Source organism: Pelodiscus sinensis, chromosome 2, assembly GCF_052426305.1.
Source record: "Pelodiscus sinensis isolate ZL-2025 chromosome 2, ASM5242630v1, whole genome shotgun sequence".
Lineage (NCBI taxonomy): Eukaryota > Metazoa > Chordata > Testudines > Trionychidae > Pelodiscus > Pelodiscus sinensis.
The window spans coordinates 257,379,451-257,504,744 of record NC_143053.1 but is presented as its reverse complement, the minus strand read 5'-3'; the positions used below and the strand labels follow the sequence as shown (position 1 = coordinate 257,504,744).

Here is a 125,294-nt window from a genome sequence, read left to right as displayed (position 1 = left end):
CATGCTGCTTTTTCATTTTCCAGAATCGAAAATGTTTCTTTGTAAACCACAAGTCCGTTTCTCATTGTTACACTCGGCGTGTGTTTTGGAAGCTACTACAGTAGGGACATGTGCCTGCTTTCGCAAAATCTGAATCAATACCTCTGCTCCGTCTAGCTCACTAGGCGTTTGTCTACACGGCATGCTTATTTCGGAATAAGTTACACTGCAGGGAAGCCTCAAAATGAGTCCGAGGCAGGCTTCCCTAATGTGCACACGCTACCTCGAATTAGAGCCCCAGGAACCACTGGGGAGTAATAACTTTGAATGGCTCTGGGGAGGAGCTATTTTGAAATAGCAGCAGTGGAGCATCCACACTAGGGATGTGAACCTTTAGTCGACTAGTCGACTATCTGATAAACAAATGTTTCTTGGATAGTCGACGCATTAGTTGACTAGTCGCTTCCCCCGCCCCCGCCCTTGCTGCCTCTATCAGAAAGAGGCAGCAAGGATGGAGGATGAGATGGGGTACTTCAAAGCAGCAGTGCCACAGACCCTGGGCTCCACCTGCACTGCCGCTTTGAAACACCATGTGGAGCTTGATGCCGAGCTCCATGTGGCATTTCAAAGCAGCGGTGCTGCATGGAGCCTGGGGTCAACTGGGGACTCAGTTGACCCCAGGCTCCATGAGGCTCAGCCACTTCGAAACGCTGCGGGGAGCACGGGTCCCCCGCTGGCCTCGTGCTCCATGCTGTGCTTTCGCCTTTGAAGTGTAGCAACTATTGCTACACTTCAAAGGTAGAGGTGTCCTTATCGACTAATCGAATAGTCAATGCAAATTGCATCATCTATTCGATTAGCCAATTCATCAAAATTTTACATCCCTAGTCCACACGACTGCTATTTCAAAATAGCCATTTTGGAATAGGTGTTATTCCTCATGAGATGAGGTTTACGGAAGTTGGAATAAGCTATCCATTATTTCGAATTTATTTCAAAATAACGGAATGGCTGTGTAGACGCTTGCATTGTTATTTCAGAATAGCCGCCGTTATTCCGAAATAACGCTGCTGTGTAGACGCACCCTCACTTACCCTCCCCAAACTGTGTTTTACAAGTAGTGACTATCCCGTAGCTCATAGCATGAGAGAGAATGGGGGTGTGTGTGTGTGTGACAGATTACAGGGGATGACAGTTTGTTTTGGCACCGCTAGTGAGTGACAGCTACTTTTGCCCACCCCGCAACCAAGGCCCCAAATGCAAGGGGCCTAGCAGAACCCAGTGGAGATCACAAGTATGTAAAGGAGAGTAAAATGTGGCTCTTAAAATCTGAGTGCAACCACAAAAGAGGAGAAAAATGGCATCGCCTCAGTTTCCTTATTGAATGTAGGATTCCCAGGGTCCCTAGGGGTGGCCGCTGTCGGCAGACAGGCTACTGGGCTAGATGGACCTTTGGTCTGACCCAGTACGGCCATTGTAAGCTCAGGGCTCAGGGTCGGGGGTCTCAGTAGACCACCTTGATTTTCATACACACCTGGTCCTGGGTGGCCAGGCTGGCAGCCCTCCTGCCCTAGACGGCCACTTTCCTGTGCCTAGAGCGGAGGTCGTGGATGAGGTCCACGATGTTCACACTAGACCAGGCGGGTGCCCGCCTCTTGCGGTCCCGGGCAAGCTCCCGGGAGCTGCCAGCCTGGTTCCGGGAAGAGGGGGAGGGCTGGGGGGCATCAGATGGCTAGCTTGAGCTGTGCCAGGTGCAGGGTCTGCTAGCTGGGTGCTGACAGGCTTGCACCTGGCACGGGCACCGTAGCCAGCCCGTGCCCCTTTAAGGGGTCCGGGGCCGGGAGGGGGGCAGACGAGTTTCCCTGGTGTTGGCCAGAGTAGCCACCAAGGAAAGCTGGGGAAGGCTAGCCTCCCACTAGTTCGAATGAAGGGGCTACACACCCCTTAATTCGAACTAGTAAGTTCGAACTAGGCTTAGTCCTCGTAGAATGAGGTTTACCTAGTTCGAACTAAGCGCTCCGCTAGTTCGAATTAAGTTCGAACTAGCGGAGCGCTAGTGTAGCGCCTAGCAAAGTTAATTCGAACTAACGTCTGTTAGTTCGAATTAACTTTGTAGTGTAGACATACCCTTAGACTGAAAATAAGTGGTCGGATGACTCATGAGGAATTAGAGCAAGTCAGAGTTTCTCCAGTTTTCTCTTGGATTATGTAAAAGCACTGAGGCCAGGGAGGTTTGCTGGACATGGTGGCTGTGTCTACATTGGCCCCTATTCCGTAATAGGGATGCTAATGTAGCACTTGGGAATAGGCAAATCCGCGGGGGATTTAAATATCCCCCGCGGCATTTTCATTTTCATGGCTGCCGCTTTTTTCCGGCTTGTATAAGCCGGAAAAAAGCGGCAGCCATGAAAATGCAAATCCCGCGGGGGATATTTAAATCGCCCGTGGACTTGCCTATTCCCAAGTGCTACATTAGCATCCCTATTACGGAATAGGGGCCAATGTAGACGTAGCCGGTGGGTTTTAAGGAAGATGTGATGAAAGCCAGGCAAAAATCCTGCCTGTGTTCATTCCAGCCCACCTGGTAAACAATTTCAAAGTGAAATGTCAAACAAGCCACTCGGGTTTTGCTTTTTTCCGGAATGAATTTTTTTTGATGCCGTTGGACGGAAAAATTCTTAATTGTGTCTGTTTGTTCCAAATCGGAATCAAGCCACATTCCGAAATTCCAGTGTCCTCCACAACACAGAATCACAGTCCTCGGCACGGCTCTACCCTTAATCACAGTCAGTCCCACCGATGGGGGCGAGGCGGGGTAAAGGGGGCAATCTACAAGGGCCCAGGTCTCCAAGTCACTGCCACTGCTACTGCAAGAACAGTGCCGTGGACCCTTTAAATCACTTCCCAGAGTGCTTTGAGGTGTGCTTGGATGGCTCTGAGAACTGCAGGAAGGGGGAGGGGGACATTGTGCTCTGCCCCTTCCTTCTGAGGCCCCGCCCCTTCCGGGAGTGAGATGCCCCCCTCCCTCCCACTTTGCCCAGTGGCCCGGCCAGTCTGTTGGCGCCCCCTGGTCACATTAGAGGTGGTGAAAGAACAAACGTTTGTTTCGCCTGCTGTCCAGTAAACCCCAATTTTGCACAACCGGGTACCTGGGCATTATATACTCCGGCCAGTGGAGATTTGGACGACGAGGCGAGAGGCGATCTCAAATACATGCTGAGCTAGAGAAGGCGCTCGGTCTCGCTGCAGGTTGGATATGTATCGTGGCAGAGGGACCAGACAGAGGGTCTAGCCTGCACAGGTGGAGCTATCCGAAAAAACGGCAGACAGCAAGATGCTCTCCCGGTGTCTGATTGGAGCTTGCTGGGTCCTGGCCTACAAGCAAACAAAGGGTCTAAATCATGGGTTCCCATGGGTACCCAGCCCCCCCCGTCATTCTCCCCCCCCAATTTTTGCTGTTTTGCCCCAGTAAGTTCCTGTTTTGTTTTGGTTTTTGCTCGATAAGTTTTGCTGGGGGTTAGGGGGCGTGAGGGTTTCTCAAAAAAAGGGGGCGTGATGCCGAAAAGATTGGGAACCACTGGTCTAAATGACGAACCCATCGTCCTCCACCATGTCTGTGGGGGTGGGGGGAGAAGCAGCAGCAGTGAGGCTCATAGTCCGGGTCAGCTGAGTCGGGAGTTGTGCTATGGGCCTAAAGCTAGCAACCCAGGATGGGGCTGGATCTCCAAACCCAGCTGCGCATGTCAACACTGCTGTCATTAGCCCCGTCGTGGGAGCCTGGGTCAGCTGAGCCAGGCTTTAGGACTTGCTACTGTGGGTCTGTTTTTCAGCATGGACCTGGCATGGGGAGTGACCGACTTTCCGGGTCCCTAGACAAGGTGAGGGGGTGCCGGCTCTGTGCTCTTGGAAGGGGTGGCACCTCAGGCAGAAGGATGGAGGTGTGGAGCAGCCAGCCTCAACGCTGCCTGGGGTGCATCATGCTGGCCACCCCGCCCCTCAGCCAGCCGTGAGAGCTACTTGGAGCACTCCATGCGGTGCTCCAGAGGCGATTTCAAGGGCCTAGAGCTCAAGCCAGCACCACGCCTGCAGTAGCGGCAATTGGGGTCGCCAGGTATCCGATATTCACCCAGACAGTTCGGTATTTTCACCTCCTGTCCGGTAAAAAAAATCCGAGACTACCAGACACCAGGAGGTGAAAATGGCGAGCACCTCGCAACCCTACAAACACTCAGCGCCTGGCCTCCTTCCCTGCCCTCCGAACCTCCCCCTGGCTCCCAGCACCCCCAGCCTCCCGACCCCAGCCCCCATGCTTACCTGGTTCCACAAGGCTGCCAGCACAAAAGGGCTGCCGACCAAAGGTTCCCCTGGGTCTTAGTGCTCAACCACTCCCCTCTTCCTATCCCAGCACTCACTCTTAAAGGGGACACGCTGTTTTATTTTAATTTTTTTTTTTTTTTTTTTGCTTAACAAGTCTTGGAGTCCCCTTTTTTTTTGTTCAACAGAATTTTTTTCCCGGTGTTTTTTTTGGGGGGGGGGTCGTGTTCGGTATTTTTGTTTCAACCATCTGGCAACCCCTAGCGGCAATGGAGGATAGGAACCTCTGGCCCTTTTAATCCACCAGGCCTGGGGTAACTTCCCCCTATGTTCCTCCCCCCATAAGGCCTGCTGTGGACATTACTAGGAGGAGGGGGAAAAATGGTTCTCCTTGGCTTCTTAGGACAGGACAAGAAGCAATGGGCTTAAACTTTAGCAAGGGAGGTTTCGGTTGGACATTAGGAAAAACTTCCTACCTATCCGGGTGGTTAAACACTGGAATAAATTGCCTGGAGGGGTTGTGGAATCGCCATCACTGGAGATATTTAAGAGCAGGTTAGACAGACACCTGTCAGGGATGATCTACCATGGGTTCCCAAACTGGGGGTTGTGCCCCCCTGGGGGCGTGTAAAGAAATTCTGGGGGGGCATGAGGCGACGCAGCCCCCCCCCCCCCCCCCGTCCTTATCAACCCCTCCCTCCCCAAGTTTTGCTGCTATTTTTGTTTTTCAGCCGTGGTCAATTCCTTTTTTTTTTTTGCTCAACTAGTTTTGCTGCTGGGGGGGGGGGGGGAGAGGCATGAGGGTTTCTCAAAAATCAAAAAGGGGGTGTGATGCCGAAAAGTTTGGGAATCGCTAGACGGTGCTTGGTCCTGCTGTGAGGGCAGGGGACTGGACTCGATGACCTCTCGAGGTCCCTTCCCGTTCTAGTGTTCTGTGATTCTACCCTGAGAGGGTGATGCAACAGCTCTTGTGTCAATGAAGGTCAACATGGCACAATTCCCACATCTCACCTGGGCAATACATACAGTTCCATGTAAAGGCAGACTCACACAGAAATAAATGTGGAGCAGGATGGTGCAATGGGCAGAGCATTGCATTTGGAGTCCGAGGTTCTATTCCTGGGTCTGCCACTCGCTGCCTGGGGAAATCATTCACCTTAGTTTTTCCTTCCCCCATCCACCTATTAGTCTATAAAGTGCTGAGCGCTCCTTGCAGGGTGGGAGGCGGCTTCGCACGCTCACCCAAGCCAATCAGGGTCTGGGGGCAGGGGAGCTACGCAAAATGTCCTTCACCTTGCCCCCGCCCCGTGCAAGGGTACAGCACTTTGAAGCGCCATGAGTTCCTGGAGGAGGGGGAGGGCAGAGGAAACTTCGTGTGCTCCATTGCCGCTAAGGGTTGCCAGATGGTTGAAACAAAAATACCGAACACGACCCCCCCCAAAAAACACCGGGAAAAAAATTCTGTTGAACAAAAAAAAAAGGGGGAGAGACCAAAGTTGTTGAGCAAAAAAAAAAAAAAGACTCCAAGACTTGTCCTGCCCCCGGGCCAATCGGAGCTTGGGGGCGGGGGAAGCGCGTGATGCCTCCTCCCGCCCGGAGAGGAGCGTGAAGCACTTTGAAATGCCACGTGCTCCTTGCAGGGCGGAAGGGGGTTTTGTGCACTCCCCCGCCTCCAGGTCCCGGTTGGCTTGGGGGAGGGGGAGCAGCGGGGCCTCCACGGGCCGGATCAACCTGCTTGGTGGGCCAAATCCAGCCTGCAGAGGTCCTTTTCCCCACCTCTGGTCTAGATGGTACTGGGTCCTGCCATGAGAGCAGGAGACTCAATGACTTCTCGAGGTCCCTTCCGGTTCTATGATTCTGTGATTACTACTAGGAATGGCCATTCTTAGGGGTGCAGGATTCTCTCTTTGACTGTGTGCAAGGTGCTGTACCAACAGAACAAGGGTCTCTCTTGAGGGGATCGCTCAGCCGAGCGGGTTAGCTTGCGCCAGGAGAGTCAGCCTGGAACGAGAGAAGAGGTGGATTTAAAGCACAACAGCCATGTGGTAAGAATTCCACAAGCCGACAAGCCGTTGTGCTATTAATACACGCACTTAGCCGCACACGGGCAAAGTGCAAATCCTTTGCCCTTCACAATCAGATTCACGGAGTATCGTAATCACACCCACTGACAAGGCTCAGACCCCGTTTAGAAACAGAAGACGGTTACCTTTGAAGTGAGTTAAATGTAGCATTTCAGAAAAACAACCCTTCAGAGCTATCAAGAGGGGTGGGTACAGCTGCTGATTGGCCATGTGATTTTATTACTGGAACCCTTGTCCCTCCACACCCTATTTCTCTATTGCTTATAAGTCTCGCTGAGTTCACAGAGGGGCATAAGACAAGGGTTACAGCCGGATGATCAAGGCCAGCCATTGCCAGATGATAAAAGGAATAATTTCCCACACAACATACATTTGGCCTGTGGAACTCATTGCCACAAGAATTCACCGAGGCAGGATAAAAAAAAGGACTGTCGATGTCGAATGACAATGTTCACAGTTGTCGGTGATAGGATTAAATCCAGTTCAGATTTTGGGAAGGAGATCAAGTCTCATACTTCAGGGCTTAAGATGCCCTTTCACCATTGAGGGTTAGGAAGGAACTGCCAGTTATCTGGGCATGACCTTGAAGGACGTTTATTACACCCCCTTTGAAGTAATTGGTGCTGATGACTGTCAGAGACAGAACACTGGCTAGAGAACAGGGTCGGATACAGTCAGGCAATTCCCGTGTTGAAGTTTAGATTGTAAGTTCTTTGGGGATAGGTCTCCGTGTTCGAGCCTGACGCAATTTGGGGCGTTTCCATGATACCCCCCACTCGAAGGTGGGTGTCTGCCACAGGCTCTCCGGAGGAGCCCTCCTGGCTGCACCCCTGTGGAGCCGAGACAGTCACTCAGACATTTTGGGGCAGTGTTTACCTCATGCTTTGATTTATAGGCTGCGCTGCCCCCATCTTTCACCCCCACATTTACCCCCGTTTACACACCACTGGCAGGCGAGAGTTTCCCCCCTCTGCTTCTAGTCACTGCCTTTCCCGCGCCCCCTTCGCTCTCACTGCCGCCAGACTTTTAATCCCGGCTCATTAGCCTCATGGGTGTGGGCAGCTTCCGGGCCCGTCTCCATTAATTGCCCTTTGTGGCCGGAGAGGCAGGAGCGCATTAGGGTTTCCCCTCCAACACCCTGCCCCAGTGTCGTTCCCTTTCCCAACCGCCCTGACGTGGCTCGCTTCTTCCAGCTCTGTGGTGTGGACCTGTCGCAAAGAAGGCCTCCAGGGTGTTAGGTGAGCCTGGCCCTGCTCACACTCCACCCCCAGAACAGGCTGGAGGCCGACTCGGTGTAGAGGGTTGCTGTCCCGAATGTCCACTCTTCTTCATATTCCAGGGCTGGGGAGACCGCGCACCCTCATTCCTCTCTGTGTTCGGAGGTGTGGGCCGTGTGTGTGTACCCACTCCCCTTGTGGTGCAGAGGGGGAGGTGGCTTGGTTCCCGTGTGGGCGGGGCCTCTGCAGAAGGGGCGGGGCTGATAGCTTGCCTCCCCCAGCCCTACCTTCACCCACCACCCATGAATCATAGAATCCCAGAGCTGGAAGGGACCTCGAGAGGTCATCGAGTCCAGTCCCCTGCCCCCATGGCAGGACCAAGTACTGTCTAGACCATCCCTGATAGACATTTATCTAACCTGCTCTTAAATATCTCCAGAGATGGGGATTCCACAACCTCCCCGGGCAATTTATTCCAGTGTTTGACCACCCTGACCAGGGCTGGCCTGAGCCATTTTGACGCCCCAGGCCCGGGGGTGCGGCTCCGCCCCTGGGCGCACAGCGCATGCGCAGGCCTGCTCCAGGGGCGCGGGTCCGCCCCTCCTAGGGTGCATGGGCCCGCGCCCGGGGCACACGGCGCATGCGTGCGCCCGCCCCTGGGGCGCATGGTGCATGCGCTGCCCAGCCCGGCCCTGCCACCGCTGCTGGCATGCAGCCCGGGGCAGGCCACGCCTGGCCGTGCAGGGCCCCGCGGCCATGGGGGGCCGGTGCTGCGGGGATGGGGGGCGGCGCTGCGGGAGCTGGGCGCACGGCACCTGATGGCAGCTATAAGGGATGCTGCACACCCCTTACAGCTGCCATCAGGCGCCCCCCATCGGTTGGCACCCTGGGCAGCTGCCTGGCTCGCCTACCCCTTAGTCCGGCCCTGACCCTGACAGGAAGTTTTTCCTAATGTCCAACCTAAGCCTCCCTTGCAGCAGTTTAATCCCATTGCTTCTTGTCCTGTCCTCAGAGGCCACGATGAACAAGTTTTCTCCCTCCTCCTCATGACCCTTTTAGATACCTGAAAACGGCTATCATGTCCCCCCTCAGTCTTCTCTTTTCTAAACTAAGCAAGCCCAATTCTTTCAGCCTTCCCTCACAGATGAAGGCTTCATCCACACACACGGGCTGTGTCTACACTGGCATGAATTTCCGGAAATGCTTAAAAGGGAATACTATTCCGTTTTCAGTTTGTCCGGAAAAGGAGCGTCTACATTGGCAGGCTTCTTTTCCGGAAAAGCCCTTTTTCTGGAAAAGCGTCTGTGGCCAATGTAGACGCGCTTTTCCGGAAAAGAGCCCCGATCGCCATTTTCGCGATGGGGGCTTTTTTCCAGAAAAGACTACTGGGCTGTCTACACTGGCCCTTTTCCGAAACAGTGTTCCGGAATAAGGACTTATGCCCGAGCGGGAGCAGAATAGTTTTTCTGGAATAGCGGCTGATTTTGTACAGTAGAGCGTCGTTGCTTTTCCAGAAATTCAAGGGCCGGTGTAGACAGCTCGCAGCTTATTCCGGAAAAGCGGCTGATTTTCTGGAATAAGAGGCCAGTGTAGACACAGCCACGTTGTCCCTCTTCAGTCTCTCTTCTCCAGGGGTAGTCGCAGTATAAATCCGTGGACCCGCAGAAAGCGCATTCCCACCCCAGGCAAGGAATCTGCGACTGCACAGCCGGCCTTGCGGCATGAGAGAGAAGTCCTGGCCCCACAAGGTGGGGGTGGGGGTCGCAGAGCTACTGGTGTATGGGGGAAGATGGATTAGGGGCGGCAGAGTTTCTTCTACTGGGGAGGATGGGGATGGGCTACAAGATGTGCGGAGGGGACTGAAGGCTCACACTGGCATGGAGAAGGGATGGGGGAGGAAGACTGGAACATGGGGGGTTGCAGGGAGTTTATAGGGGTGGGAGGAAGCTGGGGGGCGGGGCACGGAGGGATGCAGGGTGCCCATGGTTTGTACAACAAGCATTGCTGAGAGATGTTACAAAGCGTGCGCCCCCTAGTGGCGTAACCACAGCGCACCACTGACACACCTCCCTGGCCTGCCACCGTCCTGGCACCCAAGGGACTGCCAACATTGGGGAGGTAGGGGGCTTGAGTGTTAGGCACAGATAGGATCTGCCCTTTATCCTCCCTGCTCCCAGGAGCGTTCAAGCGAGACACAGCTGGCTAGCCCAGCAAGTCCCACGTCCACAGGTTCAAGACCAGCCAGGACCACAGCGATCATCCAGTCTGACGTCTGGCAGAAGACTTGCCCCTGCGGAATTCCTACATCTCTTCCACGGTTGTGAACGCCAGCCACTCATCCCACCCCGGTTCCCCAGAGGTCTCATGACTGCTGTGAGTTTTATGGGTTGCTGGTACCCACTCAGCTGCTAATCAGTGAGGCAGGGAAGAAGGGGGGGAGAAAGCCCAGCCTTATCAGAAATGAATGAATGGCCTGTTGTTAGTTAACTGCCCCCAAGCCCCACTCGCAGTTAATGTTCAGCAGACCCAGTCAACAGGCAGGGTAATGACTAATGCCCCGGAGCTGTTTATTTTCTATTTTGTACAATAATTAATCGTGCCAAACCGAAATGCTTCCCCCCTGACTCTCACCCCAGCCCAGGCAGGAACAAGAAAAAACCAAAGTTGTTTTCTAGCTGTGGGGCCTGGGGAACATTCCTCGTCCTCTCGCGGGCTCGTCGGAAATCCGTCTTTTCAAAGGGCTTCAAAATGGATCCGCGATAGCTGGTGGAAAGAGGGACCACTGCTGCCTCGGCTCATGCCTTTTGCATTGCTGCTGTGCATGGGTGGCTGGTAATGGAGGCAAGGGAAGGCATCTTCCCAAAACTGCTTATGTGCCTGGCCACCAGGAAGGGCTGGAGCCACAGTGTGGCTAGGGTAGCCAGGTTTCCGGTAATGACTTGACCAGTCCGATATTTTCGCCTCCTGTCTGGTAAAAAATTCAGAAAATGTCTGGTATTTTCTGATATTTTCCCCTTCCCCCCGCCCATGCACGGCCACTGCCGACACTCTGCTGATCTGAACCATAGGCTTAAGGTGGCACGATGCCCCTCCCCACCCCACTCTGCATGCTCTGGGGCTCCCCCCCAGCTGCTGCCACATTGCTACAGCAGCGCAATGGGAAAGGACTGGGGGGGGGGGGCCTGTGAAGGACCCCAGAGGAAGGGAAGAACACAGGGGAAAATGTGCCAGTTGAAAGGGCCCCAGGAGAGACGTCAGTATGGAGGCTAGAGCTTGGGAGGGCAACAGCCTATCAGAGGGCCGGCTCCGGCCCGCCTTGGGCTTTGATCTGACCCACGAGGCAATTACAGGCCCCTCCCCCTAACTACAGGACCCGCCGGGGGGAAGGAGCTCAGCCCCGCCCCTCCATGCCCCACGCTGCCACTAGAGAGGAAGCGGTGCTGAGGCTGAGGCTCCTGCTGCTGCCACGGTGCCTCTGGGGGGCGGCCCCAGGATGCCTGTGGAGTGGCCTGGGGCCACGTGGCTGCCGTGCCTCTGGGGTGGCCCCAGGCCGCCACACCTGCAGGGGCTGCCCCAAACCACGTAGCTGTGGCAGTGGCGCCTCTGGGGAGGCCCGTGGCCGTGTAGCCTGCGGGGCCTGCCCCAAGCCACGTAGCTGTGGCAGTGGCATCTCTGGGGCGGCCCGTGGCCGTATAGCCTGCGGGGCCTGCCCTAAGCCACGTAGCTGCGGCAGTGGCATCTCTGGGGTGGCCCGTGGCCGTATAGCCTGCGGGGCCTGTCCCAAGCCACGTAGCTGCGGCAGTGGCGCCTCTGGGGTGGCCCGTGGCCGCGGTGCCTCAGGACCAGCCCCAGATCGTGTGGCCGCAGTAGCAGTGTTTTCTGCCTCCAGGACCGTGTGGCAACAGAAGCGGGGCCTCCCTCCGAGGCGGCCGGGACAGCGTGTCTGCAGCCGTTGCTGCAAGAGAACCCGAGCCAGGTAAGGTTCCCCCTGATGGCCCGACCCCCCTCAGCCCAATCCCGTCACTTCCCTCCGCCCCGAGACCCAGCACCCCCAGCTTGCTCTGACACCCTCCCTTGTTCTTGTACCCTCTCTCCTGGCCACACACTGCACCCTCCCTAGTTCCTGCTCCCTCCACCTCGCCTGACACCCTACTCCCAACCTGCTTCTGCACCCCAGATCCTGTTCCCCATCCCTAGCCTACTTGCTGGCATCCCTGTCTCATGCACTGTGCCCCTCATTTTGTTCCTACCCCACAGCCTAAGGAGATCCATAAAATCCACTAACTCCAGAACCCCAGAAAAGTAAATCTGGTCTATGGGAAGCCCCGAACCTCAGTTTTCCCCTTCCCGTCCCCTCACTCCATGAGGCTGGGGCACCAGAAGAGGAAGGTGTCTCAGTTGGGGCCTCACCAATGAATGCTGAGGGTTTTTGGAGGAGTTGTTTTGCTTCTCACTTGTGTGGTCCCCAACTGATTTTTTGTGGGTCAGTGACCCCCGACCCAAAAATGGTTCCCCATCCCTCCCATTAATAAAGAAAACATTGAAACCTTTTGTGTTGGACATAATATTTTACTTTATTTAAAATGAAGGTTGATAAACTAACACGAGAAAGTTAAAACACTTTCTCTGTTTCATCATTTAAATTAAAATGTTCTTCTTAAGTGCAGCTAGTTCCGAAAATAAGGTCACCGTACCCAGCAGGGTCGTTCTCAACCCCGCCCCTTCTGCCGAGGCCCCGCCCCTTCTGGGTTGTCCCATGGCCTCTTCCAAAATTTGTGAAGTGGCACCCCTTCCAAAATTATTGCCCATCTCTGGGCTAGATGGTAAAGAAGTTTAAGGCTTGGAAGGATTCGATTTTTATCAGCAAATGTTAATTTTGCCAAAGTCATGCACACGCAAACTGCTGAAAGAATATATCCATGGATATCAAAATGCTGACGTGGGCAAAGTAACAAAAATGTCTCTTGAAAACATAGAGTTTGAGTTACAGCTATTTATTAGGTCACATCAACACTTACAAGAAGATCGGCGGTCTGGAGATTGATCTTCCGGTGTTTGATTTAGTGGGTCTAGTAAGGACCCTCTAAATCGAATGCTGAGCATACCCCCAGCGACCTCGGAATTCCTCACAGTTGTGAGGAGTATGGGAAGTTGACAGGAACATTTCTCCAATTGCCCTCCTGTTCAGGGGCCGCCCCAGAAAACTGATGCAGGGTACGTTGACATAATTCACGTTACTGGAGTTGCGTATCTTGCATTGATTTTCTCTGCCTGTGTAGACCTGGCCTTGGTACACCAGGTGTATACTTTTAAGGGTGAGAATAATTAGCCATTGGAACAATGCAGCAAGAATATTGGTGAATTCTCCATCACCGATGATTTTTTAATCAAGACTGGAGGTTTTTTCCTAAATGATCTGCTCTAGGAATCATTGTGGGACCGTTCTTCGGCCTGTGTCATACTGGATAATTCCCATGGTCCCTACTGGTTTTGGTGTAGGATGTTGGAGCCCGATAGTTTGGTGTAGGATGTTGGAGCCCGATTTGTTCAACATTTTCATTAATGATCTGGATGAGGGGATGGGTTGCACCCTGAGCAAGTTTGCGGATGACACTAAGCTAGGGGGAGCGGTAGATACACTGGAGGGCAGGGATAGGATCCTAGGTACACCGGAGGATTGGGCCAAAAGAAATCTGATGCGGTTAATAAGGACAAGTACAGAGTTCTACACTTAAGATGGAAGAATTCTATGCCCTGATACAGGCTGGGCACTGGCTGGGTAGGTGCCAGTTGTACAGGAAAGGTCCTGGGGATTACTGTGGATGAGCAGCTGGATATGAATCAACCGTGCACCCTTCTTGACAAGGAGGCTGACGACATATCGGGGTGCATCAGTAGGAGGATTGCCAACATTTCAAGGGAAGTGATCGGTCTCCTCTATTCATCACTGGGGAGGCCACATCTGGAGTACTGTGTCCAGTTTTGGATCCCCCACTACAGAAAGGCTGTGTACAAATTGGAGTGAGTCCAGTAGCGGGCAATGAAAAGGATTAACGGACTGAGATACATGACTTATGAGGAGAAGCAGAGGGAACTGGTCTTGTTTAGTCTGCAGAAGAGTGAGGGGGGATTTGAGAGCAGCCTTCAACTCCCTGAAGGGGGGTTCCAAAGAGGATGGAGAGAGGCTGTTCTCAGGGGTGGCAAATGGCAGAACGAAGAGCAATGGTCTCATGTTGCAGAGGGGGAGGTCTAGGTTGGATATTGGGAAAAACTATTTCACTAGGCGGGTGGAGAAGCACTGGGATGGGTTCCCTAGGGAGGGGGTGGAATCTCCATCCCTGGAGGTTTTGAAGTCCCGGCTTGACAAAGCCCTGGCTGGGATGATTGAGTTGGGGTTGGTCCTGCTTTGGATTGCCAGATGGTTTAAAAAAAAATACTGGACACACTTGACATGACATCACAATCGACATTCCATCTTATTTAGAAAATACCCGACATTTCTATTTTCTCAATTTATTTCCCAAACAGAAAGCTCAAATACTGGACTGTCCAGTTCAAAACTGGACACCTGGCAACCCTAGTCCTGTTTTGGGCACAAGGTTGGACTCCATCACCTCCCGAGGGCTCTTCCAACCCTAATCTTCTATGCTTCTGTGACAGACCGGGCCGTGTCTGGGCACAGCTGAGTGCGTCCGCTCAGGGTGAATTGCTCAAATCCGGGGCTCCTTACAGCCCCCCCAGACTGGCGACCTCTCCAAACAGGCCACAAACCAGTCTCACAGAGCGCTTCAGCAACCTGCCTGAAGCCTCCTGAGCAAAACCCCTCCGACACCCCAGCAATATCCGTGCCCCAGATGGCCCCAGGCCTCATACACAGGTGGGGGGTCCTAGCACCCAATCCCACCTACCCCGAACAAGTTCTGTCCGGTTCCAAGAAACCAGCCACAGATCCCTGGTCAATTTACCCTCTGGATCTTACCCACAAATCACGCTGGGCCAATCCTTTAGAATCTAAAACTAAAGGTTTATTAACACAAGAAAGAAAAGCATGAGAGTAAGGTTATTAAAGTACAGTACGTTACATGCACCGAATCTCCCAGTCCTCGATGCAGGCTCTAGCAGAGATGTTGCAGCTGCTGGTTTAAAAGTTCTTATTGCACATCCTACGATCAGGATGGGTTCACAGGTCTTCCGGGCTCTTCAATCCCTGCAATGCTGCCTCTGGGATGAAGTGCTGAGCTGAGAACCAAATGGCATCGACCACATGGCCTCTTTATACTCCTTCCTGGCCTCTTCTTGTATGCAGCAAGTCACCTGGTCAGAGGCCAATCTCTATGTTTCCTGCTGGCTGCCCTCAGATGACAAACCCCATTCTTTGGGTGTGTCCATAGCCTATTGAGAGTCATTGTTCCATAGGGCTTCACTACTCAGCCTGTCCATAGCCATGCTTAACCACATTCACAGAAATATTCAGCTTCCACACAGATTACAGATTCCTACCCACACACATAGACATTATACATTCACACAAATAGCGTACATAAGATCAACAAACAATAATCTCCCATTCAATACCCCACATAGCTCCCTTTCATACAGATTTCTGGGGCCAACACCCCCACCTAGGGGTGCAGCAGTGATCTGGCTGCTTCCCTCCAACTCGGTAATGTGACAGCTTCTGTGTATTTGTAGTTTACTGGTTATACATTTTTAACCTTGACATTCAGGGTGTGTCTAGACTACATGCCTCCATCGACGGAGGCATGTAGATTAGACAGATCGGCAGAGGGAAATGAAGCCGTGATTAAAATAATCGCGGCTTCATTTAAATTTAAATGGCTGCCCCGCTCTGCCGATCAGCTGTTTGTCGGCAGATCGGGGCGGTCTGGACACGCCGCGTCGACAAAGAAGCCTTTCTTGATCGGCACAGGTAAACCTGGTTTCACGAGGCATACCTGTGCCAATCAAGAAAGGCTTCTTTGTCGGCGCGGCACGTCCAGACTGCCCCGATCTGCCAACAAACAGCTGATCGGCAGAGCGGGGCAGCCATTTAAATTTAAATGAAGCCGCGATTATTTTAATCGCGGCGTCATTTCCCTCTGCCGATCTGTCTAATCTACATGCCTCCGTCGATGGAGGCATGTAGTTTAGACGTACCCTCACTGTCTGGGACCACGAAATAAATAGGCTCCTAATTATTTCCTACAATGGTAGAAATTTTAAAATCAGTGACACTTACAGAAGTCATACAATCAATACTACCCATTAGTAATATATATATAAAAAAGGAAACCTGAATTCTGCCTCACCCATATGTAGTCAAACATCCATTCGTTCTTTATAAGGAGCAGAACGGTAAGACGAGGCATGACCGACTATTCCAGCTTAATGAACTAGGTACTCCGGATCACTCCATCACTCTGTGGACCAATGAAATGTTCCGACTCATGGCCGTTCCAACTAGGATGGCCGTGGATGTCAGCATAGCCTGTACTTCGTCTGGGAACCGGCAGGCTACTGGCTCCGGCCCTCTCCATAAAGAATCCAACATGCATTGCAACCGCATTTTATTACGGGTTTTTGCTCTTCCCAAGTGAACTGTTGCTCAGCTGTTTTCCAGCTCCAGTGGCAGCAAAGGGACCCAGTGCACACCTTGCTCAGGAAAAAACAGCCTCGTTGAAACAAAAGAGCCATCTTTCCTTTGTTGTAATTGAACTATAAATGCTGTTCGCACAGGAGCCATTTCAGATGCCGGATGCCTACTCAGCTCATACCCAACCATGCCGGGAACCAGCCTCAGAATTGCAAAATGGTCCTTTTGGAGAGGGAGTATGAATGACTCTGATTGCCTGTGGGTGAAGCTTCCTAATGCATAAAGTGACCAGCGATCTTAGCCACGTCTTAAAGGTCTAACTAGTGCACGCGATTGGTAGTGGGAAAAGACTTGATGTGGGAAACGTTCCTCATTAACGCGGCTGCTCCTTGGGTTTGTGTAACCCAGGGCTGCCTGGTGCCCCTTTCTTGTGGCAGCTAGATAAGCAAGTGATTGATGAGTTGGTACAGGGAACTGTATCCTTCACCCATGTTGGAGAAGCCCATGCGTTAAACTCCAGCCAGCCCAGGTTTGAGCCCAGCCACCAACCAGGCCCTATTGATGTCGCATGTTCTCAGTACCATCTCATACTGCCCTCATCACCATAATTGCTGAGCCCTACCCAAAATAACCCTGACACGTCAGGCAGTGCTTGGATCCCTCATTAACAAATGGGAAACGGAGGCACGGAGCGACTAAATGACTTGCCCAAGGTCACACAGGAATTCTGTGGCAGAGTAAGGCATTGCATCCAAGTCTCCGGCTAGCATCTGAACCACTGTACCATCCATCTCTAAGGGCGAGCAGTGTTTGTTGCTAAAGGAAGTACATACTCGATTGCTACACTTCGTTCCTGATATTTCCCCAGAACCCGGGGTCAGCTGGGGAAGTAATCCCCTGGAGTAAGGGAATGGGATGCAGGAGAGGGTGTGGAGTCTGGGAAGGAGTTTGGGTGAAGGAGGAAGTTATGACCTGGGGCATGGGATTGTAGTGTAGGAGTTTGGGCTGTGACCTAGGGCAGAGACTGGGGTGCAGGAGGGGTGCAGGAGTTTGGATTGAGACCTGGAGCAGGGGATTACAATGCAGGGATTTGGGTTGTGACCTAGAGCTGGAGGGAATTGTGATCTGGGGCAGAGGATTGGGGTGCAGGATCTGGGAAGGGGGTACGGCAGGGGTGGGCAATAATTTTTGGCTGGGGGGGGCACTCCAAGATTTTGGAGAGTGGTCAAGGGTCACACTCTTCCATGATATTAATGGAGATGTGGGATCTGGGATGCAGGTTGGGTGCAGAAGGGAGCTTGGGTAAAGGGACTGGGGTGCAGGAGGGAGAATGGAGTCTGGGAGGGAGTTGGGATGAGGCAGGTGGTGGTGCCCTAAGGCAGGGGACCGGAGTGCAGGAGTTTGGGATGTGACCTAGGGTAGGAGGGGATTGTGATCTGGGGCAGGAGATTGGGGTGCCAGATCTGGGAGAGGGTGGGTGCAAGAGGGAGACAGAGGTTTTGGGTGTGTTGAGTGACGCGCTATTCTGAGATAGCAAAAAGCTATTTCGAAATGCATTTTGTGTGTGTAGACCCGTTACTTCGAAATAAGATATTTTGAAATAACTATTTCAAAATAACGCTGTAGTGTAGACATACCTTTAGTCTGTAACTTGAAAATCAACAAGTAGACTGGTGGCACCTATTTTTGTTAGTCTCTAAGGGTACGTCTACACTACATGGCTACGTCTACACTGGCATGATTTTCCGAAAATGCTTTTAACGGAAAAGTTTTCAGTTAAAAGCATTTTTGGAAAAGCACGTCTAGATTGGCAGGATGCTTTTCCGCAAAAGCACTTTTTGCGGAAAAGCATCCATGGCGAATCTAGACGTGGTTTTCCGCAAAAAAGCCCCGAGCGCCATTTTCACCATCGGGACTTTTTTGCGGAAAACAGTACTGGGCTGTTTACACTGGCCCTCTTGTGCAAATGATTTGCGCAAGAGGGCTTTTGCCCGAACGGGAGAAGCACAGTATTTCCGCAAGAACACAGACGATCTTACATGAGATCGTCAGTGTTCTTGCAGAAATTCAAACGGCCAGTGTAGACAGCTGGCAAGTTTTTCCGCAAAATCGGATGATTTTGCGGAAAAACTTGCCAGTCTAGACACAGCCCATGATTATTTCAAAATAAGTTGTTTCAGAATAACTCCCAAAATAACTATTTTGAAATAGGTGTTATTCCTTGTGAAATGAAAGTTTATTATTCTGGAATAAGAAGCTGGCTGTTTCAAAATTTTGTTGTTCTCCAATTTGAGATCAGGACCATGACAGGACTGTGAGGGGTGATTTTCAGTTTGCTCATACTGTACTTGTTTGGGAGAAAACAACATCCAGTTCCGACTTCCAGTGCCAAATTCCATTCAATAACAATTGTACTGCAAAAGGTATCATATTAATAACAGCCAGTCCACAGCAGGTACCAGAAGCTGGTATTTATTAGAGCTCACAAAACAGAGGAAAGAACAGATAAACATGTCATGGTGGGGGGGAGGGGTGGCTGGAGAGGAAATGTTTTTCCCATCCCATAAGAATTTTCAACAGGACAACAATGTCGAATTGGGACAAAACCGTCAAAAATCTCAAAACATTTCACAAGCCAAAGGCTTTTCCGATTAGGTCATTTCAAACATTCCATGTCAGTGTTTTTGCTTTTGGTTTTGACTGAGAAATGCATTTTCCCCTATGAATTAACTTATTTGTAAAGCATCCCATATAGGAACAACTGCAGTTTTTCATTGAAAAAAATGGCCACAATGGGAGGTTTTGGCCATTTTGAAACTTTTTTTTTTTCCATTTTTTTGAAATGGGAAATGGATATAAACCAGTTGTCTTCCCCCACAAACCATTTAATTTTTGAGAACTTTGCTTTTTTTTTTTTATGAGAAAGCATTTCTTCAAAAAAATCCCTTCCAGGCACACATCCTCAAAGATATTTAGGTACCAAATTCCAACTAAAATTAATGTGAATTAGGCATCGAATACCTTTGAGGATCTAAGCCTCGATCTTTTTCTCTACTGTCCTACATCCAGAGCTGTGTCCATGAAATGGTTGATATGCTGTGTTTGTGTGTATACGCTACGTCTTCACGGCCAGTTCTTCTGGCAGAAAATATGCAAATGATGACCTCATTTGCATGAGTCGCAATCTCATTTGCATATTTTCTGCGGCTCCGTTTTTGTGCTGGGGATTTTGCGAAAAAGCAACCAGTGTGGACGTTTTCTTTTTGCACACAACTCCCTTTTTCCGCAAGATCGGTCTACCTCCTTTTTTGGGGCATAAAGATCTTGCAGAAAAAGGGGTTTTTTGCACAAAAAGAAAATGTCCATACTGCTTGCTTTTGCGCAAAATGGATTGGCAGCAAATATGCAAATGAGATTGCGACTCATGCAAATGAGTCCCTCATTTGCATATTTTTTGCCGAGAAAACTCGTAGTGTAGACATAGCCTATTTGATCACAAGGATCTCTGAGCTGTGTACCATGCAATGGGAAAAGAGAACAAAAAACTCATACTTGACCCCTTCTTAATGCGAGGAGAGGACACACAGCGAAAGAATACAAAACCAATCCCCTCCAGAACACCGATTCCACCTCTCGTGTCATTGATTCTGAAGACAAGCTGCTACTGTAGGGAGCTGAAGGAAAAAACTGTCTAAAATGCTAATGCAGCAATAAATAACTCTGAAAAGTCAGTCCTTGCAGCTGTAAAGGTTATAAAGACATGCTTAGTTGACAGATGCACATGCACAGTGGCTTGATTATGCGCCTGCTTGAAAGGAGGACTCAGATGCTGAGGCACATGTGTGGGGGAAGATTTTCAAAGGCACAAAAGGAAGGAGCCCAGTTTCCACTGCCTTTAAAATCCTCCCCTTTAATTCAATGGACTTGTGTGTAACTGTAATTAGTGCATGAGCGCCCATTCTGAGAGGATAGTGGATTTCCAAGGAGAAGGCTGGGAAGGCATTTGATAGCATGGTAGAGGTTTGCACACCTAGGGGCATGGCTACACTTGGACATCATTTTGAAATGACTTAAATCGACTTCATAACTCCCGATTTAACGACATTGAACTAGCGTGTCCAGTCTACGGGGAAGCCTCAAAATGAGTCCGAGGCAGGCTCCATTAATGTGAACACACTACCTCAGGAAGCACCGGGGAGTAATTCGTTTGAATGACTTTGAGAAGTCGTTATTTCGAAATAGCAGCACCGGCGCATCCACATGACCACTCTTTTGAAATCACGATTTTGCAATTTGCATTCCTCCTCGAGGAAAGCAGGAGTATAGGTTTCGAAATAATCAGCCTGGGATTTCAAAATAACAGGCTTGGTCGTGTAGACGCTCCACTTATTAATTCAACCTAAGGGGGGGTTATTTTGAAATAAAGCCCTAGCGGAGCCCAGGGGCCTGGTATAGAAGAACCAGGTTTCTAGTTCTGGCTCTTTCAGTATGGCCTTGATGAAGGTAGCTACCGGTTAGGGCCGGCTTGTGGCTATAGGCGGACTCATAGGAGTCCTAAGGCACTGCCGCCCGGGGCGCCTGATGATGATGTCATGGGGCGCCCGCCAATGATGGCAGCCATTGACGGCCCTGCAGGCGGGGGCACCGATCGCGCACTCCACCTGGAGCTCCAGCTGCCACAGCCGGCCTCAGGCCGCTCCCGCTACCATTTGTGTGTAGACTTGTGTTGATTCTTCAAGGAGTCTACAGAAACATGTGAAGGAGGGATGGGTAGATGCAGCTTTTATCTTTGTGGGTCGCTTAAGGCAAAATCCAGGACAGTTTTACGACCTTGGGATATTTCCTATGAGGCCTTAAACCAGGGGTGGGGAATAATGTTCAATAAGGGGCCACTCTAAGATTTTGGCAAGTGGTCAAGGGCTGCATTCGAGGGAGTTTGGGATCTGGGATGGAGGCTGGGTGCAGAAGGGAGCATGAGGTAGGAGACTGGGTGCAGGAGGGGGTGTGGAGTCTGAGAGGGAGTTTGGGTGAAGGAGGGGGTTGTGAGCTGGGTGAAGGGGGTGCAGAGGGTTTGGGTGATGGCTTGGGGCAGGGGAATGGGGTGCAGGGTCAGGGATGGGGTGTGGGTGCAGGAGAAGATTTCTGGCCTGGGGGAAGGGTGTAGGAGAGTGTTCAGGGTCTGGGAGGGAGTTGTGACCTGGGTGAAAAGGGTACAGAGGGTTTGGGCGGTGGCCTGGGGCAGATAGCTGAGGGGGAGAGAAGAAAGCAGGGGTGCCAGAGGCAGGCTCTGGCTGGGAGGCGCTCACCTAGGTGGCTCCCAGCCAGCAGCCCTGCAGGAACTGGAAGGCTGCAGTTGCAAGCTGCTCCACATGGCCCTACTCTGGGCAGGGTGAAGGAGGGGGGAGAAGGCTTCATTGGCTGCCCCTGCTGCCAGCAAAATATCTCAGCTGCTATTGGTCAGAAACTAGCCAATTGGAGCTGAGATATTTTGCTGAGGTGCGGGGCAGACCACAAAGCCTCCCTTCTTGTTCCCAGAATAGAGTAGCCACATCTAAAGCAGCCACCGCTGCACTGTGCTTGAAGGTCCCCAGCGAGGCAGCCGGATCCGGTGGCTTGGCGGGTCGGATTCGGCCCGCTGACAGCCTCTTGTCCACCCCCCCTTAAACTGTGAGGTCCTATTTGCTCTATACAGACATCAGAGACCTGAGAGAACTGCCCCAAGAAGTGAGGGAATTTCACCTTGGCCATTTTTTTGTGCCTCTGTCTGAGAAGTTTTGATACACAATACACTGGTGTCGTTCAGAAAGTATTAATAAACGAGACACCCCAAGCCAACACACATACAGGTAGGACCTCTCTGATCCGTGACTGTGGTCCAGCAACATCCGAGGTCTGGCAGGACCTCAGATGTTGCCAGAACAGAGAGCCCCAGCAACTGAGAGTGGGGTAGCCGGCTGGGAGTCTGCCGGCACAGTCGCTGGTGGCCGGGAAGAGAGCCAGCCCAGGGCTGGGAGCCAGGATGGGCAGGTAGCCCAGTAGCTGGAAGGGTGAAAGCCCCTGGGGAGAACCTGGAGACCAGCAGTCGGGGCCAGAATTGACCTCTGCTCCAGCAAACGCCCAGGTCCTGAGGATGCTAAGCCAGATCCAGCCTGGATTTGAGCAGTGCCAATTCTGAGTGGTGCAAGCAAGTCAGCATTTGGGGTTGCCGAGTTTGCCCGCAAAAATGCAGGTTGCTGCTTGTGTGGCGTAATCAGATCTCTCCACATCTTTGGCCGCTGTGGGAAAATCTTGTCGGCTTTCACTTGTCTGCTCCCGCTGACTTCACCTTCCATCCGGAGAGGGAGTGACGCACAATCTAGTCCCCCTCCAAAAATGAATGCACCATTTTCCAGGTGGGGTGCGATCGGTTGCAATTGGTAGCCCAGTCCCATGGCTTCTTTCAGATAGACAGTGCATCCTTTCACTCCAAAGATCATTACCACTGGGTCATTACCACTCAGTAAAATCTCTAGCGAAGCAACGTCAGATACACTAATATTATGAGACCTCTGTTTTATACGAGGGGCCTTTCCCTGTAGCATTCAGTGTGATCAAACTTCCCGTCGCCTTTCCCTTTGCATAAAAGAGCATAGGGGAAAGGCAGAGGCTAATAAGCTCATCTGATTCTCTTAATTACGGCCACTTCAAAAGAGCCTATTATGGTGGGAGAGACTGTTGAACGTCAACCCAAGGTCACGCTGTATCTTGCTGGAGTTGGAATTGTAAACATGTCTGGCATACACCAAGAGACACTGTCCAGCTCCCTCTGGGCTTCCTGTGGGGCGCGGGGGCAGAGTTTATGAGAAAGAAGCAAGCAGTTTAGAAAGTCAACATTTGTGAGTTCCTGTTTGTTTTGTGTGGGTCAGGGGGGCAGAGATATATGGCTGTCATGGCGCGGTGGACCCCTTCAAGGAATAATTGCATTGTCGCTAGCTCTGGTAGGAAATGGCATTCTGCTGCTGCCCACCATCAAACTTTTGTAATACTCCTTAAAGACCTACATGCTAAGCTCTGATCAGGAGAAAAAAAACACCTTTAGGCCCCATTTAAGCCAAGCGCTTAAGTACATGTTTAACTGTGAGCCTGTGTTTAAACCCCATTTACTTCAATTTAAGCATGATTTGAAATGTTTGCTGAGAAGTCTATACTAGACCCGGCAGCTTGGCATACGGTATGCAGCTCCAGCTACGAATAGCCAGCTGGAGTCGGCATCCCTTAAACTGAGCGTGGGGGCGTCCTCACAGCGGTACTCCTCCTTTTATGAGGAGCAAGGGAAGCTGACGGGAGCGTTTGTAAAAGGAGGAGTACCGGATGCTGGCGGGGCACCCTCTGAGTTTGATTTAGCAAGTCTTAACTAGACTCACTAAATCAAACTCCGGAATATTGATTGCGGCAGCCGTGATCTTCCTTTTAGTGTAGCCGTGGGAGATGCTTTAGCTGAAGGAAGAGGGGCGTCTTCTGTCAGGGCCAAAGCGCCCAGGTGCAGTCTCAGCAGGTGGCTGGTTACATGTATGTGGCCCCAGCTTGCTACATAAATATTTCATAGTCCCTGAGAAAAGGCAAAGGTTTTTTGAGGCCAGAGTGGTCTAAATGGACACATGCGGTGGAGGAATTCTATTGTCCAGAATGCTGGCTTCATCCCGGTCATTGAATAAAACAATGTCAAAGCCTCTAAAGATTGTCTCAGAGTGGTTCCTTCCCCCCTCTGCAAACCATCTAAACAGTGTTTCTCAACTTTTTGTTATAAAGTACTCCCTTTTTAAAAAAACTATAAGTACCCCCAGTATCTACAGTTTTCAGACACACACAATTTTTTTTTATTATTGCGACACATTTGTTTAAACAACTTAATCGTAGCCGGGTGGGCGATGACATTTTTGGGCGTAAAAGGTACAAAAATCAAGTGCTGTAAAACTTAAAACAACAATTCCGTTTTCTCCAAATTTCAGTTGTGTGGACGTACCCCCCAGACGTCTCTCGAGTACCCCTAAGGGTACTCGTGCCACTGGTTGATAAACACTGCTCTAGAAGGTGGGTACTGCCTGTGGTAATACAACTACAGTTTGTTTTCCTAACTCCAGCTCCCTCACTGCCTGGGATGAGCCATGTGATTCCAATTTGATGGGCAACATGCCGTTCTTTGTCATGCTCCAACTGGCAGCCAGGCCTGAGGGCTGTTTTCCAACCCTGGACCAAAGTTTCACTCCATTAAGAAGCCCCGCTGGGAAAGGCAAGTCGTCCAAAGTGGCCACGGTGGCTGAGGGACTCAAGATTTGAGGCCCAGCTCTTCATCCAAATGTACGGAAATGAGGAGCCAAAATACCCTTGTGCCGTAGAACGTGTCTACAGGGCAGCAAAATGCCCACAGCTAGTCTGTGTCTAGGGCCACCGACATGGCGGAGGTGTGGGGGGTGGGCAAAGGCAACAGTTGCCCCTGATCCTGGTGGTTCGAGGGGGTCTTACCACCACCGCTGGTACTGACATTTCAGCCAGAAACCTGTCTGTTAAGTGATTGCAGGCCACCCCGGAAGGGGCGTGGCCTCAGGTAGAAGGGGTGGAGCCTTTTTTCCAGCTCTGAAATAATTTTTTGCACCATCTCGGATTATTCAAGATGCTTTTAAAAGCAAAGGCCTCAGAACTGGATGCAATAGTGCTATATGCAGGGGTGAAATTATCTCCATTCATCCCTGTTTTTGCCAAGCTGAGCATTGGGAGCTCATGTTGAGTAGATTAAATAAATATTGATTTAAATTAATGGAGATTGCCTGTCTCCTAGAAATGGAGGAGACCTTGAAAAGTCATCAAGTCCAGTTCCCTGCCTTCACAGCAGGACCAAGTACCATCCCTGAGAAATTTTTGCCCAAAACTGCCACTGCAAGGATTGAACTCACAGCCTTGGGTTTAGCAGGCCAATCCTCAAACCACTGAGCTATCCCTCCCTTGTCCATGTTGAGCTAGAGAGCCTTTCCTAGGCTACTCTTATCTACACTAAAAAGAAGATTGCTGCTACCGTGATCAGTTTTCCAGAATTTGATTTAGGGAGTCTAGTTAAGACTCACTAAATCAAATCCAGAGGGTTCCCCCACCAGCATCTGGTTCTCCTCCTTTTGCAAGGAGTAAGGGAAACTGACAGGCACAACATTAGCCCTCATCTGTTCTTCTGGAATGTCTCCAGTAGTCCAAGCTTTATGAACGTCAACTGGCCAGGAATCCACAGAGACCCCTTTCATAATTCCTAGGTGCATAGTCTCTGGGTCTGTTGATCTGGAAATGTTTGCCCCTAGAAAAAGTTGTCTCACATCCTTCTCAGCTGCTGATAGACTGGAAAGTATCTCATCATCCTCGTGTGATAAAAAATGTCCTACATCCTTTCCAATACAGACCAGAAATAGTCACTGAACACTTCTGCTTTTTCGGTACCATTATTAACGGTTTTACCATCTGCATCTGTTTCACTGCTCAGATTTGTTTTGTTCCTAGTATATTTTATAAGGAGATTGGCTTTTTTTCCCCTTTAGCGCTGCCAGGCATGGATTTTTCTCTGATGGCCTTAACTTCCCTTATCATAAGAACATAAGAACGGCCATACTGGGTCAGACCAAAGGTCCTTCTAGCCCAGTATCCTGTCTATCAACAGTGGCCAGCACCAGGTGCCCCAGAGAGGGTGGACTGAAGACAATGATCAAGCGATTTGTCTCCTGCCATCCCTCTCCAGCCTCTGACAAACAGAGGCCAAGGACACCATTTTATCCCCTGGCTAATAGCCTTTTATGGACCTAACCTCCATGAAATTATCTAGCTTCTCTTTATACTCTATTATAGTTCTAGCCTTCACAGCCTCCTCTGGCAAGGAGTTCCACAGGTTGACTACACACTGTGTGAAGAACTTTCTTTTATTAGTTTTAAACCTGCTACCCATTAATTTCATTTGGTGACCTCTAGTTCTTCTATTTAGGGAACTAATAAATAACTTTTCTTTATCGGCCCTCTCCACACCACTCATGATTTTATAGACCTCTATCATATCCCCCCTCAGTCTCCTCTTTTCTAAACTGAAAAGTCCCAGTCGCTTTAACCTCACCTCATATGGGACCCGTTCCAAACCCCTAATCATTTTAGTTGCCTTTTTCTGAACCCTTTCCAAGGCCAAAATATCTTTTTGGAGGTGAGGAGACCACATCTGTACACAGTATTCAAGATGTGGGCGTACCATAGTTTTATACAGGGGCAGTAAGATATTCTGGGACTTATTTTCTATCCCTTTCCTAATAATTCCTAGCATCCTATTTGCCTTTTTGACCGCCGCTGCACACTGTGTGGAAGTTTTCAGAGAACTGTCCACAATAACTCCAAGAACCCTTTCCTGATTTGTCGTAGCCAAATTAGCCCCCATCATACTGTACGTATAGTTGGGGTTATTTTTCCCAATGTGCATTACTTTACACTTATCCACATTAAATTTCATTTGCCATTTTGCTGCCCAATCACTGAGTTTGGTGAGATCTTCTTGGAGTCCCTCACAGTCTGCTTCTGTCTTGACTATCCTAAACTTACCATTTATTCCTACCCTTTGTTTCCTGTCTTTTAACCACTTTGCAATCCAAGAAAGGACCTTCCCTCTTATCCCATGGCCATGTAATTTACACAAGAGCCTTTGGTGAGGGACCTTGTCAAAGGCTTTCTGAAAATCCAAGTATACTATATCTACTGGATCCCCCTTATCCGCATGCTTGTTAACCCCTTCAAAGAACTCTAATAGATTAGTAAGACAGGATTTCTCTTAACAGAAACCATGTTGACTTTTGTCCAACAAATTATGTTCTTCTACATGCTTCACAATTTTATTCTTTACTATTGTTTCGACTAATTTGCCCGGTACTGAAGTTAGACTTACTGGTCTGTAATTGCCAGGATCGCCTCTAGAGCCCTTTTAAAATATTGGTGTCACGTTGGCAACCTTCCAGTCATTAGGTACGGAAGCTGATTTAAAGGATAGGTTACAAACCACAGATAATAGCTCAGCAATTTCCCATTTGAGTTCTTTTAGAACCCTTGGATGAATGCCATCCGGTCCCGGAGATTTGTTAACATTAAGTTTTTCTATTTGTTCCAAAACCTCCTCTAATGACACTTCAATCTGGGACAGTTCCTCAGATTCATCACCCACAAAGGACGGTGCAGATTCGGGAATCTCCCCAACGTCCTCAGCCGTGAAGACTGAAGCAAAGAAATCATTTAGTTTCTCCGCAATGGCTTTATCGTCCTTGATTGCTCCTTTTATAGCTCGATCATCTAGGGGACCCACAGGTTTTTTAGCAGGCTTCCTGCTTCTAATGTACTTAAAAAACATTTTGTTATTTCTTTTTGAGTTTTTGGCTAGCTGTTCCTCAAAATCTTTTTTTTGCTTTTCTTATTACATTTTTACACTTGATTTGACAGTGTTTATGTTCCTTTCTATTTATCTCACTAGGATTGGACTTCTAATTCTTAAAAGATACCTTTTTGTCCCTCACTGCTTCTTTTACATTGCAGTTAAGCCACGGTGACACTGTTTTAGGTCTCTTGCTATGTTTTTTAATTTGGGGTATACATTTAAGTTGGGCCTCTATTATGGTGTCGTTAAAAAGTTTCCATGCAGCTTTCAGGGATTTGGCTCTAGTCACTGTGCCTTTTAATTTCTGTTTAACTAACCTCCTCATTTTTGTGTAATTCCCCTTTTTGAAATTAAATGCCAGGGTGCTGGACTGCTGAGGTGTTCTTCCCACCACAGGAATGTTGAATGTTATTATGTCAATTTTCTGTGCCTCAAATCTTCTCATTCATACTGATTACTGTTCTCTCCTTTTTTCCATTTGTTATATGTTGCTTTTCTATTTCTAATTGCTGCCTTCATTTTGCCACGACACCATAGTGAATGTTTAGCTCACGCTGTCCTCTTTCTTGATTGTAGAACTGGAATAAACCTTTTTTGCTCTCTCCAGGGTGATGTCTATACTAGCAGGTTCTTGTGCAAGAACTCTTGCACAAGAACACGTCCACACTGCCATGTGCTTTTGCACAAGAGCATCCATGGCAGAGTGGATGCTCTCTTGCACAAGAAAGCTCTGATGGCCATTTTAGCCATAGGGCTTTCTTGCACAAGAAGCCCCTGCCGTGCGTCCACACTGCCCTCTTGCACAAGAGAGCTTACACTTGTTAGAAAAGAGCATAGCTCTTGCGCAAGAAGCCCTCTCTTCCCACTCTTTACTGTAAATCTTCTTCCACAAGCATGTGGATGCTCTGCGGAAGAATAGATGTTCTTGCACAAAAACCCACCAGTGTAGACATAGCCCAGGTGTTTTGCACTCAGAGTTCCTATTTCCCCGCTGGGAGTGCAGGTTTTGCAGAGAAATTCTGCATAGGAATATAGGAATTAAACTATGGGATCAAAACATTGGTCCATCTAGTTTGGGATACCGACTCCAGTAGTGAGCAATGCTCACTGATTTGTGTATAAGAACATAAGAATGGCCATCCTGGGTCAGGTCAAAGGTCCATCCAGGCCAGTATCCTGTCTGCTAACAGTGGCCAATGCTGGGTACCCCAGGGGGAGTGAACCGAACAGGTAATGATCAAGCGATCTCTCTCCTGCCATCCACCTCCACCCTCTGACAAACAGAGGCTGGGGACACCATTCCTTACCCATCCTTGCTAACGGCCATTAGTTGGCTTAGCCCAGCTGAGGGATTTGAGCATTGGCTTGCTAAGGCCAGCATTGTGAGTTCAATCCTTGAGGGGGGGCTGTTTAGGTATCTGGGGCAAATCTGTCAGGGGTGGTACTTGATCCTGCTGTGAAAGCAGGCAACTGGACTTGATAACCTTTCTTGATAACCATCTCCATTCATTTATTTAACCGCCATGAATTTATTTACTTCTCTTTTAAACCCTGTTATAGTCCTAGCCTTCACAACCTCCTCAGGCAAGGAGTTCCACAGATTGACTATGCGCTGTGTGAAGAAGAACATCCTTTTCTTTGTTTTAAACCTGCTGGGTATGATTTATTTGTGTATACATTTCTCTTTCTCTCCCTGTCCCTGTTCTGTGGCTCTGCTTCCTCTGGAGAGAAGCCTGTTAACTTAACAGTGACAAAGCCTGTCAGATCTATTTGCCAAACACTGAACCTGTGGAAGAGCCATTCAAGTGGTAACAAGGTCATTTCACAGGTGTTTGCTGAGCCTAGAGAAATACTGTCAGTTTCTGACTTGACTGTGCTAGTCGACTGGGCCTTAAGTTCACATTTTGTTTAGGAGTGTTTCATTAGTGTGTTGCTGAAGATGATAAAATCACATCTCTAAAAACTCATCATCCCCGTCTAGATCTGCTGTAAGGCACAGGGGCATCAGCTGAACAGTACTTTGTAGGGCCCCATAAATCCAAAGGACAGTCCTCGCTGTCTCTGACAATACGTACATATAGCCCCTTCTATAATCAACACTTTGCTCTCAGTTGGGGAGTCTCCAGGCATGACTGGAATATTGCTAGCTATGTTCCCAGGAGGCAAAGTTAATGGTAAAAGATCACTGGGAATCCAAAATGCTAGCACTTATAAAAAAAGAGAGTTAAACATAGTTGGGTACGTCTAGACTACATGGCTCTGTCGACAGAGCCATGTAAAATAGTTTACTCGGCATAGTCAATGAAGCGGGGATTTAAATAATCCGTGCTTCATTAAAATAAAAATGGCCGCCACGTTTTGCCGACTCAACACTTTCTCGGCAAAAAGAAGCAGTCTCGCGGGGGGTCTGTCGTGAGAAAGGAAGCCTTTTTTGACAGATCCTGTAAACCTCCTTGCAGGAGGCATAAGGGACCTGTCGAAAAAGGCTTTCTTTCTCGACAGATCCCCCTCTAAACTGCTGCTTTTTTCAGACAAAGGGCTGAGTCAGCAAAATGCAGCAGCCATTTTTATGCAAATTAGGCACGGGATATTTACATCCCTGCCTCATTTGCAATGTCGACCTGCCTAATCTGCATTCCGTATCGACAGAGGGATGCAGTCTAGACATACCCGTTCTGGGCACTTTCACCAGTCTGAGGCCCAGGAATGTCAGCTCTCTGAGGCAGGGCCAATGTTTTCGATAATACACATAATCAATTATCATAGTCAGTCTTCAGCGTCACTAGTCAGACTCCTGAATTAAAGGTGCAGCTCTTGGGATTCTCGGGATTCTCTCCGAGTTCTCCACTAGCATTCTCAGCTGCTGGGAGCAGCAGCATGAACAGGTCTGTGAACTCTCCAGACTGAGGAATGTCCAAGCAGCACGGCCTTCTTTCCAGCCCTCCCCCTGCAGCACCAGTCTGGCTGCCGCTGTGTTCCTAGCAGGGCAGAACAGGCATATTCCAATGATTTGTTCTTTGTTTGTTCCCCAAATGGAACAGCTCACTCAGCTGTCAGATACTTCCCAAAGCTTTGAAAGGGGAAGGGCGCATGCCTGCAGGGCAGCAGAGATCACAAAAGGCTGAGCAGAGCCATCAGGGCAGGCATTGTGAGATACTGGTGGAAGCCAGTTCTCTAGACAAAAGACACAACGGCGTCCACACTGGCTCTTTGTCAACAATAAAGGGAGGGGGGAAAACAAAAGTTTCTTGCAAGGATGGAAGCTTTTTTGTCACTAAAACTGGCTGACTGCCCCGTTCCCGGGGACTAGAGAATAGTCAACTAACCCATACGAATTCATGAGGTTACTCGACTATTTAGTTCACCAATAGTTAACATCCCTACTTCAGAGCTCAAGGCTCAGCATGGCCACTGGAATGGTGAGGTTGCTTGTCCTCACAACACCCCTTGGAGACAGGGACGGTCAGGCCTGCTGATGGGGGAAGAAGGCAACTGTGCTAGGATCCTGGGGGTACCCTACTTTGACAGCGGCCAGAGACCCTGGCCCTTTAAATCACAGCTGGAGTGCAGTGTGGCATGCTCCAGGCAGCACTGTCTTGTGCTAGATCTGCCCCTTCCACCAAAGGCTCTGCTCCTTTGGGGGGTGTGGAGCAGGGCCTGCCAGCATTACCCAGGGACCCAGCGAGGCTGTTGGCCCCCTTTATCCACATTTTACAAAGCGGGGAGCAAGGCGCAGGTCAGATCCTGGACAGTAGAAGCCAAAATGCCATTGAGGATCTGGGCTTTAGTGGACATTGGGAAAACTTCCTATCTGTGGTGGTGAAGCACTGGAATAAATTGCCTAGGGAGGTTGTGGACTCTCCATCACTGGAGATATTTTAGAGCAGGTTGGATGGGCATCTATCAGGGATGGTCTAGATGCTGCCTGGTCCTGCCATGAGGGCAGGGACCTGGACTTGATGATCTAAGAACATAAGAATGGCCATACTGGGTCAGACCAAAGGTCCATCTAGCCCAGTATCCTGTCAGCCAACAGGGGTAATACGAGATGCCCAGAGGGAGGGATCGCAACAGGAAATCCTCATGTGATCCCTCCCCTGTCTCCCACTTCCAGAGGCTAGGGAAACCATTCCTACCCATCCTGGCTAATAGCCATTGATGGACCTAACCTCTATGAATCTATCTAGCTCTTTTTTTGAACCCTGTTAAAGTTCTAGCATTCACCGCATCCTCTGGCAAGGAGTTCCACAGGTTGCCTGTGCGCTGAGTGAAGAAAAACTTCCTTTTGTTCATTTAAAACCTGTTTCCTATTAATTTCCTATGACTTGGAAGCCTGCAAAGTGGCAGGGAATTGAACCCAGCTCTCTGATTGCAGGTATTAAGCTGTGCTTGTGAATTTCATTAACTTGATTATTCCACCACCTTCCCAGCTGGACATGCTGCCACTTATCTGTTACTTGACATCCATCTGCGTTGAGCAAGAGGCCAAAGGAAGAGCAAGGGATCAGAGCTGGGAGAGAGGCCAATTGGTGGTATTCTGGGTGACAGGAGACAGGCTACGGCGGGCCAGGGAGGCCTCGGAGGGCTCTCAGTTTCAAGAAGGACCGGAGGAGTCACTCCTCGAAGCTGGCTGCACCAAACAGTCTTTGCTAAATGTAGTCAACAGGAAGGGTATGTCTACACTGCATCCCTCTGTCAGCAGAGGGATGCAGATTAGGCAGGTTGACGTTGCAAACGAGGCAGGGATTTAAATATCCCATGCCTAATTTGCATAAAAATGGACGCCACGTTTTGCCGACTCAGCACTTTGTCAGCAAAAAGCGGCCATCTAGAGGGGGATCTGTCGAGAAAGAAAGTCTTTTTTTGACAGATCCTGTAAACCTCCTTGCAGGAGGCATAAGGGCCAACCCACTTCCTCAAAGAAAAGAAAAGAAAAGAAAAGAAAAGAAAAGAAAAGAAAAGAAAAGAAAAGAAAAGAATGGAAAGCATTTCCGGAAAATCATGCCAGTGTAGACGTAGCCTGTCTGTACTCACAGAAGCAAATGACAGGCTGGCTAGAAAGAGAGGCTTCTTACAATCCATCCATCCCAGCAGCAACTGGTGATTGTAGGGCCTAGACAGGAAAAGGCAGCACAAACTCATTTTCTGAACGTTGCCCTGATTTGGCTAGTAGATCCATTAAAATGCAAATAAGGGGTGAGTTGTCATCCTCTGGGCATCAGAGAAACTTAGACAGCTGCAAAACGAAACCAGGAATTTGCCTGTATGAAGGCTGCCGGCATTGAAAATATGGTTACTTCCACCAAAGCTTGAGGAGATTTTCACCTTCCTATGAGGCATCAGTGGGGAGATGCCAGAAGCAAGCAGCTGGGCTCACAGGAGAGACAATCTGACCACAGCAAGGAGTGTCCTGTGAAGTGTCATGTAGCGATCTAATAATATTCATAACTCTACCAAACTGGGAGATGTTGCAATATCAGAAACGTCAAAAGAAACGATCCAAAGAGAAGAAGGAAAATGACGGTATTGAGCAGACTCTAGCAAACCGAGACAACTTAGGAGAAAAACAACATGATTGCAGCTGAGGGGAAAACAATCGGAAACACGCTCCATGCAGAGAACAAACATGGAGGAAAGTTATGCCAGTTGAACCTCTCAAGTCCAGCATCCTCAGGACCTGACCAGTACCGAACCAAAGAATTTGCCAAACCATGGGAAGTCAATGTTGTCTAGCGGCATTACCAACACTTCCACTGCTTGCTGGGCACTTAGAGGACATTTAGGGATACATTAGAGCTAAATAGCAACACAGAACACTCAGAGGCAGGATTGGGGGCTGTAAACAACCTTTATGGGACCACGGGAAGCCTGGCCACACCCATGAAAAGTGGACACCCGGCTAACTAAAACCATGACAGACCAGGGATGTTTCCGGACCAGAAAGTGCCAGACTAGAGGGCTGTGTTTACATTGGCCCCTATTCCGTAATAGGGATGCTAATGTAGCACTTGGGAATAGCCAAATCCGCGGGGGATTTAAATATCCCCCGCGGCATTTGCATTAACATGGCTGCCACTTTTTTCCGGCTGGGGGAAAAGCTGGAGAAAAGCGCCAGTCTAGACGTTATTCTCTGGAAAATAAAGCCTTTTCCGGAGGATTTCTTATTCCTACTTTCAAGTAGGAATAAGAGATCCTCCGGAAAAGAGCTTATTTTCCAGAGGATCGCGTCCAGACTGGCGCTTTTCTCTGGCTTATCTACAAGCCGGAAAAAAGCGGCAGCCATGTTAATGCAAATGCCGCGGGGGATATTTAAATCCCCCACGGATTTGCCTATTCCCAAGTGCTACATTAGCATCCCTATTAAGGAATAGGGGCCAATGTAGACGTAGCCGAGAGGTTTAACCTCTCCTGAAAATGACCCTGGTCTGAACAGTGATTTCATGAGGGGCTGGCAATGCAAATATAGCATCAATACAAGTAAAAGGCAGTGGGATTCTAGGCGACCTACGCAGACTATTTTTTTGCTTTTTTTCCACCACCTCCAAATAAGACCCAGTTTCAGGAAAACATATAGGTCAACCCGGATTTATTACATGAGTCAACCTGAGAACATATGCGGTTCCACGTGGGACGGCTGAGAAAAGGCAATATTTCAAGAGCCTCTGCCAAAACCCTTTGATGTCAGCGGAAAGGCTCCTCGTAACGTCAGTGGACTTTGGATCAAGGCCTAGCTGAAGAGAGGGAGTGTAACAAGGGGAGGAGCAATTGGCTCCTTGTATAGGCAGGAGTCTTCTAAGAAATGGAAGAAATTCACTGGAGAAATCCGACACTTTCTGGGAATGAGACCCGGAAAGCAATTTCAAGTCTTGGACTCGGAGATGACTCGTAACGGCCCCCAAACTCAGTTAAGCCACAACGAGTTGTTTTTACGACAACACCCTGACTATATCTGACCCCGCTGACACTGGCCAGGTTTGCCGAGAAGGGGTAGCAGCAGAGAAGCCCAGGCGTTCAGACACTCAGACCCGCAGCTGGTGTAAACAGGTCCGCTCCTTTGAAACTAATGGAGTTGTGATGATTTACACTAGCTCAGGCTTTGTCCCGTAACGTTGATTGGAAATAGGTGGAAACAGAAACTCCTCAAGGCTGGATTATGGGGTCAGGGCTGGGCAAAGCAAAAAGCTGACGGGGAAATGAAAGCAAAGGGATGGGAGAATTTTTGGCAGGGTATTAACAATCTCCCAGCCATTCCCTGTACCGAAGGAGCGGCTCATGTTCCGGGTGGAAATTCTGGGAAAAGGAGCTGTTCTCATTTGCCTTCTAGGAGGAGGAGAAGGAATATGTGGAGTGTACTCTAGAATGGTGCAAGATATTCTATCACTCCCAGGTTTCTGGCAGACGCAGAAGCTGGTTTGGGGGATTTAGCCAGATCCTAAGGACCACACAGAAGCCGGTTTGGGGGATTTAGCCAGATCCTAAGGACCACACAGAAGCCGGTTTGGGGGATTTAGCCAGATCCTAAGGACCTTGCTTTTGGATATATAACGCCAAGCTACTCAGGCTCCTGCCCTGAAGTGAGTTTTGTGTGCACGGCAGGAGTCCGGGCGTGCGAAGCACATGGAAGAGCTGGAGCCTAAATATTATTTTTCTTTTCACAGATGGTACACGAGACTGCTCAATAGCTGCTGAGATTTATTCGTTACCTGGAAGCATTGGCTGAGTCTGAAAGTAGAGCTGGATTTAAGTCCTGAAGGATATAACTTGGATTTATGCAGAAGGTTTATGGCACTTTGTCCCCCTCTAGTGGCAGCGAGAGGTTGCAGCGCTTGCTACTGGCTGGGCGAGGAGACGTGCATTTTTTTGCTCATGCATTCAACTCCAGAGGTTCCAGGTTCGATGCCAACAATGGCCAAGTCTGCCAGCGTTACACTTGCATGTCCCAATGCACTCTTAAGTTGGGTGTATGCTCTTGAGGACAGCGCTTATCGGTGGGTGAGTACAATGGAATTACAGTGATTCACATCACTGACCCTTGGGGTTTGTGCCAAGATTATCAAAAATAGCTACCAACGACTTAGGCCTCCAAATCCCTAGCTTGGGACAAGCTCAGTCTTTGAAAGAGGACAATGAAGCAGCATAAAAAACGTTAAAAAATGAATGGTCCTGTAGCACCCTAGAGACTAACAAAAAATATATGTATAGAATCATGAGCTATCATGGGCACAACCCACTTTAAAAGTGGAGCAAAAGGAACAGAACCCCCACTTTTAAAGCAGAAACAGAAAGGAGAGGGGGAGAAAATAAAATCCCCACCAATTATAGAGGCGAATAGAGTGGGCTGCAAGTGTCTCAGACTTAGCTTTTGATGTCAGTTGGGTGTTGAGTATAATGGCCCATCCAGTTCATGTCTTTGTTCAGTCCCTGGGAGATAGTGTCATATTTGCATATGAAGGCCAATTCCACAGTCTCTCTGGATATGTCTACACTACCCTCCTAATTCGAAGTAGGAGGGTAATGTAGGCATACCGCACTTGCAAATGAAGCCCGGGATTTGAATTTCCCGGGCTTCATTTGCATGAAGCCGGCCGGCGCCATTTTTAAATGCCGGCAGTTCGAACCCCGTGCCGCGCGGCTACACGTGGCACGGAGTAGCTAGTTCGGATTAGGTTTCCTAATCCGAACTAGCTGTTCTCCTTGTGGAATGAGGAGTACAGCTAGTTTGGATTAGGAAGCCTAATCCGAACTAGCTACTCTGTGCCGCGTGTAGCCGCGAGGCACGGGGTTTGAACTGCCGGCATTTAAAAATGGCGCCGGCCGGCTTCATGCAAATGAAGCCCGGGAAATTCAAATCCCGGGCTTTATTTGCAAGTGCGGTATGCCTACATTACCCTCCTAGTTCGAATTAGGAGGGTAGTGTAGATATACCCTCTCTCTCTAGTTGGTTACTGAAATTACTTTGTAGATGAATGGCTACTTTTAAACCCATTAGTGAGTGCCCAGGCAGGTTAAAAGGTTGCCTCACTGGTTTCTGTGTGGTACCTTTTCGAATATCTGATTTGTGTCCATTTATCCTTTGGCATAGAGACTGTCCAGTTTGGCCAATATCCATGGCAGAGGGCATTGCTAGCACTTGATGGCATAAATCACATTAGAGCAGGGGTTCTTAACCAGTGGGGTGTGCCTACCCAGGGGAGGTATGAAGGGGATACAGGAGAGGAGTGAGGTGCCTCCCAGAAAATGTATCTAGATTGCCTTCTCACTGGATAAAATTCGAAAGTTTAGATTTCTTCATTGTTAGTATTATGAATTAAAATTATAAACATTAATTTCTTATTAACGTCTAGAGATCGGCGGCCCAGGCAGGGAAGCCTTCGCTGGCCTGAGGGAAGGAGGCTGTGGGAGGCCCGGGCTAGGTTTCAGCCTCGTCAGCCAGGAGCTCTGGGCAGGCCTCTGTCTCCCTCAGAGGCTGGACCTGGACTGAGCTCCCTGGCAGAGTTCTTATAGTCCTAGCCACGCCCCTTAGCTTCCTGTCAGGTGAGGGGGTGGGTCTAGGCTGTGCACAAAATGGCTCTGGAGGGGGAGGGGTGAACATGAAGTTCACTTTCAGGGGAGGTGTCAAGGTAAAGAACCCCTGCATTAGAGGATGTGCAGATGTCTGAGCCCCTGATGGGGTGGCTTGTGTGGTTATGTCCTGTGTTGGTGTAGCTGTGAGGACGGAGTTGGAACCAGAGTTTATTGCAGGGGCAGGTTCCAGGGTGAGTATATTTGAGGTGTGGTGCGTGGGTGCTGGAAAATATTTGCTTCAGGTTAGGGGGTTATCTCTAGGCGAGGATTGCCTGTCTCCAAGGGCTGCGAGAGTGAGGGGTCGTTTTCCAGGATAGGTTGTAGATTGTTAATGATGTGCTGGAGGGGGTTAAGTTGGGGGCTGTAGGTGAGGACTAATGAAGCAGCATTCACCATAACCTGTTGCTTTCACCATTTCAGCCCTCTCTTGGCAACCTTTCCCTGGCTCTCCGTTCTCAGCCATATCCACCAGGAGACATTTGTTTTTGCTTCAGGGAATAATGGGAGAGAACACCACATTTCTAAAACCAAATCTGCCTCTTTTTAGAAACTATTTGCAAAGCGAGTGCACCTGTAGCCAGCCTTTCAGCCACGTGCTTTCTGGGGCCTCCTCGAATCTCTTCCCCCCTGCAACCTGTCCTCCTCCTTTCCAGTTCCAAGAAGGCTGCTGCCGTCTTTTATTTTCAAGGCCCTTCATCACCTAACCCTACCCTCCTTAGAAGTTCTCATTCTCCATCACGATGTCAACTCTCACTTCCAGTTGGTTAGTGGTGCCAGCCTCCATCTGCTGCTTGTCACATTCCCAGACATGCACCGCATACTACAGGCTACCCCCGCACTTACGACCTAATTGGTTCCTGGAGAACAGTCATAAGTCGAACCCTTCTTTCTCATAGGCGCTATGTTATAAATGGCGGTTCCATTCCTGGAAGCCCATTTCATACCCTAAAAATACCAAAATGGACTATGGAAATGGAGGAAAACTAAACTAAAGAGCTCAAAAAATGCACAAAAATAACTAAACCGTGAAGACCGATGTGGTGGAGACGCACGCAGTTCAAGAAACAGCCGCAGACAGGCGAGTCTGACTGACCTTGTGCGTTTCTGTTTTGGGATGATGTGTGGAGCCTGTGTTGTACGCCGTCGTAAATGCGAGCTGCGGATGTATACTGGGGGGGTTTAGGAGTTATCTTGCATGAAAAAAATGGTCATAAAATGGCTGTAAGTAGGACAGTCATAAGTTGAGGGTCACCTGTATTCCCCAAAGCTAGTTCATTGTCCTCCTTCAAATGCTTCATTGCCACGAAGCCTACAAAACACTCTACAGTCGCTAGACTTCTGGGCTGTGTCTACACTGGCATGAATTTCCGGAAATGCTTAAAACGGAATACTATTCCGTTTTCAGTTTGTCCGGAAAAGGAGCGTCTACATTGGCAGGCTGCTTTTCCGGAAAAGCCCTTTTTCCGGAAAAGCGTCTGTGGCCAATGTAGACGCGCTTTTCCGGAAAAGAGCCCCGAGCGTCATTTTTGCAATCGGGGCTTTTTTCCGGAAAAGACTACTGGGCTGTCTACCCTGGCCCTTTTCCGGAACAGTGTTCCGGAATAAGGACTTATGCCCAAGCGGGAGCAGACTAGTTTTTCCGGAATAGCGGCTGATTTTGTACAGTAGAGCATCGTTGCTTTTTCGGAAATTCAAGGGCCAGTGTAGACAGCTCGCAGCTTATTCCGGAAAAGCGGCTGATTTTCCGGAATAAGTGGCCCAGTGTAGACACAGCCCAGGTGTATTGAGATCACAGTCTACTCTGCTGTCCCATCCTGTCTCATTCTTTCCTTGCACTGTCCCATTTGACTACATCCAGCTGTTGTCTCTTGGCTCAGGCTATGGTTGTGAGCGCTTTGTGCCAGGAACCATTTCTTTGTGCTGTTTTGTACAGCACCGAGCGCAATGGGCCCTGCTCCATGACTGGGATTCCTCGGATAAGGCAGATAAATTAGGAAGATAATAATCGGCAGTGGCGTAGGTGAAATGTCTGATATGGCGGGGTGTGCATGGAACAACCTGTCTGCCCATGTAAGTGGTAGTAGAGGGTTTTGTGCACCTTTTGGTGCATGTACTGCAGTGCAATCCATATGCAGAGAAGATTGCAGACCTCAGCAGGCTGGCATAGCTCAGTGGTTTGAGCATTGGCCTGCTAAACTCAGGGCTGTGAGTTCAATCCTTGAGGGGACCATGTAGGGATTTGGGGCAAATCTTTCAGGGATGGTACTTGGTCCTGCCATGACAGCAGCAGACTGGACTCAATGACCTCCTAAGGTCCCTTCCACTTCTATGAAATAGGTGTATATCTCTGTATATCATGGCTCAGAGATTTCAAACTGTGGAGTCTCCCTGAGCAGGGATGGAATGGGGGAAGGGAGCTGCAATGCCAGGAGACTGGGTCTTTGGCTTGTCAAGGAAGGACTTGGTCCTGACCCTCTCTTCCTTTGTCTCTGGATTGGAGGATGCCACCAAACAGAATACAAAGGGAGCTCAGCTCAAAAAGTGTGAATATGGCTGTTAGAGCCATGTGGAGCAGATTCTAAGGCCTAATCCACAAGGCGCCTGCACTGTGAGCAGCATGGGTTTGAGTTAATCTACTCCCTTCATCCATTGTCATCCTGGTGACTCGAAGTCTGGGACCTGTCTTATCTAGCGCCCGTTGCCACGGTGTCTGAGCGCTGCCCAATCCTCAGGTATGTAGCCACATGACATCCTCCCCCCCCCACTCCCTGCTCCCTGAGTTAGGGAAGCGGCGTCCTCTCTCATGAAGTGTGGGCAGACGGGGATTGGAAGCAAGAGGGCTCCTCAAAACGTACGTAGGCCCCGAATGCCCTTTGCCATCAATGGGAGCTAGGCCGTTCTCCTAGCCAGGAGGACCTGGCCCTACGTGATTAACCCAAGGCCACCCAGAAAGGCTGGGAGGGAGAAGGGAGGTGAAACGAGGTCTAGTGGGCTAACCATTGCACCTGCCGTCATAGATGCTGACTCTAAGAACATAAGAACGGCCGTACTGAGTCACACCAAAGGTCCATCTATCCCAGTATCCTGTCTGCCAACAGTGGCCAGCACCAGGTGCCCCAGAGGGGGTGGACCGAAGACAACGATCAAGCGATTTGTCTCCTGCCATCCCTCTCCAGCCTCTGACAGACAGAGGCCAAGAACACCATTTTATCCCCTGGCTAATAGCCTTTTATGGACCTAACCTCTATGAAATTATCTAGCTTCTCTCTAAACTCTATTATAGTCCTAGCTTTCACAGCCTCCTCTGGCAAGGAGTTCCACAGGTTGACTACACGCTGTGTGAAGAAGAACTTTCGCTTAGTAGTTTTAAACCTGCTCCCCACACTAGGGCTAGAGCGCCCATGGAATAAAGTTAGTGGGTGCTTGGTATCCCCCGGCAGCCAGCTCCTCTCCCTCCCCCCACTAATCAATGCCTCCCCCTTCTCAGGGCCTTCCGCCCACTGTTCTACGTTGTGCAGGAGTTGCTTGGGGGAGGGGGAAAGGAGTGTGGACAGGGCGCACTCAGGTGAGGGGGTAGAACTAGGTGGGAAGAGATAAGGAGGAGCAGAGGTGGAAAGAGGCAGAGTGAAGGTGGGTGCTTGGCGGAAAGCATGAAGTTGAGGCAGGGCCTAAGGTGAGGCAGGGGCAGGAAGAGGCAGGGCAAGGGTAGGTGCTTAAAGGAAGGGGTGGAATGGGGAAAGGGCTTTGGGGTGGAGCAGGGATGGGTAGAGACAGGGCAGATATGGGTGCTCCGTGCTAGTAGGTTTAAAACCAACAAAAGGAAGTATTTCTTCATGCAACACAAAGTCCACCTGTGGAACTCCTTGCCAGAGGATGTTGTGAAGGCCAAGACTTTAACAGGGCTCAAAAAAGAACTTGATAAATTCATGGAGACTTGCTCCACCAATGGCTAGTAGCCAGGATGGGTAGGAATGGTGAGCCTAGACTCTGTCAGAAATTGAGAATGGGCAACAAGGGAGGGATCACTTAATGATTCCCTGGTCTGTTCGTTCTCTCTGGGGGCATCTGGCGTTGGTCACTGTCGGCAGACAGGACACTGGGCTAGATGGAGCTTTGGTCTGACCCAGTCTGGCCGTTCTTATGAGGAAGGGACATAGTGGAGTAAGGCGTCAGGGCCGAGTTGGGGTTGAGCGGCACTGAGGCAAGGAAGAATCATAGAATACTAGGACTGGAAGGGACCTCGAGAGGTCAGCCATCTGTGTCAGCCATCTTCTTGATGCAAAGATTAGTCACCCGTGGTCTGAGGGAATCAGTCGTTCCCAAACCGGGACTAAGCCCACTAAGCTATTCCCTCTGGCCTCCACTTCCTCTGTGACTAACTCCTGTCTCAAGGGGGGAATGGGACACGGCCTTTCAAGAGCCGACCAGGGTTGTGCTTCCTTAATAGCGTCTTCGGTGTCCTTGTTTGTTCCCCACAACGCCGCGCCTTTCCAGGGAGACACTCCGCCCTCAGAGACACACCATTTTACGCCCAGGGCCCCTGGTGGTCCCACAAAATGGCGCTCGCCCTTTCCAGCCGATTCCGTTCCTCAGGCCTCAGAGATTTGGCTCTCAGCGCATAAAACCCAGTGGAGGCTCGTTACGGTCGCCCGAGGTTCAAACTGCAAACCGCCTCTTTCCAGCTCACGGGCCTCATGGTTTTGATTAAGTAGCAGCAGCATCAGAGCTCAGCAGCTCTGCCCCACGCTCCCGTTTTACCACAGCCTGGGGACGGCTTCCTTTCCTGGCTGTTCTCTTACCATTTGGCGTCTCCCACACGGCCTTGCTGAGGCGTTTCCCTTCCAGCCGGCACAGCCCCTGTTGTGTATTTTGGCCTGATCCCCTCCCCGCCACCGGCTTGTGCTTCCTTTTCCCCCTTGGAAACCATCTGACGGAATGCATGGGGCCAGGCCGTGGCTGAGGCATGAAGGGGGTAAGATGCAAAGGTGGAAAGATGGCATAAATCTCCCCTTTCTGAGCTCCTAATCCTGCTCCGGGCAGAACCTCTGGTTCTCCATTAAAGTGCATTGTTTGAAAACAACCCCCGGGGCCCAAAATCTCTGTAGGCTGCACACACCTATGGGGGGATGGGGGTAAAGGAGCAAGGAAGGGAAGGAGTATTAGAAATTGCTGTTTTAGTGGAGTCATCCTGCCTGGCTTTATGGCCGGATTCCATCCGCTGTGCCGCATATCAAAGCGGCTACCCCACGCCAGTGAATCTGGTCCTTTCTCTTCTGTCCAAGAAGGGCTTTGACATAATACCATTAGCCTGTCAAACTCACCGTCCTTCTGCGGCTTCATTTCCTTATGGTATACATAAGAGCAGGGCTTTACACTGTCCAGAAATCTGCCTTCCATCTCCTATCTCTGTTGTTTTAATGGATTGCTGAGTTTCGGATTTATAATTCCAAAAGCTGAGCCAATATAAATGTTTCCTCTCTTTGAACGTGGCAGAGATTTGTAATCGGCCTCCCAATGATCTTCCAATCTGACCACAACAATGAGGCGGCCGTAAATTACGCCTGGGCTCAAAATCGAGCCGTGAATAGATGCGGTGGCCTGCACTTTGATGTGGCTGGTGTGACTCACCATCCCAACCTTTTATCGGGCAGTGAGAACTGCAGAGCGGATTTGTCAGCCAGGGCTGCGAAAACACCAACAGAGATTGCCTTTCCTTTTAGCGACAAATGCTAGTCTTATTATTTCCCTTTGCGTCACGCTAACCACCTAAGTGCTTCAAATTCCAGCGCTGGGGGACAGATTCTCATTGCTGGGAACAAGTGAGCTTTGCTAGGAACAGACAAATTGGCACTCCAAAAAGGACAGCCGGGGAGGGGGGCGGGGGCGCGACAGTTCTCAGCGTGCCTAATACCATCGGAAATATATTCATGGCAGTTGTTAGTGGGATTTTGCTCCATTTGCTGTTCAGAGGTTTTGGGGTAAAATTGTCCCCACTATGGAAATCTAACAACAGGCCTGTGATAGGGATGTTAATAAATGTGTGTTCGTGTAAATGTGTAACTGCTGAATTTTTTAGTGGTTGCATATTGAGCACTGGCTTTCGCTCTGCCCCTCCCACCCTGCTGCTACTGTATCAGAGGCAGCAGAGTAGGGGGCAGGTGATTCCATGGGAGCCAGTACATACAGGGAGCTGGCTTCTGCCTACCACTCCTACACCCCCATGCTGCTGCCTGTATGGGAGGTAATGGGAAGCAGGTGCCTCTATGCTGGCATGCACATAGATCTCACTTAAAAGCTCCCACTTTCTCCTCCCCCTTGATGCCTCTGATATAGGAAACTTGGCCACACCCATGACAAGTGGACATCCGACTCACTAAAATCAGACTAGACCACAGAGGTTTGTGGACCAGAGAGTGCTGGACTAAAGAGGTTCATCCCGTACTAATAAAAGCATTTGGCACGGAAACTGCCCAACATAACGATCTCTCAAGATAGCAATGATGTGCGATAACAACGTTGGCAAATAATGCATTTTAAAAATGTTGGCTTGCTAGGAAATGTATTTTTATTTATAGTTCCCAGTCATAATTCTCGCATTCTAGAGCAAGGTCACTAACACAAGAAGCAAATGTTCCTTTAACATGCTTCTCCCTTCTCCCTCTGCCTTGCCCCACACATAGCTCTTGGTCAATGGAGAGGGGGAGTTCCGAAGTCCTTTTGAGTGAGTTCACCTCCCATCTACGGGCTGGGGAGAAAAGGCACCTTGCTCATTCCTCCAGCTGCTCGCCATTCGCTTTGCCCGATGTTGCTTTTCGTGCCGCCGTTCACGCCTCTGCTCCATTGCTGGTGGCCTGAAGCGTCCTGCCACTGTGATCTATTCCGAAATAACAATGCGAGCATCTTCACCGCAGTTCTAGTACTTTGAAATAACATCAGAATAACGGACGGCTTCTTCCGACCTCTGTAACCCTCATCCCAGGAGGAATAACGCCTCTTCCGAAATGGCGATTTCAAAATTTCTTACAGGAACTGTCCTGTTGCAATCTGGAGCCCTTCCATCTCTTGAAATCACTCCCTTGAAGAGCTGGCTTTTGCTGCAGCTCAGGGAATTCTTGCTGGTGCAGAGCACTGGGGCGCACGTGATTATTTTCATCTCTGTGCAATCTTATTTATCCACCTTCCATCACATTCCCTTATAGGGCAGATCCTGCCCTCTCTTACATCCTGGGATCAATGGGATTGCATGGGGCGAGAGGGTAGAAATACAGCCCCTTTGTTCTTTCATGGTCATTACCATGCTGTAATGGCAGTATAAGGACTCGTGCTTTAGAATCCAACTCTTTGGGGAAGGGTTGTCCCATGTCATGCTGCAGAAAGGTGAAGAGGAAATTAGGCAGAGTGCTGTTCTGGATTGGGCACCACACCAGGAATTGGAAGAATTAGGTTTCATTCCTGGCTCAGCTACTAAACTTCTGCAGCTTTGGCTGTTTCCCATCACTTCCTTTGGTGATCAAGATCGCAAGCCTTTTGGGACAAGGGCTTTCTCTGTGGTGATGTCTGCACTACATAGAAAAGTCGGAGAAGGAGACGCAAATTGCGGTTTTCGCTTTTCTTCCGAAGGAGGCTTTTCCGATATTCAGCCCATCTACACTGGGCCAAATGTTGGGGAAAAATCTCTCTTTCGGAACATCCCTTCTTCCTTGTGAAACGAGGTTTACCGGGATGCTGACAAAACACGTCCGCTTTTCTGATATTTTTTTGGAAAAGTGGATGCATTTCTTGGATGCGGCAGAACTTTTCTGGAATACCAGAGGTATCCCGGAAAAACTCTGTAGTCTCTGTACCCTGAGTACTCTGAGTCTCAGTTCCCTGAGTACCCTGACTCTCAGTACCCTGAGTACCAGTATCCTGAGTACCCTGAGTCTCAGTACCCTGAGTACCCTGAATCTCAGTACCCTGAGTACCAGTATCCTGAGTACCCTGAGTCTCAGTACCCTGAGTACCCCAAGTCTCAGTACCCTGAGTACCCTGACTCTCAGTACCCTGAGTACCAGTATCCTGAGTACCCTGAGTCTCAGTACCCTGAGTACCCTGACTCTCAGTACCCTGAGTACCAGTACCCTGAGTACCCTGAGTCTCAGTACCCTGAGTACCCCAAGTCTCAGTACCCTGAGTACCCTGAGTCTCAGTACCCTGAGTACCAGTACCCTGAGTACCCTGTGTCTCAGTACCCTGAGTACCCCAAGTCTCAGTACCCTGAGTACCAGTATCCTGAGCACCCTGAGTCTCAGTACCCTGAGTACCAGTATCCTGAGTACCCTGAGTCTCAGTACCCTGAGTACCCCAAGTCTCAGTACCCTGCGTACCAGTATCCTGAGTACCCTGACTCTCAGTACCCCATGTCTCAGTACCCTGAGTACTCTGAGTCTCAGTACCCTGAGTACCCCATGTCTCAGTACCCTGAGTACCCAGAGTAAGTGCTTGTGCAGTCTGTGTGCACCGACTGAGGAACAAGAAATGTTTTACTAGGCTAGTTGGGGGCTTTTCTACAGCTCGGTGAAAGAAATGAGCTTTTCAGAAGGAAAACGTAATGCTTTGGGTCTGCTCCCCTCCCCCCATCCCATTGCTGGCCCAGAAGCACCAAAAGCTCGCTTATGGAGAGGGAAGGGTTGAGGTGGTGGGAACTGGAAAGAGGCAGATTCTGTAACCACACAGGCAGGCATGTAATCCAACCGGGCTGGCCCTGCCACGCTCTGGCACCGGACTGCCGAGCCGCTGTGTGGAACAAACTGTCAGCTCCGATCATCATCAGACGTTTATTGTAACTGTAACGAAGGGAACGGCTCTTGGCGTGCCGGGCGCTCTGTGGCCTGGCTGAGTCAATGCAAAGGGAGGGGGGTCACAGCCAGGCCTAGCGATCGGGGACTTGCCCGTTAATACAAAAAGTCATTATCTACGCTGTTAGCGGTAAGTGACCTTTCTCCACTTAGCCCAGCCGTTTCCTTAAGATTCCCCGGGGATTCAAAGCGCAGGCGCAGCATGAAGATGTTTCCAATACCCCCAAGTTTAATGAAAGTTCCTAACGGGAGGAGAAAGCTGTTATATTATTTTCTCTTTTTATATATGTCAAGAGCAAAGGCAAATCAAAGCGGAATCTCCGTGTCCCTGTCCCCTTGCGAGCCCCTACCAAGGTGCATGCAAAAGAAAATATTTTAGATATTGCATTACAGGGATGGTCCTGGCAGGATTCAAGTAGGTTGACAAGAGGGGGTGAAACGGAGAGCTGCAGAACTAAAGGGGTAGGAAGCAGTGTGTCCTGCACACCGTGTGCTTGGGAGAGAGTCACAGGCTGCCCAGCTGATGAGCAGTCTCAGCAAGCGTTTGTGGCGGTGGTGCACCTCTGCACATGCTTTGGTGCACAGAACAAAATGTATTCCGCACATGGCTGGTAACAATTAGCAGGAACGTTGCTAGGGTGAGGTTTTACACCCTCCACCCCGATGCTTTAATAGAATCGCTCTCTGTGTTGCCATCCCTAGCTGGTTTGGGGGTAGGCAGAGAAGGAGAGACAGAGGGAACCAGACAGTGCCAGAAAGTGAGAGAGAGAGAGAGATGGAGGCAGAGAAAGAGAAATTTAAATTATGTCTGTCTCCATTAGCCCCGTGCTGACCATGGGCTCTTCCTTAGCAGCCCAGAAAATCCACAGCGCACCCCTCTTCCCGCTCCTGGCATACCCCCTACAATGCAGCATGTGGGGAGAAAGCGCTTTTTGCTCACATCCGAGGAATTCTCTCCTGGCTAGGGTTATCAGATGGGTTTCAAAAAAATACCAGAAACACGTGATCTCAGAACAGGATGGGGGACCAGCTGGGAGGGGAGCGGGGCTTATGGGGAGGAGCAGGGCTGGCTGGGAGAGACTGGGGGAGGGGAGGACTGGCTGGCGGGAAGCAGGGCTGCCCAGGAAGAGGTCGGGGGGAGCAGGGCTGGCAAGAGGTGAACCAGCCAGCGCAGAGTGGGACTGGCGGTGGGGGGGAGGGGGAACAGGCTGGGAGGGGGACGCGGGGAGCGGAGCTGACCAGGGGGATCAGTGGGGGGGGATCAGCTGGCGGGAAGCAGGGCTGGCTGGGAGGAGGTCAGGAGGAGTGGGGCTGGCCCGGGAGGGAACCGGCTGGGAGAGAGCGAGGCTGGGCCGGGGGGGGGGGAACCGGCTGGCAGAGAGCGAGGCTGGGCCGGGGGGGGGGGGGGAACTGGCTGGCGGAGAGCGAGGCTGGACCGGGGGGGAACCGGCTGGCGGAGAGCGAGGCTGGGCCGGGGGGAACCGGCTGGTGGAGAGCGAGGCTGGGCCGGGGGGGAACCGGCTGGCGGAGAGCGAGGCTGGGCCGGGGGGAACCGGCTGGGGGAGAGCGAGGCTGGGCCGGGGGGGAACCGGCTGGTGGAGAGCGAGGGTGGGCCGGGGGGGAACCGGCTGGCGGAGAGCGAGGCTGGGCCGGGGGGAACCGGCTGGTGGAGAGCGAGGCTGGGCCGGGGGGGAATCGGCTGGGGGAGAGCGAGGCTGGCCCGGGGGGGAACCGGCTGGTGGAGAGCGAGGCTGGGGGGGGGGAACCGGCTGGTGGAGAGCGAGGCTGGGCCGGGGGGAACCGGCTGGTGGAGAGCGAGGCTGGGCCGGGGGGAACCGGCTGGTGGAGAGCGAGGCTGGGCCGGGGGGAACCGGCTGGTGGAGAGCGAGGCTGGGCCGGGGGGGAACCGGCTGGTGGAGAGCGAGGCTGGGCCGGGGGGAACCGGCTGGTGGAGAGCGAGGCTGGGCCGGGGGGGAACCGGCTGGTGGAGAGCGAGGCTGGGCCGGGGGGGAACCGGCTGGTGGAGAGCGAGGCTGGGCCAGGGGGGACCGGCTGGTGGAGAGCGAGGCTGGGCCGGGGGGGAACCGGCTGGTGGAGAGCGAGGCTGGGCCGGGGGGAACCGGCTGGTGGAGAGCGAGGCTGGGCCGGGGGGGAACCAGCTGGTGGAGAGCGAGGCTGGGCCAGGGGGGACCGGCTGGTGGAGAGCGAGGCTGGGCCGGGGGGGAACCGGCTGGGGGAGAGCGAGGCTGGGCCAGGGGGGACCGGCTGGTGGAGAGCGAGGCTGGGCCGGGGGGAACCGGCTGGCGGAGAGCGAGGCTGGCCCGGGGGGGAACCGGCTGGCGGAGAGCGAGGCTGGGCCGGGGGGGAACCGGCTGGCGGAGAGCGAGGCTGGGCCGGGGGGGAACCGGCTGGGGGAGAGCGAGGCTGGGCCGGGGGGGAACCGGCTGGCGGAGAGCGAGGCTGGGCCGGGGGGGAACCGGCTGGCGGAGAGCGAGGCTGGGCCGGGGGGGAACCGGCTGGTGGAGAGCGAGGCTGGGCCGGGGGGGAACCGGCTGGCGGAGAGCGAGGCTGGGCCGGGGGGGAACCGGCTGGTGGAGAGCGAGGCTGGGCCGGGGGGGAACCGGCTGGCGGAGAGCGAGGCTGGGCCGGGGGGGAACCGGCTGGCGGAGACCGAGGCTGGCCCGGATGCACGCAGATCCCGGGGCACTGCCCGTCCCGCGCACAGTCCGGGCGGGCTGCATGGGCGAGTCCGGCCCCGGGGATTCCATCCCGCCCCCCTGCTGCATAGTTGCGAACTGCCCGGCTGCTAGACATGCTCACGCCGTGTGACTCAGGCAGTGTGAGCGCGTCTACCAGCCAGGCACTTCGCAACTACGGACCGATACTCGTGAGAATAATAAAAGTCACTTAATTAGAAATTAATGGACATTTCTATGTCCCGTCTTTTCTCAGTTTGTTCCCCGGACAGAAAGCTCAAAAACCGGACACCTGGCAACTCTACTCCCGGTTGAGGTAGGGCTTGTAAGTCCCCTGTGCGACGTTAAATGAAGCCCCCTCATATGTCCCGCACCATGCTCCCAGTTCTGGGGGTTCCTGGGCCACAAAGTGCAGAGTATAACCCCATGCACAGGCTAGCCTGGCTGGAGAGAGCGGCTTTAAGGCCCTAAGTCACCATTTTCCACTGATGTAGTTGGCCCCTAAGGGAACCTGGGCAAGAGTGAACTTTCCCCAAGGGGGCGGTAGGTAAAAATGCCCCAGCAGGGGAGAGACACATACAGAGTAGAAGCACTATAGGGAGGTAGCCTGACAGCACGGCCCCCCCCGCCCCCAACAGCTGGCAAACTGCTCCAGCTGTTTCACATGGATCTCACGGTTAGAAAGTTAAGCTCCTCCTACTCCCCAGGCCTGGCAGCTACATCGGCTGTGGTCTGCTCAGACCATGAACCCTCTCCCCCAAACTGGAACAAGAGTCACCACAGCCCCCCACAAGAACGAGAAAGTGCCTGGGTGGGGGCGTGGGGTCAGCAGAAAAGTTTCCAAAATACCATCCGGCCCAGAAAACTAAACAAGCAAAACAACAACAAAAATGCAGCCGTCAGCACACACACACGCAAAATAGGCCATGCTGTGTTCCCTTCCCTCCGCTCCTACTCTATAATTAAGTGAAAATGCGGGAGGTTTGGTATTTTTAAAACTGTCCTCCGCTTTCCTCAGATCCTTGTGTCCTGTTCCTGGATAAACAGACTGCAGATGCGCCCGGGGGCCTGTTTTCTCGGCTCAGCCTGCTTTGGGGTGGGCTTTTCTTCTGTGATTTTTTTTTTTTGTCCGTAATTTCTAATTTTGTCACCAGGCTTTATTATTCTTCGGGAGGCTGGAAACTCTGTGTGGCACTGGGAGGAGAGGTTTCAGTTTTTGCTGCCCCAGCGAAAATGGCTTGGCATGTTGCATGAGAGCCACTTGAATTCAAGTGGTAAGCAGGGAGAAAGTGATTAATCATTTCAGGGCTGGTGCTGGGAAGGCAGCATATAGGCTACGGATTTTTCTACTTGAAATGCTGGTAGCACCAGCAGGACCCTAAACAAGAGGTGCCAGGAGGACTTGCTTGCCGGGTGTGTGGTGGGGGGAAGGGGTGGAGGGAGGGACTGTATTTTGGAAGAAACTTTTTACAAACATGAAAAGAAAACGATTTCTGAGAAAAAAATATAGATGAATAAAAGTGTGGGTTTGTGGCAAAAATCCAAATGCGGAAATATTTGGGCCAAAATCCAAATTAATGTGGTCAGCAAAAAAAAAAAAAGAACTATTTTGAATCAGAAAACAGGGGGCTCCTGGGAACTGTAGTCCAGGTACCTCACTTTGCTCCCTTGTTGGACTACATCCCCCATGAGACATCATGGTTTACTCTGGTGGAGAGGGGAAACAATTGCATCATGGGAATTCTTGGCCATGGCAAGTCATGGGAGAGGTTGTCTACCCAAGGAGACAGCCATTGAAAAAAACAGGACTATCAGACAATTGAAGTACAGCTCCTATGGCAGCATATTCCAAAGGCCACGTTTTGACTAAATTATTTCATGTTTCAGGAATTGCTTTTCAATGAAAAGTGGAAATTTTAGGCCACCAGTAGACACTTTCTGGGGGGGGGGGGGGAGAGGGGTTTGGGAAAGGGGAGTCACATCAATTTTCCACTGAAAAAGAGTTTCAATGGAAACATTTTAAACATCCCAGAGAAAATGAATTTGGCTCCCTTGAAGGTCACCTCTTGTTTAGCTGAACGGGTAGGAGCCATTCTTATGGAAATCCCTAGCTGCAGACCAGGCTGGAGGATGCGGTGTTCAAACAAAACGAAGTCCGACTCCTGGAGGCGGCGGGACACAGAAGAAACGTCCTTGGAATCCGACTCAGGTCACGTGGCAAACCATCATGCTGCTTTGGCGAGCCAGTGTAAAAGCCCTTGGAGGTGGCGAGGGGTTGATGAGACAACTTGGGGAGAGGAATGAGCATTGCGCATAAAAGCCACGGGCTGTTTCAAACCCTTTCTCACGAGCGACGGATTCCCTGATCTCAACGGGCTTCATAGAGAGAGGGACTTGCCAGACTGGATTGAAACGGAGGCCCCTCTACTCCAGTAGCCTGCCTTTGAGCAGAACTGGGGCAATCTACCCCCAGCACTGGTCTTCTCTGGGAGTTAGTGGTTAGTTTGAGTAGCCCTTCCCAATCGAGTCATCATCAGCTAAAACAATTTTGTACATAGCTCCAAACTTCCCTGTCTGTTAAGACAATACAGCCGCTTTAAAATCCATCATGCTGGGTTGATTGCAAAGAATCTTTGGGCCAAGAATCTTTGGGCCCAGCGTGCCGCTTTCAAAGGAAGGATGGACATTAGGTCCAGCAATGCTATTAGCCAAGATGGGAAGGAATGGCTTCCCTAGCCTCTGTTTGTCTGGGAATGGGTGACAGGGGAGGGATCATGTGAGGATTTCCTGTTCTGTTCACTCCCTCTGGGGCACCTGGTGTTGGCCACTGTGCTAGATGGACCTTTGGTCTGACCCAGCTTGGCCGTTCTTATGAGGTGACTGACCTCATCAGCGGATCGAGGAATGACAAGATGCAGGCAGAAAGCCTGGGAGAGCAGCTGAGCGCGGGGCTTTGCCCTAACTGGTCCCAAAAGTCCCCTTTCTCCCATATCCCCTTATCTCCTTGTCCGGCATGCGCACCCCCACTCACATGGCCAGCTGCTTCCGCTCCGCAGACTTGGCACAGCTGCGCGCTTATCTCCTGCATCAGGATCCCAGGCCTAGCGCTGCTGACAGGGGAGAAAGAGCTCTGTCCCGAGGCTGTGGGAACACAACCTTCTGCCTGCGGACGTCCCTGGTGCCTGCCTCTCAGCGGGGAATCAGTCGCCGCCAGGCCGGCCTGGCTCCATCGCATGGGCTGCCGCTCCAAAGAATGTGAGTGGGAGGGCCGGGCGTGGGCAGCGAGGGCCATTTTGACCCAGGGAAGGAAAGAATCTGGTCCCGTACAGAGGCGAAGCTGGAACGACGAGGTTCACTAGAGCTGAGCAAATCCGCAATGAATAATACATGCAGGGCTGCCAGCTAAAACCGGACACTCCCGCAGGAGAGCTGGGACTGGCTTCCTCGCCCCTGCCTCTTGAAAGACCCATCCTTGCTCAGCCCCTTTGCCTCCTCCCCCAAAGCACTGGCTCTGCCCTGCCCCCACCCCACCACTTGTTCTTCTTCCCCCCTCTCTATCACTCCCTGCTTTTCCTCTCCCCTGCCCCTGCATGGCTCAGCCAGGACTAGTCTGCAGAGATGGGTCTGGGAGCTGCAGCCACCCCATGCAGCGAGGAAGTGGACCTGGCTGAGGATAGAATCCCAGAATCCCAGGGTGGGCAGAGACCTCAGGAGTCATCGAGTCCATCCCCCTGCCCAAAGCAGGACCAACCCCAACTCCATCATCCCAGCCAGGGCTTGGTAAAGCCAGGACTTCAGAACCTCTAGGGATGGAGATTCCACCCCTCCCTGGGGAACCCATCCCAGCGCTTCACCACCCTCCTCCTGAATTAGTATTTTCGTACTATCCAACCTAGACCTCCCACATTGCTCCTCGTTCTGTCATCTGCCCCCACTGAGAACAGCCCCTCTCCATCCTCTCTGGAACTTCCCTTCAGGGAGTTGAAGGCTGCTCTCAAATCCCCCCTCACTCTTCTCTTCTGAAGACTAAATAAGCCCAAATCCCTCAGCCTCTCTCATAAGTCATGTGCTCTAGGCCCCTAATAATTTCTGTTGGGACCCTCTCCAATGCGTCTGCGTTCTTTCTGTAGCGAGGGGCCCAGAACTGGACACAATACTCCAGATGTGGCCTCCCCAGTGCCGAATAAAAGGGAATAATCACCTCTCTATGTCTGCCGGCAATGCTCCTCCCAATGCACCCTAATAGGCCATTAGCCTTTTTGGCTACAAGGGCACCCTGTTGACTCCTATCCAACTTGTCATCCACTATCATCCCCAGGTCCTTTTCTGCAGAACTGCTGCTTAGCCAGTCTGTCCCCAGCCTGTAACAATGCTTGGGATCTTCTGTTCCAAGTGCAGGACTCTACACTTGTCCTTGTTGAACCTCATCAGATTTCTTTTGGCCCAATCCCCTCATTTGTCTAGGTCACTCTGGGCCCTATCTCTGCCCTCCAGCATATCTACCTCTCCCCCTAACTTAGTGTCATCTGCAAACTTGCTGAGGGTGAAACCCATCTCCTCATCCAGGTCATTAATAAAGATCTTCAGCGGGGTAGCCGAGTTACTCTATAACAGGAAAAACTTAAAAAACAACCAATAGCCTCGTAGCACATTAAAGACTAACAAAACATATAGATGGTATCGTGGGCACAACCCACTTCTTCAGATGACTGGAGTGTTGGAAGTCCAGATCCAAGATGTTGAACAAAACCAGCCCTAGAACCCACCCTTGCGGCACCTCACTTGATACCGACCACCAACCAGACCTCAAGCCGTTGATCACGGCCCATTGGACCTGACAATCTAGCCAGCTTTCTATCCACCAGTGTGGGCTGGAATGGATGATGACCCAATGCCTCTCTCACGCACAGTAATTGGCCCTTGGGTGAATAGCTATGACCACGCACAAACAGGTCCCCTTTTTGACCAGACTTTCCAATCGAAAATTGGACACCTGGCCATCCTAGTTCCATAACGGCATAAACTGGTGTTAAGCCAACAACTGCCATGTTTGGCATGAATTGAGGCTATGGCCTAAGTCACACAGCATGTTCTTCATTGCTGGCCAGACTTTTCAAAAGTCACCGTGATTCCATGCACGTTCACTGTGAGGAGTCCCGTTTTAGACACCCTGAAGGCTCCAAACACCCATTCACTGAAAATTAGGCCTCAAAACTGAGTCTCACAACCCCCTTTTCTACTTAGGAAATGGGCACGGTCTGATTGCAGTTTCTGTAAGCCTATTTGTTGTTCAAAGTTTAATCAGCAAATTGACTGCAGATACCAAGTCAGGCTACTAAGCTTTGATCCGTAGAAGCGATCAAGCATTATAGGACGCAGACTCTTCCGGCATGAAGGCATAGGTGTGTGACGTTAAAACTTGATTCCCACGAATTCCCTTTCATGCAATGTTTGGGTATGTTTACACTACACAGCTCTTTTGAAATAAGCTACTTCGGAATAGTGATTCCAGAATAGCTTATTTCGAAATAGCATGTCTACACTGCAGGGAAGCCTCAAAATGCGTCCGAGACCGGCTTTCCTAATGTAGACGTGCTATCTCGATTTAGAACCCCAAGAGGCAAGGGGGGGGAATAATTTAGAATGGTCCTGGGGAGGTGCTATTTCGAAATAGCAGCAGTGGAGCATCTAAACATGATGTATTTCGAACTAGCTCTTTTGGAAGAGGCCTTATTCCTCGTAGAATAAGGTTTACAGATTTCGGAATAAGCCATCAGTTATTTCGAAATTGTTTCTCAATAACAGAACGGCTGGAGAGACGCTGGCATTGTTATCTCGAAAAAATGCTATTTATCTTAAGAACATAAGAACATAAGAACGGCCGTACTGGGTCAGATCAAAGGTCCATCTAGCCCAATAGCCTGCCTGCCGACAGTGGCCAGCACCAGGTGCCCCAGAGAGGGTGGACTGAAGACAATGATCAAGCGATTTGTCTCCTGCCATCCCTCTCCAGCCTCTGACAAACAGAGGCCAAGGACACCATTTTATGGCACAATAACAGTGCAGTGTAGACGCATCCTTCGAGAACGTTGGTGTCAGTAAAATATGATCCCATGGTTGTACTTAGCTAAGTTCCCAATCTAAGTCAGTGGAAAAATTCCACCTTTAAGGAACTTCAGGACAGGTCTAGTTTCATGACAAGTTAAAAGGGAAGAATTGTGACTAAGTATCTGGTATGTAGAAGATCCTGATCCAGCGCTCACTGAAATCCGTTGGCATCTTGTATCGATTTCCACAGGTAATGGATAGAGCCCTATGCTACAGTAGTGCAGAAGTCTGAATTACTTCTATCAGTTGCATGGTGCGTTCCTTCACCCTTGGCAAAGCATCATTATTTGGAAGGGCCAAGTGTGCATGTTTAACGCACACAGCTCTTGGGGGTGGTGCACCATCCTATGTAGTGGTACAGAGACCACTTACAGAGCATGAGTTTGTTCTACAGCCTCAGTTAGTAGCCAGCTGGCTTTTAGCTCAAGCTGTAGAGGCGCATACGTGAAGTTCCCGAGATCTCAGGTTCGGTTCTGCCCTATCAGAGTTACACATGCTTGTGTGTGGCCTATCATAGCAGGTACCTTTGCCCTTTCTCTCCATAAGAGCAGTAATAGTACATCTAGATAGTCCGTTATTTCAAAATAGATTTTGAAATAAGGGGTGCGCTATTCTGGCAGAAGGGTTTAGGGATATCTTGTGTGACAGTGCTAAATTTCTAAATGAGCTATTTCAAAATACATTCAAAATAATTTGCATAGCTTATTCTGAGATAAGGGTGTTGTCTAGATGCACCCTAGATGTCCTCCTCACAGGTGCAGGGGTATCCCTGGGTAGCAGGTTTAAAACTAATAAAAGAAAGCTCTTCTTCACACAGCGTGTAGTCAACCTGTGGAACTCCTTGCCAGAGGAGGCTGTGAAGGCTAGGACTATAACAGAGTTTAAAGAGAAGCACAACAGTTTAGGCTTTGAAGTAAGGAAGGGCGCTTACGAGGAGAGGTTAAAGCGACTGGGACTTTTCAGTTTAGAAAAGAGGAGACTGAGGGGGGATATGATAGAGGTCTATAAAATCATGAGTGGTGTGGAGAGGGCTGATAAAGAAAAGTTATTTATTAGTTCCCATAATAGAAGAACTAGAGGACACCAAATGAAATTAATGGGTAGCAGGTTTAAAACTAATAAAAGAAAGTTCTTCTTCACACAGCGTGTAGTCAACCTGTGGAACTCCTTGCCAGAGGAGGCTGTGAAGGCTAGGACTATAACAGAGTTTAAAGAGAAGCACAACAGTTTAGGCTTTGAAGTAAGGAAGGGCGCTTACGAGGAGAGGTTAAAGCGACTGGGACTTTTCAGTTTAGAAAAGAGGAGACTGAGGGGGGATATGATAGAGGTCTATAAAATCATGAGTGGTGTGGAGAGGGCTGATAAAGAAAAGTTATTTATTAGTTCCCATAATAGAAGAACTAGAGGACACCAAATGAAATTAATGGGTAGCAGGTTTAAAACTAATAAAAGAAAGTTCTTCTTCACACAGCGTGTAGTCAACCTGTGGAACTCCTTGCCAGAGGAGGCTGTGAAGGCTAGGACTATAACAGAGTTTAAAGAGAAGCTAGATAATTTCATGGAGGTTAGGTCCATAAAAGGCTATTAGCCAGGGGATAAAATGGTGTCCTTGGCCTCTGTTTGTCAGAGGCTGGAGAGGGATGGCAGGAGACAAATCGCTTGATCATTGTCTTCGGTCCACCCTCTCTGGGGCATCTGGTGCTGGCCACTGTAGGAAGATAGGATACTGGGCTAGAAGGACCTTTGGTCTGACCCAGTACGGCCGTTCTTATGTTCTTATCCCCCTCCGGCCAGAACTGTTTCCATGGGATCACATCTCACCTTTGAAACCTGAGTGAGATTCAAAAGGATGGCTTCTCCCTGATGGCTTCTCCCTGAGGCGCTTTCATGGCAGGAGGTACCCTCGCCCTGGTCTACACGAGGCTGTTATTTCAAAATAACCCTCCTTAGTTCAAAGTAATAAGTGGCGCCTCCACACTACCAAGTCTGTTATTTTGAAATACCAGGACGCTTATTTAGAAATCTGTAGTCCTGCTTTTGAAATTCATTATTTCGAAATAACAGTTGTGGCCGTGCCGGTGCTGCTATTTCAAAATAACGACTCCCCAGAGGCATTCAGACAAATCATTCCTCCATGCTTCCTGGGACCTTAAGAGGAGGTAGCATTCACGGAGCTGCCTCAGACTCATTTCGAGACTTCCCTGTCGTGTGAACATGCTAGTTCGATTTTGTTAAATCAGGAGTTAGTAAGTCGATTTTAGTAATTTCAGAATAATTTCCTAGTGTAGGCATGTGCCCACTAAGCTGGTTTTGGAATGGGAATTACGCCGGGATGGGTTAGAAACAGTTTAAGTTACAGCTGACCCCAAAGGGCAAGGATCGTTTTCTATTTTGTTGTTCCCCAGAAGGAGTTTGGACTGTCAGAGGGCTGAGTCACAGAAGACCTGAGGAAACTGAGTCACTGCTTGCAGTGGGCACAGGGCACTGAAGAAAGTAGCAGCACCATGCACGGACACTGGCCCCTTTGGCTTACATAGAGCTATGGCAATTTGCACCAGTAAAGGTTCCAGCCTATAACAGGTTATCACGTGCTGGCTGCATGTTCATATATCTAACACATGGACATATACCTATGTCATAGAGCAAGAAGGGATCTTGAGAGGTCATCTAGTCTACTCCGCTGCCCTTTCTTCAGGACCAAGTACTGTCCCTGACAGATTTGCCCTACATGGCTCCTTCAGGGATTGAACTCACAACCATGGGTTTAACCAACTAATGCTCATACTACTGAACTATCCCGCCCATTGTGGTCACCCAAGCGTAAGAGTTTTTAAAATCAGCTTAAAGTTCTGTGGCTGTCACTTCTTCACTATAGCAAGGGCTTAGGGTTTTTTTCAGTTCAGCTGATTTTTATACACTCCCTGCTGGGAGTTCTGCCTTCATCTGTCTTCCCTGCTTCAGCTCCATTCGTCTCTACCTTGCTTTCATATGGATTGACCAAGAGCCAATAACGACAGAGTCCCTGAATGGATTTGCTTGTCAAAACACCACAGTGTTTAAGGTTTGCTCGCTATATTAATATAAATTGCAAAGTCTTTGGAGCAGGGCTTTTTTTTTTTTTTTTTTGGAATTGGACAGCACCAAGCACCACAGATTATGCTCTGTGATTAGGGCTTCTGGGTGCTATGGCGATATGCATGAACAATAGTGTTTTGTGATGCCAACAGGTGGATCTGAACCTTGGACCTCTGGCGCTTAGTGCACGAGCCTCTACCACGTGAGCTAAAAGACAACAGGCGCTCAGCTAAGCCTGTAACGCAGACTCTGGCTCTTTCTCTGGGATTGATTTTTGTCCAGATTTTGATAGGGTGAGGTTCATTGGGATTACTGAGAAATATCAGAGAATCAGAGAATCTCAGGGCTGGAAGAGACCTCAGGAGTCATCGAGTCCAGCCCCCTGCCCAAAGCAGGACCAACCCCAACTCAATCATGCCAGCCAAGGCTTGGTCAAGCCTGGGATTTCAAAACCTAAACTGGCCTTAAAAACTAGATCTGGCCAAACAATCTATTGCCAGACAAGGAGGAGTTCAGAGAACAGAGCCATCGGTCATGACAGGGATGGGGGGGCTGACGCAGGAACCTGAGAAGAAGCGTTCGGTGTAATTGAGGCAAAAGGGTTGGAAGAAAGCACAGACAAAGCCGGATTCACACAAGGTGGCAGTGCAGATTGTCAGCAGGGGTTTCAGTCATCAGCTTAGGGCTAAAAATATCCACATGTGTACAGACACAAGGAAAGAGGGAAAAAAACCACAGGCACACACTCAGCCAGGGTAGTTCTGCTGACTTTAATGGAGCTTTGCCCACGTGTGGTGGCTGAGAATTTGGCCTGTGGGATTTATCTGGGAGAATTTCTTGCTCTTTTATTTATAAGTCCAGTTATGATCATCTTGTCTAAGCCCCCAGATGACACAGATCCTGCAACTTTTCTAGATTAACTCTTGTCTGAACTAGATCATAGCTTTCGGGGGAGGGGGCGGGGGAATCCAGTCTTGATTTCGAAAAATGTTCGTTGATGAAGAGGCCTTTGGTAAGGGACTCGTGGTAAGTTGTTCCACTGGTTAATTACGCTCCCTTTAAAATGCGCACCGTATCACTGCACTGGATTTGTCTGGCTTCAATTTCCTGTCGTTGGCTCTTGTGAGACTTCTGCCGGCTCTGTTAATCAGCCGGCTGCTATCAAATCTCTTTTCCCTTTGTACTTTATATTTCTAAACTGTGATCAAGTCGACCTTTCGCCTTCTCTTTGTTAAGCCAAGTTGATAAAGGGCCTTGAGTCTATTGCTCTGTGGCAGGTTTCACAATCTTTTAAGCGCTCTTGAGCAGGGCTGGGCAAAATACGGCCCGCAGGCCGAATCCAGCCCGTCAAGTCTCTGGATCTGGCCCACGGACACAGCTGCATGCCGGCCCCTCACATGCCACTAAGAAAAGTAGCTGGTCCAGGTCCCTCTTTCAACAGCTGGAAGCTGGGAGGAGGAGGGAGAGGCGTCACACACTGCCCCCACCCCCAGTGCAATCCCATTGGCCGGTTTCTGGCCAATGGGAGCAGCCTGTTGTTAATAGGTAGCTTGGGAGGCACTCTCTCCCTCCTCCCCTTAGGCTCATAGCTATTCAAAGACCACATGGCCCCTGTAGCTGGGGTGGGGCAGGTAGGGAGTCTGCCTGAGAAGGAGGTAAGTCTCCCAGCCAGAGCCTGTCTCTGACACCCCAACCCTCTGTCCCCCACCCTATGTAACCCAAACCCTCTGCCCTCCCTGCACTCCTACCCCACATTATGCAAAGTCCCTGCCCCTCCCCCTCCTACACCCATAACCCCTCCCAGATCCTGCACCCCAATACCCTGCCTTAAGTCACAACCCAAACCCCTGCACCCCCTTCTGCACCCCAGTTCCCTGCCCTTCACCACCAGTCCTCTGCCCCATTTCACAACTACTTCCTGCCCAAGGTCACAGCCCAAACCGCTACACCCCCTTCTGCACCCCAGTCCTCTGCCCCAGGTCACAACCCCCTGCTTCACCCAAACTCCCTCCCAGACCCCACGTCCCCCCTGCACCCTAATCCCTTACCGCTAGATCCCTTCTGCACCCGGCCTCCATCCCAGACCCTGCACTTCCTCCATTAATATCAGGGAAGAGCGAGGTCCTTGGCTACTTTCCAAATTCTTGGAGTGTCCCCCTCCCATCAAAAATGATTGTCTGCCTCTGTTCTTGAGGCTCGTCCTTGAACCCTCTCCAACTTTCCAACATCCATCTTGAATTGTGGATGACAGAACTGGACACAATCTTCCGGCAGCTAGTCCACCCGTGCCAAACACAGAGGAAATACAAATCCTCTCCTCCCGCTCTGTATGCTCCTGGCTGTACATCCAAAGATCACATCAGCCTCTTTGGCCACGCTGGGCCGGAACTGGATGTGCTGTTCAGTTTATTACCATTCATTTTTCATGTAGACCAATTAAAAGTGCTGAATTAATAGTGCAAGAGCCTAAACTTCTGTATTTTCCCACCGATGGAATTAAGTTTGAGCTAGCTTCCCTTTTGCTTTCCTATTGATATGCCCTCTCCCTGATCCAGGGAGGACCATATTAAATGCAAAAGAGACAAGTTACAATGGCCCATTTGTTCCATGGTGCCCATGCCAAGACCACTGAAAAAAGACTCAATCTGTGATCTTCTTGGAGCTCACAAGTGGGATAACAAGTGGAGTTCCTCAAGGGTCTGTTTTGGGACCCGTACTGTTCAATATCTTCATCAATGATGTAGATATTGGGATAGAGAGTACGCTTATTAAGTTTGCAGATGATACCAAACTGGGTGGGGTTGCAACTTCTTTGGAGGATAGGGACATAATTCAAAATGACCGTGGCAAGTTAGAGAAATGGTCAGAGGTAAACAGGATGAAGTTTAATAAAGAGAAATGCAAAGTGCTCCACTTAGGAAGGAACAATCAGTTCCATACATACAAGATGGGAAGCGACTGTCTAGGAAGGAGCATGGCGGAAAGGGATCTAGGGGTCATAGTGGACCCACAAGTTGAATATGAGTCAACAGTGTGATGCTGTTGCAAAAAAAAGCAAATATGATTCTAGGTTGTATCAACAGGTGTGTTGTAAGCAAAACTCATGAAGTCATTCTGCCGCTCTACTCTGCACTAGTTAGGCCTCAGCTGGAGTACTGTGTCCAGTTCTGGGCGCCACATTTCAAGAAAGATGTGGAGAAATTGGAAAGGGTACAGAGAAGAGTGACAAGAATGATTAAAGATTTAGAGAACGTGACCTATGAAGCCAGGCTTCATGAACTGGACTTGTTTAGTTTGGAAAAAAGAAGATTAAGGGGGGACATGATAGCGATTTTCAAATATCTAAAAGGGTGTCACAAGGAGGAAGGAGAAAATTTGTTCCTCTTGGTTTCTGAGGACAGGACAAGGAGTGCAGCAGGGGAGGCTTAAAGTGCAGCAGGGGAGGTTTAGATTGGACATTAGGAAAAAATTCCTAACTGTCAGGGTGGTCAAATATTGGAATAAATTGCCAAGGGAGGTGATGGAATCTCCCTCTCTGGAGATATTTAAGAACAGGTTAGATAGACATCTGTCAGGGATGGTGTAGACGGAGCTTGGTCCTGCCTTGAGGGCGGGGGGCTGGACTCGATGACCTCTTGAGGTCCCTTCCAGTCCTATTATTCTATGATTCTATGTGGGTCCTTAACCATTGATAGCCACCAACTCATTTGTCATAGATCACCAAACAGTCAGTGGAGGGTAACAACATACGGTCCCTGGGTTTGACCAGGTGACCTAGAATGTTTTTAGAATCTTTCTTGAGGTTCCTTCCAACTTCTTCATTCATTTCTTGAGGTTCCTTCTGACTTCTTCATTCATTTCTTGGGGTTTCTTCCAACATTCTTCATTCATTTCTTGAGGCTCCTTCTGACTTCTTCATTCATTTCTTGGGGTTTCTTCCAACATTCTTCATTCATTTCTTGAGGTTCCTTCCGACTTCTTCATTCATTTCTTGGGGTTTCTTCTGACTTCATTCATTTCTTGAGATTCCTTCCGACTTCTTCATTCATTTCTTGAGGCTCCTTCCGACTTCTTCATTCATTTCTTGGGGTTTCTTCCAACATTCTTCATTCATTTCTTGAGGCTCCTTCTGACTTCTTCATTCATTTCTTGGGGTTTCTTCCAACATTCTTCATTCATTTCTTGAGGCTCCTTCTGACTTCTTCATTCATTTCTTGAGGCTCCTTCTGACTTCTTCATTCATTTCTTGGGGTTTCTTCCAACATTCTTCATTCAGTTCTTGAGGTTCCTTCTGTCTTCTTCTTGCACTTCTTGAGGTTCCTTCCAATTTCTTCATTCATCTGAAGAAGTGGGTTATGCCCACGAAAGCTCACGATACATTCTTTGTCAGTTTCTTCCAAAACCCCCTCTCCGGTTCCCAGGTGGAGCCTCATCTCTCACTGAGACTTGGCTCCAATACAGACAACCAAAAATGCCAAATTTCTCATGAACCCCAATGGGGAGTGGTGGCCAGCCCTGGTTATAAGCAACACAAATTCCCTTCCCTGGCGCAAAGATCAGAGGAAACGTATAATTAGCTACGTCCACCCATGACTTTTGCAAAACAAGAAATGCTTCAAATTTGCAGCCCAGTTTTGGGGAGGAGGGATGCCACAGTCAACGAATCATTTTTATTTCTTCCAAGATTGTCCCAGAAGGAGAGCGTTTCCTCTAAGAGAAAACTCATCTTGGCATTATTTCAGGGACCGGTGCCTCTAATTCCCCTTGCTGTCGTGTTAAGAAAAGTTGAAAGGTAGAGAGATTGGCTAGACAGCTGGATCGCTTGGATAAGAGCATTACGCTTTGAAACTGTGCAGCTTCTAGTAGCCTACGGAGATTAGAAGGCTCATGCCAGGCTCTGTAAAATGCAAGCTAATAATTTCTAACTTCCAGTTGCTCCTTCCCTGATCTACTGAAAGAGAGAGAGAGAAAACAACTGTGGATATTTGAGGTGATTAACATGATGTGTACAAGGTGCTTTGGTTCCACATCATTATTTGCTTTGAAGACATTTTTCTTTGATGAATATGGAGCAGAAAGTGGGTTCGTCAGTCTCTCCCAACGAAGAGTCCAGGCAGATAGCTCAATGCCGCACAAAGGCCGAAGCTATTGAAAGAGAAAAGACAGAAAATGGCCTTCTAATGAACTCGGGCACTTTGCCAGGGAGAATGCAACATAAACAACCACAAAAGCATGCCTGGCTCCCGTGGGTTACTCATACCTTCTCAGGGGTAACAAATAGATCTTTTGGGAGCCTAGTGTGAATGCGGGAAGAAAGAGAGCGAGAGGGCCTTTGGAATGCTCTGGCCTATTCCAACATGGACAGAAAGGAACTTTGTGAAGATGCAATGAGTGCTTTGAAGAGGTAAACTTGGATGTCCTGAATCCTAGCAAATATTCCTTCCGGGCCACTATCCCAGTCTGACCATCCCTAGGCACACTTGGAGTGTGCAGGCCTCCTATGTGGTGCCCCCAAGCACAGTTCCCTGTAGGTGGAGTGCTTGTGCAGCCACCCAGGAGACAGCACCCACGGCCAGCAGCATATAGCTCTATTGGTGGTGCACATGCCTCGGTGCACAGAACAAATTTATTCCACACCGGGATGGGCAACACTAGAGGGAAGACTGCTCCCAAGTGTTGGAACCCAGTCTCGAGCCGCTTATGCCATCTGGGGCAGCATTGATCCTCTGGGCTCCCTTGCAGGTAACACACCCTTCTCCAGGAATTCCACCCCAAAGCTGTGAAGCTTCTGGTTCTGTCAGGAGGAGCCATCAACACACTCACATGGCACACACACACAGAGCACACACACACATACACTTTGTTCAGCCTATCAACTTCTTGCTCTTTGTAGGGAGGGGGGTGGATTCTCCATCCCTAGAGGTTTTGAAGTTCCTGCTTGACAAATCCCTGGCTGGAGTGATTGAGTTGGGATTGGTCCTGCGTTGGGTAGGGGGCTGGATTCGATGACTCCTGAGGTCTCCTCCAACCTTATGATTCTCTGAAGTGCTGATCATTCTCTATTGTCTCTGCAACATGGAAAAACCTTCTCCAGGGATCCATGTCGGCATCCCATGACACACTAACCTCTTGATACAATTTCAGAAAATAACCCCGGCTACATCTACACTGGCATGATTTTCCGGAAATGCTTTTAACGGAAAAGTTTTCTGTTAAAAGCATTTTCGGAAAAGCACGTCTAGATTGGCAGGACGCTTTTCTGCAAAAGCACTTTTTGTGGAAAAGCGTCCGTGGCCAATCTAGACGCGGTTTTCCGCAAAAAAGCCCCGATCGCCATTTTCGCCATCGGGGCTTTTTTGCGGAAAACAAATCTCTGCTGTCTACACTGGCCCTTTTGCGCAAAAGTTTTTTCGGAAAAAGACTTTTGCCCGAATGGGAGCAGCACAGTATTTCCGCAAAAGCACTGACAATCTTACATGAGATCGCCAGTGCTTTTGCGGAAATTCAAGCGGCCAGTGTAGACAGCTGGCAAGTTTTTCCGCAAAAGCAGATGATTTTGCGGAAAAACTAGCCAGTCTAGACACAGGCCCCCAGTTCGGCAAGGCAGAGTGAGAACCTCCAACTCATCCCAGGTGCTACTGCCAATGATTAAAAGTCCAGTTCCAAAATAAAAAGGGGATGGGGGTAGGGAGAAGGAAGAGTTAAAAAGAGTGAATCGGAGGGTTCATATTACAAGAGGCTGACACAGAAGGTGCAAATTGTTCTTAAGTACCCATTGGTTGTTTTTTTAAGTCATTAGGATGTGGAAAACAGTGTGCTAGCCAGGCCCGGTCTTTATTCATACCTTTGTGATGGTCCTAAATCTGTAAATGAAATGCTTCCCTGTGCCTGGAATTGTCCTGAAACAACACAGTGACACTGAGAGCCATTGATGTGTAAAAAAATAGTCATGCGGGGCTTGTTGTGCTAGGTGTTTTATGCACACACACAGACCTTCCCTGCCCTGCAACATTTACAATCTTAATGCTCAAGACACACAAAGAAAGGGCTGTTCCTCCCTCCTCTCGCAGAGGAGAACAGAGGCACACAAAGGGTGAGTGAGTTCCGTAAGGCCACACAGGATGGCTGTGACAACTGCGAATTGGACCCAGCTTCTCTGAGCTGCAGGCCAGATTCTGAACCACAAGAGCATTCTTCCTCAGCTTTGGTTACTCATCGGGAGTTCACACAGCCGTGTGGATTGCTGGCAACGAACTCTCTAGTTGTCCTGTTTTGCTAGCAAAATATTTGGACGTCGGAGCTTCTAAGTAGACAAATTTCCAGGGCAGAAACCTGTTTCAGCCGCTCTCGCAAGGCCCGGCCAATGGCTATCAATCGTGGATTGTCAGGAGGTCCTGTTTTAATCTTTTCCCGTGAGGCTGGCCAATGGCCGATGAGTTGCCCAGGCTTCCGCTTCAGATTGTGTAACGTCTGGGCCTGACGACTAATGGAAAGAAGAGATGCTGCTGTTTTCCTTTATTCTCAGATGGTTTCTGGAGGCCATCTCTGGGAGATCCTGCTTGGAAAAAAAACAAAACGCATTTGCATTCGACAGTCAACACAGCAGCACAAACACCTGCTCCACCATAGAGGTTTTCCAGGTGCTGGTTTCCTTTGCTGCTGAGAAAAATGACATGCCCTGAATTCTTGGACAATTTTTGACCGTCCCGTTTTACTATCTAGGATGAAACTCGACTTCCATAAACGTGCATTGTAAGAACAGCTGATGGTGCTGAAAACTACTGTCAGACCAATGTTTTCAATCTCTGGACCGATCTGTCAATGACGGGGAGACGTTTTGCAAGAAATACCCCGGAGTGACTATTTCTCTTTGATTTCTAATGTATTGAATTGAATGGTCTTCGGGGCTTCCCACATGTCCAGCACATCAGGAAGAGAACATGGTCTAGAAGACAGAAGGTTGGCTTTGGAGTCAGGTGTCCTGGGTTTTCCTCCCTTACAGATGAAGTTTTGAAGCTGTCATTCATTATTGGGATTCTTATAGCTTCAGCCCAGTTCAGAGACCACTGCCTAATTAGCTTAGCAATCTAGGGATATGTCTACACTACAGAGTTTTGTCGGAAAAACAGCCATTTTTCTGACAAAACTTGAGGAACGTCCACTCTGCAATGGCGCTCTTTGGCAAGAAAATCAAAAGAACAGAGGGGGGTTTCCGGCATTGGTAAACCTCTTTCTATGAGGAAGAAGCCTATTTCTGAAAGAGCTCTTCCACAAAAAGGTGTGTGTGGACAGGGAAGAGGGAATTCTTTCGGAAGAAGAGGAAAGAGGAAAAAGCACCGGTGCCCTAGTGGCCATTCCGTTCATAGTAATCACATTTTACATGCGAGAGGCATCCATTCAGTCTGGATGCTCTCTCTTGGAAGAAGTTTTCTTTGAAGATCTCTTCTGAAAAAAGCTTCTTCTGAAAGAAGCCTGCAGTCTAGACATAGGTTAGGGATATGTCTACAAGCCTCTTTCTAAAGAGATTGTCTAGACAGCCACAAGACTTTCGAAAAAGCGATCCGCCGCACCGCCTTACTCTCAGGGCACTCTTTATCCCGCCTCCCCCTGGTGAGCTCTCTTTCGATCTGGATGCTCTCTTTCGAAAAAGCCCTGTTTGCTTTCAAGAATGCCTTTTTTCGAAAGATCTCTTTCGAAAAAAGATGTTCTTCCTCGTAAAAGTAGGTTTACCAATATCGAAAAAACCCGCCACATTCTGTTGATTTAATTTCGAAAGACCACGACGGCAGTCTAGACGCAGGTAGTTTTTTCGAAAAGAAGGCCACTTTCTTTTGAAAAAACTCCATAGTCCAGACACACCCTAGATGTCCACACTGGGGCAAAATGTGTGATTTCCAGCTTCGGCAGATGTATCCAGACACGTTCTGATAGGGCTAGCATGCTAGGGATAGAAATGTAGCCACACCAGTGGGAATCGTGGGAGGGGCCAGTCCGAGGTTTCAGGTGCTTAGGGCAAACGTAGCCACCGTTCTACTTTTAGCTTGCTTGCGCAGTCACAGCTAGCTCTGGTATGTCTGGCCACGCAAGGAGCTGCACCGTCTGCTCTGGTGGAGACGTACCTAAAGAGCGGGAGCAGAAATGAAAGTGCAAAGAGGGGCAATGAGTTGCCAGGATACGTTCTGGAACAGGGATGGGATTATTTCTATATTGCTGAGTACGTGCATTGGTGCTTTGCTAAGCCGGGGCCTCCGTTACCCATGCGACTTGTATCGGCTTCCCAGAAGACTCAGGGAGGGATACTTCTATGCTCACAACGTGTCGGGTGTTCGGAGAACTGTGGCAAACACTGCTTTGGGATCCAGGCAGACTAGACGCCCTGCGGTGTTTCATCCCCTCTGGTTCTTTGTGCGCCAGCTTTGGAGCAGTAAAATCCTACCTGCTCTGTAGATCCGGCATGGCTTTTCCTAGCATCTGAAGCAATTCCACGGCGTTCACTCTGCAAATCCGGAAACCGCTTGGAGGTGAGAGGGCCGTTTCGGGTCATCACCCAGGAGTGATTTGTGGAAGTCACTGGTTTAATATATAATCAAGATTATCCTTTTGGAGCTCACTTGTTATGTTCTTTTGATAAAAGGGGAAAAGGAAAACGACTCTCGTTAACTTTATTAACAGAAAGCAGGCCGTGCCAACGGAAATGCAGCAAAAGGACAAAATACGATCACTTGGTTATGCTCAGGGGGTTAATAAGTGGCTTGGCATGTGGCAATGTGTAAAGGTGATGCACTTGTGGGTGAACGAAACAAAAAACAGGACTATGTAGCACATAGATTTGTTAACAGCTGTGTCAGTTAGGGACATACATACACTGGTGCAGAGTCTGAATCCCCCAATCTCCGAAGCAAGAGGAGCTAAAAAGCATGATTTTCCTTCATATCTAATAGCGTCAACCGCTAGAAGGGAATCACTGCCGTTTGAAATAAAGCAAATCTCCAAAGGAAAAAAAAATTCAGTTTTGATTAAAAAATTGTGGGTGATGAAGAATCCACCATAAATTGTGATAAACTGCTTCCCTGGCGAAGGATCATCTTTCCTCTGAACTGCATGCACAGAATTAATGGCCCAGAACGGAGCTAAGGGCATTGTATTGCTGGTGGTTATTGTATTATCTCTGAATAAACACAGGTCCTGACTTCTGGTCACTCCATTCCCTGTGGCAGCTGTCACAAAAATAGGGCATACGTCCCTTCTTCAGGCCAGATTTCAACTCTGGCTGTTAAATTCTGCCTACCTAAATTCCTCCTGCAGTATCAGCTGGAGATGGTATTTTCCCACTTCCTGTCCTAAACTATTGCATGACGTCACTGAGTACTGAATAAAGAGCAGCCATGTTCCACCCCAGAACTGGCTGCACTGCATGGGTAGACACGCGATCTTAGAACACTGTGTTGGGTTCTGGCAACCTTCCAAATGAAAGTCACCGTAAAACTGTTTTTGCTGTTTGTATTACAGTGGTCGTTAGTGGGGCCCACCAAGATCACACCCCCATTGTCTGAAGTGCAGTATAAACGCATCGGGCACATCTACACGTGCTGTGCCGGAGATCGATATTCTGGTGTTCCATTTAGCGGGTTCGATGTAGACCCATAAACCGAACGCCGTTGGCGTCCCCATTTCACGGAGACGCAGAGATGAAGGACAGCATTTTCTAAGGTTGCTTTGGGGCGCCACGGTTCCCCTCACATCTGACGGTATTACCGCGTCTCAACTAAGGGCTTTGCTGATGCGGTTGTGTCAGTCGGGGGAAGTGTGGGGGAATCACTCCCCTGAGACCAAGCACATCTGTAAAGTATGGGTCAGCTCTAAGATTTTTCTTCCCTTCAATCCATCCCCTTAGTTCTACTCCCTTCCTGAGGCCGCTTCTTGCTGCTTTCTGTTTCCATCTTTCAAATATTTGTCACTTCAGGAGCCAGGCGAATAGGCCAGAGGCAAGCGCTGACCAGAACGTCTTGCTGGAGCCTTCTGTGGTGTGTCACAAGCGGGAGACCTCTTCATTGTCGGGATAGGATGCTGAGAGGGCTGGGCCTAGTGATAAGTACCCCAGACTCCCGGACCTGGGGCCCTTCTGTTCAGATGCTTGTTTTTGAGCATCACAGGGAGTCTGCGACTCTCCCCCGGCCTCTGCCCCTGGGGGGATGTGATATGAGAACCCAGGCCCTCTCTCCACCAGCCTGGTAGGAGGCACGACCAGCAGGGTCTTCCCTGGAGTGAGTCTAAATCTGCTACCCTGGGATGCTTCCTACCAATACATTGCTTCAGTCAGGGGCATGGCCCCTATCCGCCAATCAGTCACTTATCAAAGAGCCGGAAGGAGCAGGGGCCTACAGGGCCTGCTGGTTCTGCAAGTGGGTGGTGGATGGAGAAGACCCTGTTTGCTGGATTTACCCACGCTGGGATGCCCTCTCAGGCTTGTGTCTGGCTCCCTGGAGAAGAATTCCTCTCTCCTCCAGCCTGTCCACCACCTTTAGCCTGGGCTTCTGAGGGTATGTCTACACTACAATGTTAGTTCGAACTAATGGACGTTAGTTCGAACAAACATTCATAGCCGCTACACTAGCGCTCCGCTAGTTCGAATAAGAATCGAACTAGCGGAGCGCTTAGTTCGAACTAGGAAAACCTCATTTTACGAGGATTAAGCCTAGTTCGAACTTACTAGTTCGAATTAAGGGGTGTGTAGCCCCTTAATTCGAACTAGTGGGAGGCTAGCCCTCCCCAGCTTTCCCTGGTGTCCACTCTGGCCAACACCAGGGAAACTCTATGCCCCCCTCCCGGCCCCGGACCCCATAAAGGGGCACGGGTTAGCTACGGTGCCCGTGCCAGGTGCAAGCCTGCCAGCACCCAGCCAGCAGACCCTGCACCTGGCACAGCACAGAGCCACCCACCCGATGTCCCCCAGCCCACCCCCTCTTCCCAGGACCAGGCTGGCGGCTCCCGGGAGCTTGCCCTGGACCGCAAGAGGCGGGCACCTTCCTGGGCTAGTGCGGACATCGTGGACCTCGTCCACGATCTCCACACTAGGCACAGGAAAGTGGCCGTCTAGGGCAAGAGAGCTGCCAGCCTGGCCACCCAGGAGCAGGTGTGCATGAAAATCAAGGGGGTCCACTGAGACCCCCGACCCTGAGCCCTGAGCTTACAATGGCCGTCCTGGGTCAGACCAAAGGTCCATCTAGCCCAGTAGCCTGTCTGCCGACAGCGGCCAACCCTAGGGACCCTGGAGGGGATGGACCGAAGACAGTGAGCAAGCCATTTGTCTCGTGCCATCCCTCTCCAGCCTTCCACAAACTTTGGGCAGAGACACCACTCCTACCCCCTGGCTAAGACTACTCCATGGACCCAACCTCCATGACTTGATCTCACTTCCCTTTAAACTCTGTTCTAGTTGTAGCCTTCACAGCCTCCTGCAGCAAGGAGTTCCACAGGTTAACTATTTGCTTTGTGAAGAAGAACAACTTTCTCTTACTAGTTTCAAGCCTGCTACCCATTCCTTTCCTTTGGTGTCCTCTAGTCCTTCTTTATGGGAACTCATGAAGAACTTTTCTGTATGCACCCTCTCCACCCAACCCCTGCTTTTAGAGACCTCTATCCTGTCCCTGCTCCATCTCCTCTTTTCTAAGCTGAACAGTCCCAGTCTCTGTAGCCTCTCTTCATCTGGGACCTGTTCCCAACCCCTGATCATGTTAGTTGCCCTCCCCTCTTCCAGCCTTTCTCTTCCCCTCTCCCACCTCCTTTTCCCAGTCTCCCCCAGTTTTGTTCAATAAAGACAGAGTCAATGTTGGAAGAAACGTTATCTTTATTTTGTACATCAGGAAGGGGGGCTAGGAAAGGGTAAGTGGAAGGAGGTGAGGGAGGAATGGGGTACGAGCCCCCGATGGGGAGCACTGGGCTGGCTTTGTGGGCTTCTGGGGGTGGAAGCTCTCCTGCAGCCCCCCAATTGCCCCCTCTCCCCAGATGGCAGCCTGCGGCAAGTGCAGCCGGGCTGATGGCCAAGTGGTGTGATGTGCCCAGTGTGGGTACTCCGGGCAATCCAAGCCAGGACTACTTTGTAAGCGGGGCACCCCTTAGAACTGTGTGTCCGGGGTGGGGGTCGGGACCCTTTAAGCGCAGCCCTCGGCTAGCCTGAGACAGCAGCTCCACGCTCTAAGTCCTCCTCTGATGCCCTGCCGGCACTGCTTCCGGCCATCCTTAAGCCCTGTTCAGGGTCCACTCAATGTGGACATGCTAGTTCGAATTAGCAAAACTCTAATTCGAACTAGTTTTTAGTTCTAGACGCGTTAGTTCGAATTAGCTTAGTTCGAATTAACTAAGTTAGTTCGAATTAACGTTGTAGTGTAGACGTACCCTGAGTTCCTTGCAACCGGCTCCACTCAGAGAAGACACGACCTAGAGGAGCCATGCTGTACGGGCCCACTATTGCCTTGTATCACCCCTCCAGGCCCAGCGTGGGCTGTGAACACCCCATCACCATGGTTATGAATCATAGTAAAAACGGTTGTGGGCCTGCCTCTGTAACCATGGTTATTATTTCCACTCAGCCCTTCCTGGGTTTGTCCAGGATGAATCCAAGGCAGCTCTCTTGGAACTGGTTGTAAAAACTAGAAAGACACAAGAAAGCACAAGCAGCAATGGGCTTAAATTGCAGCAAGGGAGGTTGAGGTTGGACATTCGGAAAAACTTCCTACCTGTCCGGGTGGTTAAACACTGGAATAAATTGCCCAGGGAGGTTGTAGAATCTCCGTCACTGGCGATGTTTAAGAGCTGGTTGGTTAGACACCTATCAGGGATGATCTAGACGGTGCTTGGTCCTGCCGTGAGGGCAGCGGACTGGACTCGATGACCGCTCGAGATCCCTTCCAGTTCTAGTGTTCTAGGATTCTATCATTCTATGAAATGGCAAATATTTTGCCCATCTTTTTAACAGATTTTGCTATTTGGATGAAAAATGTCACGGCTGAAGAAAAAAACCTCCAAATATTTGTCACCTTTAAAATTCTGATGAAAAATGACGTTGAGAAAGTCAATGGTCGAAACGTTTCCGAACTTGATCTCCCTTTTTTCCCCCGGCCCTGAATTCGCTTAGATTTTCCAGCTCTCCAGGGCGGGGCCTGCCTGTGTGCACTGTGTTTGCACAAGTCTAGCCTTAGTGTCGACTGGAGCCTCTAGGATCAACTGCAATGCAAATAACCCAGAATAGTCATTGGCTGATCTGAGCCAGCAGGAAACGAGGTATTTGAACAATCAAGGGGGAGCTTGTCCTCATGAGAATCCAGCTGCTTTTTTGCAGATCATTCCAATATTCTTTGAATAAGCAGCTCAGATTTTGGATGCTTCTCCAAACCAGTGAGGCTGCCCTGGGTATAATTCAGGTCTCAAGCCTCCAACCTGGACTCGGGCAGATTTCTGAACCCACATTCACTGCAGGGTCAAGGTCTTGATTGGAACATAGTTTTGGTCCATTGGTTTGTAATCTTTACTAAGACAAAACTCCCATTAATTTCAGTGGAAGTTTTGACTCAATAAAAATGAATACAATCTGAGGGAGGATTTAAAAGAACTTAAAATAATAATAAATAATAATAATAATTTATAATAATAATAATAATGATGAGTAGGAGGAAGAGAGAGGATTTAAAAGAACTGAAAATAATAATCAAGAAAAAGAAGAAGAATACTAATAATAATGAGGAGGAGGAGAGAGGATTTAAAAGACCCTAATAATAATCTATACTTCTATATATGCTATTATAAAAGGAGAGATGTTCGTCTCGCCGTCTGTCACAGAGAACCTTCTGGAAGACTTGAGAAGTTTCTAAGGGAGGCAGATTCCCTTGCCCTATTTATAGCCCCTCCCCATCATGGGGAGGGGAGAAGGAGGAGCAATGCACTGAGCACGTGCACCCCACTCCCCACCATGGGGAGGGGAGGAGCCTATTCATGCCCCAGCATCCCCGGTGCAATGGGGATGGAGTAGGCCACGTGTACCGCTACCGTCACAATGGGATGGGTAATGCTAGCAATAATAATCGTAATATTAGCATGTTTGTCGATAACACTTTCATCCCCAAGTTTTCCATGAATGCAGCACAGTGTATAGGAATATTTTCACAATGGCTGACATGCAGCTTTCTCTGGGGAGGAGTGCACCCGTTGTTTAACGGTGCACAACAGTTTAGGCTTTGAAGTAAGGAAGGGCGCTTACGAGGAGAGGTTAAAGCGACTGGGACTTTTCAGTTTAGAAAAGAGGAGACTGAGGGGGGATATGATAGAGGTCTATAAAATCATGAGTGGTGTGGAGAGGGCTGATAAAGAAAAGTTATTTATTAGTTCCCATAATAGAAGAACTAGAGGACACCAAATGAAATTAATGGGTAGCAGGTTTAAAACTAATGAAAGAAAGTTCTTCTTCACACAGCATGTAGTAAACCTGTGGAACTCCTTGCCAGAGGAGGCTGTGAAGGCTAGGACTATAACAGAGTTTAAAGAGAAGCTAGATAATTTCATGGAGGTTAGGTCCATAACAGGCTATTAGCCAGGGGATAAAATGGTGTCCTTGGCCTCTGTTTGTCAGAGGCTGGAGAGGGATGGCAGGAGACAAATTGCTTGATCATTGTCTTCGGTCCACCCTCTCTGGGGCACCTGGTGCTGGCCACTGTCGGCAGACAGGATACTGGGCTAGATGGACCTTTGGTCTGACCCAGTACGGCCGTTCTTATGTTCTTATGATGAAAAGAGAGTCTCTACCTAAAAAATGTGATGGGGGGGGGGGGGCAGTAGAACCTGAATATAATCTCCAGACTGAAATATGTTCAAGACTCCGGAGTATATGCCCTTCTCCGGGCATATTCTCCATGAGCTCTAATGAACAGAGTTGCTCTGGACCTTGGCTTCACGGTTCTTCGGGAAGTCAGCACTTCCAGCAGCATGAAGCTGAAGTCATGGCCCTGCATGGCCTCGGAAAACAGTGACACCTGCTGAATAAACCAGTGAATAAACCGCCTGGGCTTTTGACTGTCCCGATCTCCCTCCAGTCCCGGGAGATGGACAGAGTGCAAGAGAACCTCCACAGCCATCACTGCGTTAGGCCTTTCCTAGGATTACCCTGAGTTGTTTGGGAGGTAAGATGACATTACAGCCCCAGGTGAGATATGCTGAAAGCAAAGCTCTAGAGAAGATAGGCACTTCTCTGGCCACATTACTGTCACAGAGTCTTTGCTGTCTTTATCTCCATTCTACCCCTTTGAAGTGGGGCAGTGCTGTCAGCCCCATTTTATAGCTGGGAAACTGAGGCACAAGGCGACTAAGGGCGCGTCTACACTGCAGGGTTTAACTCGAAATAAGCAATGTGCTTTGAGCGATGTCAGTGGTTTAACTTCTTTCAAGTTTGGGTGCTGTCTACTCAGCACTTCTTTCAAAACAGAGCCCTCTTCCTCCGACTTCCCTTACTCCTCGTACAATGAGGCTTACAAGAGTCAGACTAAGAAGTCCTCCAGCTGGACAGCATTTCGATATTATGTCGAAACAACTGCCGGCTGTGTAGATGCAGACTATGTTATTTTGAAATCATGCTGCTGTGCAGACATAACCTAAGTGATTTCCTCATGATCAAAAAAAAGCATCTTTGACCAAAACTGAAACAAAATCCAGCTCGGCCCCAAACAGCACAGTAATTGTTGGATCATCTTACTTCTCAGCATAGGCTTTTGTGGCATGACCAGTGTGTGAACTGAACAACATTCTGTGCTTAATTCTTATCAAGCTTTGATCATAAACAGAGACTTTCACCCTTCCTATTAGTCCTGTCTTTGATTGGTTTAATCAACGCATGATCAGGAGTTCTCTATGAAATAGCACATGCTGGCCATGACACCAGAAATTACTTAGCCTGTCTTTTATACATTAGCTTCTGATTCAAGATCATCTCATATGAAGAAGTGGGGCTTGCCCTCCAAAGCTCATGATACTAAGGTGTGTCTAGACTACAGGGTTTTTGTCAACAAAAATGGACTTTTGTCGACAAAACTATACCTGCATCTACACTACTGTCGAGTTCTGTCGACATAACGTCGACAGAACTTGGCAGTTTTGTCGACAGTGGTAAACTTCATTCTACGAGGAATAACGTCTTTTGTCGACAGAGTTCTGTCGACAGAAGGCGTTATTGCATCTCCACTGTCCTTTGCATCTACATTCTCATGTCAACAAAGCAAGCCGCTTTCTCGACAGAACTGGATGTAGTATAGACGCTCTTTGTCGACAGAAGCTTTTTTGACAGTATCTGTAGACAAAGCCTCTGTCGACAAAAGCCTGTAGTCTAGACGTACCCCTAGATAGATAGATAGATAGATAGATAGATAGATAGATAGATAAAGGGGGTGTATGGGGATAGATAGCTAGCTAGATAGATAGCTAGCTAGATAGATAGATAGCTAGATAGATAGATAGATAGATAGATGGAGTGTATGGGGATAGATAGATAGATAGATAGATAGATAGATAGATAGATAGATAGATAGATAGAGGGGGTGTATGGGGATAGATAGATAGATAGATAGATAGATAGATAGATAGATAGATAGATAGATAGATAGATAGATAGATAGATAGATAGATAGATAGATAGATAGATAGATTGTCTCTAAGGAGCCACAAGTCGACTCGTTGTTTTTAAAGTTACAGACTAACATAGCTGCCCCTCTGAGAATTCACAAGCCGGCGAGGAATTCAAGGGTGCCGTGCAGCTTGGCAGGAGCCTCCGACCGAAAACGAAAGATGCAGCTTCAGGCTGTTTGTTTAGGTCGCTATGGCAATGCTGCCGACATAAAGGTGATTTTGGAACACGACGGAGCACTACAGACTCCTCATTCACATCCCCCTGACTCGGTCACATAAAGGGCTACAGAGAAGATAAAGTTTTAATGAACGCACATTCCTCTCTTAATGAAACTGCAGGAAATTAAGAAAGGCGCATTTCACAGCTTACGTGGAAAATAAAAGGTGATATTTGTCCCCTGAAAACAGCTCAGATTTCCAGTCTGTTTAGCTCTGGGTTTCCCTCTCTTTCCTCAGTCTGGACTCATTGGGAAAACATCACATGCTCACATTTGGGCTGGCTGCGGAGACTGTTTTCTTCCTACTAACTGGCCCTGTTCTCCAGCCAGAGATACAAGGAACCCCTCTAATTGAACTCAAGGAGGTTATTATTGGGTATATTTAGGTAGCATGTAGCGTCCAACTGAAATCAGGGCTCCATTGTGCTAGGTGAAGCAGTTGGTAATAGACAGCCCTTAACCTGAACAGCTTGCAGTCTAACTAGATGATTGGTAACGCTACTATCACCGTTGTGCAGACGGGGAATGGAGGCATGTAGCAAATAAGTGATTTGCCCAAGGTCCCAGAAGAAGTCTGTGGCAGAGCCAGGAAAGGACCCTGAGCTCTAGAATACCACGCTCATGTTTTAGCCACAAGACTCTATCCTCTTCACAGTGCTTCGCAATCTCTGCATCTTTCCCCAAATTTTGGCATGCCCGGTATGTCCCAGGGCTTACATTCCCATAGGCCTAGTCTACACTAAAGGGGAAAGTGGACTTAAGCTACACAACTCCAGCTATGTTAATTACACAGCTGCAGTCGAAGTATCTTAAATCACGCTTTGATACCACACAACGGGAGGTCGGCAGGAGCAAACGCTCCCATTGACTTCCCTTGCCCCTCGTGAAGAGCAGGAATATTGGTACCGACGGGGGAGCTCTCTCATGGTATGTCTACACTGCAGAGTTTTTCCAGAAAAAAGCTGTTTTTCCAGAAAAACTACACTTAGGTCCACACTACTATAGCGTTTTTTTGACAGGAAGTCAAAAGAACGGAGGGATTTTTCCAACAGCGGTAAACTTCTTTCTACGAGAAAGAAGCCATTTCCCGAAAAATCTTTTTCGGAAAAAAGCATGTGTGGACACGGAAGAGAGTGTTTTTTTTGAAAGAAGAGGCCTCCAGGAAAAAGCACAGGTGCCCTGGTGGCCACTCCGTCCACAGTAATCACAACAATTGAAATGCAAGATAGCGTCCACACTGATAGGACGCCCAGCGGGTAGAGATCAACGGCTCGATGTCAGGATGGCGGTCGGTTTCTAGCGGAGTGCCCCAAGGTTCGGTTCTAGGACCGGTTTTGTTCAATATCTTTATTAATGACCTGGATGAGGGGATGGATTGCACCCTCAGCAAGTTTGCAGATGACACTAAGCTAGGGGGAGAGGTAGATACACTTGAGGGCAGAGATAGGGTCCAGAGTGACTTAGACAAATTGGAGGATTGGGCCACAAGAAATCTGATGAGGTTCAACAAGGACAAGTGTAGAGTCCTGCACTTGGGACGGAAGAATCCCAAGCATAGTTACAAGCTGGGGACCAACCAGTTAAGTAGTAGTTCTGCAGAAAAGGACCTGGGGGTTACAGTGGATGAGAAGCTGGATATGAGTCAACAGTGTGCCCTTGTAGCCAAGAAGGCTAATGGCATATTAGGGTGCATTAAGAGGAGCATTGCCAGCAGATCCAGAGATGTCATTATTCCCCTTTATTCGGCATTGGTGAGGCCACATCTGGAGTATTGTGTCCAGTTCTGGGCCCCCCACTACAAAAAGGATGTGGATGCATTGGAGAGGGTCCAGCGGACCTATGAGGAGAGGCTGAGGGACTTGGGTCTGTTTAGTCTGGAGAAGTGAAGAGTGAGGGGGGATTTGATAGCAGCCTTCAACTTCCTGAAGGGAGGTTCCAAAGAGGATGGACAGAGGCTGTTCTCAGTAGTGACAGATGGCAGAACAAGGAGCAATGGTCTCAAGTTGTGGTGGGAGAGGTCCAGGTTGGATATTAGGAAAAACTATCTCACTAGGAGGGTGGTGAAGCACTGGAATGGGTTACCTAGGGAAGTAGGGGAGTCTCCATCCCTAGAGGTGTTTAAGTCCCAGCTTGACAAAACCCTGGCCGGGTTGATTTAGCTGGGATTGGTCCTGCCTAGAGCAGGGGGCTGGACTTGATGACCTTCTGATGTCTCTTCCAGTTCTATGATTCTATGATAAGGGGATGGTTTGAGAACATGATCTTGGTAACTAATTGACCATTCATTATCAGTGGGAAGTAGGTCAATGGAGGGATGATAGGAGTTACTATAGAGAACTTTCTGGGTGTCTGGCTGGTGAGTCTTGCCCACATGCTCAGGGTTTAGCTGATCGCCATATTTGGGGTCGGGAAGGAATTTTCCTCCTGGGTAGATTGGCAGAGGCCCTGGAGGTTTTTCGCCTTCCTCTGTAGCATGGGGCGCAGATCACAGCTGGAGGATTCTCTGCATCTTGGGGCCTTCAAAGTATTTGAAAGCTTCAATATCTGAGACATAGGTGAGAGGATTATTCTAAGAGGAGTGGGTGAGATTCTGTGGCCTGCACTGTGCAGGGGATCAGACTAGATGATCATAATGGTCCCTTCTGACCTTAAAGTCTATGAGTCTATGAGAATCTTTTGAAGAAACAGATCACTTTTCCATTGAGCTTTTGCTGCGTAGATGCTCTCTTTCTAAAAAAGCTTTTCCGGAAGATTTCTTTCGGCAAAGCTTCTTCCGAAAGAAGCCTTCAGTCTAGACATAGCCTCAGTTCCAATTAGCATGACTTCTCTCGACCCGTTAATTCGAACCCCAGAAGATTAACTGCAGCAGCTTTGACAAGCCCTTAGAGTAAATCCCCGAGCCCTCTTGACTCCCCCCTCACATGCAATAAAAACTCTAGAAGGGTTGAAAATATTTATCAGAGCGGAGCTCCGGACAGCTCCTGCTGAATGTAAGCCTTGACTAGCCCTCCCTGTCCATCATCAAAAATAGGAATCTGTTTTTCCAAGACTTCATGACACAGGGCCTCCCTTTAATGCAGCTAACCACATTATTATATCTTTCTGTTGTTCTACTCTCCTGGATACAAGCACACATACCTACTGAACTCACAATCAGTACAGCTGTCTGGAGAAAAGGGTTTTTTTTTCTTTCTTTTCTATAAGCAGATGTCCTAAAAGCTACTGGGTAATTATGAAAGGATCAAAGTGGGGGAAGTTCTCCTTGTGAAGCAGGGCAGTTCATAACACTATGAGGCCTCGGTTTATTTTGGAACCTCTAAAGGTTGGATCTGACCAGCTTAGAACACAGAGCTACACCCCGTCTGAGTGTCACCCTTCTTGGGGAACTGTATCTTGATACTAAAAGGGAAATTGTCCCTCTCTGCATCCAGGTCCGAAGACATGCCAGGATGTTTATGTAGCCCGGCAGCAGCTTCAGCTCCTTGATTTGTGCCAGGCCCTGAAATTCTCAAGAGGATGATACGTGATGAAGCTGGTTTGGTGTTTGGCTCCCTGGTGCAGCACAGCTGTGACTTCTACCTTGTGTGAGAAGAGACGGTGAGAGGAGTTAGGAAGAAATCTGACCTGTGTGAGGGGATTGTCTCATACTAAGTGGTCATCCATCTACCTAAAATCATGCCGGGCCATGGATGTTGCGGGACCCGAGAATGCCAGACTGGAGAGGTTTGTCTTCCTGCAGGATACTAGTAAGACAAGGAGAGTGAAGCAATATTTTTTACTGGACCAGCTTCTCTTGAAGTATGTTCTTTAAACATGCCCGTTATCTCGAAATATTTTTTTCGAAATAACGGGTGCGCTATTTCAGATCCCTGTAACCCATGTTCCACGAGGGTTAAGGGATATGTCAAAATAGCCCATTATTTTGAAATTTGGCACAGTGTAGATGTGCCAAATTTCAAAATAAGCTATTTCGCAATGCAATGGAAATAAGATATGCAATTTGCGTAGCGCAAATGACATATCTTATTTCAGACTTAGGGTGCCATGGAAATGCACCCTTGGTGAGACAGACAGACAGCTGAGGAAAAGCTGGAAAAAACCCTCTGTGTCAGTTTGAAAGCTAGTCTCTTCATCAACAGAAGTTGATTGAATAAAAGATATTAACTCACCTACCTTGTCTATCTTAACTAGACTGGACAGAATTGGATTCTTCATAGTTTTGATGGACAGTGGCGATGTTTATTTTCATAGAATCATAGAATAATAGGACTGGAAGGGACCTCGAGAGGTCATCGAGTCCAGCCCCCCGCCCTCAAGGCAGGACCAAGCTCCGTCTACACCATCCCTGACAGATGTCTAGCTAACCTGTTCTTAAATATCTCCAGAGAGGGAGATTCCACCACCTCCCTTGGCAATTTATTCCAATATTTGACCACCCTGACAGTTAGGAATTTTTTCCTAATGTCCAATCTAAACCTCCCCTGCTGCACTTTAAGCCCATTACTCCTTGTCCTGTCCTCAGTAACCAAGAGGAACAAATTTTCTCCTTCCTCCTTGTGACACCCTTTTAGATATTTGAAAACCGCTAACATGTCCCCCCTTAATCTTCTTTTTTCCAAACTAAACAAGCCCAGTTCATGAAGCCTGGCTTCATAGGTCATGTTCTCTAGACCTTTAATCATTCTTGTCGCTCTTCTCTGTACCCTTTCCAATTTCTCCACATCTTTCTTGAAATGTGGCGCCCAGAACTGGACACAGTACTCCAGCTGAGGCCTAACTAGTGCAGAGTAGAGCGGCAGAATGACTTCACGAGTTTTGCTTACAACACACCTGTAAAACTTATTATTTTTGTCAAATTTGATTGATTTAAATTGGGGGAGTCAGACAAAGGGATTCAGAAATGGTTATTTAATGAGAGCAGACATTGAGATTAAAAAAGTTAGTTTTATAACCGTTAAAACACAAATGGTCAACAACGTGTCAAAATATGCACAGTCAATAGCTTGAGATCAAACAAGTTCTTACTTTGTTTGACTGTACGGTTTGATTAGTATAGATGGAAATAGGGCTTGTTTGGTTTTTAGTCAGCGTGTGCATACAGTGAAACATATATGTACCAATAAACCCTAATTCCAAGCTAAATCTTAACATATGGAATACGAAAGGGACAGAGAGATATCTAGGTTGGATATTAGGAAAAACTATCTCCCTAGGAGGGTGAGGAAGCTCTGGGATGGGTTCCCTAGGAATATAGTGGAATCTCCATCCCTAGGGCTACATCTAGACTGGCATGATTTTCTGCAAATGCTTTTAAAGGAAAATATTTCCATTAAGAGCATTTGTGGAAAAGAGCGTCTAGATTGGCACGGACGCTTTTCCACAAAAGCACTTTTTGCAGGAAAGCGTCCGTGCCAATCTAGACGCGGTTTTCCGCAAAAAAGCCCCAATCGTCATTTTCGCGATCAGGGCTTTTTTGCGCAAAACAAATCTGAGCTGTCTACACTGGCCCTTTTGCGCAAAAGCTTTTGACTGAATGGGAGCAGCATAGTATTTCCACAAGAAGCACTGATTTCAGACAGTAGGAAGTCAGTGCTCTTGCAGAAATTCAAGCGGCCAGTGTAGACAGCTGGCAAGTTTTTCCGCAAAAGCAGCTCCTTTTGCGGAAAAATTTGCCAGTCTAGACACAGCCTAGAGGTTTTGAAGTCCTGGCTTGACCAAGCCCTGGCTGGGATGATTGAGTTGGGATTGATCCTGCTTTGGGCAGGGGGCTGGAATCAATGAGTCCTGAGGTCTCTGCCAACCGTATGATTTTATAATTCTATGACATCTAATGTCCTTTGTTGCTCACTAGTACATGTTATAGGCCCATGACTTTACTAATCCATAGAGGCTATGACCTGTTACAGTCAATAATCGCCCCCCCCCCCCCCCCACACAATTGCTCTTTGGCTCAAGATCTACCAGCTTATACTTTTTAGCTCTGGAAATCCCCGAGCTGTCAAGCAAGAGGGTGCAAATACCTCAGTAATATGCTAGGTATTAAATGGAATTAATGTATGCCTGCTGTCAAGATTGGTCAGCGACTACAACAACCCCATTCTCTACAGCTATCCAGAAAAGAAGATGGATGCATTCAGGAGTTCAGTTCTGAACCAGGCCCCTCCAGGTGTGTCATCAGGACTCACACCCCAATAGAGCCGACTGTAAGAATCTCTCTGTTGAGCAGTGCTCAGAAAGGGAAAACATATGGGACTGAATACAGAGGACATGCCGAGGACATACCAGGATGGCAGACCCTTCTTCAGGCTTCAAGCCCATGACCACCACACTGGGTAGGGTCTGACCAGGTTATCTTCCACGGAAGGGAAGAATGAGAAACAAAGAATTCCTGCAAAGTTTTCAGGCTCCCCCTTCCTCCCAGCACTTCTGGAGCGCCATGGATCAGCTGCTTCGCGGTGTTCAAGCTCCGGGAGAGATGGAGCATGAATGGTGCTCCAAACATGCTGGGAAGGAGGGGGAAGGAGTAGGTAAGTGGGGGGATCCATCGCCCCAGGGCGCAGGAGGTTCAGGGAAAAGGGGCAGAGAAGGGGGACATGAGCTGCAGATGGAACCCCAATGGGCCATCACCTGCAGGTTGCCCCCCACTTTCCATCTTGTCGCCCACTGAGACACTGCAACCCACTCACTTGTCTTCATTGCCCATCCCTGCTTTAGACTCTACTATACTGAATTGGCTTTGACCCATCAACCTACTGCTGAGGCTGTTTGCAAACACTGGCACGCTCCTCTGCAAAAGGAGGTGGCTCCCTTTCTTTTGATTAAAGTCCAGTGTGCACACATGCAACGGGCTTCAATTGCAGCAAGGGAGGTTGAGGTTGGACATTCGGAAAAACTTCCTGCCTGTCAGGGTGGTGAAACACTGGAAGAAGTTGCCTAGGGAGGTTGTGGAATCTCCATCACTGGAGAGATTCAAGAGAAGGTTGGATGGACATCTATCAGGGATGGTCTAGAGGTTGCTTAGTCCTGCCGTGAAGGCAGGGGACTGGACTCGATGACCCTTCCAGTTCTGGTGTTCTGTGATTCTATCCCTAATTGGATCAGACACCAGGAGTGAACCCCGAATCTCTGAGTTGAAAAACCAGGGTCTCCATCAGCTCCAGTATAGCCTTGGTAAGGCAGCCTCAGACCTCTCCAATGGCTTCCAAACACCGGAGGGAGACAGAGAGCCACACCGCAGGGAGAGCCACACGCCAAATGAAGTGGTAATTGGGGAGAGTTGGGCAAGCTTTAACGAGGCTGATGCAGAGAACAATTGTGACGGATGCGTTCCCCCCCGCATGCTTTATGAAATTGACTTATGGATACAAATATGCCTAACTTGAAGATGCTGCGGACAAAACATCTCGTGTAACCCATCAATTTCAGTGTCATGATCGGCTGGATCGGGGTCTCTTATTTTGGTGTATGTATCTCGTGTGTAAAGTTAGAAATAGGGGATGGGAAAAGATCTGTGGCTTTACATGTGCAAACAAAAGCCATCCAGGGTGTTTCCAATGCTGGGATATCTCAGTGTCTGGGCGATCATCTGTAGGCAGTTTCCTTTGTCCTTTAAGGCTAAGCAGTGGTTGGTCTTAGGAAAACCTGTGACCACCCCACCGGGTAGGGTCTGACCAGGTTATTTTCCTTGGAAGGGGAGAATGTGAAACAAAGAATTCCTGCAAAGTTTTCAGGCTCATTACCTGTTCTGCTCCCTCCCTCTGGGGCACCTGGTATTGGCCACTGTCGGCAGACAAGATGCTGGGCTGGATGGACCTTTGGTCTGACCCAGTCCAGCTGTTCTTATGTCTTTGTCTGGCATGAGACACCCCCAAAGGATAACCAGAGACCCCAAGGAAAAAAGACCTTCTCTGGCTTGGAGGCTTAGCTGAAAGAAGACCAGTTTTAGGGTAAGTTTGTTAAACGTTTTAGGGGGTTAGAACTAGCTGTGCATTTTCTGTTGTTTTAAATTTGTAATTCACTTTACTCTGCCTGTTTTCTCTTGCAACCACTTAAATCCGGCAGCTTGTACTTAATAAAATCACTTTTATTTACTATCAAGCCCAGTGTAAATAGTTGTTACCTAGGGGAGCAATCAATGTGTACATTCCCCCTTTCTTTGCTAAAGGGGGCCTACCCAAATAATTCAATGGGGTCCTGATCCCATTGATCAGAAGAGGGGGAGAGGTAGATACGCTGGAGGGCAGAGATAGGGTCCAGAGTGACCTCGACAGATTAGAGGATCAGGCCAAAAGAAATCTGATGAGATTCAACAAGGACAAGTGCAGAGACCTGCACTTGGGACGGAAGAATCCCCAAGCATTGTTACAGGCTGGGGACCAACTGGCTAAGCAGCAGTTTGGCAGAAAAGGACGTGGGGAAGACAGTGGATGGGAAGCTGGATAGGAGTCAACAGTGTGTCCTTGTAGCCAAGAAGGAGAATGGCACATTGGAGTTGCATTAGGAGGAGCGTTGTCAGTAGATCTAGAGAAGTGATTATTCTCCTTTATTCAGCTCTTGTGAGGCCACATCTGGAGTATTGCGTCCAGTTCTGGGCCCTTCACTACAGAAGGGATGTGGACACATTGGAGAGGGTCCAGCAGAGGGAGACCAAAATAACTGAGGGGCTGGAGCATGTGACCTATGAGGAGAGGCTGAGGGATTTGGGCTTGTTTAGTCTGCAGAAGAGAAGAGTGAGGGGGATTTGAGAGCAGCCTGCAACTTCCTGAAGGGGGTTTCAAAGAGGATGGAGAGAGGATGTTCTCAGTGGGGGCAGATGGAAGAACAAGGAGCAATGGTCTCAAGTTGCAGTGGGGGAGGTCTAGGTTGGATCTTAGGAAAAACTATTTCCCTAGGAGGGTGGTGAAGCCTTGGGATGGGTACCTGAGGGAGGCGGTGGAATCTCCATCCCTAGAGATTTTGATGCCCCATCTTGACAAAGCCCTGGCTGGGATGATTGAGTTGGGTTGGTCCTGCTTTGGGCAGGGGGCTGGACTCGGTGACTCCTGAGGTCTCTTCCAGCCCTAGGATTCTCTGATCCCATTTGGGGAGTGGTTTGCCGGGAAGCTGGGCCCCAAACTGCATTTTCCTCGCACCTGAAGAGTTTCTGTGTCTGTACTGCTTCTTGGGGGTTGGGGGTAGGGGGGATTTCAGCTCGGTGCCTTGGCTGGGTCAGACCAGGAGGTCTGGCCCAGCAGAACAGGGTGGTGAGAAGCCTCAGAAAGGAATGTGGCTAATGGCAGTGACTTGGTCAGCACTACAGGAAGCAGCCTCAAGGGCCCTTCTGCAACTGTAGCCCGTCACACAACAAGAGTACAGCCCCGCTGTCACAGACTGTGGTGTGTGTCAGTATAACCCATACACCTAGGCTGTGTCTACACTGCACCCCTTTTCTAAAAAAGGGATGCAGATTAAACACATCGGAATAAGAGATCCTCCAGAAAACGGCTTATTTTCCGGAGAATCACGTCTAGACTGGCGCTTTTCTCCGGCTTATCCCCAAGCCAGAAAAAAGCGGCAGCCATGTTAATGCAAATGCTGCGGGGGATATTTAAATCCACCGCTGATTTTGCTATTCCGATGTGTCTAATCTGCATTCCTTTTCCGGAAAAGGGGTGCAGTGTAGACACAGCCCTAGTGTGGGTCACTGTGTTGAACCTGGCACCTAGACCACAGAAATAGCTAAGCACAAGAGACCTCTAGGCAAATACAACTTAGATGGGGCTACTGTAAGCTGGGTGCATAAATGGCTGGATAACCGTACTCAAAGGCTAAGTCTACACTGGCATGATTTCCCAGAAATGCTTTTAACGGAAAAGTCTTCCATTAAAAGCATTTTCGGAAAAGCTCATCTAGATTGGCAGGACGCTTTTCCGTAAAAGCACTTTTTGCGGAAAAGCGTCCGTGGCCGATCTAGACGTGCTTTTCCGCAAAGAAGCCCCGATCGCCATTTTTGTGATCGGGGCTTTTTTGCGGAAAACAAATCTGAGCTGTCTACACTGGCCCTCTTAAGCAAATGATTTGCGCAAGAGGGCTTTTGCCCGTACGGGAGCAGCATAGTATTTCCGCAAGAACACTGACGATCTTACATGAGATCGTCAGTGTTCTTGCGGAAATTCAAGCGGCCAGTGTAGACAGCTGGCAAGTTTTTCCACTAAAGCAGATGATTTTGCGGAAAAACTTGCCAATCTAGACACAGCCCTACTGTATAAGCTGGTAAGCAGCTGGTTTTTAGCTCAGAGAGTAGAGGCTCCTATATTAAATTCCAGGGGTGCATCTAGACTGGTAAGATTTTGTGCTTTTGCGCAAAAACTTGCCAGCTGTCTACACTGGCCCCTTGAATTTCCACAAGAGCACTGATGTTCTAATGTAAGAATTCAGTGCTTTTTGTGCAAATACTTTGACGCTCCCGCTCAGGGATAAGCCCTCTTGCGTAAGAATACTTGCACAAGAGGGCCAGTGTAGACAGGCACCTTAATTTTTTGCGCAAGAAAGCCCGATGGCTAAAATGGCCATAGGAGCTTCTTTGCGCAAAAGCGCGTCTATACTGGGCACGGACGCTTTTGCGGAAAAGCACTTTTTGCGCAAATCATCCGTGCCAATCTAGACGCTCTTTTGCGGAAATACTTTTAACGGAAAAACTTTTCCGTTAAAAGTATTTCCGCAAAATCATGCCAGTCTAGACACAGCCCAGAGGTTCCAGGTTCAAATCTGGTTGATGGTGGTTATACCAGCAAGCCAAGGTCTCTGGCAGACTTGCTTGGCGGTAGTTAGTCTACCCTGAACCCTGCTCCACTACTTTGATTTGCTTGGTTCAGTGGCCAAACCCTGAAAAATTTGGGGTAAAAAATGCATTTCAGGGCAGACAAAAAGTGCATTTTTTGCATGTTGTTACATTTCCGACCTGGCATCAGAAGGTGCTTTTACTTCCCCCAAACTCCATGCTCCAGTGAATAAACTATGTGACTGGAAAGTTTCAGCTGGGTTTACTCATCTCCTGCAGGGCCCGTCATGGAGGAAAGGCGTCAGATTCATGGCGTAAAGGTCTGTGGGGAGGAACCTGAAGAAGTTGGACCCTTCCCGCATGGGACTTCCTGAGGTCTCTTCCAACCCTACGAATCCATGATTCTCTGAGTTCAGAAGCAGTTAGAATCATAGAATCATAGAATCATAGGACTGGAAGGGACCTCGAGAGGTCATCGAGTCCAGCCCCCCGCCCTCAAGGCAGGACCAAGCTCCGTCTACACCATCCCTGACAGATGTCTATCTAACCTGTTCTTAAATATCTCCAGAGAGGGAGATTCCACCACCTCCCTTGGCAATTTATTCCAATATTTGACCACCTCAATAGTTCTCTTGCCCCTTGGCAGAGCCACCCACTGCTAATCGATGGACGTTAATGAGCCGTTTATTTTTAAACGCTCACCCCCTGCCATCACGTCTTGTCGCTGGGAAACGTCCAAAAGCACATTTGCTAAAGATTAGCAGCCCATCCAGCTACTGTTTTACGAATGGAAGAGGATCTGTCCCGCCACACATCCCGCCCTGCTCCCTGGCCACCGAAGGCTTTGAAATCTGTTCCTTTTGGATTGCTGCCGTCTTTTGGGCTCAGCCCCCTTCCAATGAAAGCATAGCCTCTTGGTGGCATGAGGCCCAATCCATATGCAAGCTGCAGGCTTTTCTACTTGAAGGGAAGGCCTGTGAGCAATTTTGTCTTTATCACCACAAAAGGGATTGTAAATCCCTCACAGTTACAAAGTTTGCTCCAGTAAGCCAACCCCAAAGCCAGTGGTTTAACTGAGGATCAATCGTTTCATTATTATTATATGGTTTGTTGTTTTATGCTTTTTTAAAGCGAGCCAAAATTGGCTCCGGTGTGGCTTGAAACAAAAATCTGCAGCCAAAGTAGTATTTTATGCCTACGCTCTGCCTAACTCCAGCACATCAGGTTCTGAATGGCCAAAAGGATCAGCTCAGATTTCTCTATTAGGGAATGGAGCGTCCTCAATTGCTTGGCTAAAGTTCGAGAAAGTAAATATTTCCTCTCTCTCTGTCCCTGGCCGAATGTGCTCCCCCTCATCTAAAAAAAAAAAACGTTTAGCACTGGAAAAGGTTCAGAAAAGGGCAACAAAAAGGATGAGGGATTTGGAATGGCTGACATATGAAGAGGGATTAAAAAGACGGTGACTTTTCAGTTTAGATAAGGGGGGATATGATAGAGGTCTATATAATCATGACTGGTTTGGAGAAAACGAATAAAAACGTTATTTACTTTTTCCCATAACAGAAGAACTAGGGGTCACAAGATGAAATTAATAAATACAGGTTTAAAACAATAACAACGGAAGTTTTTCTTCACACAGCGCACAGTCAACCAGTGGAACTCCTTGCTAGAGGATGTTGTGAAGACCAGAACTTTAACAGGCTAGAAAAATTCATGGAGGTTAGGTCAATCAATGGCTATTAGCCAGGATGGGTAGGAATGGTATTCCTAGCATTTGTTTGATCAGAGGCTGGGAATGGATGACAGGGGAGGGATCGTGTGAGGATTCCCTGTTCTGTTCCCTCCCTCTCGGGCACCTGGCGTTGGTCATTGTCAGAAGACAGGACACGGGGCAAGAGGGACCTTTGGTCTGACCCAGTCTGGCTTTTCTGATGTTGTGACGTACTTAAGCTGAAGGCCTGACTTTAGTTTTGTATGATCACGCAGGCATTGCTGGCCCGCCCCTAAAGCAGAGTTTGCTCATGAAAGCCAAGTGCATGCAGGACAAAAAAACCCATCAACACCCCACATCCTCTCGGAGTCCCTTCAGCAAATTTCTTTTCTTCTGTTGCCTCGTTAGTGATTGGCTTGAGGAACAACACACTGTACAGCCCCCGGGTTGTGCAGAGGAGTCCTGGCAGCTCTGCTCTGAGGCTGTGTCTTGGAGGTGCGTTCTTCTCTCATGTCCTTCTTCCTTCTTCTTCTTCTGTTCCTTTCTTCCTTTCCTCCCTCTTTCCCGTTTCCCCTCCTGGTCTCCTTGGACCCCAGTTTATATAGTGAAACCTGAGTCCTGCTTAGCTAGACCTTAAACGAATGATTTTAGTATAATTTTATTAACTATTCGTAAATCTACTGTAACAGAATTAGCTAACCAATCGTACGCCACCACCTTAGTTGATTGACACTTTGCAAAATTAATTATACAGCTGACAGAAACAGTTACAAACCAAAGATCATAAGAACATAAGAACGGCCGTACTGGGTCAGACCAAAGGTCCATCTAGCCCAGTATCCTGTCTGCCGACAGTGGCCAGCACCAGGTGCCGCAGAAAGGGTGGACCAAAGACAATGATCAAGCAATTTGTCTCCTGCCATTCCTCTCCAGCCTCTGACAAACAAGAGGCCAGGGACACCAATTCTATCCCCTGGATAATAACCCTGGACCTAACCTCCATGAAATTATCTAGCTTCTCTTTAAACTCTATTATAGTCCTAGCCTTCACAGCCTCCTCTGGCAAGGAGTTCCACAGGTTGATTACACTCTGTGTGAAGAAGAACTTTCTTTTATTAGTTTTAAACCTGCTAGCCATTAATTTCATTTGGTGTCCTCTAGTTCTTCTATTATGGGAACTAATAGATAACTTTTCTTTATCCACCCTCTCCACACCACTCATGATTTTATAGACCTCTATCATATCCCCCCTCAGTCTCGTCTTTTCTAAACTGAAAAGACCCAGTCACTTTAACCTCTCCTCATATGGGACCCGTTCAAAACCCCTAATCATTTTAGTTGCCCTTTTCTGAACCCTTTCCAAGGCCAAAATATCTTTTCTGAGGTGAGGAGACCACTTCTGTACACAGTATTCAAGATGTGGGTGTACCATAGTTTTATACAGGGACAATAAGATATTCTGTGTCTTATTTTCTATCCCTTTCTTAATAATTCCTAGCATCCTATTTGCCTTTTTGCCCGCCGCTGCACACTGTGTGGAAGTTTTCAGAGAACTGTTCACGATAACTCCAAGATCTCTTTCCTGATTTGTCATAGCCAGGGAAGCCCCAACCATTCCTACCCATCCTGGTTAATAGCCATCAAGGGATGCATCCTCCATGAATATATCTATCTCTTTTTTAAGCCCTATTATACTCTTGGCCTATACAACATCCTCTGGCAAGGAGTTCCACAGGTTGACTGTGTGGTGTGTGCAGAAATACTTCCTTTTGTTTGTGTTAAACATGCTACCTATTCATTTCCTATGGAGATCCCTGGTTCTAGTATTAAGGAAACAAGTACATAACTTTTCCTTATTCCCTTTCTCCACACCAGTCATGATTTTGTAGACCTCTATCCTATCCCCCCTTCAATCTCCTCTTTTCTAAGCTGAAAAGTCTCAGTTTTACTAAGCTCTCCTCACAGGGCAGCCATTCCAAACCCTAATTATTTTTGTTGCTCTTTTCTAACCGTGAAGGTTACAAGGTTTGAAAAGAAAAGAAAAGAAAAGAAAAGAAAAGAAAAGAAAAGAAAAGAAAAGAAAAGAAAGGAAAAGAAAAGAAAGATGAGATTGTTCCATAGTCACATGAATCTAGGAGCTAGAGTTTTACAAAAACCCATGAAATAGTGAACTTAAAATTCCTGAGAGATGGTAACATGGGGATTTGTAAAAGTAGAAAATCAGCCCTCTAATTAAGTTAATCAATTTGTCTGATCTATACAGGCAACATCCAAGCTAGACTGCTTTGGGCAGGTATAAAACTGGTGTAAAACATACCCAGGAAGTCTAATTATACTGGGCTCAGTAGATTTGTTTGACTTTGTCTAATTGACTAATGAACTCAATGAAGCACCGATCAGCCATATGCGTGTGTGAAACCATGTAGCAGCTGTTGAGAGCTCTTTGGTAGTTGAGAACAATGGATTATCACTAGGCTGAGAAGCGTGACATGGATTTAAAGGGCTTGGGGCGAGGATTTTCAATGTGTGGCTTTATCTTTGCTATTCGGATTCTTTTGGTTGGCTGGGGGATGACAGGAAAAGGAAGTCATTCTGGGCCAAAATATTCAATCTCAAGTGACTAACATTGGGATCATAGTCCTGATTCCCCACAGTTAAAGGCACCTTCGATTCTCCATCTGTGGCAATTTTTAAATCAAGAGTGGAGGCTTTCTTCAAAGATCTGTTCTCGCTCAATCAGGAATGAATTCTGCAAAGTTCTCCTGCCTTGTGTCATACAGGAGATGAGATTAGATGATCAAAGTGGCCCTTTTGGGGTGCATCTATTAAAGACCACAAGAACATTGCCATTGACTTCAATGAGTGCGTAGACTGAAGCCACTGAGGGTCAGAGTTAAGGATATTTGGATGCTTAAAGAGACAGCTATGTGCCTAATGGGATTTTCTAAAGCAACTGGGTCGCTAATACCCTTTTAGAAATCTGAGCCTAAAGCCCTATTTGATAAAAGGAGCCTGATATTCAAAAGTGTCGAACATCTCAGCTTTCGATGACACCAATGGGTGCTCAGCAGATCTGATATTCAAACCAGTTTTATTTGAGCACGGTAGCAGGATCAGCTACCCAGCTAAGTACACCTGCATGGCCAGAGGTCACTTTGGGGTACTCAGTCTCTGTTTTCCCCCCTTCATAATACACTCAGTTCAGAGACAATTAAATCACTCTCCTTCTGAGGGTCCAATTTACTACATTCTGTGGTATATCTCTCTTCCAGTTCCATATCTCTCTTCCCTTAGGCAGAACAGCCCAGCCTTTCATATCAGAGGTAGGTACTTTGTGGGAGGGGGGTGGGGGAGGAATTCTCCCCTTTCTTCCCTTCTCCCAGATCTCCACGGGCAGGAAAAGCAAACACCGAGGCTGTGGGTTTGAAACAAAATTAAATGAAACGTTTGCTTTGTGACACTGACATGGAACAAAAAAAAAAAAAAAAGACCCTTGACAAATATTTTTGATGAAAAGACTTTGAGCAGCTTTAATTGCAGTTTTGGCTCTGGAAGAAGGAGAATTTCCAGAGAAATTACGGCGTTCACCAGCAGAAAAGGTGAAAGCTTCTTGCAGAGCAAACATGCAAAGTCTTATGTCAAGATCAGTGTTTGCATAGAAATTGCCATGGAAATAAAGAACTCTAGGGCCCAATTCAGCTCTTACCTTCAGGGTTGAAACAATGAGGAGTCCTGTGCATGGGCGGCAGGTAAAGGTCCAGCTGGGGAAGGCAACCAATGCCCCACCTGTTTCTCCCAAAGCCACACCCCCTTTTCTCAAAGCCACACCCCTTTCTCCCAAAGCCACACCCCTTTCTCCCAAAGCCACACCCCTTCCCCAAGACCATGCCCTTTCACAATCTTTCCCCTCACCCCTCTAGACAAGCCTTGCCCAACCCCTGGTGAGAGCCAGGGCTGCGGCATGGCCCCAGCTTTCCCGAGCTGCTGGGGAACCGAGCTGCCACGTAGTGTGGCCCCAGCCCTTCATGGGCAGTTGGGAAGTGTAGGCAATTTTGGGAAGGCAATGAACATAAGAACGGCTACACTAGGTCAGACTAATGGTCCATCCAACCCAGTATCCTGTCTGCTGACAGTGGCCAGTGCCAGGTTTCCCCAGAGGGAGAAACAACAGGTAATCCTGACATGATCCTGCCCCTGTCACCCATCTCCAGACAAACATTCTACTCATCCTGGCTAATAGCCATTGATGGATCTAACCTCCATGAATCTACCTAGCTCTTTTTTGAACCCTGTTAAAGTTCTACCCTTCACCACATCCTCTGGCAAGGAGTTCCACAGGTTGACTGTGCGCTGAGTGAAAAACACCTTCCTTTTGTTTGTTTTAATTCTGCTACTTATTCATTTCATTTGGTGACTCCTAGTTCTTATATTGTGGGAATAAATAAATACCTTTTCCTTATTCACTTTCTCCACACCACTCATGATTTTATAGACCTTTATCATATCCCCCCTTAGTCTCCTCTTTTCGAAACTGAAAAGTCCTAGTCTCTTTAATCTCTCCTCCTATGGGACCCATTCCAAACCCCTAATCATTTTAGTTGACCTTCTCTGAAACTTTTCTAATGCCAGTGTATCTTTTTTGAGATGAGGAGACCACGTCTGTATGCAGTATTCAAGATGTGGGCATTCCATGGATTTATATAAGGGCAATAAGATATTCTCTGTTTTAGGGCATAATAATGTGAGGTTTGCCTCCACCCCTTTTTAGTTTGATAAGTCTGCTTATAGGATATATAAACACATACTGTTTCTTTTTCAAAGTATTTTGGAAGTAACTACCAGGTAGGGAAACTTTTGTCCCCGCTACATCCTTTGCTGCCTGTTCTTTATGACTTAATGAGCGACATAAGTCCTTTTTAGATTTGAAGCAACAACTTGGGATCTCTAGGCGACCAAAGTGCTCAAAGGTTGTCAGGCAGAGAGAGGGACATTCTCTTCTGCTTTGGAGGATCACAGGACTTGATTGATGATAATTCCAAGGATTAAAGTGTCTTCGGTGAGCTGAACCCAAAATGCGTTGTTTAATAAGACAATGGTAAACATGATGCAATATGCAAGGCAAGCTAAGTACATTTATAGAGCCTGACCTTTTACTAGGCAGTTAAGAGTGCTAGCTTTCCATTAGCAACCCAGCAGTAATGCACTGATGGATCAAATTAAAATTCATGATCCCCCGGGATGGACACGTCGAGCTGAGTGTAGAATCCGCCACACGCTCACTAAAATAAAAATGCATTGAAAGAGAAGCTGGTTCACCTCTAGAAAGTGCTTATAACAAAGGGGTGTGGCCTCTTTTTAAGACTGACAGCAGGGGAGAGCCTGACGCCCCCTGATGGGTGGAATCTGGAAGGACTTTGCCAGCCTGCTGGAAGTGGAAGGGCGGGGCCAAACCAAGAACAAGAAGTATAAAAGGGGAGCGCTGCAGCTCAGTTGGGCAGCAGCCAGTGGAGGAGCCAGACCCGACCCATCTGGTCCTCAGACCCCTTGTGGGGCTGAGGCCACAGGTTTCCAGCCCACTGCAGGAGTTGGAGGCCACAGAGGATGCCAATCGTCTGGAGGAGACTGCACCAGGATTGGGACCATGCAGCATGCCAGATGCAGAAGAATTCCTGGGACTGCCACTTGCCAGATATCCGGAGGAGATGGAATAGGGCTAGTGGATTCAGCTACAGATGCAGCCCCTGGGAACCAGGCTACCATCGGTTAGGTGTGTTTCTGGAGGTGGGGTCAGTGTGTTACGGTGGGATACCTGCTGACCCAATATCAGACTGGGCTGCTGCTGGTAGGGCCCTGATCTGGGTGGTGGTGGAGTTGTGCAGACACATATCCCTGAATGCCACTAGACTCCTGGAGTGGCAGTACTCCCCCTCTGTAGGTTAGAAAGCCTGCCTGCCAACTACGCAGCCCCCATGCTTGAGCAACCTAGACTGTGTGTGGATACTCCCTCCTCCCCCCGCCCCCAGGCCTGAGCATCGTAAACGACCAATTCCTAGAGACCTGCAGGGATAAAAAAATAGACATCTGCATCTGCAAAAATGATCCACAGATATAAAGTAGAGACCTGCAAGTTTTCAGGGCTCTAGATACAAAATTTGTATTCACAGCCACATCTGTATCCACAAAAATGAGCTGTGGATATCCCCATTCCAGGGATGCGGATATCCATGGATATCCACAGAGTTCTACTAATTCTCTCTTGTTTACCTTTCGGAAACAACCAGAGCAAAGGGGTGTGGCCTCCCTCGGAGACTGACAGTGGGGAAGAGCCACTCCCGCCTACCACCTACCATGCTCCATTCAGGCACTGTCTGTAAGTCTACTGCTGTCTTTACCGCTGTACAGCCACCATTCATCTCACGCTGTAGAACTCAGATTCTAAGGATAATCGTTTGCAGGCAGCGAGTGTGTAACACAAGGAGAATGTGGGTCTTTTGCTACTGTGTTCAAACTTGGCTGGTGACTTGGCTGGTAAATTGGTTTACTTATGATAGGTTCCCAGCCCCAAAAGAGCAAGCGTGTTTAAGTATGCACCTAAAGCATGTCCACTTTTATCCACCTGGGTTCCCCAAACTCATTTTTTCTCCCATGAGCTATAATGGTTTGTACCTGATCTCAGACTCAATGGGCCCAGGGGGACCTTCTGGCCTTGGAATCTATGGACATGATGACTTACCTGTAAGTCTATATATGACCAAAATTAGCATTTACCTTTGGTTGACATAAATTAGATAGGTGCACATTTAAAAACTCACATTGCCCTGACAGAAGACAAAGGGCACTTTGAGATGTTTAGCATTTTTGAAAATCAGGCTGCTGAGTTGGGTAATTTAGGAAGGATTCAGGTGATTAACATTGAGGCCCTTAAAATCGTTAGATGTTATAAATTAGTGTCATTTCAGTCAGGTTAGGCTAAAAAACATAGGATTAATCACTCTCTCAGGGGCTAATCCAAAAGATTGGAACAAATTCCCACATGAATTCAGGACCACATACTTATCCCCTGCCACCTACAAAGCAAGGGAAAGAACCCCAAATAGTCATGTTCCACACCTGGAGATGATTAACAAATTGCATCCTAGTTAGAGGAGCCAAACCTAAGCCTTATAAATAGACTCAGGGAGTTCAGTTGTGGGGTGCTTGCAGAGGGACGGGTCTCTCTGGTAGAGAAAAGCCAGGGGATACGGTTTGACTAGCAGGAAACAGAGGAAGAACTCTATAAGATCAGGTTAGGCCCTTACAGAGGAAGCCCTGAGGATAGGCCATCAAGGGAACTACACTGGAAGGGGCAGAAAAGGGGTTTTGTTTTGGAGATGTGTTTGAACTTTCATTTGGACCTGTTCATGTTGTCTCAGAAGGGGGGTAGACTTCCGTGTGACTTGACTGGAAGGCCAGGCCCACAATGCCAAGAGGGGAGTTGGAGGAAGTCAAAGGCTGGGAAAGGCCATTGCAGGGCCATGGGGGTGCCAGAGATGAGACCCCATGTAGCGCTGCAGAGACTAAGGAGTTCCCACAAGGTGAGCCACAAGCCATCACAAAACTCACCATCTTCTACTGCACATAAAAGGGATCTCCTTTGAACGGCCTCATTCCCACTGCTCAGTGTTTACTTTTTCTTCCCTTCCCCAAAACCTCCAAACTCTACTGTGAGGAGCTGGACTAGTCCATGAAGTGCCCTGTTGGTGGCCATGTGGTCCTGCCATATCCCATCCCAGAAAAAGTGCAATAGAAGGGCTACCTGCTGCTCTGACCTACAGCTTCTTTTATATGGCCTTCCTGGCCCCTGATTGGCCTTGAGGGGAAGCAGCCAATCAGGGGCCAGGAAGGCCATATAAAAGAAGCTGTAGGTCAGAGCAGCAGGTAGCTGCTGTGTGGCGCTCAAGGAGTGAAGATGGGGTGACTAGCTGGCTGGAAAAGTAGTGGTTCCACAGACAGCTCAGTGTGGAGAGCTCACACCGAGCAGCACAGATCCCTGAGGAAACGGTGAAGATGGAGCAAGACCACGGGGAAGTGGCTCAGATCATTAGAGCAACAGTGGGATAGACACAACAGACAACTGCTGTCTACAGCAGTGTCTTTTAAACCAGTGTGCTGTGAGGCAGTCAGAGGTGTGCTGTGGAGAACAGAGTTCAAAATGGCCACCCTTAAAGGGGCAGCTCCCCCCCCCCCCTTTTTTTTGTGCTCACCAAAAAATCCTTGGTGTTCCGCATAAAAAAAAAATTATTGTTCGGTGTTCTTCGGTCTTAAAAAGTTTAAGAAACACTGATCTACAGGGTCCTTGAGCTGGGGCCCTGAGTAGAGGATGGGGTCAGGTCCTTCCCAACACTCCATTAACCATTGGGGGAAGTGACCTGGATCTTGAGGCATCCTGGTGTGTGTGTGTGTGAGGTTGGGGGGTGGAGGATTGGGTCGTGACTCAGCCAAAGGGCTGGAACCAGAGGGGTTCAGAGAGGGCAAAAATGTTCCCTCCAGGAAGGAAGCCCTGTGGGTGCCGCTCTATCCCAGAGTGAGATCAAACTGAGAGGCATTCCAGAGGGCCTTGAGAGAAGCCCTGTTGGACTTGTACCCAGGAAAGGATTTGTTTTATTTTGCACCCAGACTGCGTGAGACTAGGCTGGAGGGGGGGAGTCGCTGAAGAGCCTCCAGAAACAGAGAATGCAGGCCACACCCCCGTGGCCACCAGGGGGCACTCAGGAGAGGCGAGTGCAACCCAGTTATACCTACCAAAACAAAGCGCACCACAGCACATGTAAATTTGTGAAGTGGCCCCGGGCTGCACCGGAAGGGGCGGGGCCTGAAGCAGAGTGGGCAGGGCCAGGTTGCTTCCCTGTTTTCCCACCCACAGACCATGGTGATCTGTGGGTGGGGGAGTGCGTCAAGTCTTTACCCTCCCAGAGGTTCGCCCTAGGCGACTTTGCGCCCCATGGACAATCAGGGTTTGGGGGCGGGGGAGTGCACGAAGTCTCCTGCTCTGTCTGGAGAGCGTGGCACTTCTAAGCAGTGTGGAGGAAACTTTGTGCACTCCCCCGCCCCCAAGCCCTGATTGGCCTGGGGGCGGGGGAGTGGCAGGGCCTCTGAGGGCCGGATCAACCCACTTGGCAGGCCGGATCCGGCCCACAGGGCCCCTTTTGCCCACCCCTGCCTTAGGGAGAGGATGAGAGAAAGAGAATGACCTCACGCCTCACCTTGGCTTGGACTTATTGTATAGCATGCACCTGATGTTGGTAACAGTGCTTAGGCAATGTCTATGGTTCATGGAAAATCGACGCTGCCATGTTTCGATCTTCTAGGGTTCGATTTAGCAGTTGTAATACAGACCCGCTAAACTGAGCTTAAAGAGCTCTCCTGTTGGCGCTCGTATTCCCACTCCTCACAAGGAGAAAAGGAAGCAGATGGAAGCGTTTACTCCCATCAACCTCCCGCCGTATGGATGGGGATTTCAGATACGTCGACTTCAGCTACATAATTTACACAGCTGGCGTTGCATATCTTATTTCGACTTCCCATGTAGGGTAGACCAGGCCTTAACGGCCTACTGGAAGGTATTCATATACTAGGGTGAGGTGGGTGATATAAGAACCTACAGTGAACATCTGTTGATCGTTTAGATGGCCCTCATCAACAGAGCATGAGAAAACCTCACCTCATAATAAGAACAATCAACAAAGCTTTCTGTCTCTCTTCTGAGCCTTAGAAATAGTTCATTTCCCATTTGAAGGGGAACGGTAATTTCTGTTCCAATGCTATTCATGTTTTTTTGAACTGAGCACCATGTAGGAAATTATTAAAATTCAATCATCCATTCTCTGCTCTCTGGAGGGTGGGGGGCAGAATGAGGCTCCCTTCACCCATAAAATAACCTATTCTATCTTCTGGAAGCAGAAAGATCTTTGCCCAGAAGAACTAATAATCTCTGGGAGTTTTAATGTGATTTTGAAATATCTCCTTCTTCCTGAAAAAATGAAACTGTTCCATGTAATAGCAGGTGAGCTCAGACTGTGAGAACAACTTCAGACATTCTTCTCCTCCTTACTATTGTCACAGATTTCAAACTACATTTCAAGATGGCCACCTGAGTCTTTATTTCTTCCTCAGAGAAGTCCCTTCCAAGTTGGAGACCTTAGCTCCTCTTCCTGCCACAGAGCTGTACCTTTCAATATGGCCATCTGGGTCCTTCCAGTATGAGTGCTCGATTTCCACAAGCATTTGTACCAATATAGATCTTCTGCAGGAACTTCTAGGGCCACCACATTTGCTAGGCAGCTTCCTCTTATTTTAACTTAAAGCAAGGCCAGGGATTGGTTGTGCCAGGAAAATGGGATGTACCTGGAATCACAGAATCCCAGGATTGGAAGTGACCTCAGGAGTCATCGAGTCCAGCTTCCTACTCAAAGCAGGACCAACCCTAACTCAATCATCCCAGCCAGGGCTTGGTCAAGCTGGGTCTTCCAAATCTCTAGGGATGGAGATTCCACCCCCTCCCTAGGGAACCCATCCCAGTGTTTCACCTCCTTCCTAGGGAAATAGTGTTTCCTAATATCCAACCTAGACCTCCCCCACTGCAACCTGAGACCATTGCTCCTCATTCTGGCATTCTGAAATGTGATAGTTTTGCGACACATGAAAAGGGAAGGAGGACATAGCGGAAGGGTGTGATCCTCACACTTGCCACTGGGGGCAGTGAGCGCAGGGGGGAGCTATCCTGCAGAGTGATCACGGGGGCAGTCACACCATCAGGAGAGTGGCCAGCTAGGGATGGGGCTCCACCCTCTTGCCTGCCACTGGTAGGTGGCCTCCCTGCCTAATCTCCCCCTCACTTTCTCACTCCCCCCCTCACCTTTGGGCACTCCAATGGGGCCGGCCAGCCCAGCCCCGGCAGCCCTCCAGAGGACCCACTTCACTGGCTTAGGACAAGAGTTGAAAGGCGGTTGCCAATCCTGCTGGGTTTGGGAGTTGTTGGCAATCATTTTTATCGCACCTAGTACACCTGCTGCACACAGAACATTTTTTACAGGCCTCTGTTCGCTGCACTGCTCCTGTCTACTGGAGAAATAATGCGCCTTGTAAAAGCTAACTGCTGTGCAAATAAACACCTGTTAGATCACAGTGGCTCCCGTCAGAGGCTCTCTTCCAAAAAAACACCCAAAGAAAACATTGAAAAGCAGGGGAAACTACCTTGAAAAACATACCATGCACGTTGTTTATTTTTCTACACTTCTTTTTAATGAGGTAATAAGCACATTAACAGATAAAGTTTCACTGAGTAAATGGATTTGCTCTTTTTTTATCCTCTAGGATTTTTCCTCTCTTGGATTCTGGGAACGTTATATCATAATTAGGCCGTGATGGTTTTCTGTAGAAAGGGGCTAACTTGGTAATAGGTGTTAAGGATATGGGGCATGAGCTGTGATTGTGTTATGTGTATAATGTGTGTAGCAGCCTTAACCAAGTACTTTGCCTCTATAGGCTGCAGCTTCAAAAAACTCCCCCAACTTCACAGATTCCTTGATGATGGGAGATTGGCTGCCACCACCAAATAAAACAAACAAACAAACAACTCGTTCTTCTTGAATCCAGGAATAAGCACGTAGAACTTCTTCCAGCGAGGTAACCCAAGCTCTTGTACCAAAAGAGAGCTTGGAAAAAAAAAAACCTAATTTCTGATAGCTGAACACTCAGGCTACGTCTACATTGGCCCCTATTACGGAATAGGCATGCTAATGTAGCACTTGGGAAGAGGCAAATCCACGGGGTATTTAAATATCCCCCGCGGCACTTGCATTTTCATGGCCGCCGCTTTTTTCCGACTTTAACTTCTGTGCCAGGGAAGATGGAGAACCTGTCTTATGAAAGGAGACTTAAGGAGCTTGGCTTGTTTACCTTAACCAAAAGAAAGCTGAGGGGGGACATGATTGCTCTCATTAAATATATTAGAGGGATAAATACCAGGGAGGGAGAGGAATTATTGAAGCTTAATACCAATGTGGACACAAGAACAAATGGATATAAGCTGGCTAGTAGGAAGTGTAGACTTGAGATTAGACGAAGGTTTCTAACCATTAGAGGAGTGAGGTTCTGGAACGGCCTTCCAAGGGAAGTTGTGGGGGCAAAAGATCTTTCTGGCTTCAAGATTAAACTAGATGGGTTTATGAAGGGGATGGTTTGATTAGATAACATGATCTTGGTAACTAATCGACCATCCATTATCAGTGGGAAATAGGTCAATGGAGGGATGATAGGAGTTACTATAAAGAACTTTCTGGGTGTCTGGCTGGTGAGTCTTGCCCACATGCTCAGGGTTTAGCTGATCGCCATATTTGGGGTCAGGAAGGAATTTTCCTCCAGGGTAGATTGGCAGAGACCCTGGAGGTTTTTCGCCTTCCTCTGTAGCATGGGGTACAGGTCACAGCTGGAGGATTCTCTGCATCTTGGGGTCTTCAAACTATTTGAAGACTTCAATATCTGAGATATAGGTAAGAGGATTATTCTAGGAGAGGGTGGGTGACATTCTGTGGCCTGCACTGTGCAGGAGGTCAGATTAGATGATCATAATGGTCCCTTCTGACCTTAAAGTCTATGCCTACATCTACACTGGCATCCCTTCCGGAAAAGGGATGCTAATGTAGCACGTTGGAATAGGCGAATCCGCGGGGGATTTAAATATCCCCCGCGGTATTTGCATTAACATGGCTGCCGCTTTTTTCCGGCTTGGGGAAAAGCCGGAGAAAAGCGCCAGTCTAGACGTTATTCTCTGGAAAATAAAGCCTTTTCCGGAGGATTTCTTATTCCTACTTTCAAGGAAAAGGCTTTATTTTCCAGAGAATAACGTCTAGACTGGCGCTTTTCTCCGGCTTTTCCCCAAGCCGGAAAAAAGCGGCAGCCATGTTAACGCAAATACCGCGGGGGATATTTAAATCCCCTGCGGATTTGCCTATTCCAAAGTCTACATTAGCATCCCTTTTCCGGAAAGGGGTGCCAATGTAGACACAGCCTATGAGTCTATGAGTCTATAATGGAGCAGGTAATTAAGGAAATCATCTGTAAACACCTGGAAGGTGTCAAGGTATTAGGGAACAGCCAGCATGGATCTGTAAAGAACAAATCATGTCAAACCAATCTGATAGCTTTCTTTGATAGGATAACAAGTCTTGTGGATAAGGGAGAAGCAGTGAATGTATATACCTAGACTTTAGTAAGGCGTTTGATACGGTCTCACATGATATTCTTATCAATAAACTAGGCAAATACAACTTAGATGGGGCTACTGTAAGCTGGGTGCATAACTGGCTGGATAACCATCCTCAAAGATTAGTTATTAATGGTACACAATCCTGTTGGAAAGGCAGAACAAGTCAAGGGATATAATAAACTAGCAAGGTGCACAATGCAGGGTGAGCACATATCACATGAGTTCCACCATTTTTCTCTTGGGGGTGCGCTAGAAGGGGATTTATGTCAATGTGAAGCTGGCATAAGTAAGATCAGATTCTAGCTTGTGAAGGAGTCAGACAGCGTTCCTTCAGAAGCAGAGGTGGCCTGGATGTAGGGTTAGTCCAGGCGGCTTTTAGCTCAGAGGGTAGAGGCTCCTATACTAAGCTACCACAGTACCTGGTTCAAATCTCCCTGGTGGTAGTTACACCTGCTTATGCTGTATCCCCATCCCCATGATAACAAATTCCCAGACCCTTCATTTCACTCTTTATACCCCACCATTTATACAATGAGAGCAGAAATCAACAGGGTGCCCTTGTAGCCAAGAATGCTAATGGCATATTGGGATGGATTAGGAGGAGCATTGCCAGCAGATCCAGAGAAGTGATTATTTCTCTGCTAGGCACTGGGAAGGCCACATCTGGAGTGTTGCCTCCAGTTCTGGGCCCAACGCTATAGAAAGGATGTGGACACATTGGAGAGGGTCCAGTGGGGGCAACCAAAATGATGAGGGGGCTGAAACACATGACCTACGAGGAGAGGCTGAGTGATTTGGGCTTATTTAGTCTGCAGAAAAGAAGAGTGAGGGGGGATTTGAGAGCAGCCTTCAACTTCCTGAAGGGGGGTTCCAAAGAGGATGGAGAGAGGCTGTTCTCAGTGGTGGTAGATGGCAGAATGAGGAGCAATGGTCTCAAGTTACAGTGGGGGAGGTCTAGGTTGGATATTAGGAAATTCTATTTCCCTAGGAGGGTGGGGAAGCACTGGAATGGGTTCCCTAGGAAGGGGGTGGAATCTTCGTCCCTAGAGGGTTTTAAGTCCCAGCTTGGCAAAGTCCTGGCTGGGATGATTGAGTTGGGGTTGGTCCTGCTTTGGGTAGGGGGCTGGATTTGATGACTCCTATGGTCTCTTCCAGCCCTAGGATTTTGTGAGAAGGAAAAGGCAGAGAAAGGAAAAAGTGCAACACCCTTTGGGAGGTTAGCGGTTCGAGACAGCACTTCAGTGGACTGCTCCTGAAGCTACTGCTGAGGGGACGTGCTCCGGAAAACCAAACGGACCAGAGGGGAGGTTGCTTTCCGCTCTGGATTTCTGCGGCTCTGAAGTTAGGGCCAAGGAATCTGCCCTGGCCCACACTTCACAGTAAGCATTTGCTCGTGCTTCGATAAGGACACTCAATTAAAGAAGCTACCCCAGTGGAAAACGTGCTTCCCTGGATGCTGTGAGAAAGCTCAGTGGAGTTCATCCCCCCTTGGCAGAGTGAAGCACAATCTCTTCGCAGAGCCAAATGGTGGCAAGAGAGGTCATGAGACCTTGGTGGCATTTTCGTCCTTTGGGAGCACAGGCACCATCTAATTAGTTTTCCCTCTTCTTCCCATAGACTAAATAGAACTGATAGACAAGTCTCCAAAATTGCGAGTTCCATGAACTCAAACTATTTCGTGGGGCTGGGTTGTGTCTAGCTTGGACAGGCGACGCTTGGAACATTTTGTTCTCAAATGTATCATCCGGACATTTCTATCATTGTTGATAATACAAAAGTGTAAACATGTTGATGATGTGGTATTAAACATCAGAGGGGAAAGAATAAAGTCAAAATGGCTTGAGAAGGTTGGAATGGAATCGGTCATTTTGTAAAATAAATAAATAAAATAAAATAATAATTCCACGATTTTTTACTTTGTTCCTATTTAGGGTGGAACCGAGTTTCAAAATCCCTGTGTCAGGATGGAAAGTCTATTATTTGATGGACTCCAATACCGGACCTCAACCTGTCATCCAAGAGGTGGACAAGGTGGGTACCTTGTATTCTCGTTGATGGAGTTTGTTGGCTAGACATCACTTTGGGCATCGTTTGGGGGAGAAAAAAAATGCAGCTAACAAGATACCGACCTTCAACACTTGGCTTGAATGTTGACTGTTACAGCTTTGGATATTTGTCCAGTAAGGCCCAGATCCTCACAGGTATCGAGGTGCCTAACTTCCACTGAAACCTATGGGAGATAGGCTCCTAAATACCTTTGAGAATCTGGGAGGAAGTGCTTTGAGCCAGGGACTGAGTCTTCCTCTTACAGTCGAACCTCAGAGCACGTCGGGAGTGGAGGTTGTTCGTCGCTGAGCAATGCGCCATAACTCTCAAGACACTATGGACTTAGCTACGGGGTGCACGTGCTGAGGCTCACGTCTTCAGCTACTGGGGGAGGCCTGGGGCAGAAACCAGAGCTTTCTTTGTTGCTTAAAACCCACACCCTGGTGTCCTTTGCTGGACTGAAGCCATGAGCAGACCCACAAGACTGAAACCCCAGCGCTCCTCCCAGGGCTGGCTTTACCATGAGGGAAACTGAGGCGGCCGCCTCAGGTGCCAGACTGTGGCGGGGGCGCCACTAGTTCACACTTTTTGAACAAGGCATTTTAAGTTGTTAGTTCTCCTTTATTGAGGTAGGTAGCAGAGCAGTCCCATGAGAGGAGTAGAACAGGAAGAAGGCAGAATTGAAACCTTCCAAAGTTTCGGCCCAAGCTAGGGGCTATGGGAGCCTCCTTTGAGCTCCCTGCCTCAGGTGACAAAATGTTGTGGGCCAGCTCTGGCTCCTCCCAGCTAAAGTTCTGTGCCCCGGTGCTCCTGTGGGTCAGAAGCACTTGGCCCCCCGCCCCCATGCCCAAAGCTCCCCCAGTGTTGTGGATGCAGCCCGAAGCAATGTCCTCAGCCCCAGGGCTAACGCTCATGGGTTGATGAGATAATATGATCTTGGTAACTAATTGACCATTCATTTTCAGTGGGAAATAGGTCAATGGAGGGATGATAGGAGTTACTATAGAGAACTTTCTGGGTGTCTGGCTGGTGAGTCTTGCCCACATGCTCAGGGTTTAGCTGATCGCCATATTTGGGGTCGGGAAGGAATTTTCCTCCAGGGTAGCATGGGGTACAGGTCACAGCTGGAGGATTCTCTGCATCTTGGGGCCTTCAAAGTATTTGAAGGCTTCAATATTGGAGATATAGGTGAGAGGATTATTCTAGGAGGGGTGGGTGAGATTCTGTGGCCTGCACTGTGCAGGGGGCCAGACTAGATTATCATAATGGTCCCTTCTGACCTTAAAGTCTATGAGTCTATGAGTCATGACAATACAATATTTGCTGGGGGGATGGGTTTCTACCGGTTGTCCAGTTGGTCCATAACTCTGGTGTTTGTACCTCTGAGGCTGCCCTGGAGGTTGTAGAACACCCGGCACAAAGGGAACCGAATCCCAGCCGGGGCATGAGAGCAATACCAATATTGAACACTAAGAACTACAGTGATATTGGCCTGGGTCATGGTGCTGTCCAGAAGGACAGGTTCTGTAGGACAAGAACGCAGCTTGTCCTATGTATCCACACAGGGAAATAAATGAAGGCAAGGCGATTGCAGGGAAGCAAGCCTGGGCTACCCCCATCCTGGGTCAGCAAAGGGAAGAGGAGCAGCCTTTGTTGGGAATGCTCGTTCCCCTTCCACATATATTTGGGTGGGCCAGGGCTGGTAGTGAGCAAAGTCTTCTCTCTGGCCCAATTGGGCAACACAGCTGAGCTGGTAGGAAGGTGGAGGAGTTATTCTTCATTCTCCTCAGAACAAGGGGGAAGCTCAGGACCAAACCGTGGTTGAGTCTTTTCCTCCCCCGGGGCAGTGAGCACAGGGCTGGCCTTACCATGAGGCGAATTGAAGTGGCTGCCTCAGGTGCCAGACTCTGTGTGTGTGTGTGTGTGGGGGGGGGGGGTGCCAGTAGGACCCAGAGTGTAGAAAATCGTGTCTGCTGCTGTTAATTCTCCTTTATTGAGGTAGGTAGCAGAGCAGTCCCATGAGAGGAGGAGAACAGGAAGAAGGCAGAATTGAGACCTTTCTGAGTTTTGGCCCAAGGGAGGGGGTACGGGGGCTTCATTTGAGCTCCCCGCCTCAGGTGCCAAAATGTTGTAGGCCGGCCCTGAGCGTGCAACCCTGACGCCCAGAGAAGGGTAAATCCGCACGCTGGCCATTCATGCATTGAAACGTGGCGTACGAAACACAGGGACTGACACGAGAGGCCAGGCCACAGATAGAGCGGCAACAGCCCTTCAAGAAGTGTCCCCTATAATCCACCTGCGATGAGATCACGGCCCTGGGATACTGGCAGAGTCGCTTGAGGAAGATGCTGCGCCAGTAAGTGGCGGATTCGCTTGAGGAAGATGCAGCGCTGTCTCCGTGGGTAACAGGACACGACTCATTGCCACGGCTGGTCACGCTGGAAATTAGCAGCGCTCAGGGCCGGAGCACCCCCTTCTGGCTGGTGTCATGCCTGCTGTTCCCTGTTTTCTGCTAATGGCGCCGTCACCTGGCGTTAGAACCTGCATCCCTTCCAGACCCAATGCCCTTCCCTCTGGTTACCCCCACACTCTGGGGTCCTCCCTGTCAGGGAACCCCCAGCCTCCCCTACCCACCTTGCCTCAATGACCCACTGCCAGTTTTCACCTAGCCCCTAACCTCAGGGGCAAACTGCTGTCTGACATGGCCACTCCTCACAGGCAAGGTGTGGACCTGCTGGCTGCCTCCCTGCAGCCCTAGTACCCCTCAGGCCCCAGTCACTGGGCCTCAGCCTGGAGCTCCCCTGCCTCACGCTGCCTTTCCGCAGCATTGCTCTGTCTGTGCTGACTAGGCAGCTAGGTCCTTCTCCCTTCAGGGCTGGAGAGGGAATGAGCTTAGCTGGGCCACCCATCTCCTTTATACAGCCCTCCTCGGCTCTGATTGGCTGCTGCAGGGTTGCTCATGATTGGCCCCTCTCCCAGAGCTGTTTTAACCCTTTTTATGCCTGGACCACCCCGCTACACCGTGTTAGACCATAATGCACATTCATGTGAGTTCTGCTTTACCTTTATACATGCGTGCAAACAGCCCTCCACAGCATGTTGCCGTTGTTCCGAAAAAACGTCAATTATGTCCACCCTGCCATCGCATTCTTCCGAAAGAAAATTGAAAGAACAGAGGGTTTTTTCCAACACTGGTAATCCTCATTCTACGAGAAAGAATCCTATTTCCGAAAGAGCTCTTTCAGAAAAAGGCACGTGTGGATGGGGAGGAGGGAGTTCTTTCACAAGAAGAGGAAAGAGGAAAAAGCACAGGTGCCCCGGTGGCCACTCCGTCCATAGTAATCACAGCTTATATGCAAGAGAACATCCATTCAGTGTGGATGCTATCTTTCAAAAAAGCAGATCACTTTTTTCCGATGCACTTTTGGGCTACGTCTACATTGGCCCCTTTTCCGGAAGGGGCATGTTAATTTCACGAGTCGTAATAGGGAAATCCGCGGGGGATTTAAATATCCCCCGCGGCATTTAAATAAAAATGTCCGCCGCTTTTTTCCGGCTTTTAGAAAAGCCGGAAAAGAGCTTCACACTGGCCCCGATCCTCCGGAAAAAGCGCCCTTCAAAGTAGGAATAAGATCCTCCGGAAAAGGGCGCTTTTTCCGGAGGATCGGGGCCAGTGTAGACGCTCTTTTCCGGCTTTTCTAAAAGCCGGAAAAAAGCGGCGGACATTTTTATTTAAATGCCGCGGGGGATATTTAAATCCCCCGCGGATTTCCCTATTACGACTCGTGAAATTAACATGCCCCTTCCGGAAAAGGGGCCAATGTAGACGTAGCCTTGTAGTGTGGACGCTTTCTTTCGGAAGAAGTTTTTCCGGAAGATCTCTTCCTGAAAAGCTTCTTATGAAAAAAGCCTGCAGTCTAGACATAGCCTAACTCGGCTACCCCCTGAAGCTCTTTATCATGTCTCTGTGTCATAACTTGGGATTTTATTTTTATTGGCCAAGTGGCTTATGTGCAGGGGTGGATTTAGGGCAGGGCGAGCGGGGCGGCCGCCCCGGGCCCCGCGCTTCAAGAAGCCCCATGCATGTGCCATGGCAAAGGGGGGCCCCACGAAATTATGCTGCCCTGGGCCCCGCAAAATGGTCATCTGCCCCTGCTTATATGCACGCTACATCTGGCTTTTTCATGCAACTTGTATTTTTTTCTTTCGTTCCTGCCCAGGTGTTTTCACCCCATTTTTAAAAATGTCAATATTTCCTTCACTTAGGAAAGTGGAAAGTCATCCCACTGATAAATTGCTGGCCTGTAAGTGCTTTCCAGCAGCGTTAATTACAATTCTCGTTTTCTCTGTTTTCTTTCCAGTTTGAGACATACCACTTATTGTATCGATCATAAACACAATCCATCCCTTTGTTTCTATGTCAACCACCTTTCATCCTGCTGTCACTTGTGACTCCCTCCCTATTGATTTGCTGCTGGCTCGTCCCTTTCCCTATATCAGATTGTCTTTTTTCCATTACCACCCTTCCACTTTTATTCCCCTTCAGATCTCTCTGAGCAACCTCTACCTCTATTGCCTTTTACATTTCAGCAACTTGCTTTTCCTCCGTTCATCTTTCATATGCTGAGCTGCGTTTTCCAGGGCTTTTCCTCTGCCCCTTCCTCGCAGATTTCATACGAATGGCCAGCCCCATGTTTCTGCACTGTGTTTTGCCTTTGCAATTATTTGCTACGTGATCCACTTTTTTGGCATCTGTAGCATCTTCGAGGCATTGGAATATTGGACTTAGTCCAGATCATCTGATACCCTGAAGTTACTCGATCTGGCAGCAACCTTCCCTTAAGCCATTGAGAACTTGCTATTAGCGGTTAACACATCATCTTCACCTCCACCTTGCTTTATTTCCTCTTCTGATATTTCATTGGCACACCATGTACTGCCCCTCCTGCTCTGTAAGGAAACATAGAATCATTGGGCTGGAAGAGACCTCAGGAGTCATCGAGTCCAACCCCCTGCTCAAAGCAGGACCAACCCTAACTCAATCATCCAAGCCAGGGCTTTGTCAAGCCGGGACTTCACACCTCTAGGAATGGAGATTCCACCCCCTCCCTAGGGAACCCATCCCAGGGCTTCCCCACCCTCCTAGGGAAATAGTTTTTCCTAATATTCCACCTAGACCTCCCCCACTGCAACTTTAGATAGGGCCACGATAAGGTGGGTGCATAATTGGCTGGATAACTGTTAGTCAGAGAGTTGTTGTTAACGGTGCTAAATCCTGCTGGAAAGGGATAACAAGTGGAGTTCCTCAAGGGTCTGTTTTGGGACCCGTACTGTTCAATATCTTCATCAATGACGTAGATATTGGGATAGAGAGTACGCTTATTAAGTTTGCAGATGATACCAAACTGGGTGGGGTTGCGACTTCTTTGGAGGATAGGGACATAATTAAAAATGACCTTAGCAAGTTAGAGAAATGGTCAGAGGTAAACAGGATGAAGTTTAATAAAGAGAAATGCAAAGTGCTCCACTTAGGAAGGAACAATCAGTTCCATACATACAAGATGGGAAGCGACTGTCTAGGAAGGAGCATGGCGGAAAGGGATCTAGGGGTCATAGTGGACCACAAGTTGAATATGAGTAAACAGTGTGATGCTGCTGCAAAAAAAGCAAATATGATTCTAGGTTGTATCAACAGGTGTGTTGTAAGCAAAACTCGTGAAGTCATTCTGCCGCTCTACTCTGCACTAGTTAGGCCTCAGCTGGAGTACTGTGTCCAGTTCTGGGCGCCACATTTCAAGAAAGATGTGGAGAAATTGGAAAGGGTACAGAGAAGAGCGACAAGAATGATTAAAGGTCTAGAGAACATGACCTATGAAGCCAGGCTTCATGAACTGGGCTTGTTTAGTTTGGAAAAAAGAAGATTAAGGGGGGACATGATAGCGGTTTTCAAATATCTAAAAGGGTGTCACAAGGAGGAAGGCAAAAATTTGTTCCTCTTGGTTTCTGAGGACAGGACAAGGAGTAATGGGCTTAAAGTGCAGCAAGGGAGGTTTAGATTGGACATTAGGAAAAAATTCCTAACTGTCAGGGTGGTCAAATATTGGAATAAATTGCCAAGGGAGGTGGTGGAATCTCCCTCTCTGGAGATATTTAAGAACAGGTTAGATAGACATCTGTCAGGGATGGTGTAGACGGAGCTTGGTCCTGCCTTGAGGGCGGGGGGCTGGACTCGATGACCTCTCGAGGTCCCTTCCAGTCCTATGATTCTATGATTCTTCCCTTAAGCCATTGAGAACTTGCTATTAGCAGTTAAAACATCATCTTCACCTCCGCCTTGCTTTATTTCCTCTTCTGATATTTCATTGGCACACCATGTACTGCCCCTCCTTTTCTGTAAGGAAACATAGGATCCTAGGGCTGGAAGAGACCTCAGGAGTCATCGAGTCCAACCCCCTGCTCAAAGCAGGACCAACCCCAACTCAATCATCCCAGCCAGGGCTTTGTCAAGCTGGGACTTCAAACCTCTAGGGATGGAGATTCCACCCCCTCCCTAGGGAACCCATCCCAGTGCTTCCCCACCCTGCTAGGGAAATAGTTTTTCCTAATATCCCACCTAGACCTCCCCCACTGCAACTTGAGACCATTGCTCCTTGTTCTGCCACCTGCCCCCACTGAGAACAGCCTCTCTCCAGCCTCTTTGGAACCTCCCTTCAGGAAGTTGAAGGCTGCTCTCAAATCCCCCCTCACTCTTCGCTTCTGAAAACTAAATAAGCCCAAATCCCTCAGTCTCTCCTCATAGGTCACTTGCTCCAGCCCCCTCATCATTTTGGTTGCCGTCCACTGGACCCTCTTCAATGCATCCGCATCCTTTCTTTAATGAGGGGCCCAGAACCGGACACAATTCTCCAGATGTGGCCTCTCCAGTGCTGAATAAAGGGGAATAATCACTTCTCTAGATCTGCTGGCAACGCTCCTTCTAATGCACCCCAATATGCCATTATTGTTTTTGGCTACAAGGGCGCCCTGTTGACTCTCATCCAGCTTCTCATCCACTGTAATCCCCAGGTCCTTTTCTGCCGAACTCCTGCCTAGCCAGTCAGTCCCCAGCCTGTAACTGGAATCTCACCCTAAAATCTGGGTCGCTGGCAGCTTATTTTAATTTTATTTTCACCTCCTGTCTTAAGTAGCTTCCCTACTTCTTCTTTGCTTTTAATATTCTGCTAACAATCCCATCCTGGTAGTTTCTTAGCTCTAACTGTATCTTCAACACTTTTTTTTTGGTTCCCTCAAAAATCCTCAGAGGACTAGTGTTTCAGTTCCCTGCAAGCTGGGTACTTGTGCCACATCTTAGGAGAGGATCCAAATGCCACCCAACTGATTAGCAGAGAAGCCATAGCTAGGTTTTTTGTTTCTATGGGTGGTGCACATCCACACACGCCACAGGACACACAAAATTTATTCCGCGCATGGATGGAAAAGATTAGAGGCAACTTTGGTGGGTATTCCCTATCTTCAAGGCCTTACCTTGCAATTTTTACTATTTGTGTTATTTTCCCCATATGTTTTTCTCCTCCCAATTTGCTGACCATTTTTGTGGTTCCAGAGAATCCACCGTTTCCTGAGTTTGCATCTGATCTTCCTCCTGACCCTGTCCTCAGGGTCTAGCTTGGTCTCCGTTTCATTTCTTGCCTCTTCCATCTCTCTCTGCCTTGCCCGCCAGCCACATATCAGCCAGCCAGCAGCCCAGTCCCTTCAAAATCAGCTCCCCAGCCTGCTCTATCCCTCCTACCCCCTTCTCTATCAGGTTTCTCCCTTTATGTTGACCACGCAGCTACTCCCCCAGCTGGGCTCCATCATGAATTGGGCCTGGCCCACTCCCCAGGTGCCTTAACTGATCTCTCCAGCTTCAGTTAACCCTTCATCGCCTTCATCAGTTAACCCTTAATCGGTGAACGTTGTTATTAGCTGAAACCAAAGGGCTAGTTTTCATGTACCACTCAGAGCCGAAGGACAAAGAGGAATATGTTCCCAGCTGCACAGTTCCTGGCTGTGACTACACATACTCCTGTCCTGAATAGTTCTCTCCTCACCTCTGTGGCTGCCTGCTGTGCTCCTTGGGATCTGCTTTGCAGCTTGCGCCGGTCACAGGAGCCCTTCCACAACAAGCCAGGGCCTTAGAAATATTACACCTTGGCTACGTCTAGACTGGCATGATTTTCCGCAAATGCTTTTAACGGAAAAGTTTTCCGTTAAAAGCATTTTCGGAACAGAGAGTCTAGATTGACATGGACACTTTTCCGCAAAAGCACTTTTTGCAGAAAAGCGTCCGTGCCAATCTAGATGCGCTTTTCCGCAAAAAAGCCCCGATCGCCATTTTCGCGATTGGGGCTTTTTTGTGGAAAACAAATTTCAGCTGTCTACACTGGCCCTTTTGCGCAAAAGCTTTGCGCAAAAGGGAATTTGCCCGAATCTGAGCAGCATAGTATTTCCGCAAGAAGCACTGATTTCTTACAGTAGGAAGTCAGTGCTTTTGCAGAAATTCTAGCGGCCAATGTAGACAGCTGGCAAGTTTTTCCGGAAAAGCAGCTGATTTTCCGGAAAAACTGGCCAGTCTAGACACAGCCCTTGCGATCACACTCCCACCCTGGCTGTCTTTACAGACTGCACAGTGCTTTACAAAGGTGAGTCAGCATCTTGAGCTCCATTGGACAGCTGGTAAAACTGAGACACAGAGTGAGGAAGAGGCCGGCCCAATATCCCCCAACAGGTCCATTGAAATTCAGAGCATAGAAGTGTCCATCTTTCCTCACTGCTTCCTTGGACCCTCTCATGAATGGGCCACTCCATCCCTTAACTGCAAAGAGGATATTTCACATACTGCTGCCAGCTCTTTCAGGGTACGTCCACACTGCACGCTTATTTCGGAATCAGCTATTCCGGAATAGTGATTCCGAAATAGCTTATTTCAAAATAGCATGTCTACACTGCAGGGAAGCTTCAAAATGAGTCCGAGGTCAGCTTCACTAATATAGACATGCTATCTCGATTTAGAGTCCCAGGAGGCACTGGGGAGGAATAATTTAGAATGGCCCAGGGGAGGGAGTATTTCGAAACAGAAGCAGTGGAGCGTCAACACATGCCTTATTTTGAAATAGCTCTTTTGGAAGAGGTGTTATTCCTGGTAAAATGAGCTTTACAGATTTTGGAATAAGCCGTCCATTATTTTGAAATTATTTCGCAATAACGGAATGGCTGCGTAGACATTCGCGTTGTTAGCTCGAAATAATGGTGCCGTGTAGATGCATCTTTATTGAGCTACAGCCCCCGGGAAGAATCTCATCTCTGCCACGCTTCCTTCCTAGATGTGCCCTTGCCCCCAGAGATACTCCCAGTCGCAGTATCTTGACACCAAAAGCTGGGTCCGGAACCTACTTCTCGGAAATCTGTCATAGAATCATAGAACACTAGGACTGGAAGGGACCTCGAGAGGTCATCGAGTCCAGTCCCCTGCTCCCATGGCAGAACCAAATACTGTCTAGACCAACCCTGATAGACATTTATCTAACGTACTTTTAAATATCTCTAGAGATGGAGATTCCACAACCTCCCTGGGCAATTTATTCCAGTGTTTGACCACCCTGACAATTAGGAACTTTTTCCTAATGTCCAACCTAAACCTCCCTTGCTGCAGTTTAAGCCCATTGCTTCTAGTTCTATCCTCAGAGGCCAAGATGAACAAGTTTTCTCCCTCCACCTTATGACACCCTTTTAGATACCTGAAAACGGCTATCATGTCCCCCCTCAATCTTCTCTTTTCTAAACTAAACAAACCCAATTCTTTCAGCCTTCCCTCATAGCTCATGTTCTCTAGACCTTTCATCATTCTTGTTGCTCTTCTCAGGACCCTCTCCAATTTCTTCACATCTTTCTTGAAATGCGGTGCCCAGAACTGGACACAATATTCCAACTGAGGCCTAACATGTCAACAGAGTGCACATGTTCAATGCATCAGGAAGGGTAAACAGCAAAAGGAAGTTGGGTTGAGTTGAGTTCTGACATGATCACAGAGGGCTTTCCGCAGGCCCCGGGTCTAGTGCCCCCTACCTGACCTAAGATCCAAGCACAATCCATCCAAAACTCACCTCATTGCTCAAAGCAATGACAAAGAGTTGGTCAGAAAATGGAAGGGAAATTTGTGTATTTTTTTCATTGAATCATAGAATCATAGCATACTAGTACTGGAAGGGACCACGAGAGGTCATCAACTCCAGTCCCCTGCCCTTGTGACAGGACCAAGCACTGTCTACGCGATCCCTGACAGATGTCTATCCAACCTGTCCTTAAAAATCTCCAGAGATGGAGATTCCACAACCTCCCTAGGCAATTTATTCCAGTGTTTAATCATCCTGACAGTTAGGAAGTTTTTCCTAATGTCCAACCTAAACCTTCCTTGCTGCAATTTAACTTGATGGCTTCTTCTCCTATCATCGGAGGTCAAAAAGAACAATATTTCCCCCTCCTTGTAACTCTCTTTTTGATACCTGATAACCACTCTCATGTCCCCTCTCAGTCTTCTCTTTTCCAAACTCAACAAGCCCAGTTCTTTCAGTCTTCCCTCAGCTCATGTTTTCTAGATCAGTCAAGATTTTTGTTTCTCTTCTCTGGACCTTCTCCAACATGTTTCTTGAAATGTGGCACCCAGGACTGGAAAGAATACTCCAGCTGAGGCCTAATCAGCACAGAGTAAAGCAGAAGAATACATTCTCATGTCTTGCTCACCACACTGCTGTTAATGTAACCCAGATACATGTTGGGGTTTTTTTGCAACAGCATCAACCAGCTAATAGAACATCAATGCATAGAACTGAACCTAGCATCTCTGGAATTCAGGCCACGAGCCTCTATTACACAAGCTATGAAGCTAGCTGGCTCCCAGCTAAGTCTGTAGAACAAACTCGTTCTCTCTCTCTCTCCCTCTCTCCCGCTCTCTAAGGCTGTGTCTACACTGCGCCACTTATTCCGGAAAATCAGCCGCTTTTCCAGAATAAGCTGCGAGCTGTCTACACTGGCCCTTGAATTTCCGGAAAAGCAACGATGCTCTACTGTACAAAATCAGCCACTATTCCGGAAAAACTATTCTGCTCCCGCTCGGGCATAAGTCCTTATTCCGGAACACTGTTCCGGAAAAGGGCCAGTGTAGACAGCCCAGTAGTCTTTTCCGGAAAAAAGCCCTGATTGTGAAAATGGCGATCGGGGCTCTTTTCCGGAAAAGCGCATCTACATTGGCCACAGACGCTTTTCCGGAAAAAGGGCTTTTCCGGAAAAGCAGCCTGCCAATGTAGACGCTCCTTTTCCGGAAAAACTGAAAACTGAATAGTATTCCGTTTTAAGCATTTCCGGAAATTCATGCCGGTGTAGACACAGCCAAAGTGATTTCATTGCCACTCCATGGCACAGTGTGCCCCACACAGCGGCTACGTCTAGACTGGCATGATTTTCCGGAAATGCTTTTAACGGAAAAATTTCCGTTAAAAGCATTTGCGGAAAAGAGCGTCTAGATTGGCATGGACGCTTTTCCGCAAAAGCACTTTTTGTGGAAAAGCATCCGTGCCAATCTAGACGCGCTTTTGCGCAAAAAAGCCCCGATCGCCATTTTCACGATTGGGGCTTTTTTGCGCAAAACAAATCTGAGCTGTCTACACTGGCCCTTTTGTGCAAAAGCTTTTGTGCAAAAGGACTTTTGCCCAAATGGGAGCAGCATAGTATTTCCACAAGAAGCACTGATTTCTTACACGAGATCGTCAGTGTTCTTGAGGAAATTCAAGTGGACAGTATAGACAGCTGGCAAGTTTTTCCGCAAAAGCATCTGCTTTTGCGGAAAAACTTGCCAGTCTAGACACAGCCAGCAGGTATGTGGGTTCCACTAACACCTGCTTTTATCTCAACACAGGATTCTTGCCGTGAGATCACCTTGGTTACTTGATTCCATGGCACGGTCCAACGTTATGTTCTCATTTCAGATATCATATGGCACCAATCAACTTCACTGGCTTCTGGTTAAAAGATATGCCTGGAATGCATTGTCATTATGTTACATCGAGGCATGATTTCACCGAGGGAAATGGAGGAACAAAAACCAACAAAAAGCCAAAGCTGTAGCATGATCATCATATAATGCAAAAAGGACTGTGCGTAGATTGCTTTTGGCCGGCCTGAGGTTATACTATTTCAATTAAACCCAGCTGGCGTCAGCTATATTTAGAGACATTTGGTTTTGGAGGGTTTTTTTTTTTTTAAATTGATGTGACTGAAAAGAGTTTCAGAAGAGCAAAGACGGACAAGTTCTGATTGCTATCTTCTAATGCGAGAGCGCTTCAGATGAAATGCAATGGCGAAGCATAATTAAATTGCGCCTAAATGGAACGAAGGCTGTCCCACGGGGCCTTGAGATGGGGAATGGAATGTAGTATCTCTGAGGCATGCTGTGGTTTCGATTTGCAACCGAACCATGATTACCTGTCCCATTCTGCTTCCCGGTCTGGGTTAAAACAGATGTAGTTCTTCTCCAGTTCTTAGTGAACACGAGTTTATTGACTGGCCTGCCATCTGTGCAAACGGGTTGAAAAATGGGGGAAATTAAAACGTTGCCAACATGGTCAAAGTTGTTCACACTTCACAGGGTTTCAACTGGACTGGCTCCTTTCTTTTGGTGATTTTTAAATCAATGTTTTCTCTAATTGCTGTCAAATCTTGTTTGCAATTTTTCACTTTGGGTAAATGAGGGGGTCAGACAAAGGTCCATCTAGCTCAGTGTCCTTTCTGCCAACAGTGGCCAATGCCAGGTGCCTCAGAGGGAGGGAACACAACAGGTAATCCTCACGTGATCCCTCCCCTGTCACCCACCTCCAGAGAAACAGAGGCTAGGGACACCATTCCTACCCATCCTGGCTAATAGCCATTGATGGACCTAACCTCCATGAATCTATCTAGCTCTTTTTTGAACTCTGCTAAAGTCCTAGTCTTCACCACATCCTCTGGCAAGGAGTTCCACAGGTTGACTGTGTGCTGAGTGAAGAAAAACTTCCTGTTGTTTGTTTTAAATCTGCTGCCTATTAATTTCATTTGGTGCCCTCTAGTTCTTATATTGTGGGAATAAGTCAATAACTTTTCCTTATTCACTTTATATTCATACCAGTGGATACATATTTGCATGAAAACTGTTTTGAAAAGAGGAAAGTTTCTAGAAGAGGGTCAGGTTTTCCTGAACTTTTTTCATTTTTGAAAAATAAACTTCTTTGCCTGCCAAAGTTTTTGACCACTTCTCTCTCTGTCCATTATCACCACAGACTTTGAGCTTTACTTGTCACAGCAAAGTTATCTGATGTTTGGGGAAATTGTGAGTTTCCCAGCTAACAGGGTGCCTGACAAATTGAAGCAGCGTCTGGTTTTTATGAGAGAATGAGAACAGTTGCTTTGCCAGCAGTTCACATGCAAGCCTTTCCTTCTTGACAACCCAGCTGGGAGCTAGAGTGACAAGATGTGTGATTTCTAGTCTACGTGTGGCTGTTCTCATTACACATGTCATTTAAAGCAACACAGCCAGAGCAAATTACAAATTCTTAACAACTCAGAAAACCCACCAGGCAAATTGTCTCACTCATACTTGATTTTCCCCTTCGTCTTCCTTTCTTTTTTCCTATTTTTTAAAATAGTTTTCAAAGCTGGTGTATCTGGAGGAAAGTTCCAGTGTAGACCTCTGTGATTTATAGGATGTACTGCTCTTATGGCTAGCAATAGTAGCCTGTTATCTTTTCATAAAGGACAGCCACTAGGGAGTAATATGATTGAGCTACTGACAGGGTACATCTAAACTACATCCCTTTTTCGATAAAGGGATGTAAATTAGATGTATCAAAATTGGAAATGAAGCCAGGATTTGAATTTCCCGTGCTTCATTTACATAATAGCGGCCACGTTTTTTTCCCGAAATGCTCCGTTTCGAAAGATCCTATAACCCTCATTTTTTGAAAGATCTTTTTTTGAGGGTTACAGGATCTTCCGGAATGGGGCATTTCTGTCGAGAGATCCCCGTCTTGACTGTGTTTTTTTTTTTTTTTAAAGCGGCTTTTAGAAAAAAAAGCCGCGGTCGCCATTATGTAAATGAAGCACAGGAAAGTCCAAACCCAGCTTCATTTACAATTTTGATACGTCTAATGTACATCCCTTTATTGAAAAAGGGATGTAGTTTAGATGTACCCACAATGTTCAGCTTCCATGTTGAGTTCAATTCAGTTCAATTTTGAGGGAAAATACAGGACTATGTAGCACTTTAAAGACTAACAAGATGGTTTATTAGATGATGAGCTTTCGTGGGCCAGACCCACTTCCTCAGATCAAGTAGTAGAAGAAAATAGTCACAACCATATATACCAAAGGATACAATTTAAAAAAATGAACACACATGAAAAGGACAAATCACATTTCAGAACAGGAGGGGAATGCAGGGGGGGGAAGGAAGGAAGTTAAGTGTCTGTGAATTAATTATATTAGAGGTGGGGAGAGTTAGATGTCTGGGAGCTAATGGTATTAGAGGTGATAATTGGGGAAGCTATCTTGGTAATGGGTAAGATAGTTAGAGTCTTTGTTCATTCCTTCTCGGAGAGTGTCGAATTTTAACATGAATGACAGTTCAGAGGATTCCCTTTCAAGTGCAGATGTAAAAGGTCTTTGTAGCAGAATGCAGGTGGTTAAGTCATCGAGAGAGTGTCCTTTCTGGTTGAAATGGAAAGAAACTGTTTTTTCTTTGTGATCTTGTCTGATATCTGTTTTGTGGGCATTGATCCTTCGCCAAAGGGTAGCCATACCCGAAGTGTGTACAGGGCCAGCCGGCTGGAGGTACTACCATTGTATATTTTTTAGGAGAACGGGACTGCAGCAAGGGGGTGGATGGGAAAACCCCAACTAAACCACATCACCACTGGGGTACTCAGGATCTCCTTTTATGTTAAAACATCAGGCGCCCAGGCACACCTGCGAGTGTGACCTGCTCCCGAGTAACCCAGGGAGGAAAGATACACTGGCATTAGAAAAGGTTCAGAGAAGGGTAACTAAAATGATTAGGGGGTTGGAACGGGTCCCATAGGAGGAGAGATTAAAGAGACTGGGACTTTTCAGCTTGGAAAAGAGGAGACTGAGGGGGGATATGAGAGAGGTCTATAAAATCATGAGCGGTGTGGAGAAAGTGAATAAGGAAAAGTTATTTACTTGTTCCCATAATATAAGAACTAGGGGCCACCAAATGAAACTAATGGGCAGCAGGTTTAAAACAAATAAAAGGAAGTTCTTCTTCACACAGCGCATAGTCAATCTGTGGAACTCCTTGCCTGAGGAGGTTGGGAAGGTTAGGACTATAACAGGGTTTAAAAGAGAACTAGATAAATTCATGGAGGTTAAGTCCATCAATGGCTAGTAACCAGTATGGGTAAGGAATGGTGTCCCGAGCCTCTGTTTGTCTGAGGATGGAGGTGGGTGGCAGGAGAGAGATCGCTTTATCGTTACCTGTTGAATTCACTCCCTCTGGGACACCTGGCATTAGCCACTGTGGGCAGACAGGCTACTGGGCTGGATGGACCTTTGGTCTGACCCAGTATGACCGTTCTTATGTTCTTATGAAAAAGGGGATTACACTTAATTCCAAGAAAGATGCTTCATGCTTTTACTGCAGGGGTTCACGCCCTGCTGGGGGTTCACATGTGGTGGCTCTGTAGTAGAATGAGGACATGTCTACACAGCAGAGCTAAAGCCGATATACGCTACGCAACTGGAGCTACGTCACTTGCGTAGCTTTTGTTTAAATAGCTTATTTTGGCTTTTGGCACTGTCTACACAGCAGAAAGTCCGAGATAGAGCCCTCTTCCTCCGATTTCCCTTACTCCTTGTACAATGAGGGTTACAGGAATTGGAGTGAGACGTCCTCCAGCTTGACAGTATTTCGACATTATTTCGAAATAACTGCCTGCTGTGTAGACACGGACTGTGTCCGTTATTCCAAAATAATGCTTCTGTGTAGACCTAGCCTGACAGAATTAGTGGTTTCCATTCTGCCTAGGTGGAGACCCTGTTTCTGGAGTGCCGCTTAAAGGGCGTGTGTTCGAGTTTTACCAGACTTCCTGCTCAGCAGGAACTATGAAACAAATCCTGACCCAAATTCTGTGCTGGTAAAAGGTATCAGGGTGATTGTGCTACACACTGGAGGCAAATAAATAACAAACTGAAATATGACCAGTCTGATAAGTGTAAAGTTACCCCCCAGCGCTGACAGGTCATCACAGTTAATGCCTCCAATTAACACAAAACAAAGTAGGGTTTTTTTTTTCAAAAAAAATAAGTGAACTGAAGATCGAATTGTACTGATAAACAAAACACTGTAAAATGTCAAGAGCCAACTAATGCATGCAGCCCTGTTTCTTGTTCGACCTCTGGCTAAGACATACTAATTGGCTTACTGAAAAAACAACAAATCATCTTGTAGCACTTTATAGACTAACAAAACATATAGATGAGAGAATGCTTCCCGCTTCTTATTTATAGGGCCACCTGATAGTGGGAAGAGATATTTGCAGGGCAGTGAAGAAAAGTTTAGAAAAGAGGAGACTGAGGGGGGATATGATAGAGGTCTATAAAATCATGAGTGGTGTGGAGAGGGCTGATAAAGAAAAGTTATTTATTAGTTCCCATAATATAAGAACTAGAGGACACCAAATGAAATTAATGGGTAGCAGGCTTAAAACTAATAAAAGAAAGTTCTTCTTCACACAGCGTGTAGTCAACCTGTGGAACTCCTTGCCAGAGGAGGCTGTGAAGGCTAGGACAATAATAGAGTTTAAAGAGAAGCTGGATAAATTCATGGAGGTTAGGTCCATAAAAGGCTATTAGCCAGGGGATAAAATGGTGTCCTTGGCCTCTGTTTGTCAGAGGCTGGAGAGGGATGGCAGGAGACAAATTGCTTGATTATTGTCTTCGGTCCACCCTCTCTGGGGCACCTGGTGCTGGCCACTGTCGGTAGACAGGATACTGGGCTAGATGGACCTTTGGTCTGACCCAGTACGGCCGTTCTTATGTTCTTATGTTCTTATGTTCAGTGTGGTCGCCAGATGTGAGAAACGTTCGCATGCCCCTTCATGCTTCAACTTGAAGTTCCTCATTTTTGTGTTTTTGAGTGCCACAACTAAACCCTTATATTCCAAGTGGGGCACAGCTCATCTACAAGTCTCCTCCACTTCACTCTGTCTTGAGACAAAACTTCTAGCTGACTCCAGGAGTACCCCAATTGTCCTTCAATCTCAGTAGATCTTCTCCACGTTGTCCGAGGTCTTCCTCATTTGTGTTTTCCTTGTGAGTTTTGATGACCTGGAGAGCTATGCCAGAGGGAGCTACAGTTCCTGGAAAGGTCACCCAAATTGGACAGGTCAAAGGGTAGAGACCAGACAAATTTGGACCACCTCTCCCCGAGGTGAAAGGGGTCCGCTTAGGGTTAATAACCCTATCCGTAAAAAAAAAAACCCAAAAGTTACAGAAACACCTACAAAGAAACCATACATCTGTTGTTGAGTACCGTTAGGTAAAATAATACCCATGCCATCTTTGTCACTTGCGGCTGTACATCAACACAACGTCGGTTGGCTTAATGTTGTCGTGGAGACTTGTCCGGTCTCCAGTGGACGTAAATGAAGTTCTCTGGCCGGAGTTATGCAGGTCAGACGAGAGGATTATCAAAGTCACGGTTCCCTGCGCGGCCACGCAGAAAACATTCTGGGCCCGCCCCACTTCCTTTGCAGATCCACGGGGAGGTGAGTGGCGGGTTTCGGCTCGGCAGCCCGGCTGCCACAGGTGCCGTAGCTGGAGCCAGGCCATGGAGGCTTTCTCTGCTGGGGCAGCCTCACCACAGTCCCAGTTCCTGCTCCGTGGCAGCCCCGTGGCCTGGTCAGCTGGGCTGCATGGTGGGGCGGGGCTGATCGGGGGGCCAGACTGCTTGGGGGGCTAGCCACGTGGCTGTTCCAGGCCTGGGCTGCTGGGGCGAGCAGCACGTCGCGTGGCGGCGGCCCCGGCCAGCTCCACATCCGGGGAAGGCGCTCTGCCAGCTGTAGCGGGAGCAGGCTGCACTGCTGGGGCTGGGAAGGCACCAGCTTCAGGGGCAGGGCAGGTTGTGGGGCAGCCCGTGGGCTGGGAGAGGCAGGCACTGATCTGCTGTGCCAGGCGCTGGCAGGGATCTTCCCTTCACGACTATTACTGATGTTAAATGAAAGAAATCCCTCGTTCGGATTTAGACCCGCTTTGCCGGTGATTGCAAAAATTGTCAGTCTCCTGTTAGAGAAAAGAAACTGCCCCTCCAGTAAAAAAGTTTGCCCAGGCCACTCTGGCTATAGTGGGCTGCAGTACTCATTGGGAGAAACCGGCCACACCCTTCCTGCATACCATTGCCTTTAGAAAAAGGAAAGGTGTGAAAAGGGGAAAATAGCCTCAGACTCTCCCACCCGTCACCTTGACGTGAGAACTGTGGGGCTTACCTGGTCGCACAGTTTCAGCCCAACCCCTGGGACACAGACCCCCCCACTTGGTGACCATTGGGCCATATATGGTCATATGCAAGCGCGGGAAAGTGATGTGCAAATTTGGGGATAAATACCCATCGCACAGTTCGTTCTTGGAGGTCTTCGCTACACACGTACCACCATGCATGTGCCTTCTCGCATACTTCAAAGCGCTGCCGGCCTGATTAACCGACCAGCCACCTCCCCTGACTCTCGGGCGTAACCAAGGCCTTCGCAACCGAACCGATATCTGTGAAATGTTCCGTGTGCTGTGTAAGTTGGTATGTATGATTTGATTTTTTTCTTGTTGTATAAGCTTAGTGTTGTAGTTGTTTTGGGTAGTACATAGAGGTTGTAGTTATCACTGTTATTTAATTAGTGTAGCTGGATATTTTTAGACTAGAGACTATTCCCCTTGCCGTTCCCATCCTTATATCTCTGACACGTTTAACTAGAAATCATAGAATAAATATAATAAATACTGTAAATTCATTATTAACACGATCTATTAAAAATCTTAGAATAAATACTATAAATTCATCACTGTCATAAATAAATATCCTTTATTTGCTAAAACTGTCCACCTGGTTCTGTCCTTCCCCCCTTGGGTATGCATCATTGGACCTGTGATTCTCGTGACATCTCCTTAAAAACAAACAGCAAAGTTTTAAAATCAGAGGCATATCAAGCCTGTTGATTACTCAAGATAGCTGAAAGCAATCTTTAAAGCATATTGAAAGAATAGCCTTTCGTTGTACCATTCAAAAGTGCATTCCTTAAGGGACATTGTTTCAAGAAGAGATGGAGAGAGAACGGTTTAGTGGGTAGAACAAGATACAGGAAATCAGGGCTATTATTTTTTGTCGTGTGTGTGTTTGTGTGTTTTATTTGTTAGTGACTGGTGTGCGCAATAGTGGCACCCGTCCAAACAAGTGCACATCACCTCAATATTGGTGCACAAGACAAAACTCACTCCGCTCGCAGATGGAAAATCTTAAAGGGAACCCTGAAAAAGTCCCCTTCAAATTTTATCAATAGACAACAATTGGGAGGCTGAAGTCTTCAGCTGGGGATCTGAGTTTTGTCCAGCTTTCTGGAATCTGCACAGTGAGACTGGAAATCCCGCTTGATCCTTCACAGCTGGACTCTGCAAGTGCCGGTGGAACCTGCAACAGGCAAGAAAAGTTAGCCAAAGTTTTCACAGTTCAAGGAAGATTTCGTTAGGGGTGGGGGAAAGGGCTTGCTTGTGTGCATGCTAAAGGGGAATGGGTTTCTCTGCTCCCGATAGATGCCCCTGCCGATGAAGAATGAGAGGAATGTACTACAGCCTGGTTTCTAAATAGAAATGGGCTCAAAGCCAAGACTTGGAGGGACACCGTAGATGCCCATGAACTGTGGGCACATGGCTGGAGTTTATAAAGAATCAATAAAGCAGTTTTCAGATATCTAAAAGGGTGTCCTAAGGAGGAGGGAGGAGACTTTTTCATCTTGGCCTCTGAGGAGAGGACAAGAAGCAATGGGCTTAAACTGCAGCAAGGGAGGTTTAGGTTGGAAATTAGGAAAAAGTTCCTAACTGTCAGGGTGGTCAAACACTGGAATAAATTGCCCAGGGAGGTTGTGGAAAACCATCTCTGGAGATAGTTAAGAGTAGGTTAGATAAATGTCTATCAGGGATGGTCTAGACAGTATTTGGTCCTGCCATGAGGGCAGGGGACTGGACTCGATGACCTCTCGAGGTCCCTTCCAGTCCTAGTATTCTATGATTCTATGAATACCCCATAGGCTTTGGAGTAGTTTGGTCTAGATTGTAATTTGGATGCATGGGGCCATCTTTTCTCCATGCTGATAGTTCCCTCCAATATGCCTGGCTCCACCCAGGGGACCTGTCATAGAGTGTCTGACATTTCAAGAGCACAGAGAGGAGACAGGCAGCCCAGAAATCCCCCCACCCTCCCCATCACCATGCCATACTTTCATTCCCTCTGCAGTCAGCCCGGGCATGTATTGTTCCAGTGCTGCAGCTGCCGATTGGGTTACACCTCTCCCAAGTGGTGCTGGGTTTCACTTTCGGGCCAGAAATTCCATGGCATGAAAAAAGAAGGCGTGTATTTTGGGAGGCAGCGGTACTGTACACGCGTGACGGCACGCCAAAGGATTCCAGGGCTGCGTGCCAGGCCCCCCTCCCCAGCGGAAATCCCATCAGAACCCTCGTCGCACCAAAGAAATCAATCGCCGTGAATATTACCCCTCTTGGAGGAATTGCTCCTGCCTGGTGCCTCAGAGAGGGAGTGTAGCCAGCCTCTGGGGTGTGTATGCACGTGTGGGTTCAGGCACGAGGCTGCGACTTCAGGGAATTGGGTTTAATTCCTAGCTGGGTAGGGTGGAAAAATGAAATCGATGGATTATATCTACAGTGGCAGCCTGAAAGCAGGGGGCTGCAGAAGCCGGGTGAAGGGCAGGTACACAGGGAGTTGGGTGTGTGGGTTTATGTGCTCTGAATAGTCTGCCAGCGACTGTGGCTCAGCCATTTGGTCAGAAAGGCACCTGAAGTCTGTGGCGTAGTGGGGGTGCTGTCTACTTTGTAATCCTGTGTTTCTGCCTGTCTCTATTGTGTTCTTTGTGATTCCCAATGACCCACTCCAAGTTTTAGTCAACCTGTGGAACTCCTTGCCAGAGGAGGCTGTGAGGGCTAGGACTATAACAGAGTTTAAAGAGAAGCCAGATAATTTCATGGAGGTTAGGCCCATAAAAGGCTATTAGCCAGGAGGTAAAATGGTGTCCTTGGCCTCTGTTTGTCAGAGGCTGGAGAGGGACGGCAGGAGACAAATTGCTTGATCGTTGTATTCGGTCCACCCTCTCTGGGGCACCTGGTGCTGGCCACTGTTGGCAGACAGGCTACTGGGCTAGATGGACCTTTGGTCTGACCCAGTACGGCTGTGCTTATGTTCTTATGTATATTGGCTGTAGACACCTAAGGGCCAGCCTGAGAAGATAACAGCTCTGTTCCCAGAGAAAGAGACAAAGGGTATGTCTACACTACCACCCTAGTTCGAACTAGGTTGGTAGTGTAGACATACCCAAAGGCTACGTCTACACTGGCCCCTTTTCCGGAAGGGGCATGTAAATTTCATGAGTCGTAGTAGGGAAATGCGCGGGGGATTTAAATATCCCCCGCGGCAT

At 48.6% G+C, this 125,294-nt stretch overlaps 1 long non-coding RNA gene across 1 annotated transcript; it reads left to right on the top strand.

The window, feature by feature from the left end:
- The first annotated feature begins 34,255 nt into the window (after positions 1 to 34,255).
- LOC106732468 (uncharacterized) lies at positions 34,256 to 117,499 on the top strand. The gene is made up of 4 exons (XR_003090631.3): positions 34,256 to 34,644; positions 35,259 to 35,592; positions 103,410 to 103,509; positions 115,545 to 117,499. It is a non-coding gene; the product is annotated as an uncharacterized LOC106732468 (long non-coding RNA).
- Positions 117,500 to 125,294: the final 7,795 nt, after the last annotated feature.